The 144,179-nt window shown below is 32.2% G+C and overlaps 5 protein-coding genes and 1 long non-coding RNA gene across 11 annotated transcripts in view; 4 read left to right on the forward strand and 2 right to left on the reverse strand.

Moving 5' to 3' along the window:
* Window positions 1–434: 434 nt before the first annotated feature.
* On the reverse strand, window positions 435–5,534 carry LOC134680951 (mitotic-spindle organizing protein 2B-like). Its single transcript, XM_063540268.1, has 3 exons — window positions 5,385–5,534; window positions 3,755–3,905; window positions 435–899 (listed from the first exon to the last, which is right to left on the reverse strand). The coding sequence occupies exons 2-3, from the start codon at window positions 3,871–3,873 to the stop codon at window positions 659–661; spliced, it is 360 nt and encodes a 119-aa protein (XP_063396338.1). The 5' UTR covers window positions 3,874–3,905; window positions 5,385–5,534; the 3' UTR covers window positions 435–658.
* Window positions 5,535–5,695: 161 nt separating this feature from the next.
* On the forward strand, window positions 5,696–26,524 carry LOC134680950 (oxysterol-binding protein 1-like). 4 transcript variants are annotated; one of them, XM_063540264.1, is made up of 13 exons: window positions 5,696–5,910; window positions 8,762–8,967; window positions 12,038–12,288; window positions 13,594–13,777; window positions 14,378–14,474; window positions 15,019–15,157; window positions 17,104–17,316; window positions 17,764–18,030; window positions 20,271–20,388; window positions 22,514–22,713; window positions 23,576–23,745; window positions 24,395–24,615; window positions 25,487–26,524. In XM_063540264.1, exons 1-13 carry the CDS (start codon window positions 5,786–5,788, stop codon window positions 25,630–25,632), a joined length of 2,337 nt encoding a protein of 778 aa, XP_063396334.1. In that variant the 5' UTR covers window positions 5,696–5,785; the 3' UTR covers window positions 25,633–26,524. The 4 variants fall into 4 exon arrangements, with proteins under 4 accessions (XP_063396334.1, XP_063396336.1, XP_063396337.1 ...); XM_063540266.1 differs by having other exon boundaries at window positions 17,764–18,009; XM_063540267.1 differs by having other exon boundaries at window positions 15,019–15,115.
* An 8,376-nt stretch (window positions 26,525–34,900) lies between these two features.
* On the reverse strand, window positions 34,901–92,762 carry LOC134727662 (nuclear receptor corepressor 1-like). Its single transcript, XM_063592043.1, has 26 exons — window positions 92,577–92,762; window positions 88,712–88,889; window positions 63,831–63,919; window positions 62,521–62,689; window positions 61,079–61,237; window positions 59,643–59,756; window positions 58,381–58,437; window positions 57,796–57,848; window positions 56,883–56,949; window positions 56,352–56,437; window positions 55,896–55,982; window positions 55,321–55,408; window positions 54,650–54,883; window positions 53,891–54,200; window positions 53,196–53,367; window positions 52,590–52,705; window positions 52,230–52,343; window positions 51,717–51,788; window positions 50,326–50,462; window positions 49,556–49,715; window positions 47,932–48,888; window positions 43,173–45,473; window positions 42,229–42,380; window positions 41,102–41,207; window positions 40,520–40,666; window positions 34,901–37,114 (listed from the first exon to the last, which is right to left on the reverse strand). Exons 1-26 carry the CDS (start codon window positions 92,678–92,680, stop codon window positions 35,634–35,636), a joined length of 7,710 nt encoding a protein of 2,569 aa, XP_063448113.1. The 5' UTR covers window positions 92,681–92,762; the 3' UTR covers window positions 34,901–35,633.
* A 14,755-nt stretch (window positions 92,763–107,517) lies between these two features.
* LOC134680952 (uncharacterized) lies at window positions 107,518–114,378 on the forward strand. Of its 3 annotated transcripts, none has more exons than XR_010100541.1 (3): window positions 107,518–107,678; window positions 112,197–112,303; window positions 112,768–114,378. It is a non-coding gene; the product is annotated as an uncharacterized LOC134680952 (long non-coding RNA). The 3 variants fall into 3 exon arrangements; XR_010100542.1 differs by having other exon boundaries at window positions 107,666–107,922; XR_010100543.1 differs by lacking the exon at window positions 107,518–107,678 and adding an exon at window positions 107,685–107,818.
* Window positions 114,379–127,844: 13,466 nt separating this feature from the next.
* LOC134727663 (uncharacterized) lies at window positions 127,845–132,397 on the forward strand. The gene is made up of 2 exons (XM_063592044.1): window positions 127,845–127,953; window positions 130,432–132,397. The coding sequence occupies exon 2, from the start codon at window positions 130,439–130,441 to the stop codon at window positions 132,395–132,397; it is 1,959 nt and encodes a 652-aa protein (XP_063448114.1). The 5' UTR covers window positions 127,845–127,953; window positions 130,432–130,438.
* An 11,126-nt stretch (window positions 132,398–143,523) lies between these two features.
* LOC134680953 (uncharacterized) overlaps window positions 143,524–144,179 on the forward strand; it is a 5,357-nt gene continuing 4,701 nt past the window's right edge. The window contains exon 1 of the mRNA XM_063540269.1: window positions 143,524–143,612. The gene's annotated coding sequence lies outside the window, so the exon portion shown is untranslated. The remainder of the gene's footprint in view (window positions 143,613–144,179) is intronic.

The raw sequence follows: 144,179 nt of genomic DNA on the forward strand, positions 1-144,179 counted from the left end.
AGACCATGTCCTACAGACAGGGCATCTTAACAGTTGTCTAACTGATTTGTACTGATAGTAATTCAACTCCATACAAATGAAATCCTTGCTGCCAAAGACAATTGTCATATCAATGATGTTCATAAAAAAGCTTTCACTGTAAACGTCTTCTTTTCTTTGTTATAAACAAAAATTGTTGACCAGATCGTTTCCTTGTTTTAAAGCTTGAATGCTGTTAAATTTAATCCAGATGACTACCGAATATGGTGACAGTGACAAATAATGAAATATGTAACATGTTCATTTTTTAATGGTCACGTTTTTTTTCATCAAAAATTGTCACTACAAAATTTAACTTTTCCTTATTTACATGTCCTTTATGTCTTTTTTTATCCATTTCTCTAGTGTAATTGTAATGTACCGTAAGTATATAATAAGAATAGTTTACATCTGTATATTTTGCATTAATATGTTTATTATCACAGTAACTACAATGTATATACATGATATATATACCGAAATATATATCAATTTTTCACAACCAAGTGCATCAATTATCATTTTTATATACATGTACAAAAAATAAATGTATACTAATTATTAATAGTTTCATACAAAAATGTTATTTACAAGTTCCTCATAAGCTTAATATACAGAACATCTAAATAATAAGTGTTCATCATCTCCTAAAGTCTGTTCTTTTTGATGATCCTGAAAGTACTCTTCCCCTTGATCCTGCTCTTTGTTCACGATTCCTGTCATATCGTGGATCACTGTCTACTGTTCTACTTTGTCCATTTTCTTTTCCACGTTCTCCAGCTGACAGAACTGGTTTCCTTCTCTGTTGTCCAAGCATCGACATTAACATTTGGAGCACTGCTGTTGGAGCAACATTCATTTTCAGCAAGTCTAGTATTATTCTGGGGAAAAAAAAGTATCGCATAAGAGAGCTAGGCTATGAGAGATAATTAAACAGTTTATGACTAATAAAATTATCATAAATAGGATTATTTTGAGTTCACATAAAATACTACTTTGACCCTCCTCATGTTGATGTGCCTACCTCTTGTGGATTTTGCTCTTTTCACCAGCCACTATATTCTCTTTTTCATGTTTTTGTTAAAAAATATTGATAACAAATGCTGATTTGTCTTTTTCAATTGACTGTATTTGCAAGTCTTTTCATTCAACAAAAAATAATGCATGCCCACTTCCATGGGTGGGTATACAATGTACATAGTGTGGACAAGCTAGAAATGTTTCCCACCCATTGACCACTAAACCAGTAAATAAAAGATTATTGTATTACTAGAAATTACTCTTAAAAGAGAAACATGAAATTCCTTAAGATCAAATTGGATCTGTTATAAAAAGTCATGCTGATCAATAATCGAAACGAAATGGTTAAGGCAAACAAAAAATATGGTAGTTTCTGTTTTATCACAGGAAATAACTAATACTATGAATTAAATACAATACTGCAATCTGTCAAAATGTATACTGAATCTTTGTTTAGTCACAGTGTTAGTCAAGTGTTAGTTGTCACTGACCACATTTCCATTTGAATTTTCAACTGATTTGGTGGAGACTTACAAACTTTAGCATCTAGAATCACAATCTACATGATCTAAGACAGAGGTGACCAAGCCATTTTAAACCAGATGCTCCGCAGGGCGCAGCTTTATACGACCGCAGAGGTTGAACCCTGAACGGTGGGGGCAAGTATGGACACAACATTCAAGCTGGATTCAGCTCTAAATTTGGATTTTGATTAAATAGTTGACACAGCATAGGTTTCTGACACAGAATGAATGTGGTCTAATGAACTTTAAAAAAAAAATTGATTTTGAGCAATTCACTCCTCTCAAAAAAATGTTTGAAGAAATTTTCTTTTTATTTATGAAATCTGAAATGAAAAAAATTGACCCCCCCCCCCCCCCCCCCCCCGCCCCAATTTTTTTTTCACATCCCCCTTTCCCTTATTTCAAAACTGATATCAATTAAATTTCTAATGAAGTTTGCAACAATAACTACTCATTTAAATACATAATAAAATATTAAAATGTAAAAAAAGTGCTTGTTATCACTGACAGTTGGTAGTAAAAGTGAATATCCATTGTATATTGTATAAAACAATGATTTAAGTTGATTCAACTACTATTCTGGACAAAGAAAGATAACTCCAATTGAAATCCAATTTGAATTTCTTGCTATTGCACAATATTGTGCAATTAGATATTTCTTGCTATTGTGCAATACTGTGCAATTGAAAATATTTGCTATTGCACAATACTGTGCAATTGAAAATTTCTTGCTATTGCACAATACTTAATATAATAATTTTGGATCCTAATTTGGACCAACTTGAAAACTGGGCCCATAATCAAAAATCAAAGTACATGTTTAGATTCAGCATATCAAAGAGGCCCAAGAATTCAATTTTTGTTAAAATCAAACTAAGTTTAATTTTGGACCCTTTCGACTTTAATGTAGACCAATTTTAAAATGGGACCAAAAATTAAGAATCTACATACACATTTAGATTTGACATATCAAAGAACCCCAATTATTCAATTTTTGATGAAATCAAACAAAGTTTAATTTTGGACCCCGATTTGGGCCAACTTGAAAACTGGGCCAATAATAAAAAATCTAAGTACATTTTTAGGTTCAGCATATCAAAGAACCCCAAGGATTCAATTTTTGTTAAAATCAAACTAAGTTTAATTTTGGACCCTTTGGACCTTAATGTAGACCAATTTGAAACGGGACCAAAAATTAAGAATCTACATACACAGTTAGATTCGTCATATCAAAGAACCCCAATTATTCCATTTTTGATGAAATCAAACAAAGTTTAATTTTGGACCCTTTGGGCCCTTTATTCCTAAACTGTTGGGACCAAAACTCCCAAAATCAATACCAACCTTCCTTTTATGGTCATAAACCTTATGTTTAAATTTCATAGATTTCTATTTATAAATACTAAAGTTATGGTGCGAAAACCAAGAAAAATGCTTATTTGGGTCCCTTTTTGGCCCCTAATTCCTAAACTGTTGGAACCTAAACTCCCAAAATCCATACCAACCTTCCTTTTGTGGTCATAAACATTGTGTTCATATTTCATTGATTACTATTTACTTAAACTAAAGTTATAGTGCGAAAACCAAGAATAATGCTTATTTGGGCCCTTTTTTGGCCCCTTATTCCTAAACTGTTGGAACCAAATCTCCCAAAATCAATCCCAACCTTTATTTTGTGGTTATAAACCTTGTGTCAACATTTCATAGATTTCTATTCACTTAAACTAAAGTTATAGTGCGAAAACCCAGAAAACCAAGAAAATGCTTATTTGGGCCCTTTTTGGCCCCTCATTCCTAAAATGTTGGGACCAAAACTCCCAAAATCAATCCCAACCTTCCTTTTGTGGTCATAAACCTTATGTTAAAATTTCAAAGATTTCTATTCACTTTTACTAAAGTAAGAGTGCGAAAACTAAACGACTATGACGACGACGCAAACGTGATAGCAATATACGACGAAATTTTTTCCAAATATTGCGGTCGTTTAAAAAGGGGGGTTCCAATACCAGGACAAAGGGGGGTTTTCCAACTATATGTCCCCATTCAAATGCATTTATAGTCCAAAAAAAAGGGGGGTCCCCAAAACCCTCCCCCTGGTTCCGCCACTGTAGGAATATTAAGCAATCAGGATATGAAACAACTTTTGCAATAGTCTAGAGGCCTACCCATTACTAACAAGACTAAGAACTTACTTGAAAACACTTGGATCAAGTGTGATGCCTGCTAGCTGTGAAAGTTCATACAACTCTGCTTCATCCAAAGTAAGAACATTTTTACTCAGTAATGTATATTTTAGAGTTTGTTGAGACATTTTATATGTGAGATCAAATCATCAGTAAACACCTGCAATATACATGTATTGTAAATAAAGTTATAAAGTATTTGTATCATACAATGTAAACAAACAACATTTAACAATATAATTAATGTATATGATTGTAGAGTCAAGGAGATGAATAAAGGCCAAATCATAGAAGAAGTTAACTGCTAATTTGGATCCTTCTGATATATGGTTTAAAATTCAATGTTTATGACATGTACACAAATGTATGAATAGCAACAAATCTTATCGGAGGTGCAATGGGGACGCTGAAGTGGAGATGGTCATGCTGAAGTGTGATGGTCTATACGCTGATGTGGGATGGTCTATATATGTTCTTATTTACAGTTTCATGCTAAATGAGAGACTGATCTCTTTAAAGGGGTAGGTCCTCAAGTAAGGGCCTATTTTGGCCTCAAATTTCAAGTTCATCTGACGAACGATTTCAGTTGATTTAATGGTTTATGTTTACGATTTTAACTGATTTACTCATTAAAATTGCTTTGATTCTAGCTTCGATATGAAAAATCTATCAAATATGCCCCAAAATGTTGCTTTTCACATGATTTTTGTCAAAAATGAAAGTGACCGTCTGTGTTAATCCACAACCTTTATAAATATTATGTATTACATGTATTATCATAAAATACAACTTACATTTTAATATTAAGAATGAAGACAAATGGGGCCACTTTCATTTAAGACGGAAACCGTCTAAAATTTAACTGAAATGCTAAAATTGTGAAGATTTCAGTAATTTAGCATGACTTTATGATGCTAGTACTCAATTTATGTGTTTTGTTTTGTCAAAAACAGCCCATAGTTATGTAGCAGAATCATTTTACTTTCCAATGAATAACTAAAAGTATACATTTTCACAATTTTGTAAAACTGCTATATTTTGGGGCCAAAAAGGGGCCTTACTGAACCTACACCTTTGCTACATGATGATGAGGACATTTTCTGCGTTATCAGTACACGTATATCTGAAAAAGTTTTAACTTTGTCCCCCTCAGCTTACCATTTAATGTTATCCCATAACACAAAGAGTAATGTCAGCAGACCCATATACATGATACATCTAGTTTTAAAAGATTTCCAAGCACAATCGTACATAAAAAAAATCTGTACATTTCAAGAAATTATGTCCTTCAATTCATAGACATGTTAGAGGCAAAATTTCACGTTTTCTAATTATTTTACTTAACCGGTAGTAAAAATTTGCATTTATTGTGTTATTGTATCATTTATTTTTATAATATTTTTGCAGTTTTGTAACATCATACAAACTTACTTATAATGATATTTGAATCTTGACTACAAAAACATGACAGAAATAATTTTAAATAAAAAATCCTTAAAAAACATGTATCTCAGGTCTGCACATTTATTATTACAATTTTTTTATTTGTTGTTGTTTGGCACAAAATTAATGCAACTTGATTTCATATTCTCATACAAGTAAAATCTGCCTCGTATAGCCCTTTACTTAAAAGAATAACCTTTCAATTATCACATTCAATAATTGGTTTTGATTTGACTGTGCATAGACTGCTTATATTGCAAGCCGGTTAGATAGTTAGTTCTGGGAAAAGTTAGTTCATATAACTTTCAACCGGAAGTACATATTTTGTCAACAAATGTAGGAATATTCTTTACTATGTAAAAATAATCCCAAAAACATATAGACTTTATGAAGTGATACCATGTAGTTTTTATGCACATTGAAGTTAACATAAAGTTTTTTTAATATCAAAATGATTTTTTAATTTAATTGAATATAAATAACTTAAGATATTTCAACAGCGGAAGTCGTATGCATAAATGATATTCAGCGATGACGTTGGTCACAGTCATCAGACCATTTTTCATTTGACTTGTATTTGCTGTATTTTAATAAGTCATGGCCGAAACCAGGCCTCAACACCAGGCCCAATATAGAGGCTGGCTGTACAAATGGACAAACTATCTTCGTGGTTATCAAAAACGATGGTTTGTTCTTCAAAATGGACTCCTGTCCTACTACAGGTTGGTTTCCTGATAATTTTGACTGAACCATAGTCATAGACATAGCCTAGACCAAATATATCAATAATTAAAGATAGCTTATATACACGAATAAGCAACATGCTAATTAAAATGCATCTATTATCCTCAATATTACAACATGTTGCATTGGCACAAACTGTCTCAATGTGCAGATTTTCTCCTTGGTGCGTTTTGCTCAAGGTAATTTCCCCTCTATGCTTTAATCCTCTTGCTGCCAAAGGGACACATATATCCACAACAACTGTGCCGGAGGGACACACATGTACACAATGACTGCCGGAACGACACATATCATGTTTATGTTTTATACAAGCTTCTAATCATATCTGTGCCTCTATCATTTGTCTATAAAATAAAAGACAGAAAATTAAAAAAGTGTACTATGTTTCTTCTTAGGGGTCTCATTGGGGGGATTCTGATCCTGTATCCTGCTTTCTGTTTTGTAAGATTCCCAAGTCCCACTTACACTATGTTCAAGTATGTAAGCCATTTGTAAGCAATTCTCGTCTTTTTTTGTAATTTCCCATGTCCCGCTAGGCTTCATTTCCTGTTTTCCAGCACAATAATTTAACTTTCAGGTGTCAAGCTTACAAAATATCGACAGTCACGCTTAGACCACTATGACACCAACTAAAAAAATGTACAATGCCGCAGTCTGCACCAAAAACTTTTTCAACTACTAGGCCGAAGACAAATATTCTGACATTTTTCTTATTGGTCCAAACAAAATTTTGCAAAAACTCACTAGTCCGAATCAAATTTTACTAGTCTGGGGCATCGGACTAGTGGCTAACTGTGCAGACTGCATTCAATGGCTCTCAAATGTAATGTTCATTATAGCATGACTTCATATATATATATATAATGACGTCATTGTTTAACATGTCAAGTCACAAACGTCCATTGGTTGTATTTTCTGGCGTATGAAAGGCAACCCTGAAAAACAACTGGCATGACTGGCAGCAAGAGGGAAACAATTAATTTTCAGTCTGGAAACTTACCATGCTTAATTATATGTGCATGTATGTGATATCCAGTAGTCGCAATGGCAATAGTGGTTAGAAGTTGGAGGGTTATTGAAAATTTGCATAAAAATGTCTTTTCTTTTACTTATTTTACTTTTTATGTACCATTTATGGGCATTATGTTTTCTGGTCGGTCCATTCGTTCGTCCGTCTGTCCCCCTTAAGGTTAAAGATTTTGGGCAAGGTAGTTTTTGATATGATCTCTCTAATTTTATTGCCAAATAAGACATTTTAAATTATCCCATTTTCACAGTCCACTGAACATAGAAAATGATAGTGCGGATTGTGCCAACAACACTTGCCAAATCATACCCTGATTTCCAGAAAACATTGAAAAACATACCCTGTGCTAAACAGAAATATTGAAAAACATACCCTGTGCTAAACAGAAATATTGAAAAACATAGACCCTGTTCTAGACACACTCAGAAAATGTTTCCCTGTTCTAGGTCGTCTAAAATAGATGCTGTTCTAGATCGGTTCTAGACTGTATCTTAAACAGCTAATTAAGCGATCCTGTAAGTCTAGACTAATGCTTTGTTTAAAAAAAGACCCTGTTCTCACCAGCAGGGCACGAAAAAGCGACCCTGTTGAACATGTAACCAGCAAGACATAAAAAAGGGACCCTGACCTGTTCTAACCAGCAGAGCATGAAAATTGTACCGTTTTCAGCACACTCTTATCAATAAAGATGAAGTAACCCCTCCAACAAACTTGTAACCAATTTTCAAGAGTCAAAAATGAAGACTTGGGTATCATGCTGTCTTGGCATCAACATTTTGTTTAAGTTTGTAATTCGGCCATGTAGGTCTATTTTTGGCCCCTTTTATCTAGACAGGACCAAAAAATGTTTCATTCTTTAAAACATTTCGACCTACATGTACAGATGTACATCATTTTGTTAATGTACATATAGCTTATATAGAATAATGTTGCTGGTTTAGGATGCATTCTTTCAGCAATGTTCAGCTTCATCAACATGCAAACTCAGTCTGTGGTTTAAGTTTTATAGATGTCCATGATAACATTTGTACATTGATTCCAGTTCCAGTTTGACTTTATATAACCTTTACCAGTAGTTACCCTGGAATTCGCAATTGTCTCCCCTTTCTCATCTTGGTCACTATTATCATGATTATCTGACAAAATTATGACTGAATAAGAAGTGAAGCTGGCAATGCTGATATTTTGAAGCTAAACTTTTTATGTAAACAAAATGAGTTGCAGTGCACACTCTCCTAGTTGTACATTTGACAGTACTACCAGCTTAGGCAGTGTTATATAGCTTTAAGAAGTCATGATGGCTAATTGTTATGGGGGATCTGAAATGGTGGGGGAGAGGATTGAGGGTCTTTCTTTCTGTATTATTGGCCAGTCATTCTACTTTCTGTATACCTCATATGATATATTTGTGCTCTTACAAAATGTATTTTCCTTCATCTTCAAATGCAGATTTTTAGAATTTTAACGGTTCTTTCACAGATCTTTTATCCTTACATGTGCATGTATATGTTATAGCAGATTCAGTAGATTGCAAGATCAGTATAATGCAAATTCCTTTAAGTGCAACTAGTTGTTATACATTGGATTTAGAGGCATTGATACATGTACATGCATATATATACTGTTATATAATGGAGAATGGAAATAGGGAGCGGTCCAAGGAGATATCAACCTGACCTAGGAGCAGAAGACAGTCAAAGGACAACAATGTTATGACTGTACATACAAATTTAATATGGTCAACTTATAATTGCAATATTGATATCATAGAACATCACCTAATTTTGTGTTTTTTTTTTCAGAAACCAAGCAGAAATGGCTCACACCTGCAGGGGAACTATTAACCTTGCCAATGCCTTTATACATACAGAAGATTCCAATACAATCGTGATATCAAATAGTGGATCCTCTACGTACTACCTGAAAGCAACATCTGAGGTAGAAAGACAGAAATGGGTGACTGCATTAGAATTGGCTAAAGCAGAAGCTGTCAAAATGCAAGATAATGGTAAGGACTTAATTGATATATAATACCTCACACTTTTCCTTGGTCTCAAAAGCTTTGATATTATATTACTATAAGATTTGAATTGTTCTCATAGGTGTGCTAGGGGTAGAAAAAAATAAAAGTTATATGGCTCGCTACTGACCCCCATAGACAATGATAGAGGGTTAGTAAAATCCATAGGGGTTGAGGCCGGAGGCCTAGTCCCCTATGAATTTTATTCACCCTCTATGGATCTGTAGGGGGTCAGTAGTTAACCATATAACGAATTTATCGGACGCTGGAATTTTTCTGCAGCGTTTTGTTGAAAAAGAAACAAAGAAACACAACAACATTGATAGATGACGTCCCCATTAATGTGTCATGAACCCCCTATGAAACTTACTAACCCCATACAGTCTCATAGGGGGTCACCACGTGACAGCGTTTTTAACCAATCACAACGTGATAATTTAACTGTGGTCCAATAATACAGGATACAATGGATAAGCCAGATTTTTTCATCTATTTAAGAGGAGATAAAACAGTATTAATGACAAGTAAATTTCGATTTAACAAGCCTACTGCTTGGTCAATACATATATTGATAGCGTTGTCATGGTTACTGTGCAAATTTTATGTGAAGAAATTGAAATAAAGGAAATATTAGTTCTCTAAATGTGTATGTTTATTTGTTAATGAGTAAAGCTTTAATTTAAAAATAATATAAAACTTTTATTTCCTGTCCACTATTATAATTATCATTAGTATTACAACAGTTATTGAATTTTTTCTGAAAGAAGGACTCTTACGTAATGCAAGGATAGTCATTAATGCTCTAATAGGTTAAAATCAATATTGACAGTATGAAACAATCTACAAGTACTGTTGATATTGCATAATAAAACGGTGCACCTGCATCATGTGCATGGTGTATTGTAGATCAATTATATGGAATTTAAACTTTTAAACAGCTTCCTTTTTCATGTTTTTACTTGTGAGGCTAATCTGTTATATGTATACTCAGCAAAATATTTTATGCACCACTGATATATCTACAATGAGTTCTTTACAAACTTTCTACTCAGACTAAAAAAAAAAGGGAAAAAAAGGGGGATGGGGTGTAAGGGTAGACAATGTACATGAACAGCTGATGTATTATGGTTATACTAGTATACACCAATAAGGAAGACCACATTTTAAAAAAAAAAACCCTTAGGTAACGGTATGAGTCTTAGTCTTGAACAATTAAGTAAAAAAGAAATTAGTCAAAAGATTTTTTTTGGACACTCAGAAGATGTGGTATGATTGCCAATGAGTTAACTTTTCACAAGAGCCCAATACTGTCACACAGTAATGAACAACTATACTAAGTTCAGTGTACAGCCTTCAACAATGAGCAAATCCCATACCCTAAATAAAATTTAAGTACACAACAACTAGAAATGTTTTTGTAATTATCTAAAATGGCTAGCAGAGTTTTCATTTATGAAATGACAGAATGAATTTCTTTATACAAGTTTAATAGGATAAGCTATTTCTTTTATGAAACTATTAAAAGTGATTCCACCACCCCAAATGTGTTAATGGATAAAAGAAATGCAACAGAGATCCTTTACAAAATCTGTTTCTAAATGCAAAGGAAGAAGTCTTTTTTTCATTTTCACAGTAAATTTAAGTTTCACAAACTTCATTAAATTAACAAAATTCTTAGAACATGACATGATAAAGGCATTGATGTGATTCTATAATTTGATATTTATGTCACCATACTACTTGTTTGACAGGAAACTAGTCAAGTTATATATGTTTACAAGGAAGCTAGCTCCTTTACATTAATTATGTTAATTAACTGGTTGTTACGATATGTTCACTACATTTTCGATGATTGTATATAATGTGAGCAGGAAGTTTTCTATCCTGTTTTCATAATTTTATTTGATACTTTCATAATTTCAATTGATATTTGATATTTTCATACTTTAATTTGATATTTAATATTTTCCTTTTTTTTGTTTGATAAGGATATCTTATAATTTTATAATTTCATTTGATATCTTTTATTTTCATACCTAGAAATATCTGAAATCATGATGCTGTGTGTTAAACACAACACCTCATGACCTGCATGACCTGGTCTGGTGGAATTATGTTTGGTTATACATGTCTTATATTAACAACTTAAATGAAATGCTATTGGAATATAAAGTCAATACATTTACATGCATACTGTAAAAGTTGCAGTCTTGCAATTGACTGCTCCATAGGCTTACATGCTAAACAGCTGATCTTTGAAAATAAAAAAATAAAAAATGCTACATAGAAAAAAAAATTCATGTTCATATCATGTATGTACTAATGTGAAATTGTGATTTAATCGGAAAAAAAGAGGGTGTTGCCACGAAAAATAAAAAGTTACGCAATCCTGAAGTCAAAACATTTTTTTTCTACTTTCTGTTTGCTATTTTTACTAGGCCGCACCACTTCCAGTAAACATGAGATCCTTCCACTTTCCTGGATTGATATCCCCAAAAGATGCAAGATTTTTTTTAAAGTCTATATATATGTTTCAATTCAGCATAAACCTATAATCAAACAGAAAAAATTGAGTTCAGAAAAAAATTCAGAAAAAAATACACTATTTTGTTTCCCTCCATGTTTTGACATTCACCGAAAATTGGAGTTGTAATACAAGACTGGTACCTAAAGTTGTAAAGTGGTAGTATTTTTTGCAGAATTTATTAACTTTAAATTTTGTTACGTAAACATGGTAAACATCGTAAAGGGGAAAAATTGGGGTGTCTCGAAAATATAAAAGGAATAGGCTGCGTGCATAATTAAGAAAACATATTCATTTCTGACAGTTTTAATATTCATTGAAATTTATATGTATTGTACAGGCTGTGTTCTGTGTTTATAGTTCTTTTGATACTTGCATTGCCCATAGATTTTAAAAGACTAAAGGAATTTTATGGTTGAAAATAATAATGAAACTTCTTGCGCATCGTAACAAAATTTTTCCACAATTAAAACTTTTAATGGGACAACATTAAAGATTTGATAGAGAGTTGACCTTTGCCGTTTTGTTTTGTAGAGAGTGATGAAGAAGACCAGCCACAACCAGATAAAAATGAACTCCAGAACACGGTAAAACTTCTGGGGTCAAAACTTGAAGACATGACAACTTGTAACGATCTGATAGCCAAACATGGTAGTGCCCTACAGAGGGCACTGTCCGAACTGGAAAGCATGGAGATTTTAACTAATACAGAACATGGGAGTAAAGCTAAAGTCATCAATGAGAGAGCTACCATGTTTAGAATTACATCAAATGCCATGATAAATGTATGTAATAAAGTCATAATTTTTTGTTCTTCCTTAGACAGATATTTTAGTATAATAAATGTTTAACATCCATAGAACTAAATCATTCCAGGTCTTATATAAAAGTTGGGTATACATTAAATAGAAGCATTCAAAGATCTGCTCTCAACACTCACTTCTTAAATAATAAAAAACAAAGATATTGTTAAGGCAACCAGAAAGTTCTGACTTTGGAAAGACACATAGACTCATTGATAAATAAACTAAGTTTATTGTTTAATCACAAAAAATGCAACATCCATGCTTTTGTTTATTTAAAGTCAATACTATTTACTTCAAATATCCAGTTACAATTACCTTCGTAGCCCATGGCCCAGGGAGCATACTGAGGGTCCCTGTGTTACATTCTTACTCCTGTTTGGAGAAAACAGTACAGAAAAATTTCCATTTTACTAATAAAATTACATTTTGTAGCTTTTTGACACTTTAAACTATACAGATTACACACAAAAGTCAAACACACCTTTATACACAATACATTAATTTGAGTTTACACCTAATCTATAAAAAGTAAGAGCTGTCAACATCAAGGTAAGTTATAAATCAGTGTATGTACATTACTGATAAACAATGTAAATAGATTGGTACACATAATCACTAAATTCTTTATCATTGAACATGTTGAATGCACGCATATGTATGTTAACTAAAAGTACACACTTGACCTTGAAATTACATATCTTATCAAATAAGTGTACACATCATTATTGATATCTGGTTCATTATTTTGTAAATCTTGAACACAAAAATTGTCAATTATTTCTATTTTTATTTCGAGAGATGTTTTCAATTTTATTAGATTTCAATAGTTTGTTTTATCTGGATACATGGAATAACAACATGTTAAACTTGGACTATTAAACTGTAAGCCTGCTCTATTTATTTTCACTTAAGATTTAGATTTTACCTTCCCATTTTAGGCCTGCACTTAATATTTAGATTTTATATTCTTATTTTACTTCTGCACTTAGGGAAAAACCATTTAATTTACTTCAAAGGAGAAGGGGAGTTAATATTTAAAAAAATAAATAAAAATATTCTGATTCCCAATCTGACGGAGGAAAATATTCCAGTCAAGCAGATGACAAAAAAAAAATCTGAATGTAGATTTCCCCTATAACTATGATACCTTGTAGTGTGAAATTTCAAGAGAAAAAAAATTGATTAATATTGTCGAAAAACTGAATAAATAAAATTTGATATCTTCATTTTACATTGGGATTTTATTCTGCATTGAATATTTAAATTTTATGTTTTCTCTTTAAGGCATGTACTGAATATTTAGATGTAGCACAGTCACAGACAAAAAGGTTACAAAAACTGTTTGATTATGAACATGAACAGAGAATGAAGCTAGAAGATATGGTAGAACAATTGGCTAAAGAACAAGTTTCTTTAGAAGTACAGGCAAAGAAATCCTTACATTTACAAAAACATGGAAAGGAAAAAGGTAGTTAATTTAATATGAATTTGAAATTAAAATTTGGGATGTGCTCCTCATTTTAAAATAGGCAGAAGATACAGAAAAGAAGAAAAAGATATGATTGCCAATGGCAATGAAACAACTCTTCACCAGAGACCAAATGATGTACAAAGACAGCAACTATAGGTCACTAAATGGGCTTCCACAATGAGCAAATCATCTACATCATAGTGTGCTATGAAATGACAAATGTATAATAATTTAAACTAGAAATAAACTAATAATAGATACCAGGACTAAATTTTGTATATACGCCAGAGCCCGTTTTGTCTACAAGAGAATCATCAGTGATGCTCTAATCCAAAAAGTTAAAAAGGCCAAATAAAGTAAGAAGTTGAAGAGCATTGAGGACCAAAATTCCTAAAAGTTTTGCCAAATACAGCTAAGGTGATCTATGCCTGAGGTAGAAAAGCCTTAGTATTTCAAAAATTCGAAATTGTGTACACAGAAAACTACCATAACAACATGATTTATGTACAAAAAACAAATATGATATACTCCAGCAAATGACAACCACTGAATTTCAGGCTCACTTATTTTTACATTTTGACCATAATTCTTTTTCAGGAGCAACAGGTTCAGATGAGGATGATTTCTTTGATGCTCTAGATTACCATGCAGATGAATTTGAAGTAGCTCTTCCTCATGAAATAATGACTCATAGGTAAAAAGAATGAATTACTAATGGGACATCAAAGTCTACAATAGCAATTTCAGTCAGATGGTTTCCTGGGGGAGTGCTTGATCAATATGTACACAAATTTTACTATTTCTTTTTGTGTGAATGGGTTTCTGGAGAAAACTTGTGTTTCAAGATATATTTTAATGGTTTAGCCTTCTCTATTCTGTTGGTGCTCCAAATATTTTATATAGCAAAGTCTTGTAAAAATGCACTGACCAACTAAATTTTTGCTGGTTTGATGCCATTTAAACATTCAGTTAGCTTGCATCTAGAATATTGCTTTCCATTGAACTTCATGTTTATAGATTTCAAGGCAAATCAACTGACCTAAGAATCTGCAATACTTGTACTTTTGACATTACACAACAAAAAAACTTTCCCTTGTGATATCAGACATTTCCTTTTGAAATGTCAAAAATTTCAGGAATCTTTGAGATGTCCAGTAATGGACGACAATTAGCTATAGGTGTATTTCATGTTTTTATTTATAAACACATGACATAATTTTTCGTAATTCTATTTTTAGGAGGATGTTGAGTGACACGAGTGAAGACAGCCATATAATCCCTGATGACAGGAGTAGTAACGGTAGCGACACTGAGCAAGATGGGCAGGAAGCTCGAGTATACTCACATATTAATAAATCTGATAGTCCTAAGCGAAGCGTAGGTTATATAGTACTGAGAGTTATGCATGGTAGTAGTTCTTATACACTGTTTCCATGGGGAAGGAAATTTTTAAGTTTTATTTATTTGATTTTCAAATCTTGCTTTGGTTTTTTATGTTTCTTTATTTTCTAAATTTTTTATAATTATTTTCTTCATCTAAATATCAGTTATTTGAGCTGTGAATTTGATTCTTATAAGTTCATGTTTTGGTGATTATAGTAAGTTGAATTTCTTTTTAAAAACAACTTGTTAGATTTACTATGCTAAGACCTGTATGATTTGCCTGGTTTCAAATATGCTTATTTTTTAACAGCAATAATTTATTTGTGGAACCAATAATTGGGACTTGAACAAAACTGCCATCACTTTCAACATTTTTCCATAATTTCTGCTATGATTAATTATATATTCAGAAATGTATTTAATATCCAGTATAAGTATGCTTCGTAAAGTTTTAAAAGAAATAGAAAGCTCCTGTTAGCAATGATACAAAAATTTCCTTCATCACGTGACACAAAAGAACTTATCTTTAGTTTCATTTTTCTGTTAATTTGCTCTTCACTTTAATTAGTTTGCTTGTTTTATGTTGCAATCTTTTAACACTACGGTCAATTTTTAAGTAATATGAATTTGGCAATGTATTATGCCCCTAATGAAGAAAATTATAAAATATTTTAATTTGCCATGCTTTTAGATATAATCAGTACTAGCTTGCCTACATTACAGCTTTGTACCATCTTTATTTAGTTTTATTTCTTGCTGTTAACCTTTTGTGCATTCTGTCATTTTTGTACAATACTGTAAATTCAGAAATTAATGCGAGGTTTTTATTATTGCTATAAAATGCGACTGAGTTGTAAACTCAATAATTTAAAGTCGCATTTTTAAATACTTTATATGAATTTAACCGGATTTTTCTAAAAATCGTAAAAATTAAATCGCATTTAAGTCTTAAATGTCAAAATAGAAGTAATATATGCACGCAATAATTTCTGAATTTACAGTACTAATTTTCATGGATATAGGGTAACCATGACTTCAAGGGCTATTTTGTAGTACATGTAAAATATTTCAAACCAATGATTTCATGTTTTGACAAAATCTGATATATCCATGAAAATTGGTATCTACTATGAAAAAGAATGAGTCCAAAATTATATACATTTTATCATTTTTGTAGATTTGATCTGTAGCCATTTCGAAAATATATTTCTGACAGTTTGCAGTTTGATGAAAAAAAAATATTGTGGTTTAATGATAAGCTTATAAAATGCTAATTTCACAAATTTTAACACAGAAACCTGCTGTTTTTTGCTTCTTCTTTTCTTTTTATCTGTCAGTAGACTTAGTTTTTGAACTCTTAAAGCATGTTTAGATATGAGGTATCTTTAATGTTGGGTTATCTAAAACAATGGAAATTTGATGTCATTGAATTTTGACCAAGGAATATTAAGATCAAACAAACTACAACATGACAAAAAGGATAGATCAGCTAAGAATAAGAGACAATATTATCTACGTACGTTATCAGTGATGAATTTAATCTGTTAATGTGATGCACATGATTCAATTTGGGGAAACAAAATCTAAGAAATATTATATAACATTTATATACTGTAATTTCAGAAATTGTTGCAATGTTTTTATTATTGCGAAAAATTTGACAAGGTTATAATCGCAATAATTTACACTTGCATTTAGAAATTTTAGAAAAAATGAACAAAACAGGATTTTCTCAATGTTGCAAAAATTAAAAATGATAGAATCGCAAAAATAAATGGGCGCAATATTTCTGAATTTACAGTATTTAAAATAATGTTGATTGCAATTTCCATAGTTTAACTAAACTTGGTTTTCAAAAACACAAGTAAATGTTATTAATTATAATAGGATATTTGAATTGTATATACATGCATATTTATTCATATAATTCTTTTTAACAGGGTTCTGCAGTGGCAACTGTTGTTAAATCTACACATAAACGAAATCCTAGTCAAGAATCTATAAGAAGGACAGAGTCAATTGATTCCGCTAGTTCAATGACCCAGAAACGTTTCCGGCGACCTTTGATACCACCTAGACCTAGCTATAGTCTTAATTTATGGAGTATTATGAAAAACTGTATTGGAAAAGAATTATCTAAAATACCCATGCCTGTAAGTTAATTAGTGGGCTGAATAAATTTTAATTTCAGAACGGGTATGTTAATTTAATAGTAGACTGAATATGAATATGTATTTGTATTCTCATAAACATAATGATACAGAGAAATAAGTATCCAGCTATAATACAATATCAAAAGTTCCTGCCTAAATAAATTTGTATGTTATGCCATCTGCCTAATTCAATGGGCATCAAAATAGACAAATTCCTATTGACACTAAAAATATGTTAAAAGCTCACATTTTGTTTCTTTCATTGACATTTTTGATAATTTGAAAAATTCTTTTTATTATTATTATTAATTTATGAGTTTACAGGATTAATTTTCATGCATAATGAAAGAAGAAATATCTGATTTTGATTTAAGTCTAGCATGTCCAATTTTTAAAGAAATTTTATGACATAAAACTGTTCATTTCTGAAAAACTCATCTTTTTCAGGTAAATTTTAATGAGCCTTTGTCTATGTTACAACGTCTCTCAGAAGATTTTGAATATTCCCGCTGTTTAGATCGAGCAGCTGAAAGTGAAGATTCCGCTGAACAATTAGCCTACCTAGCTGCCTTTACAATTTCCTCATATTCCACGACAACAAACCGTAGCACCAAACCATTTAATCCATTATTAGGAGAAACGTATGAATGTGATAGAACGGATGATTATGGCTGGAAATCTGTAGCTGAACAAGTAAATACGATATTTATTACTGTAATTTTTGAAAATTTGGCAATGTTTTAAATGTTATAAATTGTGACTGAGAGGTTTGCAAATATAAAAAAAACCCTAACTATTGAAATTTCAATTTATGCATCATATTCTGAAATTGCACATATAAATCATGTTCTCAATTTTGTTCAAAAATTTCGATCAGAAATGCATGCAAAAATTTCTTAATTTACAGTTGTTCATTTATACAGTACAGTGTTTCCTATACATGATTAAATTTTATGTGAATTTCATTGAAAATAAGTTTATTCCAAAGGAATAGGTTCGGCAAGGGCCATATTTGGCCCTGATTATAAAGTTCAATGTTACAAGACAAAAACTGTTTCAATTTGACTTGCAGACATATGAGAAAGTTAAATGGTGCAATTTTTGTCAAAGTTGAATTCTAACACATTATTTTTTTTACATCTTAAAAAGGTCAAGATGAGAGATTTTGGTGAAATTTGACAAAATCAGCTGGATTTCAATCAAATTTAGGACCAGAAAACATAGAGCGCATGCGTTGACAAACTTGATATTGAAATAAAACATGTGAAATGTCTTCACAAACCTTTTTTTTTTTAAATATCTTTGTAGTCAAAGTATGCGCTTGTTGTTTCCTGTCCAATAATTTATTTATGGAAATTTTACTGTCTTCATTGACTTTTTCAAAGAAAATTAATATGAGTACAAATTGTGCTGTCATAATAAATCACAGAAACAAAACACAGAAATGTAAACTTTCAACAAAATGGCTTTTAAATTTTCTGTCTAGTCAATTTATAAGCTTTTATTTATTGTGATCTTGGTCAATAAATCCTAATTTTAAATTTACGCTAAAAAGGGGGGTCATTTTAGGATCTTAACGAACTTACTTATTTTGTCTGCGATTTTCCTTTTGATTTCTTTTTTATATTTAGTTGATCCATCATTGTGTTTTATATTGGTATGTGACACTAATAAATTATTTTGATTATGATATCATTTACTAAATAGATTGCTTCTTCAAAGTTTAATATGAATTTTTTTTATGTAATTTTGATCCTAGTATTAACAAGGATTTCTTTTTAACAAAAGTCAGGATCATTTTACTTTGTAAGCAAACACAAAATATTTGTATAGTTCTGAAAAATTTAGGGTATATTTGGCGACATAAATTTGTGAAATGTAAAATTTTGCATCTTTCAATTTTAAGCTAAATAAAGTTTTCATATTTCAGGAAATGTTTTGGTAGATGGCTTGTGGTGACAACTTTCCATATACTATAATTATCAAACTAACAAAAACTTGCAAAATTCCTGCATTTTTAACTCCTAAACATGTCTGCAGGCAGTACTTGAAAATAAAAATAAAAATACAATACAATACAAAGCACCTTCTCATATAATATAAGTTTGTATGTTTTTAATAGCAATTTAATTTCTAGGTTAGCCATCATCCTCCAACAGCAGCTTTACATACAGAAGGCCGTGGCTGGTCAGTCTGGCAAGAATTTACAATGGCCAGCAAATTTAGAGGAAAATATCTTCAAATCATACCATTAGGTAAACTCATGGTAGACATAAACAGTCCATATTTTATTTCTCAGATTAGGACCATAACCCTACCTGGTGCTCTTTCCACTATGTAAAATTATATATCTTACATTTGAAAATTATGTGTATTTTACAATAATTTTAAGGTAGCAGAATCAACTTCCTTTTATATTTTTACTTTTCCAAAAGATTAAAAAGCTAACTTTTCTTAAATTTGGATTAATATTTGTATCTTTATAATTTCAGAAATTTCAAACATTTGAATTCTTCTTCAAAAAGAAATATATTTGCTTGGCAAACTGAAATAGGCCATTATTAGTTGCCAGCCACATTAAACAAATATTTTTGATATATTGCTGTTTGTAAAGTTATATGTAAAGACAGAACATTTAAGATCTTTGCAGTTCAGGTCTTTTTATCCTAATACTTTTCTTAGTACAAAATTTGTGCTCAAAACATCCAATCCAGGATTTTCATGGTTAATTTCTGAGTCTGATTACAATTATCATGCTCAAATTTTAATGTCCGCAAGGTCAATATTTAAGCACAATATATGGATAGATAATATTTACATAGTGGAAGAGATACCAGATCTATGGTTGTTGTCAGACTCTGTGAAGTTTGTAGTGGTTGTCCTAATCTAGGAGGTTAATAGATATAAAGCTTGATTAGTATACCAGGCTGTTGTAGTGTATGTTCTACTTTTAGGTTAGTCACCACCCTCCCATGGCGTCTCAGCATTGTGAAGGAAGAGGTTGGGAAACGTGGCAAGAATTTACAATGACTAGTAAATTCAGAGGAGCATATCTCCAAATTATACCATTAGGTATACAGCTGCCTGCTATCCCCTGTTACCCCTAAGCAGTGTTAAAACTACTACAGTCCCTATCCTCATTAGTGACAAAATTCTAAAACGTGACATGTGTATTCAAGGTATAAAAATCCATGTGTATTTACCAATCAATGCAATCATTAAAATCATCATAATTATACATTTATATTGGTGTAGATTTTGAAAAGTTTGTCAGAACATTTTTTCTTTTTTAAATTATCTTGTTCTAAGAGGACCAATATTTTACATAATGATAAAACTAGTCAGAGGAACTGGTATTTTGAGGCCTCTTTTTTCTCTCCATTTGTATTGGGATTTCAAAAGTATAATATTTTTTTTAAATGTTCTAAAGGCATTGAATTGTTTCTTCTAAATAACTTTAAAAATCATCCTGCATTTACCATGTTTACTGCAAAACATGCCATTTAGTTTTTTTGAGATTAATCATCTGGATATCAGAAAGAAGATCAAAGACAAATAGTTTCTTGCACAAGTTTTATTCCAAGGGTCTTATCTTAGTTCTGTAGTAGTTTTACATGTGATACTGCACCTTGTTGCAGCATGAATATTTCTGTATTTGCACCATTGTACAACTCCTCAATCCCAGTTTAACTGCATTTACCCTTCAGTTATTTTGGTATGTGGGTAAAGTTCTTTTGATGGCTTAAGGTGGTTTAACCATACAAGTTAAAAGTTACCACAGCACCCTTTCTCAAATTTGGTAAAGGTAACAGGGTAGGAGGAACCTTGTTTCTATTTTGTGAAAAAGTAAAATCTAGACAAAACCTGTAGATGACAAAAATTATGGTTGTGTTTTTGATGATTTTGACAGCAGACAATGAAAATTTACAGAAACAATTTTATGTTGCATTTAATCGGGTTGCAGTTTAAACTAAATCTTACTATCTTTAGGACTAGTATTTATAGGCTTAATGTAACTCCTTTAATTGATTCACATAATGCTTACTGACTTTTGTTTGGATATATGGCAATCAATTTTTGTTTAGCTGAATGTGGTATGGTGTATAAGGTTACATTGTCAAATTCCTCCCTTCATGAGCACCATATTTAGAAGATGATCAGTATTTTTCATTTGAAGATTTTCAGGCATCAATTACTTTGATGATCTCAAATTGATTTCACTGGTGCCATTAATACTGCATTTGAGCTAGTAAATGGATACCTTCTAATCAACAATTGATGTCTGCAAATCTTCAAATGTTATACTGGTATCTCAATTCTAATGCAATTGAGAGAAAGCACTGTCCAATGCTATATTATAGAATCAATGTTTGTCCTTTCCATCACAATTGTAGATCGCTAATTCTGGAGGCCCTGAACATTGTGGCATTGTATTGTCCAATCATATTGAACGTTACATATAGTGTTGTATTAGAATTTCTTATCTGTAATAATTGTCCTAGCATGCTAGTTATAACTAAATAATTAACTATAACTTTATATTTTGTTAATGATTGAAATACCTCAGTATTAAATATTATTCAATTCATTCAAGTTGTCAGATTTGAATAAATAACTCATTGAAAACCAAACTGTTAACAAATTAACATATATGCCTTTGTTAAATAGCTGTCATTAAATTGGATATTATATTTGACGTTTTGCAAGATATATGTACAAGATGAGAGTGTTTTCACCGAAATTTGATTTTGAGAGAATGATTTATGCAAGCTCTCTCTATTTTCATGGTCATTTGTCATTGTTAATCTATTTGATGCGTTCAAGAATCCGTTTGACAAGTCCATTTACTGCAGAATTGATGTGGAAAAGCCAGACTATATGATATTGTTTTGTTCAATAACACTAGCTTTAAATTGATAGCAATTTTCTGTCATGAAAATGAGATACTGTAAATTCAGAAATTATTGCAAAAAATGCGACAGAATTTTAAATGCAATAATTTAAACTCGCATTTTGAAATGTTTTATATGAATTAAACAGGATTTTTCTCAAATTGGTAAAAAATAAAATCGCATTTAAGTCTAAAATGACGAAATCGCAATAATTTCTGAATTTACAGTATTAGAAAATAACTTAATGTCTATAACTTGACCTTAACACAAAAAATTTACGTACCTGTTTAACAAATATTTTACAGGAATTTCTCATGCAAAGTTTACGAAAAGTGGTAACCATTATACATGGAGGAAAGTAACAACTACTGTACACAATATAATTGTGGGTAAATTGTGGGTAGACAACCACGGTGAAATGGATATTATAAATCATAAAAACGGTGATAAATGTCATTTAAAATTCTCCACATATAGTTACTTCTCCAGGGATATACCAAGAAAGGTAATGATTAATGTATAATAATTATATTAAAACTTATATATTATGTCTGGTCGGTTTGTTTGTTCGCTGTCCGTCTGTTCCGCTTTTGGTTAAAGTTTTTGATGAAGTTGAAGTCTAATCAACTTAAAACTGAGTACACATAGTGTGAGTGGGTCATCCATGTACTATGGACATATTTTTGTTTGTCATGTTTTTATTATGGTGATGATTGTAATGTGATAGGTGCCACAAAAATGAAAATTTAGTAATTTAGAAAAAAAAGTATAAAGCAGAGTTAATATTAATATTACATTAATGCATATCAATTTGCTGCTTAAAGTTTAGCAGCCATTCATCATCATCATCATCAACCTTTTCATACATTGGACTTTTAAAACTATTTCACCATTTGAAACATAATCCACCCTTCTGCCTCTGATGAAGGTTCCTTTTGGGCCAAAACCTGTCGGGCTATGAAACATCACTAGGTATAAAAAGAGAAGATGTGGTATGATTGCCAATGAGACAACTGTCCACCAGAGACCTAAATATCATAGACATTAACAACTATAGGTCGCAGTATGGCCTTCAACAATGAGCAAAGCCCATACCAAATAGTCATCTGTAAAAGGCCCCGATAAGACAATGTAAAACAATTCAAACAAGAAAACTAATGGCCTAATTTATATAGAAAAAGGTGCTTTTATTTATAAATGTGTATTGGCATGTACTAATACTACTATATTTTTATTATTTTGCCAATGTGTATTGGCATGTACTAATACTACTATATTTTTATTATTTTGCCATTTGAAATGTATGAGAGGTCAATATTTTAATTCACTTACAGCATGTACAAGTTTGCTTGTTATGTTCTGCATAGGTAACTGGAGTCATTACAACAAAAGAGGGTGATGCCAAATGGGTATTAACTGGTACCTGGGACAAGAAGATGGAAGGAGCAAAAATATTGCATGTTGATGAATCAAATAAAGGGAAACCAGTATTTGAAACAGGACCACACTTTACATTATGGGAGAAAAAACCTCTACCGTAAGTATTTGTTTTTGCTTAGGGCTATTCCAGAAAAAATGTAGGGGGGGTTGGGGGGTTGGCAGGTACTTTTTGTCAGCACCCACCACCCAGACGATTGTAATTGAGAATTATAGTGCATTATAGTGTGAAAAGTTGCTCTGATACCCATCACCCATGTATTATTAATACAATGTGCCGACCCCCCCTAACCATTTTTTTCTGGAATAGCCCTCATGAACTATCAATAGATATATATTTAGGAGATAACTGTATTGTATTTTAAACTTGGCCTTCTTAAAATATAGATTTTACTGTTGCAAATTGAGTTTACCTGGCTTTCTTAATTACGAATGGGTAGAATGTGGAATCTAATCCTTTAACTTAGTTGTCAATGTCCAATGAAAATTATTGTTACAAACAGATTGCATTAGAAATATTTATATAATGTAAAATAAGATGTATGAAAGGATTTGTGTAGAGTAACATGAGTCAAATATCAATGAGAAAGCAACCCAACAATATATTTTTTTATGGTTGGCCAACTTTTGTTCGGAATTTCAGCTTACCATTTGTGAAAAAATGACTTTTTTTGTCTTCACAACAAATCTTGCTGAAATGTTCTGTGATCAGTACTAAAAATAAATCATATATATTGGTTTGTTTACAGGCCTGGAGCAGAGAAAATGTATTTTTTCACTCGATTAGCATTAGAATTAAACGAACCTGAAGAAGGGGTGGCACCAACAGACTGTAGAATTCGTCCTGACCAAAGATTGATGGAAGATGGAAAGTGGGATGAGGCTAACAAGTACAAGCTCCAGTTAGAAGATAAACAGAGAGCAGCAAGAAAGAAACGAGAGTTAGATGCAGAGGAGGCTAAAAAGAAAGGTTTGTAAAAGATTGAGAGTGGAAATGGGGAATGTGTCAAAGTCACAACAACCAGACCATAGAGCAGACAACTGCCAAAGGTCACAAATGGGTCTTCAATGTAGCGAGAAGAAACTCCCACAACTGGATGTGTCCCTCAGCTGGCCCCTAAACAAATATGTATACTAGTTCAGTGATCGTAATGGACGTCAAACAAAACTCTGAATTATACACAAGAAACTAAAAATTATAAATCATACAAGGCTAACAAAGGACAAAGGCTCCTGACTTGGGACAGGTGCAAAAATGCGGCGGGGTTAAACATGTATTGAGATGTATAACATTGTTGTATAAGCTGTTGTAATTTAATGTATATATTATGGAAAGGAGAGGCACTCTCAAAATTGCCAAAACCAATAAGAAGTTTGATTGCTGATTGGACAACTCTCCACCAGAGATCAAATGACATAGAAGATAACAACTGCAGGTCCCCGTACAGCCTTCAACACTGAGCAAAACCCATAATGCATAGTCAACTCTAAAAGATACGGAAATGACAAATGTAAAACGATTTATAAGATTGATGCAAAGCACAAATGGTTAGAATTAGAAAGTTGTACATAAAAAGAAGTATTAAAACAAATTAACACACTACTGTAAATGCAGAAATTATTTCATACTTTTCAATATTGTCATTTTGTCACTTAGGACAAAAAAGCGATTTTTATTTTTGCGATATTGAGAAAAATCCTGTTAGTTCATACCAAAAAATTCAAAATGCGAGTTTGAATTATTGCGATTATAACCCTGTTGCATTTTTCTCAATAACTGCTGAATTTACAGTATACATGTTTCTCAGCATATAGTATTTCATTTTCATATTTATTTGTAGGAGAAGATTTTCCACCCTACACACCTACATGGTTTGTACGGAAGACAGACTCTGCCACTGGGAACCCTATACATATGTATAATGGACAATATTGGGACTGTAAACAGAAACAGGACTGGACCAGGTGTCCTGAAATATATATATAATACTATGTATTGTAGTTAGGCCAAGAGACAAGTGCAAATTTGCTATACACTGATAAATATGGAGTATATGGTCTGTAAGAAGACTTGTTGGTCCAAAGAGTCAGTAAGAGGACATTGGTCCGGTGTTAAAAAATGTAGAAGCCAGGTCCTGGACTATTTAATATATTGCAAGAGATTTAGGAAAAATTGTATGAGGTCTGACGGACCTATTGGATATATAAAGCTCACAATAATGAATCAAATTATATAATGCATGTTTGATACCCTGTTACAAGGTTGTTTCATTCGCTTTTGATATGAGGAGGTGAAATTGTAAGATTTATGACCAGAACAAATAGAGAAAGTAGCCTCTTTTGGTACAGCAATAATTTTGTTAAGGCAGGAGGGAGGCATGCACTTGAGATTTTTACTGTCAAATTGTAACTTTTTTTGTTAAGTTATAAATCATGTAGTGTTTTTAGAATTTAGAATTATGGTTCTGTTATGATGGTCTACAGAGTGGAAAAAAATAATGTCATATTTTAGTCACTTGCTCTTTTGGCTTTCAAAAATCCAAAGAACAAAACTTCTTTATGTATGACCTCTGAAATAAAAATGAAGACCTTAAGCTGCGGTAAATCGTTAATTCATGAATGCTTCTTTATAACACACAGAGAGAAAAAAGTTTAAATGTGGGTCTACTTTTTTTAAAACTTCAAACTCTGCTCGAAAATATATAAAATAAACTTGTGTTCTGTGAGGATTGAAGTCTGCTACCCCACAGGGATATTCCCTGTACCTTTTAATTTTAGTTTAGTAGCTTTTTCTCTTCTTTTGAGTTTTATTTGGTAAAACATGTTCTTGTATTGTTTGAATTGGCAAAAGAATTGAAAAAAAAAAAAAAAAAATGCAACTGAATTACATATTCTCAAACTAACAAATTCCCAAGTGCATTTTGTACAATTTATTGTTTGTTTTTTAGATAGTGCCATATTTTCTCATTGAGAACTAGTCCACCTTTCTTGGTTTTATTTGGTACTTACAAAAACTCTTAAATTTGAATTTTTATTCAAGGTAACATTTTCTTGCCAAGATCCAATATAAATCTTTAGTAGCTAGTAGTTAGTTTTACAGTTAACTTATTTGAGTAATAAAATTGAGAAAGGAAATGGGGAATGTGTCAAAGCGAAAACAACCTGACAATAAGGCAGACAACAGCCGAAGGCCACCAAAAAGTCTTCAATGTAGCGAGAATTTCGAACCCGTAGGTGTCCTTCAGCTGGTCCTTAAAAATATGTATACTAGTACAGTGATAATGGATGTCATACTAAACTACGAGTGTCTATTAAAGAAATAAAACTTCATTTCACAATTCCTTAAAGTTCAAGTTACAACTTTGTATTTGTTAGATATCATTAACAATTTGTTTAAAGTCCAGATCCTGTGTCCATGCAAGCTTCATTTCCAGGTATCTTTGACAACTCTCAACCCTACTTTGTCTAGGTGAAAGCAATAAAATAGACAGCCTTCATATTTTTTTTAAGATACTTAGTATTACAACATAAAGGGATTCCTGTTGTCATAGCAGATTCGTGGAATATTACAAAGAAATATATCTTTTAAGGATAACAGCTGGTGAAATTTTTTTGAAACATTTTTATGAAGGAATTCTTTTTCAATAGACAATGTGCTATACATAACAAGTTTTAGGAACATGTAGATAGGCCTGTGTGATTGTTTTTTGAAATGCATAAATTTGAAAAAAAATAGAATTTCGGGAAGAGAAAATATGCGTCTTGATTTTCCATAGGAAAGGAATAAGCAAATTTATAGATTCAGTGTGATTTAAAGCTTGATTTATTGTAAGGACACTTGTCTGCTGTTGAACACAGTTTGTTAACATTTCAATGCCATTTATTCAATTTGTTTATTGATGGGTGTCTGTCTCATTGGCTCAAACTCCTTCTGACCTGTTATTTATTAGCACTCAGGGGCAGATCCAGCCATTTTAAAAGGGAGGTTCCAACCCAGGACAAAGGGGGGTTCCAACTATATGTCCCAACTTAAATGCATTGATGGCCTTAAAAAAAAAAGGGGGGTTCCAACCCGGAACCCTCCCCCTGGATCCGCCACTGGCATGGCACTTTCCTCTTGTGTCTTGTTTATTTTGATAAAATTTTCTTCACTGGGTTATATTACAGCTTGAGCTAAGTGCACACAGGGTTTATCTATTTTCTGTCATTTCTGTATCTTAAATATCTATATTGTTCCATTGGTCACTTTGGTGTTCCACCTATTTTCATATTTTTCACAGAAATTCGCAATTGTTCTGAATATGTGTAAATCTAAGGAAAGGATATATCTCACTTCAAACTTAAAAGTAAGATTTAGATTTTTAAAATTAACTTTTTGTATAGGGCAATAACAAAATCAAAACTAATTTTGGTCCGAGCTTTTTGCCTCAGTGTTTGCAAGTTCATTATAGGGGAGACATTGATATCAATACAACATCTAATTGTCAGCAAAATGTTTTAGATGATATGTATTAAATCTGTTATTATGTAGCTATATCATGTATATGTAGTTTTCAAACTTTTTGCAAACTTTGCTTTATATTAAAGTGTAATATGGCAGAAAATGACAAATAAAAAATCATTTTTTTTAATAAAGGATGTAAAATGAAGCAGTATTATTATATGAAGAATACAAATTATAAATAAGAAGAGATAATAATTTGAACTCGCATTTTGTAATATTTTATATGAATTAAATTGGATTTTTCTCAAAATCGTAAAAATTGTAATTGCATTTAAATCTAAAATTACAAATTCGCAATAATAAGTGCCTGCTATAATTTCTGAATTAACAGTATTTGAAGAATACGAGGAAGAAGGATGGATTGTATACTGTGTAATGGTTTACTAATGTAATTGTTGCCAGCAGGTTGAACTAGAAATGAGTTCATTTGTTAGAATAAAATAAAATTCTAAAAGCAATAAGTTACATGGAATATTAGCTGGTATATATATCTTAAAAATGTTACCATTATAGATAGTAACTATATAAATTCTCTTACACTTTAAGTGTACAAAAAATACCCAGTCTGCACTAAAATCTTTTCAAATTGGTCCAATATTCCGACATTTTTCTTATGTGTCTAAACAAAATTTTGTAAATAATTACTAGTCCAAATAAAATTTTACTACTCTTGACTCTTGGGCATTGGACTTGTGGCTAACACAACTGAATACCCACTTATGGATTATATTTTGAGGTACCTTCCCTAGGTCTCCTGTATGATTTTATAGAACCACCCTAATTACATCTAAAAATATTTATTGATTTTATGTTTACAAAATATCAATTTAGGCATTGTTCTTTGAGAAAACTACCCAACACACATTGCATTATTTTTTACAAAGTATATAGTTACAGAAATTATTGATAAATGTGAGAGAAAAAAATCAATGACTGTGTTCCTCTCTGATCTGTTTTATAAATGGCAATAGTGATTCATTCTATGATAGGCTTCAGATATTGTCTGTCTACAAAAATCACAAATTGTACACAGTATTTTTCTACATATACAAACATGCAGTTTAGGGGTGGAAAATGCCATTACACTCGGAAATGACTGATATTCCTATAAGAGCCTCTTTTTATGAAGAATAAATTGGCCACAAAGTGTGATGTTGAAAATGGTTGTTTGGAATTGCTGTACTAACAGTGGTGGATGCAGAAATTTTCATAAGTGGGGGCCCACTGGCTGCCTAAGAGGGGACCTGATCGCTTCATGCTTCAGTGAATCCCTATATAAGCAACCAAATTTTTTTCTCAAAAGGGGGTGCCCCCCCCTAAATCTGCCTCTGACTTACACTTTTACTTCTACAATAGTCATTAGAGAAAAGACTATATTTTATAGTTATTTGATCTTTTTCAAAGTTGATGATTTCTGGGTGCTATAAGTGGATTCAGACTTTTCCATGTTTAGAGTTTTGTTTAAAAAATAAGATATGTGACTAATGTGAAATCAATTTATTTAAGTTTTGATAAAAATACCTACCATTATTACAATGAAAAAAAAAGAATTTTATTTGGTATTTGGACATTTTATATTCATAGATTAGTTCCCTGCAAGTTATATTCTTTAGGTGTTAATTAAATACATCTTGTGTTTTTTCTGTATGTGTCACAAACATGTTTTGGTGTTATTTATATAAATCATGAGTTTGATGAAAGAATCCATGTTTATTATGCAATGTAGCTTAATTGTGATATAAGATGTTTTGAGTGAGTTTTGTATTGTTTTTTCAGATTCCGTGGATTCTTTTATTTTATTAGATACCAATTTTCATGAATTGAGCCTCATGAGGAAATACATATATTGCATCTGTGTTGATATTCAATTTGTTGGGTTGGCCATAAAGTTTAAATATTAAATCCCTCTTTTAAGAAGTTAGAACACATGTATTTTGATGAACATTTTAGTTCATAGTTTCTCAATCTGTACCCGCGAAATCCAGGAAAATTGGTATCCAACAAATAATAATGAATTTACTGTAGTATGTACATATGAATGCATATCCTTTTTTCTGTCTGCATGAAGCTTGTAAATGTGTAATGTGTAATGATGGAATTATGAAAACAGTATTGTTATAGAACTTTTTGTAAGATTTTTTGTGAATGGTTTCCGGGTTCCATATTTGATGGCAATTTGATGCTGTTGAACTGTACTGTTATTTGTTGTGAGACATGTCCTTTTTTTACCTCAATACTCTCAAAGTTGTCTGGTATTGAAGAAAAGAAAGAAACTAATTACTAGAGATCAAAATTAAACTAGGCAAAAGATATTTTTAACATTTATTGATTAAAATGATTTGAATAAAGGATGTTCCTAAATCAGTCAATGTTTAAACTTTAAACCCCTCTCATATACATTTCTGTTACTTAAGATTTTTTCAGATTTTTATTGAAAAATGTAAAAATCATGTTCCTTTTGAAATGGTTTCTGTAGCCAATTATCCATTCAAGGCGTAACTCCAAAATATTTATATCCTCTAAGGCTAGTGACACAGATGGATAAGGTTCATTTTAAAAAGTCAATGGTAAAACAGTTATATTATTTTGAATATGCTTTGCTGATGAAAAATTGTCAATATTTGCATCAGATACTTTAGTATTGAATCCAAGTCAGGTGTTTTAATTCTGACAGTTAGCAAGCAAAGCTTTAAAATGCTATATTATCATTATACATTGATTGTTGCCTGACAGCTTTATGTGATGTTATGTTATTAATTTTCCTTGGTCAGTTAAGGTCTTTTAAAAATGGACTAACATTTATCAGTATTTTATTAGTTATAAAGTGATAATAAAGGTGTTAAAATTTAGGAAAGACTTTTCCACTGAAATATAAGTCAGTTAGTGATAAAACTTTTGACTTTCACAGCAAACGTCCATTACATAGCTGCTTCGGCCTTGGCTGATCAAGTTAAGATGATAAAGTAACATTGATTGGCTTTGCTTGAAGCATCAGTCGATTAGGTCCAATTAAATAAGAGTAATAAACATTGCCAGACTGCTTGTATGATTTCTATGGCATGTGGTTATTCACATATATTTATTTCACAATAATTGTTAATGATTATTTCTTCATTTGTTAAAGATAAATAAACCATGTTTGTCAATTGTTTCATCTTTTTATTATCTACCAACTTCAACTGTAGGAAGTTGAAATTTCCACAATGCAAAATTTCCGAAAATTTTTGCAAATGAGACAACTCTCGAAAGATGTGGATATTTAGGGCAAAAACAAAACAATCCAATTTCACTGACAAAATGGGTATGATGTATATTGGTAGAAATTTTGCTTGGCAACAGGTCACCAGAGAGGATGGTATTTAATTTGTCAGAGGTTTCATTTAAAATTCCTACCCCAAATTAAGATGGCCCTGTATTTCACCAGACTAGGACCTCATATTACGTATTAGATTTAAAGTTACGTGATTATGTTTGTTCCTCAAATACTATAATCAGCAGGTTTATTATATGTGGTTACTGTAATGAGTATGTGTCAATCAGGCAGGTTTCATCTGACCTTGACCTCATTTTCATGGTTCATTAGTCAATGTTATGTTTATATGTTTTCTGTTTTTCAAGTAATATAAGCAACAATTCAGCTATTTTTAGTGATTTTAAGGATTGTAAAGTGTACATAGATACAATATGTGGTATGAGTGCCAATGAGACAACTCTCTGCCAAGTCATAATTTGTAAAAGAAAACAATTACAGCCTTCAACATTGCGACTTGGCTCACACTGAACAGCAAGCTATAAAGGGCCTAATACATTGCCAAAAATTAACTTGACCTTGACTTCATGAAGTAGGCCAAACATTTCAACATGTCACTCTTGTTAATAATAGAATAACAATCTTTTGGAATAGCAAGATGAATATAGTTGTAGAATTTGAGTGTTTTTCCATGCATCAGTTAAGTTTTTGTGAGAAGTTCAGTTCTCAGATTTGAACTATATGTGGTGTTGGAATTATTGAAAAGTGTACATGTCTGTCTGACAGGTTTCATCTGACCTTGACACAATTTTCATGGTTCGTTGGTTGATGTCAACTTTTTTCTGGTTGTCTCTTTTCAGAAATAATATACAATGGTGATCATGAGCTATATATATATATATATATGCATGGAAGGATTGTATTTACTACATGCCTGTCTGGCAGGGATCGTCCAACCTTGATATTATTTACATGGATTACTAAGGCACCTGTTCTCCTGGTTTTGGTGCAATTTTCACTCCAAAGAATTTAATAGAGTTTTACTTCTTTGTTGTTGAGTTAAAATCATTTCTAAATTTTATTGTGTTTTTGGATGTTTACTTGCATGTTTCATTCACATACATGTAATTTGTTTCTGAATTTTTTATGTTGTTCTCTTGTGACATGGGCCAAGTGTTACAATAAAGATAATCAGATGAAGAACCTCAGTAAAATAGCTGATTCTTTGCCTTTTGTGTGTTATTTCATTGTGCATGTTCTGATTTTGTGTTATAAAAAGATACCCCATATCTTTTGTTTTTCTATAAAAGAAAAGACAAACCCTAAAATGACTCAACATTTATTTAATATTCAGCTTGAAAATAAATGCTACAATAAATTTTACATGGTAAATTTGATCACATGATTCACATGACAGTTCAATTCTTGATCACATGACAGATCTATTTCAACATCACATGACTGCTAAATGGGCGTATGACATTTGCGCCGATTTTGAAAATTTTCATTCTTTCATTTGCGCCGATTTCATTTTTTCATTTGCGCCGATTTTTTATTTGCTTCTAATTAGATTTACAGGTAAATTAATACTTGTACATGTACTATACCATTGTATTGATAACATTTGGTTCTAAATGTTTTTCATTTATGTTTAAGATAATTTTGATTCATATTTTTCTGCAACTTCATTGATAAACATATTGCACACTGAAACGGGCCGAGGAGACAATTCTTTAATCATCAAGGGCCATACATATCGGAAGATAAGTGTCCTGAAATATAACAACATATCTTACTAATGTACTATAAACTGTGTAAAGCCAGAGTCACCTCGGATTTTATTGTCAAAACACAGATCGAGCATAAATATGTGGCAGAAGTCCGAAAGACAGAGGCTAAAGAACTACGGTTACGGTCAGGGAAAATGTCTGGAGATGTATCTTGTAGGCCTTCTTCCACCTCCCCACTGTGAGCAGGGGACAACAGTTATATACATGTTATGATTGACAATTCATAAATTTGTACAAGTGGCTAGTGGAAGAGGTCTATAATGTTAAATGAAAAATAACATGACTTGGATGGAGAGTTCTCTCATTGGCACTCATATCACATCTTCTTATATCTATTCACCTGTAATTTACCTGTAAAAAAATCGGCGCAAATGAAAGAAAAAATCGGCGCAAATGCAAAACGCCGTGCTAAATATACATGTCAATACCAGTTTATGAGAAAATAAAAGTGAAAATATAGTAAATTTGTTACATGATTTCTTAAATTTAATGATGCCCTATTAAAACATTGCGTATAAAATCTACATGCATGCAATGCACGATCTAATTCCAATGTCTTTCCCCATTGGACAACTGTATGAATCTCATCACTAACTTTCTACATTTCTTTAAAAAGAAATACCTACTGAATGCAAATTGAAACCACACAGTGTGAGATATGTCAAATAACAATCAAGTGCATGGGGAAACACACATACATCAACAAATAATAATTTAATAGTCACTTTAATTGTCTGAAAAGCATTAGTACATGATAGGTTTTTTTCAAAACGTTGGACATAACAAAATCTTTATATATTTAAAATATACTTGCTTATCAAAACACAAGAAAATCTTCCACATGCGTACTTTGCACAATTGCCATAGCAACTGGTAAAATATATCATACAATTCACCTGTCACATCATGTGACCAGTTTCTACTAGCTACTATTGGCTATCATCATGTCATGTGATCAGTTCCTAATAGCTACTATTTCCCATCATCATGTCATGTGATCAATTCTTAATACCATAATATCTCTATAACAAACAAAAAATATATACAGCAAACAGGTTCTACCAGCGAACAATATACAAAATCCACAAAACTGAGTCTCCAAGCCAAAAAGAAACCCAGAGCAAATTGATGTGCAAAAGAAATCTTATTCAAGTCAATAAATTCCAAAAACATTTACTTTTTCTTTTCCTATACTTATATATATCATGTATATGTAGATTGGTATTAAATGTCTGATGTTTTTTTTGAAATCTTTTGTCAGAAAAAGAGTAATATTTTGTTTAACAAAGATAAGGTTATTTGGTATTTGGTATAAAACATAACAGTATAGAAATATAATTCATTGTTTGAAAAACAAGAAAGGAGACTCAATTTAGTGGAACATTTTAAAACAATAATTACTAAAATAAATTCATGAGATATATTTGAAATTCCTCATAACCATGCACTGTACTGTACATGCTGTTTGTTACATAACTTTTCAAAAATATCTGGTATTGCCGCAAAAAATATAGCGCTGGAAGGGGACATAATAAACTATTTTTACAGCTAAAAACAACCAAATTTGTTGAACATGATCACATCTTTGATTTGATCAAAAACTGTAAATTAAAGTCAAGTGTTAGGAAGGAGTCTTAATTGTTCAGGTGAAAATCAGGTTCATTTTAGATAAAAGACTACTAATATCAATTATACAAATCTCTTTAAAGTCAAAAAAGCTATGGTTTTACAAACCCATTAACTCTCAATAAATTGTTCTTCCTTTAGGAGTAAGTGTAATTTTAAATGAAAACAAATGTGTTGTCTAAAAAACTACTGTCTTAAATAAGTTAAAATCTCATTGTTAAAACAAACATAAAACAAAACAAAAATATGAATGCAAGCAATAAAATATCATTTAACTAAAAAATGATAATTGTACAAGCCAAAATAATATACATCCCTTTTGATCTAGAAGCACAGCTCTTTGATCTCTGGTTTGATACTATAAATAATTTTCAAAGAAGTTTAATGTATTAACCAATATGCTTTGAACTGCCAAAAAAGGTGAAATTTTGCATTAAGAAAAGAACTGTAAAACTGAAAATGACAGTCAAGAGAGAAACAATCATTATAAATAGAAAGAAGAATCAATTAAACTGCATTTTTTTAACATGAATTAAGTACTGAAAATTCTTTTGAAAATTTGGTGGAAAAATTGTCTATTACCCAAAATTTTTGTCTGTAATTTTGAGTGAAGGTTTTTATTTTACTTTTGTATACAACTGAATTCAATAAAATGTGATTACATACTTTAGTGAGTAATGAAAATACTGATATAAAACATTGCTTTCACCAGGAATCTATCAATATTTTTTTAAAAATACTTTCCCAAATTTAAATAAAAAGACAATACCAAGACAGAGTAAATACATTATCAGGGCCCTTGACATTGCAGACGACAGTTATTCATCATCATCAGATAAAGTCTCATATTTTGCCAACAATAATGGAGCTTGTTCCTGGGTCCAGTATGATCTTTCCGACTCATGTGACATACTGGATACAACCTGGTTTCCTGTTCCATAAGACATACTCATTTGTGATGAGCTCACTGGTTGATTGTTACCACTGACATCTGAACTTGAATGTGGTCGACTTCCTTGATCAGGTGCATTGAAATGTGATGATTCTGGAGCCCCACGTGGACTCCTCGATCGTCCATAAGACATAGGAAGTATGCCACTGTCTGGGGTCCGGCTTTGTGAAACACGGTCTACATTGTCATGGATGTCTGAGCTACTCCTAGGGCTGTTGTCACTGTCACGAGATGACCTTGAAGACTTAGGTCGGTCGGGTCTTGGTGAAGAAATATTTGATGAACTGTCAATGGTGCCCGATTCTTCAATAACCATCCTATCAGAGTGAGTACTGTCAACACTTGGGTGGGATATATTAGAACTCTCCTCAACTTCCATACCATCATGTTTGGAAGATTTACGAGAGAATCTGCCATCCATTGAACTCTGATCAGCACTAATGTGAGAACTACCAACATGTGAATCACTTCTGTCAGCTGTTACATCACTAGAACTTTGTATCTGACTTTCATTTGATCTTGCCTGTTCTGAATGAGAACCACGACTATTATCTGAGCTATCAACAACACCACGTCTTGGACTCCTAGTGCTTGGGCTTCTTGTGCTACCAGAAAGTCCTTTATAACCACCTTTAACTATAGGCCTATCATCATCTGGACTATCAGGAAAATCATATTCAGATCTTGGACCTTTCTTCTCAGAACTTGAAGCTTTTTGAATTTCAGATATAGTTGATTGTGTCACTTTTTGATGTTCCCTTGGCACACTAACATTTTGTGTCTTGCCCATGGTCTCCTCCTGTTCTGGGCGAGCTCTAGATCTGCCCAAAAACCTTTTCTTGCCAGTGTGATAAGATGCAGGATTGGTTGAACTTTCTGCACCCTCATTGAATGAGGAAGAACCAACCTGCTGCCTGAATTCTCCTTCCTGATGATAACTCTCAGATGGCTGAGAAGTACTTGTTGGATGAGACTGAACCATTTCTCTCTGTCTGTACTGTGATGACTCTGGTTGCTGCTGTATCGGCTGAGCAGCCATTGGTGAATGAGATCGTGATGTTGACATGTGAGGATGTACTTGTAGTCCATGCGGCACTGGCAATTTTTGACCTGGTTGATTACGTTGATGCATTGGCATGTTGGCAGATGGAGGTCGCTGCTGTTGACCTGGCATTAAAGATGGCTGTTGTTGTTGTTGCTGAAGATTTTGTTTGGGTGATTTATCTTGTGTATTATCCTCACTCAAAACCTCGGCAATTTTGTTTTTAACATAGTCTAGTGTAGATATATCTGAAGACACATTGGAGCACTCTGAAGAATGAGGTGACCCAACATTTGATCTTTCTTCTGAAAACAGAGAAAAAATACACTTAAAAGTAAGATGAATAAATAAACCATAGTTTAATGATCAACTAACATGAAGATTAACACCAAAGTTCAGGAAGCTCTTATGGCTGTTCCATTAAAACATACAAGGCACCAAGGGAAGGCACTTTAAATATGGGGTAACCACTGATCGCGGCAAATTAAAATTTCACTAATATTTGCATTATGAAAACAAATAGATGAAATCCACCAGTACTTGGGATTTGGAAGTGACTTTTCTGGTTTTTTTTTTAAGGAACATCCCTTAGTTGTAGATAATGCTAATAAAATATATATATATAAATTGCAATTATTTTATGAGTTAGAAAATATAAGAATTAGGTAAACAGTGAAGCATGTTCATATTAAAACTGATAGCAAATTTTAGGAAGCTCTGATTTGTAGTTAATGGGACAGATGGACAGATTGGTATATCAGTATATCCATCTTTGAGAGTAGGGGAAGAGAAAAATCAGAATTTCAAAATTTGCAGAAATAAATGTAAAACATATGTATTAAAATAAATATTGAAGTGTTGGTTTAAAACATGTTCTTTTTATGGTATGTATTTAAATCAACAGTGTGGCAGTAAATTTTGATAGAAAAATTGCAAAATCTTTTCTGTTCAAGTCTTCCTTATTGAGTATAATAAAGATCCCAACCCTTGCTAAATAAGATATTGATACAGGAGGTGTTTTGTGTCTATCAATTCACAGGCAAAAATTTATTTGGGCATCATATAAGCTTTTTTTTAATAATTTAACCAAAATTTGAAATTTCTTATTTTTTGCTAAATAAAATTGCCAAATCTCCTCAATAATGTCATGTTTATGATGTCTAGGTTAAATTTGGGCATTATACCTAAGCTAATACTTACATTTCTGAAAACTTTTATTCTGAAGTTAAAAAATCATTTATTCTAGCACTAAAAATATTATTTCCTTTCTGTTTACAATTTTCAATATAGGGACCAAAACTTAATGTTCATTAATAAATACATGTTAATTTTAAAAGCATTAAACAGTATCATTCAATATGAAAAACTTTTCACTCTCAAAGTTTGAAGTTTTAGTTTATGTTGTATATGGCAATAATAGTTTTTAATACAAAAGAACATGCTTTCACTATATATGCAGGGGTTTCAAAATTCAAAATGTATTGTTACTTAATTAACAAGAATGTGTCCATAGTACACGGATGCCCCACTCGCACTATCATTTTACATGTTCACTGGACCGTGAAATTGGGGTCAATACTTTAATTTGGCATTAAAATTATTAAGATCATATCATAGCTAATATGTGTACTAAGTTTCAAGTTGATTGGACTTCTACTTCATCAAAAACTACCTTGACCAAAAACTTTAACCTGAAATTTGCACTATCATTTTCTATGTTCAGTGAACCCAAAAATTGGGGTCAAAACTCTAATTTGGCATCAAAATTAGAAAGATCCTATCATAGGGCACATGTATACTAAGTTTCAAGTTGATTGGACTTCAACTTCATCAAAAACTACCTCGACCAAAAACTTTAACCTGAAACGGGACGAACGAACGGACGAACGAACGAACGAACGGAGGCACAGACCAGAAAACATAATGCCCCTCTTCTATTGTAGGTGGGGCATAAAAATGCTGATCAATTTTGGCTTGTTTAAAGCGGCACTAGCTACGAGATTTACAAAAAATCTAAAATAAGTTTTTTTTGGTTCAATCAATAATGAAAATGAAAAAGTGAAATAATAATTCGCTTTTAGCAGCCAAAATGGTTCAATTTTGTCAAATTAAGCTCAGAAACATTGATAATTAATTATTCACTTGCAAGACCTCATTAAATCCGTATTCATGTGAACTTCAATTTAACCCCCTAGCTAGAGATTGACAAGGTGGGCATTGTACGTGTACTGGTTATTTAAAGAAAAAGAATGTCAACAATGAAAGTGAAACAAAAGTCAATAATTTGATAACTGATTCGATCCACATAAAATCATTCTTATACCGGTAAAAACAACGAAAAACATATATTTTTAATCTATAAAATAAAATCAACCCGACTTATAAAAATCCATTTGCATGTGTTGGCTTAATCTATTCATATCTTTATTTATGTTAACATCACTTATATGGTCTTCTGAGGTCAAATCATTAGTTTATTAGATGGCGTCTGGACTAAAATAAACACAAAACCAACCTACATATTATAGAACCCATGTAAACTGTTTATTTTAGACTTTTGATATCTTGGATAAATGTTTTACATTTTTATAAATCAAATATGAGAATTTGAGTCAAATCTGTGACTATGAATTTGACAGCTAGTGCCCCTTTAAAGCTGATTTTTTTTTGGCGAAAAACAATTTTTTTTATCTATGAAAATAACATAATTAAAAAAAGCCAGTTAGAAGTACTCCACAGATATATAAAATTGTTATTCAGAACAATATTTCTATTCACATTTAGAACAACCCATAGTAAAAGCAAACTTTAAAAATATAAAAAAATTCAGGCATTAGATGTTTCAAAATATTCAATTATTTCAGAACTAGTGTACTAGATGTTAATAAATTCAACATTTTAATTGTTTAATTTATTTGAAGTATTTCTTACAACATTTATATAAATCTTTTTGGAAAAAAAGTTCTTTAATAGATGCATGATTGTGTTGCTTTTATTGGCTTTGAACTAGTTGTCAGTAACTGTGAGTACTCTCAGATCCATACTTAAGTCTTTTTGTTGTTGGGATGTACAAGTACAGGCCACATCCATTGTTATTTTGTTAGAGATGTATTTTTATTGGTATCCATGTGATGAGTTAATCCTGTTTCAACTCATTTTTATAGTTCGTTCTTATGTTGTACTCTAACACTAATGTCCAAGGTTGGGGAGGGGGACACCGCCACATTCAGTATGTATGTGCCTGTCCCAAGTCAGGAACCTGTAATTTAGTGGTTAACAGTTGTTGCTGTGCTAATTTTGTTTTAAGTAATTTAATCTCAGTCAATCATAATACACCTTCTTTTTTATAATAACCATGTTCATAACAATTCAAGTAGTTTTTGGTCACACCATTGAAGAAAATGTGGAAGGTTAGGAAGATAAGTTTTATTTTTTGAAAGGGTTTGTGGGTCATACATAGTTGTATGTCCCTTTAATATAAAAATATAAAATTAAAGAACTCGCTGTGATTTTGAAATAAAGAAAAGCAATAGAAGCACTGTTCCTTTGCCTCATGTGTAATTTTTGCTGTCCATGTACTGGGTGTGCGTCATGGATTGATACCTCATATCCTTCCTGTTCTATTAGTGTAAGAAGGTATTCAGGTTGTGAGGTGGTTTTTGTAGTCCCTTCCTACCCTCCCAAATCCACTTGGATGGAATAGCCCTTACCTTGTTTAGGTTTGGCAAGTAAATTAGAGATGTGTTGATGACTAGCAGCTACTGATGAGGTCACATGCATTGAAGACGCCCTTGACCTTGGAGATCGTGGAGGAGATATTTTTGTTGACTGGGCTTCACTGTTGCTTTCAACACTCCCTAAAAGAAAGAAAACATATTAGCAACCACAAATTTTTCATTTAAACCTTCATTATATCATATAATTTTTAACTTCCTGTGAACAATTTCACTACTAGCTAGTGACATGTTTTCATTGTTTGATTCTTTAGAATTTTTGGTCTTCAATTCTCTTCAAATTTGTCCATTACTCAGCCTTTTTGACTTTTTTCTATTAAAGCGTCACTGATGAGTCTTTTGTAGACAAAATTTGTGTCTGGCGCACATTCAAAATTTTAATCCTGGAATCTATGATAAGTTTATTTATACCAGAAAAAGTGGTCTGATCTGTAATTTTACTGATTCAATCTTGTCCTTCCAAGGGATATAATGTATGCATAGCAGGAGATGACTACCCATTCACACTCGTGCAGGAAGGACTCACATAAAAAAAAACAGAATTGAGTATAAACTAACCAACAGATGTATCCAGAGGAACTCTGGGAGAATGTGATTGGTCAGGTCGTTTCCTATCCACATCTAATTCTTTCTGTGGCATGCCATCACTACTGTGTTCACCCTCCTAAAAAATAGAGAAATAAAGTTGGTCTTATAAATCTAATACATTTTGTCACAACCATTTTGCTCACTTTATTTTTCTACTATTTTGGGAGGAACCTGAAAATTTCCTATCATAGTATCATATAATTTGTATCTTCTAACTGTCTATTTTTAAAAAGATGACATTAAGTACTTTCTCTTTTTCAATATTATGAGATAAACAAGAATGTGTCCAAAGTACACGGATGCCCCACTGTCACTATCATTTTCCATGTTCTATGGACCGTGAAATTTGGGTCAAAAGTCTAATTTGGCTTTAAAATTAGAAAGATCATATCATAAGCAACAAGTGTACTACGTTTCAAGTTGATTGGACTTCATCTTCATCAAAAACTACCTTGACCAAAAACTTTAACCTGAAAATCTCACTTTCATTTTATATGTTTAGTTGACCGTGAAATTCGGGTCAAAAGTCTAATTTGGCTTTAAAATTAGAAAGATCATATCATAAGCAACAAGTGTACTAAGTTTTAAGTTGATTGGACTTCATCTTTATCAAAAACTACCTTGACCAAAAACTTTAACCTGCAGACAAAGGAATGAACGGATGGATGGACGGACGGACGAACAAACAAACGGAGCCACAAACCAGAAAACATAATGCCCCTCTACTATCGTAGGTGGGTCATAAAAATATGGCTTAAAACATTCTTCAAATACTGCTTGATTGCTAAATGTCCAGTTGCAAATATGCATATTCATTATTCCGGACAAAAATTATAAAGAAGCATGACTGTAACATTGATCTGTGCCCAAATTTAATATACCAGTAAATATGGAATTTTCAGTATCAGCATTAATTCATATGATCTAATAAATTTCTTTTCTTTTTCTTGAGACATGAGTAGAAAAAGGAGTTTTTTTTTTATCTCTGTATCACAATAACAAACTTTCCTCTTACCAAGTAAAAGTGTACAGTAAGGGAATTAATCCTACTCTTAATGCTAAAGTGATAAAATGTCATACTGGATTAGATAAATTACCTGTGGAATATGTCCTTTCTTCCACCTCATCTGATGTGGAGTAGTAAATGAACGAGGTCGTGGTGATTCTGATGAGTCGGCCATTTGTGATGATGTTTGAGGGGCGCTAGGGATATTAGATGTCGTGTCCACATGAACATTTGGAGGTGTCACTGAAATAGAAAATATGTATTTTTATATAAAATATATATATGAGTTAAAAAGGTTGAAAGTTGACTGATGCAATTTTCATCTCAAAAATGTAATTTGTCTGTTAAAGATGTTTAATGTTGTTTTGAATGCACATGTTTTCAATTGTTTATGGTGGTGGGAGAAATCCGAAAAATAATCAAGTGGTAAAATGCAAGTGCCTCCAATAAACTCCAAAAAAAATTTATCAGAAAAACAGCTTTAATCAATTTAAAAAATAACCAAGATTTAAAGAAATATCACACTGTCTTCCTCTGATATTAAAATCTTTGTGATTGCCAGTTTTATCTGATGTTAAAAAACCCCAGTTAAAAACATATACCGGTAAAAGTGCTGATTTTTTTTAGGGAAAGTAGATTAATGACATTCTAAGATCTACTGTTTATTCATACTGTTATGATATACAAGCTCATAACTTTTTTCAAGCCTATCTGAAAATTAATCTAAAAGATGTTTAATGCGCTTGAAATTGTATGTTTTTATCACTTTTCTGGATTCCCACTGCTGTTCAATAAATCATCAGTCCCCACCCAGTTCTTCAGTACTGGCATCACTGATAAGACAAATTTTGTTTGTAAAGATAAATTCATAAATTATTGTACCAAAACTATTCAAGTTGATAATCCTTCAGATGAAGTTGATCCAAGATAGTTTAAGCTGTTTTGTGTACAACTTAATGCTTTTATTTTTTGTTTAAGACAATCTCTCTACCTTTGAAGTCAGTGAAAATGTCATCCCATATTTTATAATCTTACCTGGTAAATTGGTTGGTCCATTGATCCGACTAAGTACATTATCTTTAGGTGGTATAGGCTTATCTGTGTTGTAATCCATAAGAATAATAGAATTGATGTGTTCACCAAGAGTTTTGGCTGATGAAATAGGTCGGGCCACAGGTTCAAAAGGTCCAGTACCAGCAGCCCCAGCACCACCACCAGCACCACTAGATGGTGTACCATGCTTTGGAGGTTCTGCAGAAGATGGGATAGGTTTAGGTTGGGTTTGTCGTTGAGGTGTAGTCGTCATTGACTGGGGGTGTTCTTGAATCCATTTCTTCTTACCGTGAACTTGCAGTGGTGATTTTTGTAATCCTGGCTGTTCCATGTGTGAGGAGGGTGGAACAGTAGGTGGTGTCTCCATCTTTTTACGTTCTGTATCAGCAGCAGCTCTACTAGAAGTATCTCTACTACTATTACTATTCTCATCTACTTGATTAATTTGATGAACAATAATGGCGTCAATGAGATTCGCTGCAGTCAGACCTTGATGTCGGGACATTGGACCAGAGGCTGATGGCGGAGAAGCATCTTGCCTGAAAACTTTTAGTATATCTGTAGCTTCTTTGATTTGATTTTTGTTATAAGCAGGTGATGCCCTATTGGAAGAGCTCCATGGACTTCCAGGTTTAGCACTAGACATGGCGCTCTCTTCCTTAGCTTCATGTCTAGCCTGGTTTTCCTTTCTCATCTTCTCTTCCATCATAAGTTTAGCTTGTCTTTCCCGTTCCCTTTCCTCTAGCACTGCTATTCTCCTCTTTTCTGCCTCTATGCGCTCTAAACGTTCTCTGTTTTCCATAATCTGACGATATTCAGGGTTCATCATGTTTGGATCTCTAGGTCTAGGCATGCCCTGTTGTTGATATGGATGACCATCAGGATATTGTCTTGGTGATACTGGTTGTGATCTAGGTTGCGATGAACTATCTGCAGGGTACGATTCCTGCTTTCTCTCTGCTATGACTGATGGTCTAGGCTTTCCAGTACCTTGAGTTATACTCCTCATTACATTTGGGTTACCAACAGGAGCTTTACTCAAATTCCATCCTGCTGGTGACAGCTTTTCCTCCTGCTGAGGTCCACCACGACCCATATGATGTGGACTTGGTTGACCTTTATCAGATGTTGGTACCTGCCCTTGAGGCAGATACATCATGCCTTGTTGGGCGGCCTGGAATTGATGTAACATTTGACCAGGGTAAGGTTTCTGTTGAGGTGGCATGGGCTCCTTAGCTCGTGGTGATATCTGTTGTTCTCTTTCCTCTGGTAGACGCTGCATCTGACGTGCTGTTTGAAAATCATTCATCATTATTTGTCTTGAACTACTGCTGGCTGGATCTAATGCCTGATAGGGATAACCTCCAGGGTAAACTCTCATCTGTTCCATGTGTCTGGGGTCATATCCACGGGGATCAAAGATAATATTTCCTGATTGTGATACACGGACACCAGGTTCTGGCATCCTATTTCCTCCTCCCTCACGATTCACAGGGGTGCCACTTGTAATAGAGCCACCTGCCATTCTAACTTGTGTTTGTGCCATCATTTCTCTAGGTGGTAGATTTTGAGGGTGTTGCTGTCCATGCCCTATAGGTCTTAAAGGTGTTCCTTGTGTTATGGACCCATGGCCCTGTGTCATCATCTGCTGTGGATGTCCACTCACTGGAGGAGATTTTGTCATCTGCATGGCGGGACCTTTACCAACCAAAGGAGGTGGATGACCTATACTTTGCTGTTGTTGTGCTCTGCGTAGCATTTCTGGAGTGTTGGGCATTTGCGGATATGGTGATGCCCCGGGTGACATTCTCCTAGAGACAGCTGGAGAATGACGTTCTGACTGATATGCCGATGGAGATTTATGTCCTAGACCTTCAGACGGAGGGCGTACCAACTGATCTCGCTGCTGTTCTCGATAAGATACTGGACGTTGGTGAGCTTGATGGGCAGGTGGAGGTGCTCCTTGTTGCTGAACCCGTTGAACAACCTCAGGTTCAGGTCGTCTATAATCAATAACAGGCTGTTGTTGTGGACGTGTAAAGTCACGTGGGTCACCCCTATATCCTGTGTGTGACAAATCCTGTGGCATATCACGTCTGTCAGCTGGATCCCTCTCTGGCACTCTTTGTTGAGGTATATTAGCATATGGAGAGGCTGTGTGACGAGGCTGCTGATATGGAGACATATCATGTTTGTCTTTATGAAGATTCTGGTGATAGGCACCAAGAGGACTATGCATTGATTGTTGACCTCTGTGATATGCTGGCTCAGTTGATGCTGGTCCTGGAAATAGAAATAAAAGATAATGTATACTGAGTAATTAAAGTTTAGCAACACATGTTCCTATTAATTCAAGTTTGTTCATGCATGCTAGGTAATTTTATGTCATGAATACATACGCTATTTCCTTTCTTCTCCATTTAAAATGAAATAAGGCTTTTTTACTTTTATTTGTTTTTTAAATGGAGAATTTGTCCATGGGACATAACTATTGATTGTAAAAGTGACAGAAACCCAAATTTGAACTTGATCTGTATTTGAGGTAATTACCATTGTGCATAAGTTTCATATCATTTGGTGTAGGCAAACTTAAGTTAGAGAACGGAAACTAATTTAGAAATTTACAGAAATAAAATATTATATTGTGTAAGTTAAAGTTTAACCATACACTTCAATGAAATAGTATGTAAGTACAATAGTTGCAAATAAATAAATAAACCATTTTGAATTGAAATTAATATTCTTTTCTTCTTAGCATAATATGTATTAATTTGGATAACTTTTTCAACTTAAATGTTCTAAGGATACAAGAAAAAAATGATGAAATACGGGATAGATGATTATTGCACATTTTTGTTTTGGGGACAGCTGAAGCACGCCTCCAGGTGCGAGATTTTCTTGCTGTGTTGAAGGCCCATAGGTGGCCTTTTGCTCTTTTCTGCCTTTGGTCGGGTTGTTTCTTTGACACATTCCCCATTTCCATTCTCAATTTTATTATGAGGTAAAGCTGATAAGATATATCAATTATACAAGTTAGTTTTAAGAAACAGAAGCCTATCATTGCCTCCAAATACAATGATCTAGATAAAATATTATTTGGAATTATAGCAAACCAAATGAAAGTTTTCCTCAGAGTCGTCTGCTCTTTACCAAGGTATTTAAACTTTTGCAAGTTTACCTGTCCCATTGAATCAATACAATAGCTATTGTTCTCTGTGTAGTTTATTCACTTGGACATTTAAATTTCTTCTAGGAGAAATCTATCACTCATTGATTAATTTGCCTGACCAAAAAAATATCTTCTCTGTTGATTGAAATACATGTATAAACTGCATGTGATACAGTATTTATTCAATATCAATAATGTATATTACATCTGTGCAATATAAGCACTGATTTAATTATAAAAAGTTTATTTCTGATTTTTTTTTAGTACTGCTGCATTTATGTTTCAAAGAATCTGCATGTTTTTCATGGTTCTTTGATTATAAAGAATACATTTATGAAGACCTTTATCATTTTAAGTTTCTATTTGTGAACAGACTAAATAAACAGCTGCGCCATGAGCGCATGATACGCCCGACGTCTTGTGTGGAAGTTTTATGCAATAATCATAAAAAAACTAAATATCACTAAAATAAAATTTTGAATCAAAACCAAAAAGTATACAGATCTTTAGATTAATATAACAAAGAAGTGTGTAAAGTTTTAGGCAATAATCATAAATTGTTTTTAAGATACGGCACAACATGTAATAAAAACCTCCCCCTTTTTTACAAAATACTCAATAACTCAAAAATGAAATTTTGAATCATCCCCAAAAAGTATACAGATCTTTAGATATAACAAAGACATGTGTAAAGTTTTAAGCAATAATCATAAATCATTTTTGAGATATGGTGCAACATGTAAAAAAACCCTCCCCCTTTTTTACAAAATACTCAATAACTCAAAAATAAAATTTTGAATCATCACCAAAAAGTATACAGATATTAAGATTAATATAACTAAGAAGTGTTTAAAGTTTTAAGCCATAATCAATAATCGTTTTTGAGATACGGTGCGACATGTGAAAAAAACACACCCCTGTTTTAGTTAAAAAGTGCCGTAACTCAAAAAGTTTTAATCTTATTTTCACCAAAAAGTATACAGATAATTTGACCATCATAAGAAACAACTATGTTAAGTTTCATGAAATTTGGATAAGTCGTTCTCAAGTTACGGTGCAACATGTTTACGCCGGACAGACAGACGGACGGACGGACAGACAGACTGACGGACGGACAGACAGACGGACGGACACCGGACATTTGTATACCATAATACGTCCCGTCAAAATTTTGACGGGCGTATAAAAATAGCAAATTTTAATAGGTAAAATGTTGAAATTTGATCAGAAATAAACTTTTAATTTTTAAATCAGTGTTTATATCAAACAAATGAAAATTTGTTATTGATTGAATAAATACAACATCACATGCAGTTTTATAATTACTTATTTGTACATGTATTTCAATCATTGACAGTTCAATTTTTTGTTCAGGTAAATTAATCAGTGACTGATAGATTTCTCTTGCAAGAAATTTAAAGGTCCCATCAAATAAACTACACAGAGAACAATACCTGTTGTATTTGTTCAATGGGACAATAGAACTTACAAAAGTTTAAATCGACAGGTATCTTGCAGGTGAATCTATGGAAAACTATCATAGGATTCGAAATAACAATGACAAAATCTTACTTTTATCCACCATTCTTTCTTGCATTTGTGGTCTTTGTTCAGGCTTAGAATCGCTGGTCTGGCCAAGATTTCTTTCTATGGCGGAATGTATGAGGTCTCGTACACAAGCAGGTTTACCCATCTTCCCTCCATTTATCATGTTTTGTTGCTGTGCCATGTTTTGAGCATGCACATTAGGTGACAGACTTCGACGACCACTGATTATACCATAGGGCATAAGACCTGAATCCGACTGTGCACTGGCTGGTCTGTGTGGTGAGCTCTGCTCTCGGCTGGCTTTGTTCAGTAGATCATACAGATGTTGCATACCTTTGGGTTGGCCAAACTCCTGTGGTTTAACTTGACTTCCAATAGGTGAAGGAGATTCTTTTATAACAGGGATTTCCTGACTAGGTGGCCTTGACATTCTTTCAGCTTCAGCTACACCAGGGCTCCTACCATGTGGTTGGGCAGGACTGTGAACAGACTGAGCAGACCCAGGCCTCATCTGACTCCCTGGGCTCTGTAAGGCATGTACAGACCCTGGTCTCCCTTGTCCTATAGATCCAGGAGTACCACTGCGACTGCTGGTAGCACTAGCCTCCATTGTAGGGCCAGGTAAAGGATAACCTTGGGGAGTCTGTGGGAATGGAGAGCTAGACACAATTGGACTTGTTGATGCTGGTCCAGATGACATACTGCTTGTAACTGTTGGACCCTGTACTGGATGCATGTTAGCCCGACCAGCTGGTATCCCCGACACACGTGGGCTGAACGTATCACGGGCCTCACTAGACTGTGGTGCTTCATCTGCACTCAAGGTGGCGCTGCTGTCATTGTCAACACTGCGTAGACTTCCCTGGGATGCACTGAGAGGTTTGTTGGCTGTCAAGTTATTCTGTGGTAAACCAAACGGTTGTGTTTCTTGATGCTCCAATGGTGTTTCTGTTGTGTCCATTTTTTCTTCAGGCTTGGGATCTGCAAAAATAAATGGTTCTAAAATAATCTCTTCAGTAGAAATTCCAAAAGGGAACATTCCTCAAATTATTGTATTAAATAATAAATAAATATGATGTCCACACCATTAGTATTAACTGTGAACTAGTTAATATGTATTGTTGTCTCATTGGCAATTATACCATATCTCCTTATTTTATATTGTATTTATATAATGGAAAGTTCACAATAAGGTTTCTTATATATACATTCACACTTTCATCTTATGTTTTTTTTGTTGGTTGATGGGTTGAATAGAATTACAAAACCAAGTCTTGAAAGTTGCGATATATACCATCTTACAGTTGTCTTTCACTAATAGACAACATTACATTTTCCAAACTCATGGCTATGGATTTTAAATATTTTGTGATTGAAATGCTTGTTTCAATTAATCAGATTTGTTGTGTTAAAAAAATATGCCACTCTGCATACTTAACTCAAAATCAATCATAAGACTCCATGTAAGAAAGTAATAAGTTTTCAGACCAGTCTAACTAGTGACTAGTTTAACAACCTTAACATGCTTACCATGTCACTTTATACATGTACTTCATTTTTTTTTTTTTAATACTACAGTGTTCTCAAAATGGTTGTATTTTTTGTTGTTCAAAAACAAACCAGACAAAAGGTTAATATGTGTACCCACCATCTTCAATCCTGAGTGATGATGGACTAGGTGCACTTGTTGTGTCTGAATCAGCATCATCATCCTCGTCCATACTGGACGGTGGTTCATCATCTATATCAGGGGCAGTAACTGTGGAGGCTATACTCTCACAAATAGAAACTGTTCTATTATCTTCTTCCTGAAAATATACAATTCAATTTTCGTCACTTTGCCTTTACCCTTCTTTGAACACGGTTTATACCTTCTATTACGGATATTTTGCAATCCAATAAATGTTCATATGAATAAATGGAGATGTGGGGTACTCTTTAATTAGACATTAAACCAAACAACAAAGATAAACTAAATATATCTAAGTCAACATCAGATATGTGTCTTCCCCATAGGTCAAGCTCTAAATCGTAGTGAGTACAATATAACTCAATATTCAAAATCCTACCAAAGATCTGCCATCAGGCTTATTTAGGCTTATTTATATGTTTTACATTACATTTTTCATTCTTATTTCTTACCAAAGCTTGAATCTTTTTTCTTTTCATTCAAAACTATGCAACAAATTGGGGTTGGAAGGCACATTGTATTAATAATACATGGGTGGTGGGTATCAGAGCAACTTTTCACACTTTAATGCACTATAATTCTCAATTACAATTGTCTGGGTGGCGGGTGCTGACAAAAACTGCCTTCCAACCCCACCATACATTTTTCCCTGGAATAGCCCTGACCAAATGACTACACAGAAAAAGTCAGCAATTGAGCAACTTGCCCAAAATATCAATGATACATACCTTAGTCCTCTCTTGCAGTATGGCTTCCAGGTTGAACTTTTTCTTATAGTTGAAATAAAAGTTTTTACATTGTGCCTCTGACTTAGTACCAACAACAATAGCAATGGCAGCCCAATCACGTCCATGTTCTCTTAGACCTACAAACAGGAAGTATAATGTTGTTAATGGACCACACATTGCATAGATTTTAAAGTTTTTGTGAAGCATGAAATTAATTAATATCTATGGTTATTTATATTTTCAACATAAACAGAAAAGTTCACAATTTTTATGATTAATAGAAATATTTAAACTTTCGGGGTATTTAGCTAAATTTGCACTGAATGATCAAAGATCTGTCTCCAAATAGCCCTCTGGCATCATGCAACAATCTCATATGATGTCAAATGTATAAAATTGTGACACAAAGTTTCATGAGCTGGTTTGCCATTGAGGAATGAAAAACAAATTTGTAAATAGGTCTATACAAACAGCAGATATCTTTTTTGGTGAAATATTCTTTGACAACAGATATTGTTATCGGCTCCTAGGAGTTGATATTAAGAATTGAACGATGGTCAGTCGGTGCATGAATTTTTCCTGCTACCTGATTGAAAGATATTACGAGACGTGAATAATCAAAGTTTATTGATTGGTTAGGACAATCCAAACCTAGTAAATGTCCTTCAATCCCATAGAGTATCGGATTTGTCCTCTCTATTTTAGCAATTAGATTTTGCCTGGTCATTAATCATACATATTCATGATATTGGTACACAGGTAACTTTTATCTATAAATAGTCGCATCTTCTGTAGTTAACAACAACTTTAAACGATAAACGTGTGACCTTACGTGTATGGTAAAATTTGTTGATTGATGCACGTGGCTATTCAAGTAAATGAATAAATCTACAATGCGAGAGCACTTTCCATTTTCATCAGCTAAGAGTCAACTAGCCCTTTTTGAAAGGCTAATGCTTGTCAAATAATACCATCAAAAAGAAAATCTATTATAGTTAGACTTTTTGTTTTGACTAAAATTATTTGGAAATCTCATTCATTATATTCCAAAGCAAATATTGATTATAAGTCTCTAAATGTGGTTCTGACAAGGTAGAAGTTGTCGCCAAGCTACCAATTCATACAATTAGTTTTCAAGTTTGAATTGTTTTACATTGTCTTATCAGGGCCTTAAATAGCCGACTATGTGGTATGGGCTTTGCTCATTGTTGAAGGCCGTACGATGACCTATAGTTGTTAATGTTTGTGTCATTTTGGTCTTTTGTGAATAGTTGTCTCATTGGCAATCATACCACATTTTCTTTTTTATAAGTATGTATATCGATATATTAACAGATTTCACTCAAACCAACTTTTATCAGAACAAAATAATATTTTATAATATACTGTACCTTTTTTTGCTTTTTCCATATCTTCTTCTGTCCATCTTGATGATTCAGCAGCATCACCTAAAACGATAATGCCTGGTTTAGCAGACATTCAAGAAGCAAAAAATTATAACCTTATAAAATATCAGACTTTATTTAACATGACAAAATTAACTTTAAATTAAAACATAAAGTGTAGGGAAAATATTATACTTCCAAGTTTTAAGAAATATGCAGCTATGTAGTGCAGTCTGCATGAAGCATTGAAGCATTTTTTGTTTAAAAATGTGATATTTCACTTTATTTTTTCATTGCTTTATCCCCAATAAAATATATTTACGAAATAATGGATGAATATAACATACATGTATTGAATGGAAAAGTAAACAATTATCAACATTTATTTATTTCCATTAGATTGATTTACTAAAATGTATCAGGTAGCATGTGCTTCAAGTAATTACCTTAGTGGCAAATAAGCTATAGTATTATTTTTTTTGTGACTGATTTTGAGATTGTTCATTATAAAAGTTTTACCTTCTGTACTCTCAGGAGCTGCAGGCTCTGTTGGTTCTGTAATCTGAGGGTTCAACTTTCTACTAATTCTATTAAAGCAGGCTGAACAACATTTGTTCACTTCTTCTGTTAATTCTACAAATTGATATAGAGGCTCTTTAATATATTTTTATAAAGACATTATCTTGTATATATGTACTGTTTCAGGATTTTAAGTATCAAAACATTAACTCATGGGTCATTTAGCTTTCTATGTTAAATTTACCAATTTCAGGCATTGATAACCATTTGTCTTAAATTTAAATAAATTTATAAATTAGGACTTTAAGCATTTGATTTCAATTTTCTTTCAAAACCATGTGTGTTGATAAAATCACTTACGTAATTCAGCAACTATTGGATCTCTGATTTCTGGTGGCATTTCCAGCCATTTAGATGGAAAGGGACGTAATCTTTTCACTTTACGTTTTGGTGTCTTGCAGGTTGGAATTGGGCACCTGCAAACAAAAATACACTCTTTAATCAATATTTAAACATGAAAATTCTCTAGTAACTGTTGTTTTCTATTTCTGAAGCAGACATATGATATATGATGCAAAATGTTCAATCCACCAGTCAAAAGCCATCCACTAATGATTGATTATGATGTTGTCCATATATATTGCGAGAGAGCTGATAATGTGCTGAATGCTATGTAAATCAGAATATTCTGAATTGAAAAAATCAACAACAAAAAAAACACTTAAAAAGTGGGCAAACAATATTTTTGTTATAAGTGTCCAATTAATCCAGAACACAAAGGTATTGCTTTTATAAAACAGATTCTGTGTTAATATTTTAATTTCAACTTCTATGAAATGACTTCCACATCGTTCATTAAGGTTTAAAAAAAAAAATATACTACATATTATTTACTATAAATGAATACAAACTTACAGAGTATATAACCTTCTCTATTAAATATACCATAAATGAATACAAACTTACGGAGTATATCTTCTTCTGACAGATTTACACCGACAGCTACTACAGACCCTCATGTCAGGCTTTAGATCACTCTCACTCATACCATACAGTTCACAGTTACCTTTGGTCAGGGCCCTACTGTAACTATAGTTCTCTAACTGCATCTTACATACAACACACTGATGTGGACCACCTGTAAATAATTAACATTTTTTTAATAGGATTCAAGATTTTAAATGTGTTTCATTCTTTTTCTTTATTTAAAGCATCATTTGTAATAGGGCATAAGAGGACCTCAATTTGTTTTCTTCAAAACTATAACCTATGCATAGGTTCATATCAATTATTTTTCATTCAAACAATCAATAGATGACACCACATGATTAATTCCACCCTGTTTTGACACAAAGAATAATAAAATGCATCTGTATGATCCCTATCTACATTAGGTTTACTATTCCTAAGCACCAACTATTGCTTTCATATGAATTATTAACTAATAGAATACAATTACAAAGCAGATACCAGTTGCAACTCACAGTATACTACAAAATTGTATTGTCATGTTTTCATTATCCTTGTGTCTGATTTTCCATATCATCAAAATGACGCTATATTTTTCACAATTCTATCTCAATTGCATAATAATCTATAAGGAATCCCTCAATAAAAAGTGTTAACAATACACAGAGGTTCTTAGAAAAGTTAAATCTTACCATCTCCTTCCCCAGCCTGTACGAGTACAGCCTCATTATCATCTGAAGTATCCTCTGTCTTTTCTTCCTTCAAAACATCTCCCGCCATCTCCATGGGAACCTCTGTTGATGAAGCAGGAACACCTTCTTCCTGTTGTCCAGCGTCATCTATTTTCTCTTCCTTTATCTGTTGTTCCTCTTGTCTCATGGCCGAACTGTTGGGTTTAGAAAATGCTTTTTTCCTTTTGATTGCCGTTTGTTTCCTTATCAGTGTTTTATAATTTTCATCCTTTTTAGTTTGGTAATAGAATTCAATGCAGTTGGATACACTCTGAAAATATAAAAGAATTGTACAACATCAAAACCATTAACAAAATGGAAAAGTGATATTTTATATTTTTGTAAACACTATAAAATCAATTAGACATATTTTTTGCTTGCTTTCATTATTGCAATTGACCAACAATTAAAAACATGTAAAATGAGTTGATGTTATTTCATGATATGCTGCATACAATTGATGAGGTTTTATTGCTAAACCTTTGCTAATTTGGCTGAGTTCAATTTGTTTTTAACATGTATTCAAAGCTTTAAATTGATAGTAACACAATCTACCATATATCAATCTGATGACTAACTGGCAGAAATACAGACAGATAAATGTCACATAGATTGAAATGCATAATGCCCCTCTTCTTTTATATACATGGCATAAAAACTTAAAATTGTGTGAGGCAAACAACATCTGTAATTCATATATATACATGTGTATTCTAGTACCTTTTTTTCTAGGTATGAAGCTATTGCAGGGAAGTTTTTAGGATGCTGTAAATATCTTTCTTTAAAGATGCGTTTCTCTTCTGGGGTCCATATATTGATTAACTTCCTGTCCTTCCACTCTGACATTGGGTCCTCTACAAGTCCATTGTTGTTGTAGTAACGTAGTGACCGCTGTCTAGCATCTAACATCATGGGGGGTATTACTGCTAAACTTCTCATTTTTCTATCTTCCTCCTAAAATATACATAATAATTTAAAATATTACTAAACATCTCAAATATTTAAACATAATATTATGCCATTTCATGATATTGAATATCATAAAGCTATAACAACCAGAATTGTTACAGAACAAATACAGCGAATTTCCTAAATGTTAATTTTCCTCTTAACCATAAAAGATAAGATAAAAACAGTGTACTTTAAAGAGTTACAAAAAAAGAAAAGAAAGATAATATTTTTTTTCTTAATCATATTTGAAAAGCATATTGTAATTTGACATTGTACTCAATTATATTTAGAGGCCAGCTGAGGACCACCTCTAGTTGCGTTGAAGACTCATTGGTGGCCTTAAACACTTGTCTTCTGTATGGTTGGGTTCTTGTCTCTTTGATATATTCCCCATTTCCATTCTCAATTTTTTAAATTTAACTGGAAACATGAATACTGACCTCCTGTTCATGAAGACCATCCATGATTTGTTCTAATTCAGCTTCACTCCTGGCATAACCTGCTACATTACCACTACGAGTGCCAGCCCTACTGAAAATAATAAAATACAACAATATTCGTCACAAACAGAAAATATCAAACAAATAGAGGTTATGAAACTTGTTTCTCACAACATATCAACACTATCGAGTGGTATACAGATTGAAGATCCTGTATCAAACTTAAATTTACACGTTCATTGTATTTGGGTAATTTTTTGGTGTACATGTTGGCGTGTGTCCAAATGAAAGAACTCATATTAAGCAAGATCTCTTACCCTCAAACCAACCTTCAATATGGGATATTTTTATAATCTCAAAATAAAATATATAATTTATTTGGTCAGCATTTTATCTATCTTTTTCTACAAGGATTACTAATATTGACAATTGCTACTTATTGAGCATATTAAACATTACTCAAAATATTGATGTTTTTGAAGTCAATACTGAAAAGAAAAAGACTACATGAAAAGTACAACAGAACCTAAAAAATTGCCCAGTTATATTATAATTAGATGATAAATCGATCAGACCTTGAAATTCTCTCTTTGTCTTCTCTTGATTTCTTGATTTCAGGGAAACATTTCTCAAAGAATTCTCTCATTCTGGCATCCTTGGCTCTGTAAAGATATATATAAAATGTGAAAATAACTGTTCATGGTGTAATTTGTAACAAAGTATTTCCTTTTATTTGAAATATGGTATGCCATAAAAGAAAACTTTTATGATAAGGGTATTTCCATCCAAATTCATTGGTTTTTTGATACATACTTATATAATATTTGGAGGCCCTATAAAAATGGGGTTACATCCTCTAGAGATATTATACAATTTCAACTTCATTTTCACCATACACAAAATTACTTGAATCCCATTCATGTGAGATTTGGAAGTGCTTAACATAGTAACACTGGAATACTTGATTTAGGATTGATGCTTGGACTTGGTGTCTAGCGGCAAATATTACACACAACAGTATATAAACTGACCTCCTCTTTGCATGGTTTTCTATTCTTTCTATCTTCTTGATCCAGACCTGCATCAGCTGATCATATCTCTCTGTTAAATATCTCTCCTGAAAGACGTGCATCATTTTATTTATAATATAATAATATTTCATATCACATTTTATGAGAGAAAATAAATCATAAGGTGTTAAATCAGTTATATGCTAATGCTTTTCCCTTTTATGTTGAAATATTAATTATATGCTCCAATAAACAAAATTAATGAAAATAAAAAGGTTTATTTTGTTTTAAATTATAAAATACTGATTCAGCTTTTTTTGATATATATATAGATTATAGTTGAGATGACCAATGAAAATGATCTCTTTATCACTATTTCACCTATGATGACAATGTCCATTTCATGTCAATTTCCTAAGCAACGCCACGTGCCTGCCTCATTAGTTTCTAGCGATAATTTTCCATCTCAGGCAAGTAGCATGATTTGAAAAATTATCACAAAAAAAGATCAAAGGAGAAATGCACAAAATAGCGATAAACTGAAATATTTACCCTGATACGCCTGGCCTGGTTTCTCTTCTTTAAATGTAAAACTAATCTCTTCTTGAAGACTTGATGGCTGAAAGTAAAAAACATCAAGCTTGATATAAATACAGAAATTAAGTAAATAAATATGAAGTAACTTTAAGGCCCAAAAAAGAATTCTTCTCTGGTGTGTACCATCCGTTACTACTAGGGTTTGGCATTAACACTCGTTAGAATGCACAGGTCAAGTAAATGTAATAAAAAAGATTTTTTTAAATTTCTTTTGTGCAATCTATATTTAACATTGATTTCTGTGTCAACATTAAATATAAATTCTTATGAACAAGCAGTTACATTCATTAATTTTAAAACCATTGTTATTCTGTTATTTCAAAAGAAAACAGGAAGGTATTGATGATGAATAAAATCTCGGAACTTAAATATATAAATGTACAGCTAGGATAAATTGACGAACAAAAGAGCTAATTTGTAGTAATATCTATGTACAAAGACTTAAAATAAGCTCCAATGATTCAACTGTTTGACCTAGATGAATATTATTATGTGTAACAAACATGTATATTACTTTTCTACATTGGCTAGAGGTATAGGGGGAGGTTGAGATCTCATAAACATGTTTAACCCCACCGCAATTTTGCGCCTGTCCCAAGTCAAGAGCCTCTGGCCTTTGATAGTCTTGTATGATTTTAAATTTTTGTTTCTCGTGTATTATTCGGGTTTTAGTATGACATCCATTATCACTGTACTAGTATACATATTTTTTAAGGTGCCAGCTGAAGGATGCCTACAGGTGCGAGAGTTTCTCGCTACATTGATGACCCATTGGTGGTCTTCAGCTATTGTCTAGTCTGTGGTCGGGTTGTTATCGCTGTGACACATTCACCATTTCCTTTCTCAATTTTATTATGTACAAACTTACTTTGCTATATTGTCTTTATAGACCTGTGTATCTGATGGCTGGTTGTAAAGAGGCTGAAAAATATAAAAAGACAAATATAATCAAATCTATCCTTTTAATACATAAAAAAAGTCTATACAAAACTTTATACAATATATATTTGATGTGATGCTTTTGCATGTGAATTTTAAAAATATGGTGTTTTTTCAATTTTATATTCTATAATTGAAAGTTCTGTATTTTCACAGAAACAAAAGATAAATTTGGTGTCTCTGACTTTCTGTGTTTTACCTTAAAAAAATCTGAATTGTAATGCAGAACTAAGAAAATGTGCTGCTACATGTGTATCTTGAAAAAATTTTCTTTTTCTTTTTGACAAGAAATAAAAAAAGAAATTCTGACATATTTTCATACTGTTATTTTGTTTTAAAGCCTGAAACAAAAGTGCTTGTAAGCACTGAGGGTAAAGATTGCTTCAATTTATCATGCAATATTTACCTAATAAAATAAATCTATAACCTAGACATGCTAGATTCTATTTTAAAATGGAATATATGAGAGCATTTTCCCTTCAGTTTACTATACTTTGATACTTGTTCTTCTTACCAGTTCTATTTTAGGACCAAGTGTGGCTAACATGTTGTGTGCTTCCTCAGCCTTTTTCTATAAATAGAACATTTTACCCATATTATAGTTACTGACTAATTGGCCGTTTCAGAATCTAAAGCATCGTGGGTAATTTCATTGTTCGTACCCCAAAATGAAAATAGCGTCCCGTCATTGGTTGAATTTCCATTGTTTATGATATTTTAAACTAATCACGACGTTTTGGTGTACACTTTTAAAAATATTACCCAGGATGCATTAGATTCTGAATTAATGAATTATTGATCAATTTCCAACAACAAAAATATTACATGTACATTCAGGATAACGATATGGTTGTTCCTTTTTTTTGTTAAAAGATTTTAAAAGTGTTAAAAATATTGTGCCATTCAAAATGTCATAGATCACATAATCACACATCATTCTACATTGACATATTATAAACTGTCTCCAAAAATAATGTATGGTAATTGGAAAATTTTACTATCCTTTTAAACATATTTTGTTTTTTATTATCTACAATAACACTACAGGCAGATATCTCTGTAAAAATCAGCTGAACGTTTTAATCAAGTTTTATAGTAAGGCCTAAAAAAAAAAGATATGTGTTTCCGGTAACATCATTTTGAAAAATAGGGTCGGTAGGTCGGAATTTTTTTTTTTTTTTTTTTTTTTTTTTTTTGACATCGTAAATGAAATCTGGAAAATTATCATGTTTTTTCCAAGTCCAGATCCGTAATTAGTTTCAAAAACCAGAAGTGTGCCATTTGCAATGTTTTTGAAACACCTGCTTTGCAATTTCTTGGATTTTAACCTATTTGGAATACCTTTTGACATTAATAAAATGTTTTTCTGGCTTTCTATGCAAGAGGAAGCAAGAGAGAAAAAATATTATGTCATCTATCAGAAGCCTGTGTCAAAAACAGAGTTGGTTAATTTTTTTTGGAAGATCCAATAAAAAAGTTAGGGTCAGGGCTAAAAAACAGGGTCGGTCAGGTTACTTGAAACACGGATCTTTTTTTACTCGGCCTAATGGAAATATTAAGCTTTTCATTTACCATAATCAGTCTTATTCGAACAGAAGTATGCAATGAAATTTTGATAAGTATGATAAGTGTGTGGTTCAATTTTTTTTTTTTTAATTTTGTCAAAGGGTCAAAGTAATTTTTTTTATCAAAATCTTTCAAAAAATAAACAAGCCTAATAAATTTTAGTCAAGGTGTTTGGTACAATCTTTATACTTTGATTTTAGTTTGACTTACCCTATTTTCAGCATAAATAATTTGAGCTAAACTTTGGTGTTTGACCTCAGTGTTATTCTGTGGTGTTTCTGTTTTGTCGACTGGTGGCTTGGATGTTTCCTGTTCAAGCTGTCTCTGTAAAAATCAAAAATATTGTTAATTCATAATGTCTCTGATGATTTTATTATCGTGTAAATTGCAAACTAAAATGTATTTGCAAAAAAATAAAACCGTGTTATAAATATTATAAGCATTATAAGTATACAGTACTTATTAATTGAAATAACAATTATCAATCTCATATTTTGTTCTTTCTTCAAAAAAATTCTCAATTTACTGTTTATTCATCTTCGCTAGCCAAGGGTTACGATCCACTCCCGCTCTCTTCACCCTTGGCGGATTGAGATAACATTTCGGAGACACAAGGTAAGGATTTTTATTGGTTGCAGTCAAAACTCACTGCATCCAATCAAAATGCGCCTATAACATGATCACGTGTAAATGTAGAAAGTGTTTGTAAACAATTGCCACGTGTTTTTTGTGCAACAAGCCTTTACATCCCTAAACATACGACTATATTTAGTGAAAACTTGAATGTTTTTAATCAACAAATAGAAGTTCCTGTGTATGTTTCATGCACAAATGCTTGAATGTTGACGTATGCTTCTATTTCCGGCTTTACCAAGTGTGTAGAATCTAGACGCTACCGTGTTTTTACCTCCAAATTGAAGAGTTCAAGTGCTACCATTGGTCCAGACTAATGTATTCAGAATTGGCGTGATTTTTATCTTCCGATAGATGGCGCAACATTGTTATCACAAATGTTGGCTCAATCCGCCAAGGGTGAAGAGAGCGGGAGTGGATCGTAACCCTTGGCTAGCGAAGATGCTGTTTATTAAGCTATCAACAATACATTTGTGCAAAAATAAGAATTTGCAAATTCAAAATAACATTGTTGCCTAAACAGTATAATTCAGATACCTTATTTTGTGATTTTAGTAATGTTTCATAGGAATACTAAAGACTGAAAAGTTTGTTTTTTTGTGGATACTTGATGTTGTGGTGTTAACAAATTATGCATTTAATACTGAAGTTGATTTGTGTTGGTTAATCACTTCAAGGAACATTATGAAATCTTGAACCTTTTTCATCATCTTTGCCAGTCTGCCTGTATTTTTTATATTTTATGACAGCAGCACATGAACTGGGTTTTTTTTCCTGCTGTTTTTTCATAAGGACATGAGATATTATCTTTGAATTAATTTTTTGTTTAGTGCCCGTTAATATTTTACCAGTTTTATGTTATCCATTGTAAGATACATCATCTTGAACCTTATTTTTCTCAATCAAACATCTTTTTCCTAATTCCTCACCATCAAATTTATTTGCTTTTTTCATAATTCATTAAATGGGACATAACTCTTCAACTCGTGCACCTTTTTTCTCCCTCTACTTACATGTTTTTTCTGTAACTTTTGTATTTGTTGTTCATGTTTACTGATCTCTCTATCAGTTTTACTGATGGCTTGTAGCAGTTCATCTTTAGTAGTACGACTACTGCTCTCATCAGGTGTCGGAGAAATCGCCTCAACTTGTGGGTTGTATAAGGTCTGTTCCTATAAAAAGAATGGATATATTTACTTTTCTTATAGCATAACATTCATCGAAAGAAATTGATACAGTGGTTGTCATTGGTTCTCGTCTGTCATTTTTGTTTTATTATAAATTAGCCTGTTAGTTTTGTCAATTCAATTGTTTCATATTTTTCATGTCAGGGCAGCTGACTATAGAGTTCTTTTCATTATTGAAGGCTGTACGGTTACCTACAATTGCTTATATCCCATTTATTTGAACTTTGGTGGAAAATGTTTCAGTACTCTAAGGGACGACATGAAAAATTCAATGTAGGATAAAAAAAAAACTTAATTTATAGTTTTTTCACTTATTTTCACTTTTTGTATGTATATATGTAAAATTGATTTTGGATTAATAAAACTTGCAGCAATGTTGAATCCCCCCATACCCCCACCCCACCCATACTATTTGATTTTAGTTTTTTATCCTACATCAATCTTATGGTGTCATCCCGAAGCTGCAACAAGGCTGTCATTTTTTTTTGTGGAGAACGATGGGAATACCCAGAGAGAAGGATAAGTTTAAAGAGTTCAACAAAGAACATCTGAGTAAATAAAGGTAAAAGGGGACATATCCCATTTATAGCCTTCATCAGTTAATTACATAATTTATAACATAGATAATAACAGCTGTCAGCTGCTGCACTATTTTATCTCATTTCATCACATTTATAACTTGACATTTGATTATAGTTTTGTTGTAAAATTCATATTTTTAAATAAATCAAAACAAAGATATCATTTTAAATCTGATAAAATATTATATCATAATTCACCATTTATTTGAAATAAAACCAGAACTTTACTTATTGAATTTTTTTTAACAGAAACTTGAGCTGCCCCAGAGAAAAATCAACCTTATGCAAGTGCTTGTTTATAAGTACATGTATCAGACTTTGATTGATGTTGAAATATTCAAATACGACATAAAAGATGAAATTGGTATATTTTGAAGGGTTCTTATAACAATCCAATTTTCAAATAGTTGCAAACTTCCATTAGAGATTTGTTCAACCCCAAAAAGGGTTAACAGCTGTATTTCTCTACTTGCATATAAAACTTAATCTTTTATAGCCTTAATTGTGTTATTATTTTTTTTAACAATTTGAGATTAATGAATCATTGAAAGCCTCTCTCAGTCCAAAATGATTTTACATATAATACATGACTAAATCTTTAAACATCTTTAAATCTCAGATTTGTTCGTTAGAAAGTGTGGCACTGTTTTCAAAAATGCACAAAAATCTATTTTGACCAGTTCTAACCTTTTTCACCTCAATATGAAGAGGTTGTAAATCTCTATCCACTTGTAACCTTGGTCTTTTTGGTGGGGTCTGTTGGACCTGGCTGGTACTAGGTCCAGGCTCCCCGGGACCTGCAGGCTGTAGATTACCCATAGCTTCCTGTCTGTAAGGTTGAAAAGATTCTCCACTTCTGAAATTATAACATACAAAATTTATTTTTCATTTTTTACAGAATAAAATTACTCTTACATTTGTCTTAGGACCTCACTGAGAAATATAGTCCAGAAAAAACACCTATATAATATATATATAGGCTCAAAAAGAACTTTATTTCCCAAACTAATCATTAGAGATTAATACCATGAATACCAGTGATCAAAAGGGAAATATTTTTCAAGATGATCAGACCATCTTACCATGGAATGTTTAAGGCAACAGACTGCTAGATTATGTCATAAAGAGTACATAAATAAAATTGTATAACTGGTGCAAACTAAATTATTCATTAGAATTATACACTTCTCAATTTTCTCAATACACAGATTCAAAATAATATATATTTTTAACAAAATTTGTTGGTCTTTTGATACATGTATCTGATCTCTCAATGACTGGTAAATATTTGATTGATAATTATCCCAAAAAAATAAAACCCTAAATCAACATATAATTGAAGAAAAGTTTAGAATTGTGTATGCAGTCTTTATGAAATGTATAATTTAGATGAACAGAGTGTAACTAAAATTTTCCAAAAATTGAGATAAAAGGCTGTAGAGTAAAGTTTATCTTGAAGACTGCTCAAAAACTGATGGCTCCAAATGATCTAAAAGATACATATTTATAATTCCTTATAATAAGTCTGTTATTTGCCACACTATAATGAATCTAAAATAGCAATAAAATACTGCAATTTTCACAAATTAATTTTGCAGCCACAGGTCCAACTTTGTTTTTTCTCTCTCTCAAATTGGTATACATTTTATTAGTCTGCATACATGGTATAAGGAATTTTTAAATGTTGGTAGAAATTTTACAAGCCTCTGCTGGTGGGCCAGTGGTTGTGCATGATGTCTGTTACTGGGCAACATCAAAGAGTGGCAGAGACAACCATCAATGATACATGTACTATGAATTAATCATTATTTGTTAGATACCAATTTTCCTGGGTTTCATGGGTACAGTTAAGTTGCAAATTAAAATGTTCAACAAATTTCAAATTTCACATAGGCTCTAATGCAGACTTTGTAACGAAATCAAATATCCACAAAAATTGGTTCCAACAAAAATATATGAATCCACAGTACTTATAAACCTGATATCCACACCCTTACCTGTATCTGTCTATGTTAGCTGCATGACCATGGAAATCTGTGAGTAACTGTGGTCGACGTCTGGCCGTGTAAAAATCTGCTTCTCTATTCTAAAATACAAAATATAGTTGATAAATACTGTGGTTGACGTCTGGCCGTGTAAAATTCTGCTTCTCTATTCTACAATACAAAATATAGGTGTTAATTATATATATATAAGTAACTGTGGATTAGGGCTGGTAGTGTAAAATTCTGATTCTAGAGCATCACCTATAGATATAGGAAGATGTGGTGTGAGTGCCAATGAGACAAATCTCCATCCAAGTAACAATTTTAAAAAAACAAGATGCTCCGCAGGGCGCAGTTTTAAACGACCGCAGAGGTTGAACCCTGAACGGTTGGGGCAAGTATGGACACAACATTCAAGCTGAATCCAGCTCTAAATTTGGATTGTGATTAAATAGTTGACACAGCATAGGTTTCTGACACAGAATGAATGTGTTGTAATGAACTTAAAATTTTTGTTTTCTCTTAGAGCAATTCACTATGCTGTTTAGTATAAATCCTCTCAAAAAAATGTTTGAAGAAATTTTCTTTTTATTTATGAAATTTCAAATGAGAAAAATTGAACCACCCCACCCAATTTTTTTTTTCACATCCCACTTTTCCTTATTCCAAAACTGATCTCAATTAAAATTTCTAATGGAGTTTGTAACAATAACCTCTCATTTAAATACATCATAAAATATTAACATGTAAAAAACTGCTTGTTATCACTGAATGGTAAAGATTGTTTAAATTTATCAGTTGGTAGTAAAAAGTGATAATACATTGTATATTGTATATAAAAAAGATTTAAGTTGATTCTGGACAAAGAAAGATAACTCCAATTAAAAAAAATCTTGCTATTTCACAATATTGTGCAATTAGATATTTCTTGCTTACTATTCTGGACAAAGAAAGATAACTCTAATTAAAAAAAAATTGCTGCTATTGCACAATATTGTGCAATTAGATATTTCTTGCTATTGCGCAATACTGTGCAATTGAAAAGACTTGCTATTGCACAATACTGTGCAATTAAAGATTTCTTGCTATTGCTCAATACTGTGCAATGGAAAATTTCTTGCTATTGCACAATACTTAATATAATAGTTTTGGATCCTGATTTGGACCAATTTGAAAACTGGGCCCATAATCAAAAATCTAAGTACATGTTTGGATTCAGTATATCAAAGAATCGCAAGAATTCAATTTTTGTTAAAATCAAACTAAGTTTAATTTTGAACCCTTTGGACTTTAATGTAGACCAATTTGAAAACAGGACCAAAAATTAAGAATCTACATACACAGTTAGATTTGGCATATCAAAGAAATGAAGAACCCCATTTATTCAATTTTTGATGAAATCAAACAAAGTTTAATTTTGGACCCCGATTTGGACCAACTTGAAAACTGGGCCAATAATCAACAATCTAAGTACATTTTTAGATTCAGCATATCAAAGAACCCAACGGATTCATTTTTTGTCAAAATCAAACTAAGTTTAATTTTGGACCCTTTGGACCTTTATGTAGACCAATTGGAGAACGGGACCAAAAATTAAGAATCTACATACACAGTTAGATTCAGCATATCAAAGAACCCCAATTATTGAATTCTTGATGAAATCAAACAAAGTTTAATTTTGGACCCTTTGGGGCCCTTATTCCTAAACTATTAGGACCAAAACTCCTAAAATCGATACCAACCTTCCTTTTATGGTCATAAACCTTGTGTTTAAATTTCATAGATTTCTATTAACTTATACGAAAGTTATGGTGAGAAAACCAAGAAAAATGCTCATTTGGACCCCTTTTTGGCCCCTAATTCCTAAACTTTTAGCACCAAAACCTCCAAAATCAATACCAACCTTCCTTATGTGGTCATTAACCTTGTGTTTAAATATCATAGATTTCTATTAACTTTTACTAAAGTTATGGTGCGAAAACCAAGAAAATGCTTATTTGGGCCCTTTTTTGGCCCCTAATTCCTAAACTGTTGGAACCAAAACTCCCAAAATCAATCCCGCCCTTTCTTTTGTGGTCATAAACCTTGTGTCAAAATTTCATAGATTTCATTAACTTAAACTAAAGTTATAGTGCGAAAACCAAGAAAATGCTTATTTGGGCCCTTTTTGGCCCCTTATTCCTAAAATATTGGGACCAAAACTCCCAAAATCAATCCCAACCTTCATTTTGTGGTCATAAACCTTGTGTTTAAATTTCATAGATTTCTATTCATTTTTACTAAAGATAGAGTGCGAAAACTAAAAGTATTCGGACGACGCCTGTGCAACGTCATAGCAATATACGACAAAATTTTTTTCAAATTTTGCAGTCTTATAAAAAGTAAACCATTATAGGTCAAAGTACAGCCTTCAACACGGAGCCTAATTTTGGCTCACACCGAACAACAAGCTATAAAGCATGTCTATATACATGTTTATGTCCAAACATAGTAGTTGCCCAGTTGACTGATTAACAGACTTTAAAGTTCTTGCCAAAACAACAATTTTTCTTAATTCATATTTCAAGGTTTATCAAATTTACACTTCACCACACGCTAACTTTGTCATTTCAATGTGTTCAGGATCGGTTTGGTCACAGAAAGGGCAACCCTTTGAAAACAACCCCCTGGTGCTATCTTATAGACCATAAAGATTGGACATGGCATTTCTTTTGGTTCGTCATAAAAATCTAACATTCTACACGTTAATTTTTTAAGCCTTTGAATTCTTAACAATTTTTTTTGTATTTTAAAAATAAATCTATTAAAGGTTACATTTCAGTACATTTGGACTCACTGTCGAAGGTGAAAATTAAAAAATTACCTGAACTGCATTGACACAAATGATTGAAATGTCCACAGTAAACAGATGAAAATTAGCACATTTCGTTTCTTTTGTCATAATTTTTTTACCATCTACTCTTAGGCAAGACAAAGCCTTTGAATTCTAAACCTTTTTTTGTATTTTAAAAATAAATCTATTAATTTAAAAAAAAGTAAAATTTCAGTACACTTGTACTGCCCACAGTGAACAGGTGAAATTGACAAAACTACCTGAACTGAATTGGACTGTCCACAGTAAACAGATGAAATTTCCAAAACTACCTCGTCTATTTAGTGTACCAGAGACGGCAAAGTAAATTAAACAAGGTCAACAAGGCTAATGAACTTGTCTTGAATTTTCTTTTAAAAAAACAAAACTTGTCAGGAACATGACAATGATGTTCACTCAAACATAAAAAGAAATATATTCACAAACACACACATAGATAGATACCGGCTGAATACTTTTTATGCCTGGCTATTGCTTCCAGCAACTTTATTAGAATTGTTTTGTAAAAACATTCTTCTTTGCCATGGTCCCAATTTAATAGACAGAAAATAAACAGATTTGACCAGAGTTCAAGGCTATCAACGGTTTGTAAACAAAAACTTATCTAACCCCATCATTATGTTAAATAAGATGAGTAAAAGTATGTACACAAAATGTGTTTGTACATTTCAAAGCACACACTTAATTTTAAGTGAGAAGACACCAAGAAATGTTGTTTACTAATTTGATTTCTGATTCATAAAAAAAATTGTGTCATAATTTTTCTGAAGATTTCTGATAATATTTTCATGAAGATTTTTACTATGACAGGCATGGATTAAGTATCTGTTATAATATCTTTCATATAAAGTGCTTAGTTTAAACATAGACGTAATATTTCATGTCATGATTTTTAACCTTGACATAAAAATATTTGCGTAACTAGAGAAATTTATGAACTATATGTAAGGTTTAACTTTTTTAATCAAGCTTTTAATTAGATAAATCTATTTTTACTAACAAAATTTTATTGAAAATCAGACAAAAATGCAACAGAACAAATTTAAAATAAAAATAAATGAAAGTTGAGAACATCCAATTGTATTCAAAATTCTAGTTCATGTACACTTATAAAAAATTTAAAGGGTAAAAAGAATTATTTCTATGTCTTTGTACATGTTGTATTACATATCAATATAGAAGCAAATTATAATTTTATTTTAACCTACTGATTTCCCATTAGACTGTGCTTCAGTTAATGCAGATCATTCATGCATTACATTTATCATAAATATATCTCCATACTATGTACTTAAAAAACTTAAATACACAAAATGTACTTTATTATAGGCAACTCTTCAATCCATTTCAATCTATTTATAGTAACAAAACTATGAGGGCATAAAAATACATTTAACCTAAACATGTTTAATACAACTGAACTAAAATGGTTTACATTAGATGTGGTTAAGTCATTTTGTCTGGCCGATCAATCAGTAATTACAAGTCTTATAATCTAGGATATTTGTAATTCTCCATAAATACAGAATTAAGATATATTTAATAAGCTAACTGATAATTTTTGCTCAATTTTCTCATCATTTTATTGATTATCCACTTTTTCATCATCTTGTAACTAAGTGAATGATGAAATTTATGAACTAATAGGGGGTCTCATTGGGGGGTTCTGATCCCGGATCCACCTTACACTATGTATGTCAGCAATTCTCAAATTTTTTTTGTAATTTGAGGTGTCCCTCTAGATTTTATTTTTCGTTTTCACGGCACAATAATTTGACTTTCACGTGTCATGCTTACAAAAAATCGGCAAGACCCCAATGAGACCCACCTTATAGGATCTCCTACACTTGTTATTAGTCATGGATACTAATATAAGTAAACTATTGTTATTAATAATAATATATACAGCAGATAATTATTCCCCACCTTCTAAAACACTAAATTTGTGTGTTATTCTAATTCACACAATTTCCCATAAACACGCCATTATAGTGTGACATCATTTTTAATTGTCAGAATTATTCTTGTTTTATTTAATAATTCTATCTAGCAATATGTAATAGCAGGTGGTGTATGTTCCTTTTCAAATTGTCATGTAAATTTACCCTGCTATAAATAGACACAACAATTTAAGTCACTTGCACACTATTTGAAATATTGACATATATATTTTGAACCAACAATTGATTACAAGGTTCAACTTTCAGTGCAATTGTCCCAGTCCCACTTAGAGATTATATTTTTTATTTTGGAGAGATTTTCTTCCAATGATTTTTGTATTTCTTTGTCTCACACATGCATGCAAAACCAAAACAAACAAACATATAATGCACTTTTTGAACTTTTAAACACAGCATGACAATATATTGCTCATAATATGATCTCTGGTTTCATTATAGAATAAATTAACCTAGTATTTGATTTTCACAAGCTAAAAATAGCTGGAATAATTTCCTGACTTGGTACAGGAAAAAAGAACATTTTTAATGTTGTCAGTTTTATCAGAAGTAGCCAGGTGCTTGCTAACTTATCTTTCTTTTACTTTACAAGTTTTGATGGTCTATACTTTTTTAATGATTTTGATTAAAATTATCGATCAAAATTTTTTCAACAATAAATGTTCGGCATATGCAATGTATTATTCCACTATTTAAACAATCAGACAGCTACTTTGAATACTTCCAAATTTAGACACAACATTTGACAGGATTAAAAAATAATTCTATTATTTGTCTTCCCTCCCTTTTTAAATATGGATTAGTAGCACATGTAGTGCTGTGGATGGAACCCCCCTTTTTTTGGACGATCAATGCATTTGAATGGGGACATGTAGTTGGAACCCCCTCCTTTGTCCTGGATTAGAACACCCCCCCCCCCTTTTTTAAATGGCTGGATCTGCCCCTGAAAGTATGCATAAACAATATTAAAGAACATACCAAGAGAATTTAGAAATCAGTGCAGAAATCAGGAAAACACTTAGAGTTTATACATACATACCAAAAACACAATTACAGCAAACCAACAATAAACAATATGGAACTAATGAATGCTTTGTGGACAGAAAGCAGGCCCCAAAGTAACAGAATACAGGCTCCAAGTGCATGTGTACTTATTTATCATCTGCTGATAAAAAAAAATCATGCCATCCCTCACTCTGATCATCACATTCTTATGTAAATACAGACATCTTTTTCAAAATCTGGTGATTGTACATAATTGGGTTATCACTTTTTTCTAGTTCATTCTGTCAATGTTTTGTGAAAATGATTTTTAAAAAGTGTGGTTATCATTGAAAGCAGATGAATCAAGTAAAAACTGGCACTGCAATCTAATGCTCCAATTCTTTATTTCAAGAGTTTAAAGTACTTGCTTGTAAGCATGAAGACAGATAAACTTGTACCATAATCCTCTAATTAATCACCTGTATTTAATGAGTAACATATCATTTTGTAAACAAGTAACCTTCACCTCTGACCTTGTAACCCCAAAATCAATAATTTTTTCCCCCCTTTCCAATTCAATCAGTATAAGTTTCATTCCAAATAAACAATGGCAAAAGTAAATAGAAACTTGAGACACCTGTTTTCCAAAATTGATTTTTTTTCTGTATCAACCACATTGACCATACTCAGAGTATTGACCCCTCAAATCAATATTCCTTAATTATTGGAAAAATGAAAAATAAGCACCTTTAAATAACTCTTCCAGTAAACAATATTCCTTAATTATATGAAAAATGAAAAATGAGCACCTTTAAATAACTCTTCCAGTAAAAAATTAATATCTATGTACAAGACATTTTTTAGCAAAATATAATTATTGGTAGAGCTAAATCAAAATATCAATATTAATATCTCAAAACAAATCTATTATGTTATGGCATGTTGCAATTAAAATACAAATATTGATATCTGATCATGAAACGTCTTGCGAAGACTGGAAAAGTTTAAAAATTGTATCATAAATCTGTATGTACATGTACCAATCTGTTCTTTATTTAAGCTTGACCAATAGATATACATTTGTACATGTAACCTGATGTTCAGAAGTTGTCATTTGTTGATTTCCTTCATAAGTGTTTCTCGATTTTATATAGCCTAAGATTAGACAGTTGGTTTTCCTGTTTGAATGGTTGTATACACATGCTGTTTTTGGGGCCCTTTATAGCTTGCTGTTCAGTGTGACAATAATGAGAAGACGCTGGAGGTGGATTGGGCATGTCCTGCGGAAAGACCAGGAGGATATCACAAAGACAGCACTCCACTGGACCCAAGAAGATAAAAGAAAGAGAGGAAGACCCAAAAATGACATGGAGAAGAACTGTAGAGGCAGAGGCTAGTAAATACCAACAGACATGGTGCACACTAGAAAAAAACTGCCAACAACAGACAAAAGTGGAAAATCTTGTTACTGCCCTACAAGCCAATGGTGTACAAGGGCAGTAAGTAAAGTAAGTAAGTTCAGTGTGAGCCAATGCTCCGTGTTGAAGACCGTAGTTTGACCTATAATGGTTTACTTTTACAAATAGTGACTTGGATGAAAGTTGTCTCATTGGCACTCATACCACATCTTCTTATATCTACTTACAATGTCCAAGTACATGTATTAGTCCCAGATTTAAGTAGCAAACACAATTGCTTAAATTGCTTAAACAAGTTTATACAGGTTAGAGATGATCACCATTCACTATGTTCATCATGTTCATAGATACATTGTATTATAACCAAAATTGAAAATAGTTAAAAAATTGAATTTTGAATCATGGCAATTTTTTTTTTATATATAAATTTTTATCATTTTTATCAAGCAACACTTCAAATAGGAACTGAATACAAATATAATGGTCTCCAAAAATCCTGGTTTTTAAAGGCTATTTATTTTTATCTGGTAACATTTGAAGCAAATATTCACATACTGGTAGATGAAACAAATATTTTCCTGTAAGACCATAGTTCAAATAAGAACTGTGTACTAAGTTTTCTCAAAATACTGTACTACCTTTTCTGGGCTAATACCCTTTATCTAGATGATATTATTTCAGTCATGGAGTCTTTGGGCAAAATGTTTTAATTGAACCATGTTTGCATCATCATGATCATGACAGCAAATATTTTGAAATCAAGTTTTTTATATTCATCACTGAAAATTGATACCTCTTTTAGGGGTTTAAACCCATTTATATAAAGGATCTTTCACAAATATTTTCAGTTCTACTGAGCAAGAACTCAGATTTCTTTCAAACAAAAGACAGTAAATGTTATCGATTTCCATTTATAACTTTCACTTTTTTAATATTACTTTTTTTAACATTATAAAAAAAAATGTTTCAAAAACTTTAATTAGACTTTCAAAGGATGGCTGGCTTACCTTAACACTGGAAGGAGCCTATTTATTATATACCCTTCTTTTTAGTTTAATCTATTCTAAAATACAGTCTCAGTCTCTAGATATTTCTAGGACATTCTTTGTCAAAATGGAAACAAATATTGTGCACGATTCTTCAAACAAACTCCTCTCCTAACTTCAGAAATTCAAAAACTTCAATATGAAAGCTTTTATTGACATTGAGCACTAAGCAATTATACAACATTACCTATAACATTATCTTTGTTAGTGACCTGAAGGTCACTCCATGTCAAAATTCTAGTTCAGGTAAAATTTGAACATCTAAATACCTATCTCATAAAGCTTACGTTACTTTTCAAATTTATGATTACATACATATGAAGTTATTAATAAACGTGTCCTGGTTGCAAGAACTAGCTATAATACATGGGCCATTCAGTAAAACGCAAAACTGGGTCAAACATTACAATACGATAAATTACACATCAAAACTATTTTGACCTACATTCAGTTAAAATCAATCTCGTGTATTAGAATAACATTGTATGAAATTAGCATCACAATTTCTGTCATAAAATTCAATGAAAATACAGAAAAATCTATTTCCCCTTACCTTTCACAGGTGTGAAGTGTTATAGCCTGACTGGTGCACTAAGTATATTAGCTGACCTTGACATTGGTCTATACCGTCACACTTCACTGATATTTCCTACTTTCATTCACCCACACAATAAATTAAATGTCTTTCACATTCAAGAATTATCTATGTACGTGTATATATCCCCAAAGGCTACAAAAATCATTTCACAAAGTTTAAATAAATGTGTGTTGATGATTTGTAAGGGTACACATCGTGTGTGTGCCGTTGTGTACAATGTAAATAGTCTAGGATTTATCACACAAAAACAAAGATCACTGACCTATTTAAGGGACAAACATGATCGAACACAAAGCAATATAGATTTTTCGTTAGGAAAAAAAATATCAGTCATAATGGCTATTTTTAGATACACTGTGGTTTTATGTTTATTAATACACCATCCACTTTCTGGCCTAAAGTCATGTTGTATATAAAAACACACACACAGCAATAATTCAGATTTCAATGAATCATGTAAGAAGTGATGACAAATTAAATCTTGCATTTTTAATTGATATGAGCATGAATTTTCAGGACATGTTGGAAACTTTAACCTGTTGGCATTGATTTAAGTTACAAACACTTATGAATATCCTAATGTACTCCTCATGCAGTACTTGGGGACAGGACAATTTTAAGCCCACCTCTTTTTCCCCCAAAATCCATTATTTTTTATTTTTTAATTAATTTTACCATCCTATGAATTAAATGACAAAATTTAACAAATCAAAAATTTGGGATCCTAGGAATTTAGGAATCCCTTTTTTTAAACACATTGTTTTATGCTTGTCATTTTTTAATTTTAAACTGATACAGAGAAAGATCCATTCCCCTTTTTAAGTGTTTATATCAAGAAAAAAAGATGTGTGATATAATTGAAAATGAGAAAAAAACTTACCACTAGAGAATAAATGATGTAGAAATTTTATATCATTTATTATGTCCCTTTTTCTATTTTTTTTTAAATCCTAATGCCCCCCCCCCCTTTCTTAAATTCTGGCTTTTGTTTATCCTGAGTACCCCTGGTGAAAAGTTGCCATACAATATTTGCTTGCACCCAGACAAAATTTTCTTTCCTCCTAAACAGTGGCACTTGTGTCCAAAAAAGTTTACCTATATGCTTTAATATATTTAATTGTTTGTCAGAGACATTGAGTGCCTGTACTTCTGGGTAATTTTCCAGGGGGTATAAATACAATACACCAAAAATGGGTACAGCAGATCTTAAGTCAAATAAAACCAAATTGGTACATAAAGTAGGCAAAATATACCCCTTAAATAGAAAGTACTAGTAGAAACACAACTTTATTGTAAGCCATATATTGTTTAATGACCACTAACTCCAGACGAGCTGTAAAAACTAACACATGCTACTAACATTATTACATGACCAAAGATTTGCAACCCACACAAAACTATTAAGTCAAAGACGACATTTTATGAGGTCTTGTGTCGACTCAGTTATTGAAACATTTAAAATTATTTCACGCAGTGCAATCATTCATTGTGCCCTTATATTACCATATTAACATAGTTATATTTTTAGTATAAATCTACATCTAAAGAAAATAAATTTTTCAGAAATCTTAATAAAATATAACCAAAGACATTTTTCTTGCAAATGTTTTTTTTTATGTTCTGACATTTTAAGCCTTGCTCCTGTTTTTTTTTAGATACAAAAATCAATATTCAAAATCGGTCAGAAATTTACCCTTCAGTGACTCACAAACAACATATGTGTATTCTATCATTTCAATGAACTCCACTGACCTGTCCTTAGAGGCTCTTCCCAGGGTGTTGATAAACATCATTTTGAATTATTGTTGAGTAAATTATTGCAATGTTTCCATCATGGATTATACTGGATTTATTCCATCGGTAATTAAGTGAACCAACCCTTTGTTCTGAACTATAACTTAATACGCAGGTGCTGACATTTATATTTTATTTGCTCCCCTATTTATCCTTGACCATAATTCTACTTCACCTTCACCTTGTGAAAGTCTATTGATCTCAGTGGGATTTATTAAGTAGGACTATATTTAAGACAGAAAATGTGAGGCCCTTTAAAGGATAATCAGACGTGAGAAAATAAAAATCAATTTTTAGAAGTTTCTAGATTTTAAAATCTTATTTGGACCTAAATAGGTGTTAGAATGTGTATATTTCCCCAATTGTAGGAATAATCTTTAGTGTGAAATTACATATTCATACTTTTCAGGAGCCAAATATATTATTTTTTTAACAAATTTGGATTGCAGGTATTAGATCTTTAATCCAACTACAAATGTACTTATTTTTATCTGGCATGCCCCAAACTTTACTTCACTATAATAGTTCATGACTATGTTTAAAAAAAGATATAGATCAAGGTCAGTGTTTGATAAGAGTGTAAGGATTAATAAGTCCTGGTCAATGTGTCTGGTTGGAAACATATTGCTTGTTTAAAAATATAATCCCTCCTAGTATCTTAAGTCAAATGAAAGATATATCCTCAATTAAAAATCCAAAAATTATTTATTTATATGTGTGGTTTTGCAAAAAAAAATAAAAAAACAACAAAAATGAAACTAAATCTTTTCACATCAAAGGCACCACCTAAAATGTTAGTGAGATTCACAAAAAGTGAAAACAAATATTCCATTACAAAAATTAAATCTACATCCTTGCGCTTATTTATGGACTACAAAACATATTGGATGGGCTATAACTCAAAATATTTAATTTCAATCCCTGACCCATCATATTTTTATACTGGCAAAATTTATAACATGGATTTTTATAACAGGAAAAACAAGTTTCAAAATGCATTATGTTCCTTATATCAATCTAAAGAAATAAACAGGAATATTTAAGAAATTTTAAAACTCATGCGCAGCCTGTACAACAAACTATTTTTTTTTAGTAAAAGTTATAACATCTGATATTCATTACATATACTATTAAAGAATAAATATTTCATTAATCAAAATATTTCATAAACATCCATTTTAGGAATTCAACAAAAATGTCAATGTTCTGAACAATTTGATTAAAATCAGACCTTACACTGCTACATTTTGATCATAAGGGGTCATGTTCAGATGATCTTTTATGCAAATTTAAAATCAACCTATCATTTTGAGTGACACCTTGGCATCTTTATTACAACGAAGTTTTTGTCTTCAAACAAACAATATCAACAAAAGTGAATCAGAATTTTCCAGTTTTACTGTTTTTAAAAATGCTTTATCTTGCTCTGATTAATAATATAAAAAAATCCTAATGGATTCCAAGGAACTGCAATTGCTAATATCAGTGTGAGAGTGGAATGTTGTCTGACAAAAACTCAAGGCCATTTATCTGGTAACTATAGTGATAAACCGGGAAATTGTGTCCATGGCACACAGATGATGCCCCTGTTTGCATATAAAAGGGACATTACATAAGATGGTAAAAGTAAAACTACTCAAATTTGTACTTGATCTGAGTTTGTTATAAGCATTCAATGTGTACAAGTTTCTTATCATTTGTTGGAGGCAAACTTAAGTTAGAGAACAAAAATTAAAAAATCATCTATTTTTCAATTTGTAAAGAGGCAAACTCTAGAACAGTTACAGTGACAACACCAAAATTAATCTGTGTTTTCTGGTAATAAGCATTGTGTATAAGTTTCATAACATTATCTTTACATTTGGTTAAGGCTTAAGTTAGAGAACGGAAACCAACTTTGGGACGTACATATGGACAGACGTACAGACTTGGCTACAGCGGGGCCATAAATAGTATTTTTTTTGTAAAGGGGCATTACTCAATAACAGGAAAAGTGAGGTCACAAAAATTCAAAATTGAACTGTGTTTTGTGATAATAATCATTGCGCATTAGTTTCAGAACATTTGTTTGAAACAAACTAAAGTTAGAGAACGGAAATGGTAAATTTCAGTATTTTCAATTTGTAAAGGGCATAATAATTCTAGACTAGTAAAAGTGATGCCACCAAAATTCAAACTTGATCTGTGTTATGTAGTAATGAGCATTTTGTATAAGTTTCGTCATTTTTGGTTCGTTGAGGCAAACTAAAGTGAGAAAGGACACAAATTTTGAAATAGATGTACGTACAGACTGACAAGGTTAAACTTAATGCCCCTTCACAACATTGGGGGCATAGAAATAAACTGTTCACACAGAGAAATGTCTTTCCTTTAGGTTATTTTGATTGTATACCAGTAATGCAAATGTCAAGGTCATTTCTTAAACATTTTTGAGCACAAGTTATCAACAAATTTCACACAACATCTAATATAATTATACATATTTGTGATTTTTATTAAAATTTTAATCAGAGATAAATACTGGACCTGAAAGAAAATAAAGTGGTGTTGATGTTATTTGACTGTTGCAAATTTAGCTAACTGTGCAACATGTCGTCCCATGATAGATAATGGAAAAGTGTTCAATGGCAACTATTTCATGTATATCAGGAGAAGAACATGTTAAAGAGGTCTGAAAACAAATCCTGCTTAGTACTTGAGTGCAACTACACGTTGAGCCACATTTTTTAAGCTGGTTTATAAGGTAACAGTTACCAGGAAGATGTCATTCTAACATACTCAAGCTAACCAGTCTTTGCTCTTCTTCTTAAATATTTAAATTGTGGAGAAGTAGTAAATTGTATACATGTACAATTTGTTTTAGTAATTGGAGGCCAGCACGCTGCTTCTTGATCACTGGAGCAGGGTGTAGTTAACTGAGAAATTCTGTAATTCATGTTGGCTAAGCTTAGAATAGTCAATACAATACAGTAACTGTCTGATTAAAAAGTAAAGTGAAACGAAACTTGCACCCAATCTTGCCTATGTTTTAAAATTTTAAAAAAAGCTTGATTTTCAAGAAATCTCTTGACATGCTTGGGGTCAAATTGGTTCAACATAATGCCAGACCATGCCATTCTACAAACAGGAACAGATACTTTTAAGGTGGAACACCTTCACTAAAATTAATTTGGATCGTTTAATTTTCATAAATTTAGACAAAGTATTTACTTTGACCCTCTGACAAAAAAGTAAAATTTTCAAAACATTAAGTACCACCTATAAAAACCAAAAAAAAAAAATAGAAAAAGAAGTAGACAACACTCAATTAAAAAAATAAACTTGACACCTGACTTGGGCCTTAAAAAAGTATTTGTGATGTAATTAATTGTAATTTAAAATTTTAAAAGTCATCAAAAGAAATAATTTCATTACAAAAGTTGCCTGTAATAGTAATTACTTTTCAATTTCATTTCAATTAGATTTCACTTGATATTTAAAATTAGGTGCTTATTAAAAAATAACAAATATGCATTTTTTACTCTTAAAAATTTTATATTAAAATCCCTAGTTGTGTTAAATTACAGCACCTTTTTTACAGCTGCTAGTCAACTTAATATGTTATCTAATTCAACTTTACTACAAAATGAACACCAAAAACATCAATAGACATCCAACAATAAAATATTCCAATTATGCAACCAGAACTCCAGCTGAAAATTTTCCAATCTCCGGTTATGACACTGCAACTATGTCACATGTCTGCAAGTGTTATAATCCTGTAGGGATATACATGTTTAACATGTAAGGTATTGACTAATTGTCACTTCTATGTGACAGAAGTCATTTTAATCTGGAAGTATGACTTTGCTTTATTTTATAATAAAGTATCATTGACATTGTACTTAATAGTTTCAAACAGTGTACTACATGTACAACATTTTACTGTCCCTGGTGATTAAAACTCTACAAACTTTAATGGAAAATATCTCTACTGCAATACACAAAATTGGTGAAAATTGCTTAATAGAGAAAGAACTCTAATAATTAGGCCAAGTAGGATAAAAAGACATTACCAAACAAAAACACAAAAAAAAAAAAAAAAAAAAAATGTATGGGCAATAACTCTTGCTTAGTCTTAAGTCTTTAGTTTTCTATGTTGTGTTTTGTTTACATTATTGTTTGACTATTCTTTTTTAGCCATGGTATGGTTAGTTGATTTTATACTTATGAGTTTGAATATTTCCCTCTGGTATCTTTTTTCGCCTGTCTTTTATATTGAGCGTTTTATATTGAATTATTTGAAGATCTTGCATGAACAATGACAGATGGTTTGGTATGGTTTGAATTGGTCCTGTGGTTCAGAGAAGATTTATGAAAGAGTTTACAACTTAAGATGACAGATAAAATGAATATAAAATTGCATTGGGTATCTTTAAGACTATGTTTAGACTGTCCCCAGGCTTGTGTGAAATACTGTGAATTCAGAAATTATTGTGATGTTTTTATTATTGCCAAAAATGTGACAGGGGTATAATCACATTAAATTAAACTCTCATTTTGAAACTTTTTATATGAATTAAACAGGATTTTTCGCAACATCACAAAAATTAAATTTGCATTTTAGTCTAAAATGACAAATTTGCAATAATAAATGAACTAAATAATTTCTGAATTTAAGGTATACTTCCTCTGAATATGACTGATTGTGCTAATTTGTGCATATGCTCTTTAATAATAAAATGATTATGAATGCAATTAAATGGCAGTTTGCATATTGATCTACAATACAATTGAGAATGGAAACAGGGAATTCACTAAAGAGATAACAACTCAACCAAAGAGCAGAAAATAACCAAAGGCCACCAATTGGTCTGCACAACAGAGGCCGGTGTCATATGGTATTTTGAACCCCCTAAAAATTGAACCCGGGGTCAAAATACCATGCGGTAAAATGACCCCGGGGTCATTATACCGCATGGTATTTTGACCCCGGGGTCATTTTTCACATATGGTATTTTGAACCCCCCTGCGGTATATTGAACCCCCCTGTTTTTTAAGAAATAGTATTGCAGATAATCTAATTTACAATTTATTGGCTATTATTTTTTTTATTGATGGTTATGAGTAGGGGGTTCAATATACCGCAGGGGGGTCAAAATACCATGGCTATATAAAATTTTGCAAAATATCTTTTCCAGTATGCCAAATACATATAAACTACTTATTGGAGTATTATAACTATGTGAAGGAGTTAGAATAGCTTGGATTTTTGAAATTCAAGGTCTATAGTAGGGGGTTCAATATACCGCAGGGGGGTCAAATTACCATGGCTAATTAAAATTTTCAAAATATCTTTTCCAGCATGTTGAATACATACAAATTACAATTTGGAGTGTTATTACTATGTTAAGGAGTTAGAATAGCTTGAATTTTTGAAATTAAGGTCTATGGTAGGGGGTTCAATATACCGCAGGGGGGTCAAAATACCATGGCAAAGTAAAATTTTAAAAATATCTTTTCCAGCATGTTAAATACATACAAACTACTTGTAGGAATATTATAACTTTGTTAAGGAGTTTGAATAGCTAGAATTTTTGAAATTTAAGGTCTATAGTAGGGGGTTCAATATACTGCAGGGGGGTCAATATACCATGGAAATTATTTTTTTTCAAAACATTTTTTCCAGGATGTAAAATGCATACAAACTACTTATTGAAGTATTATTACTAAGTTAAGGAGTTAGAATAGCTAGAATTTTTGAATATTAAGGTGTATGGAAGGGGGTTCAATATACCGCAGGGGGGTCAAAATACCATGGAAATTTATTTTTTTTCTAACATCTTTTCCAGCATTTTAAATACATACAAACTACTTATTGGAGTATTATTACTATGTTAAGGAGTAAGAATTGCAAGAATTTTTGAAATTGAAGGTCTATGGTAGGGGGTTCAATATACCGCAAGAGTGGGTCAAAATACCATGGCAAAGTAAAATTTTCAAAATATCTTTTCCAGTATGTTAAATACATACAAACTACTTGTAGGAGTATTATAACTATGTTAAGGAGTTTGAATAGCTAGAATTTTTGAAATTTAAGGTCTATAGTAGGGGTTCAATATACCACAGGGGGGGTCAAAATACCATGGAAATTATTTTTTTTCAAAACATTTTTTCTAGCATTTTAAATACATACAAACTACTTATTGAAGTATTATAACTATGTTAAGGAGTTAGAATTCCAAGAATTTTTGAAATTTAAAGTCTATGGTAGGGGGTTTAATATACAGCAGGGGGGTCAAAATACCATTGCTAAGTAAAATTTTCAAAATATCTTTTCCAGTATGTTAAATACATACAAACTACTTGTAGGAATATTATAACTATGTTAAGGGGTTTGAATAGCTAGAATTTTTGAAATTTAAGGTCTATAGTAGGGGGTTCAATATACCGCAGGGGGGTCAATATACCATGGTAATTATTTTTTTTCAAAACATTTTTTCCAGGATGTTAAATGCATACAAACTACTTATTGGAGTATTATTACTAAGTTAAGGAGTTAGAATAGCTAGAATTTTTGAATATTAAGGTCTATGGTAGGGGGTTCAATATACCGCAAAGGGGGGGGGGGGGGGTCAAAATACCTTGGAAATTAATTTTTTTTCAAAACATTTTTTCTAGCATTTTAAATACATTCCAAACTACTTATTGAAGTATTATAAATATGTTAAGGAGTTAGAATAGCAAGAATTTTTGAAATTTAAGGTCTATGGTAGGGGGTTCAATATACCGCAGGGGGGTCAAAATACCATGGCTAAGTAAAATTTTCAAAATATCTTTTCCAGTATGTTAAATACCTACAAACTACTTGTAGGAATATTATAACTATGTTAAGGAGTTTGAATAGCTAGAATTTTTGAAATTTAAGGTCTATAGTAGGGGGTTCAATATACCGCAGGGGGGTCAATATACCATGGAAATTATTTTTTTTCAAAACATTTTTTCCAGGATGTTAAATGCATACAAACTACTTATTGGAGTATTATTACTATGTTAAGGAGTAAGAATTGCAGGAATTTTTGAAATTGAAGGTCTATGGTAGGGGGTTCAATATACCGCAGGGGGGGGGGGGGGGGGGTCAAAATACCATGGCAAAGTAAAATTTTCAAAATATCTTTTCCAGTATGTTAAATACATACAAACTACTTGTAGGAGTATTATAACTATGTTAAGGAGTTTGAATAGCTAGAATTTTTGAAATTTAAGGTCTATAGTAGGGGTTCAATATACCGCAGGGGGGTCAAAATACCATGGAAATTATTTTTTTTCAAAACATTTTTTCAGGAATGTTAAATGCATACGAACTACTTATTGAAGTATTATTACTATGTAAAGGAGTTAGAATAGCTAGAATTTTTTAAATTTAAGGTCTATAGAAGGGGGTTCAATATACCGCAGGGGGGGTCAAAATACCATAGCAGAGTAAAATTTTCAAACTTTCTTTTCCAGCATGTTAAATACATACAAAGAACTTATTGGAATATTATAACTATGTTAAGGAGTTATATAAGCTAGAAATTTTGAAATTGAAGGTCTAGGGTAGGGGGTTCAATATACCGCAGGGGGGGGGGGGTCAAAATACCATGGCTGAGTAAATTTTTCAAAATAACTTTTCCATCATGTTAAATGCATACAAAGAACATATTGCAATATTATAACTATGTTAAGGAGTTATAATAGCTAGAATTTTTGAAATTGAAGGTCTATGGTAGGGGGTTCAATATACCGCAGGGGGGTTAAAATACCTTGGTCAAGTAAAATTTTAAAAATATCTTTCCAGCATGTTAAATACATACAAAGTACTTATTGGAATATTATAACTATGTTAAGGAGTTATATAAGCTAGAATTTTTGAAATTGAAAGTCTATGGTAGGGGGTTCAATATACCGCAGGGGGGTCAAAATACCAAGGCTAAATAAAATTTTCAAAATATCTTTTTCAGCATATTTAATACATACAAACAACTAATTGGAATTTTATAACTAGGTTAACGAGTTCAAATAGCTTGAATATTTGAAATTTAAGGTCTATGGTAGGGGGTTCAATATACCGCAGGGGGGTCAAAATACCATGGCAAAGTAAAATTTTAAAAATATCTTTTCCAGCATGTTAAATACATACAAACTACTTGTAGGAATATTATAACTTTGTTAAGGAGTTTGAATAGCTAGAATTTTTGAAATTTAAGGTCTATAGTAGGGGGTTCAATATACCGCAGGGGGGTCAATATACCATGGAAATTATTTTTTTTCAAAACATTTTTTCCAGGATGTTAAATGCATACAAACTACTTATTGAAGTATTATTACTAAGTTAAGGAGTTAGAATAGCTAGAATTTTTGAATATTAAGGTGTATGGAAGGGGGTTCAATATACCGCAGGGGGGGTCAAAATACCATAGCAGAGTAAAATTTTCAAACTTTCTTTTCCAGCATGTTAAATACATACAAAGAACTTATTGGAATATTATAACTATGTTAAGGAGTTATATAAGCTAGAATTTTTGAAATTGAAGGTCTAGGGTAGGGGGTTCAATATACCGCAGGGGGGTCAAAATACCAAGGCTAAATAAAATTTTCAAAATATCTTTTTCAGCATATTTAATACATACAAACAACTAATTGGAATTTTATAACTAGGTTAACGAGTTCAAATAGCTTGAATATTTGAAATTTAAGGTCTATGGTAGGGGGTTCAATATACCGCAGGGGGGTCAAAATACCATGGCAAAGTAAAATTTTAAAAATATCTTTTCCAGCATGTTAAATACATACAAACTACTTGTAGGAATATTATAACTTTGTTAAGGAGTTTGAATAGCTAGAATTTTTGAAATTTAAGGTCTATAGTAGGGGGTTCAATATACCGCAGGGGGGTCAATATACCATGGAAATTATTTTTTTTCAAAACATTTTTTCCAGGATGTTAAATGCATACAAACTACTTATTGAAGTATTATTACTAAGTTAAGGAGTTAGAATAGCTAGAATTTTTGAATATTAAGGTGTATGGAAGGGGGTTCAATATACCGCAGGGGGGTCAAAATACCATGGAAATTAATTTTTTTTCTAACATCTTTTCCAGCATTTTAAATACATACAAACTACTTATTGGAGTATTATTACTATGTTAAGGAGTAAGAATTGCAAGAATTTTTGAAATTGAAGGTCTATGGTAGGGGGTTCAATATACTGCAAGAGGGGGTCAAAATACCATGGCAAAGTAAAATTTTCAAAATATCTTTTCCAGTATGTTAAATACATACAAACTACTTGTAGGAGTATTATAACTATGTTAAGGAGTTTGAATAGCTAGAATTTTTGAAATTTAAGGTCTATAGTAGGGGTTCAATATACCACAGGGGGGGTCAAAATACCATGGAAATTATTTTTTTTCAAAACATTTTTTCTAGCATTTTAAATACATACAAACTACTTATTGAAGTATTATAACTATGTTAAGGAGTTAGAATTCCAAGAATTTTTGAAATTTAAAGTCTATGGTAGGGGGTTTAATATACAGCAGGGGGGTCAAAATACCATGGCTAAGTAAAATTTTCAAAATATCTTTTCCAGTATGTTAAATACATACAAACTACTTGTAGGAATATTATAACTATGTTAAGGGGTTTGAATAGCTAGAATTTTTTAAATTTAAGGTCTATAGTAGGGGGTTCAATATACCGCAGGGGGGTCAATATACCATGGTAATTATTTTTTTTCAAAACATTTTTTCCAGGATGTTAAATGCATACAAACTACTTATTGGAGTATTATAACTATGTTAAGGGGTTTGAATAGCTAGAATTTTTGAAATTTAAAGTCTATGGTAGGGGGTTCAATATACCGCAGGGGGGTCAAAATACCATAGCAGAGTAAAATTTTCAAAATATCTTTTCCAGCATGTTAAATACATACAAAGTACTTATTGGAATATTATAACTATGTTTAGGAGTTATATAAGGTAGAATTTTTGAAATTTAAGGTATATGGTAGGGGGTTCAATATACCGCAGAGGGGTCAAAATACCATGGTCAAGTAAAATTTTAAAAATATCTTTTCCAGCATGTTAAATACATACAAAGTACTTATTGGAATATTATTACTATGTTAAGGAGTTTGAATAGCAAGAATTTTTGAAATTTAAGGTCTATGGTAGGGGTTCATAATACTGCAGGGGGGTCAAAATACCAAGGAAAGTATTTTTTTTCCTAATATCTTTTCCGGCATTTTAAATACATATAAACTACTTGTTAGAGTATTATTACTATGTTAAGGAGTTTGAATAGCAAGAATTTTTGAAATTTAAGGTATATGGTAGGGGGTTCAGTATACTGCAGGAGGGTCAAAATACCATGGAAATTATTTTTTTTTCCTAATATCTTTTCCAGCATTTTAAATACATATAAACTACTTGTTAGAGTATTATTACAATGTTAAGGAGTTTGAATAGCAAGAATTTTTGAAATTTAAGGTATATGGTAGGGGGTTCAGTATACCGCAGGAGGGTCAAAATACCATGGAAATTATTTTTTTTCAAAATATTTTTTCCAGGATGTTAAATGCATACAAACTACTTATTTGAGTATTATTACTATGTTAAGGAGTTTGAATAGCAAGAATTTTTGAAATTTAAGGTCTATGGTAGGGGGTTCATAATACCGCAGGGGGTCAAAATACCATGGAAAGTTGTTTTTTTCCTAATATCTTTTCCAGCATTTTAAATACATATTAACTACTTGTTGGAGTATTATTACTATGTTAAGGAGTTAGAATAGCTAGAAATTTTGAAATTTAAGGTCTATAGTAGGGGTTCAATATACCACAGGGGGGGGGGCAAAATACCATGGAAATTATTTTTTTTCCTAATATCTTTTTCAGCATTTTAAATACATATTAACTACTTGTTGGAGTATTATTACTATGTTAAGGAGTTAGAATAGCTAGAAATTTTGAAATTTAAGGTCTATAGAAGGGGTTCAATATACCACAGGGGGGTCAAAATACCATGGAAATTATTATTTTTCCTAATATCTTTTCCAGCATTTTAAATATATATAAACTACTTGTTGGAGTATTATTACTATGTTAAGGTGTTAGAATAGCTAGAATTTTTGAAATTTAAGGTCTATGGAAGGGGGTTCAATATACTGCAGCGGGGGTCAAAATACCATGGAAATTATTTTTTTTCCTAATATCTTTTCCAGCATTTTAAATACATACAAACTACTTGTTGGAGTATAATTACTATGTTAATGAGTTAGAATAGCAAGAATTTTTGAAATTTAAGGTCTATATAAGTAGTCAAAATATTGAACCCCCTACCATAGACCTGAAATTTCAAAAAAATCTAGCTATGATAACTCCTTAACATAGTTATAATACTCCAACAAGTAGTTTGTATGTATTTAACATGCTGGAAAAGATATTGGGGAAAAAAATAATTTCTATGGTATTTTGACCCCCCTGCGGTATATTGAACCCCCTACTATAGACCTTAAATTAAAAAAATTCTAGCTATTCTAACTCCTTAACATAGTTATAATACTTCAATAAGTAGTTTGTATGCATTTAACATCCTGGAAAAAATATTTCGTAGAAAAGAATATTTTCATGGTATTTTGACCCCCCTGTGGTATAATGAACCCCCTACTATAGACCTTAAATTTCAAAAATTCTAGCTATTCTAACTCCTTAACATAGTAATAATACTTCAATTAGGAGTTTGTATGTATTTAACATCCTGGAAAAAATATTTTGAAAACAAATAATTTCCATAGTATTTTGACCCCCTGCGGTATATTGAACCCCCTACCATAGACCTTAAATTTCAAAAATTCTTGCTATTCTAACACCTTAATATAGTAATAATACTTCAATAAGTAGTTTGTATGCATTTGGCATCCTGGAAAAAATATTTTGAAGAAAAGAATATTTTCATGGTTTTTTGACCCCCTGTGGTATATTGAACCCCCTACTATAGACCTTAAATTTCAAAAATTATAGCTATTCTAACACCTTAATATAGTAATAATACTTCAATAAGTAGTTTGTATGCATTTAACATCCTGGAAAAAATATTTTGAAAAATATTAATCACCATGGTATTTTGAACAAGTAGTTTATATGTATTTAAAATGCTAAAAAGATATTAGGAAAAAAAATAATTTCCATGGTATTTTGACCCCCTCTGCGGTATATTGAACCCCCTACCATATACCTTAATTTCAAAAATTCTTGCTATTCTGACTCCTTAACATAGAAATAATACTCCAATAAGTAGTTTATATGTATTTAAAATGCTGGAAAAGATATTAGGAAAAAAAATAATTTCCATGGTATTTTGACCCCCCTGCAGTATATTGAACCATCTTCTATAGATCTTGATTTTCAAAAATTCAAGCTATTCTAACTCCTTAACTTAGTAATAATACTTCAATAAGTAGTTTGTATGCATTTAACATCCTGGAAAAAATATTTTGAAAAAAAAGAATTTCCATGGTATTTTGACCCCCTGCGGTATATTGAACCCCTTACCATAGACCTTAAATTTCAAAAATTCTTGCTATTCTAACACCTTAATATAGTAATAATACTTCAATAAGTAGTTTGTATGCATTTAACATCCTGGAAAAAATATTTTGAAAAAAAATAATTTCCATGGTATTTTGACCCCCCTGCGGTATATTGAACCCCTACTATAGACCTTAAATTTAAAAAAATCTAGCTATTCTAACTCCTTAACATAGTAATAATACTCCAACAAGTAGTTTATATGAATTTAAAATGCTGGAAAAGATATTCGAAAAAAATAATTTCCATGGTATTTTGACCCCCCTGCGGTATATTGAACCCCCTACCATATACCTTAAATTTCAAAAATTCTTGCTATTCTGACTCCTTAACATAGTAATAATACTCCAATAAGTAGTTTATATGTATTTAAAATGCTGGAAAAGATATTAGGAAAAAAAATAATTTCCATGGTATTTTGACCCCCCTACCATAGACCTTAAATTGCAAAAAATCTAGCTATTCTAACTCCTTAACATAGTAATAATACTTCAATAAGTAGTATGTATGCATTTAACATCCTGGAAAAAATATTTTGAAGAAAAAAATATTTTCATGGTATTTTGACCCCCCTGCAGTATATTGAACCCCCTTCTATAGACCTTGATTTTCAAAAATTCAAGCTATTCTAACTCCTTAACATAGTAAAAATACTTCAATAAGTAGTTTGTATGCATTTAACATGCTGGAAGATATTTTATAGAAAAAATATTTTTGTGGTATTTTGACCTCACCCCTCCCCCTTACCATGGTATATTGAACCCCCTACTATAGACCTTGAATTTCAAAAACCCAAGCTATTCTAACTCCTTATTATAGTTTTAATACCCCAATAAGTAGTTTGTATGTATTTAACATGCTGGAAAAGATATTTTGAAAATTTTACTTAGCCATGTTATTGTACCATGGTATATTGAACCCCCTACTATACATCTAAAGGCCTTTCATGTTAAAATATCTTGCTACTGTAACTCCTTTAGATATTTATTATACTCCAATAAGTAGTATGTATTTATTTTATCAGCTTGAAAAGATGTTTTGAAAATTTTACTTTTTAGATTAACTGAGCCATGGTAATTTGACCCCCTCCCCCTTTTTTACCATGGAGAATTAAAATTTAAAAGTCTACCATTCTATATAAATATTTTTAATTTCAAAGAATTAAAGTGTCCAAGCTACATTGTTTGGTTTTAATGCTTTAAGAAGTTTTTTGAATGAAATTTTGTTGGTTAAGACTTCAGAGCGATTATACCAAGCAAATATTTTTCTTTTAACCAATCATTGAAAATTGACCTCCCCTTTTTGTATTAATGATTTTTAATATTTGATTAGCTTTTATATAATGTTAAATGTTTTATTAATCATCTAGAATGAAAAAAACAGGGGGGTTCAATTTACCATGGGGGTTCAATTTTCCATACAGGGGGGGTTCAATTTACCATGGGGGGGTTCAATTTACCATAGCGGTATTTTGACCCCGGGGTCATTTTACCATGGGGTTCAAAATACCATATGACACCGGCTTCTGATAGCCCCTAAACAATAATGTATACTAAGTCTAGTTTAGGGAATAGAGTTGTAATATCCCAGCCCTTTATAGAATGTACTTACTGGGTATGTCTCTCTGTACATGGGATAACCAGGTGTTGTGGCAGCTAGTCCATATCTTGTATGTCCCTGGGGGTCAGTTGGGTATGGGTAGCCACCAGGCCTCTGTGCTTGGGACGGACTTTGTGGTCTAGTCCTTTTATATGGAGAATTTGCGTCATGAGGGTTGCCAGATGGAGCCCTGAAATAGATAAGACATTTATTTATAACCAATCACAATAAAAAATAATCTTTTACTTAAAAATAATAAACAATTATGGCATCAATCATATTTATAGAATGATTGTTTGCTAACATTATGATTATGTTAGCACTATTTAGACATTTTTCTTCTCTTGTATTTTTTCAAACAGTATTGTTAAGAGAGAGAGAAAAGCCATATTGGAATTTTAAATGTAAAAGGACACCACTAAAGTTACAATTATTGGAGGTATAGTTTGTAGCACATGACACAGATTTCTACATAATTTTCATTTTCAGGTATCAGAAAAATGAGAATTCTAAAGTGACCTACTGTTTATAAACTTCTCAATACAAATTTCCCCTAAAAACTGATTATATTTGTGAAAAAAATCATATTTGGCAGATTGCAAAATTTGTAAAAAAGTGGAATTTTTTGGTGTACTGCAATAATTTTTTTTATAGAAATTGGTGTACTGCTAAGAAATAATATAGAAATTGGTGTACTGCTAAGAAATAATACAGAAGTACTATTTGATCTACTACAATAGAATACATGTAATAAAGCAGGGTAGTTCAGAGCATTGAAAATCATGATAAAAGTGTAACATTTGGTGTATAACAAATGTAACACAAGAGTAATAGTGCCATTTGGTGTATAACAAATGTAACACAAGAAAAACAGTGTCATTGGGTGTTTTACAAATGTAACACAAGAATTACATTGTCATTGAGTGTATTACAAATGTAACACAAGAACAACATTGTCATTAAGTTTATTACAAATATAACACTAGAATAACAGTGTCATTGAGTTTATTACAAATAAAACACAAGAATAACAGTGTCATTTTGTGTATTACAAATGTAACACTAGGTTGACATTGTCATTGGGTGTAACAAATGAATCACAAGATTACCATTGTCATTGGGTGTATTACAAATGTAATGAAAGAATAACAGTGCATTTTGTTGTTGTCAACGCCCTTAAAGACTTGGTTGGTTAGTGCAAAATTATTGATGATGAATTCCATTTCTTTTTTTCATGTTAAATAAATTTTGATTTAAGACATGCTTTTTTAAATTTTCTTTGACATGTTTGATAAAACAAATAAAAAGAATTTTCTGTTAATAAAATGTAATAAATTCTAAATCCAAGAGCTGCTAGTCAGCAAGTAACATCTTCAGGTTTCATAAAGGTTAAAATTAACAACAAAAAACAAGAGGTCTTTATACAGTCTATTTGTTATGCTTCTGTACTAAAATACACAAGAGCCAAAGTCAGACTTCGATTTTCTAAATCAAACATGAGGATTGTCAAGAAAATTAACGTCAATCATGTTTAAAAGAAACATAGATTTTCTTGACACCCTATTTACAAGTACTGTAATTGTCACAAGAATGCAATATTTGGAAAGCAGTATAATGCAGTTGTTAAGCAGGAAGTAAAATGCTAGCTGTCACGAAATTGATTGTAACATTTCATTTTATTACATCAATTCAACCTTTTTAAAGTGCAGTGACATTCTCAAGATTTCTTCATTGATTTATGTTTAAATGGAATTCAGTTGATTGAGAAGGAAAACATATAAATTCAATAAATTTTCCTTGCAATTTGAGTACAATGTTACAATGCTGCAAGCATTTCTTTCCCGTCACTGCATTAATTAACAGCGCCATAATCACAGTGTTACTCGGTAAAACATGAGAGTTTGAACAATAAGAAAGTTTAATATCTACCACTTCCTGATTAACAGGTTCACCTCCAATATGGGACATTTCTTATACTTTTGATGCTTTTAAATTTATTATCTTAAATCTTTGGCAACAATTTTGATGGATTTAAGATCATTGAATTCAGGGCTTTCACCAATTCATTTTTTTTTTATGAATACATGTACATGTATCTTTAATATATTGCATTTGTGATCAATTACTGAGTCCTCTTTAAAAATTAAGGCCAGTACATGTGTATTTCATTTCACCCAGTATTGCCCATTATTACTTGGTAAAACCCGATTTCCCCAGTAATTTCCACTGAGCCTGGCAAGACTCATAAAACCTGGGTTTTTGCCAACCCAGATCTACACCAAAGAACAATTAACTGACATCCCATTATGTACTTGATGTTGCTGCAAGTCCTACATTTTTGCAGTTACAGTTTAGGCAAATTAGAAAAAAAAATGCTTCAGTAAAAGTATATATTGGTCAATTCTTTTGTATGAGATTGATGTATGGCGTGCCTAGCCCATCCAATTTAATTTCTTATCCATTATAAATGATCATTATAGGTTTCCAATTACTCTTTAGACCTATATTTATGTTCATGCTTTGACTAGGTTTCCTGCATATAGCTTACATAATATTAATAAATTGTGGTTACAGCATAAACAACGTCATCATAATTATGTGGCTTCATATTACCTCAGGAGATCAGAAAAATAAAATTTTGAAATGAAAACCAATAGTTATAATTGCTCAATGATATTTTTGGAAAATGGGCAAACCCACAGTAAGTCTCAAGTTAATATTTAAAGTACAAATAATAGACTATTATTTGAACTTGGAATTTTTTTAATTATGGAATTTGCTTGATTTCTTGTTTTTGAAATTTTTAATAAATTTCATGTTTATTCTGTACTGAAATGTTCTGTGCTGTGCACAACACTTTCAATTACAAAGAAAATAGTATATTTTCAATAGAATGTACTGTACCAAGCACAACACTATCTAACCAAAATACATTGTATGGAAAGTGTTATTAACCTTCTAAAATATTATAATACCAAATAAACATGGAATTTATTAAAAATTTTAAACACAAGAAATTATGCAGATTCCATAATTAAAAATAATTCCAAGTTCAAGTAAAATCGCCTGTTAAATGTTCTATTCTTATTCTGTCTTCATATTTTTATAAAATTTCTGTCAACATTGACTAAAAGATCTGCTATGTCATTTGTATGTGTGGTTGTAACAAAATTGCATATAGATCCATATACATTAATATGATAAGGTAAACATGTTTTTGAAGCACTCTAAACAACATAAGATCTGAGGACAGTAAAATAAAGCACACATTTTTAAGAAATCATGTATCTTTCAGTTTGAAATATATATATTGGACCAGATTGTGTCCAAAAGTCTATTTATTAATACTGTTAAATAAAAACAGATTTCAAAACCAGAAATTGGCCATTAACATCCTCAACACCCTCATTCTCTAAATAACTAAAAACAACTACTATAGAAGATTCTGGATTCTGACTAGTGACAGTCACATGAAATGCCAGGAGAAAAAAAAGTCTTTTTTTAGATCCCATTTCTTCCCTTGTAAATCTTGATCAGTAGATAAAACACTCAAAAACCATTTTCCAGTCCAGTTCTCATTTACAATACAGAAAAAAAATCCAATTATACAAAGAAAAAGACCTGACAAATTTAGACAGGTCAGAGGGGCATCATACATTTTTTAACATTATCTATGAAAATGACCAAAATGAACGTGCCTTCCTCATTGCTCAATAGACTGACTACACCAATGGTCATAATCTAATAAAGTAGATCGTTAAATTGCTCAAAACAGAATACTGGAAATATCTACCAAATGCATAAGTTTTTATCTGCAAAAGTATTAATCTCCAACGATATCTAGTATGACGACAAGAGGACAACAGCTAAAGCCTACCTGTACCGGCCCCAGAGATAGTTATATACAGTTTGCATTGAAGGTGGCGCTGCAGACCAGGTCTGTTGTCGTGGCTGACCGTAGTTTGTGGTATTCCTGTACATTTCGTTGTAACGAAACCCAAGTTATCAATAACAAAAACTTAAACTGTTATCACAAATTTTCTCGTGGATATTAAATATATATCAAACAGATTGGAAAATTAAAACATGTTAAAATACATCATTAACCTTTCTCTAACTCAACAAAATAAATAACATATAACAAGACACTTTGATCAGAGAAAATGTATAAAGGCACATTTGATTTCTCTTCGTTAAATCTTTCGATGACATAATATTCGTCAAATTTAATTACAGTTTTGCTCTTTCATCAGTGTTCAGTTTTCACGATAGTTTTCTTGATTTTAACAGCATTAAACACACTTATAATCTTTAATCCCAATTTTAGAACAATTTGACGGATTAATTGTATCTTTCTAGTGCTGAAGATAAGATGGAGGAATCGTTGCAGTCTATATATATAAATTGAAATAGATTCTAATTGAAATCAACGATTCCAATCAGGAATTTAAAGCAGAACTAATCTGTCAACAATTTTTGAAATTTTGAGTTAAATTTTGAAATGATTAATTTCATAGGGGAATTGGAAAAAAAAATATTAACTTTATAAAATAGAATGATAATCTAAACTTAAAAATGTTTATCAAGCATAGATGCAATAAGGTAAATAATATATAAATAGATAATTACTGTTTATTTATGAATTCTCTAAAATATACTTAATTGAGCATTCCAGTTTATTAAAATTTGTAAATTTTGAAGCTGATGTTGAAAAACTGCCGATGAAGGTAGCAGTCAATTTGTCTAATTCACATCAACAATTAAAGACCACCAAACCAATACAATATGACTACACAATTAACTGAAGCCAATAACGAAAATCATGAAAATGAAATCTTGACATATTCTCTATTTTATGATTTAAAACCAATAAGATGTAAATTCATGACTTTTCCCTGCTGTGTATTAATTCCAAGTTACTATTTCTGTCCAGAATATATTCTTTGGTTCTCACAAGGACAAGTGCTCTACAAAGACAATCAGTCTAATCAATTTGTCTTCATCACATAACATTTCGAATTGAATGAGTTTCCAAGATTCTGGATTATACTTTCTACTGCAGAAGAATTTAATTCAAATTATGAATTCAGTAGAAACTAACGAATTAACCCAGTTCGTGACTTGAATTATATATTTCTTCATTTCACAAAAATTTCAACATTCACTAAAGTGCATGCGTGATAATAATTTGCAGCCAAAAATCGTCAAAGAAATTTAAAGTATAGTATTCGACACTGAAATGCATCCATTCTTATCCTTAATTTCTTTAAACAACAACCACATATATTCCTAACACAGCATACATCCCAATAAATATTCTTGTCATGATTCACATGGTAAATGTTAATATATAAATATACAATTCACAAAGGTACAAAAAAAATAATAAGACTTTCCACAGTTTTTTCAACGTGTAAAAGGCAGCTGATGACAGTTCTGTCCATAATTAGATATCTGTCCAGGTGCTTCGACCAGGTGATAATCTATCGCTAATTAAACGGATCACATGACACATCTAATGGTCAGTCGTTAGACTCTAATTACAAACTATATATGAATATAGATATAAGATTATTATATCACAAAAAAATCAATATCATTTTTTTTTCTCGAAATAAATGCCAGATTTTTGTACTTTTCCACCTCAACTTCCCACAGAACTGTCAAAAGATGTCAATATTTGTCATAAAAGATACCTCCAGACTGCAGCATGCAATAGAAAGCGTCAAATTGATCAACTCAAATAGGCTTCAATTCATTTCCATACAAGATCTATCACTACATATCTTTCTAATTAAAAATTTGCATCGTAAATTCGTAATCCTTTTTCAGACAATACGGAATATTTATAAGATTCCTGGATTTTAACAAATCAAACCAAATTTAATCTCCGCTATTCATAATTTATTACGTTATATAATACAATGATGTAAATGTACCCAGAATAAGAACTGGCAGTAGCTCATCACAATTATACAGTTCTATAAAAATCATATTTCCTTGATGAAATTATTACTTTAAGATGTCATTTGGCCTTAATCATGTACAAAATTAATTGGAGTATTCCGTTTCATGCACAAAATTTGTTGCTTCCTTTTTAACAGTATTGAAAATTGATAAAATCAAAGAAGATCTTAATTTATCTAATAATAAAGTTTTTTTTACTTCAGTGGAATGACACAATGAGTGGAGCCAACTCTCAAGAAGGTGAAGCATGCTGTAATATTTGAATATCAGGTCAATTAACACTAAAGCGATTGCATTTGTTAAGGGACATAACTCTAGAAAAGTAAAAGTGACACCACCAAATTCAAAAAAAAATTTGAATGCGAGATGCGATGGAATTTTAGAAGATGAATATAGACTAAAAAGTGTTTGACTGATAGAAAAAAATTGTGCTCAGCATGGTGTAGAATTCATAACATTTGGTTGAGGCAAACTAAAGTTCCAGAATAGGAACGAAAAATTCAGCAATTTCTCAACTTGTAAAGGGACATAAATCTAGAATGGTAAGCGACGCCACCAAAACTAATAAGTTGATCTGTGTTATACTCCTTCAAGCAACAGTGACATTAAAATATTAAAACCATACTGTAAATCCAGAAATTATTGTGTGCACTTCGTTATAATTGCTATTTTATCATTTTAGAATTAACTGCGATTTTTATTTATACGATTTTAAGAAAAATTTGGTTTAATTCATATTAAAGATTTCAGAATGTCAGTTTAAATTATTACGTTTACAGCTCTGTCGCATTTTCGCAATAATAAAAACATCGCAATAATTTCTTAATTAACAGTATCTAAAAAATTTCAGTTTTCAACCTCTCATTTTGGGGGCTATGGAAATGTTTGGTAATGGGACTTCTTTGCTGATGATTGATTTTTGATTGATTACTGTCCAGTAGCAAATATTTCATTCTAGTATGATAGAGATAAGTCACAAAGAAAGGGAAATTTGTTTATGTGAATTAGACCTATGAGTCATGAGAATTATTTAATAGAAATAGAAAAGTGATCTTCAATAAAGAGATGCTAATGTATTTTCTTCAATGCCAACATACTGTTCTCAGATAGCTTAAAGGAAAATTATACTTTGTCTAAGAACATGAAACTTTACCTGATTGAAGTTGTTATTCTACAAGGTTAATTTGTTAACATTATACACATGACAAATAACAGCAATTTATTTAATTTCTTTTTTTCAGTTTTATATTTCTATACTCTGTATAAAATATCAATGAGTATAAATTCAAGTACTGGTATCAAATTTCTTATATTATAATTTAAGGTGGTGTACCTAACACTACAGGGAGATAACTCGGTAAAATCACCTAAACGTTTTAATGACGATGTGTTGTGAAGGGATATTAAGCTTCTCAATGATCAAAATTAGTTCTTGTCAAACTGCTATATAAACAGTGTAATTTTGCTTGGTTCAAATTTTTTGAAAGTTTTATATTTTTAATTGTCAAAGGGTCAAAGTAAATACTTCGCCAAAATTTTATGAAAATTAAACGAGACAAATTAATTTTAGTGAAAGTGTTGGGTACCACCTAAGATTGTGTACAAGAAGATGTGTTCTTGTGAATTGTCATTCTGACACGCTATCAGCTAAAGTTTATTAACTTAGTTTATCTGTTGACTGAAGGCATATACAGAAACAGTATGTACATGGAGATGCCAACAATTATTACATGCCATCACACCTCCCCTAAATTATTCACTGTGGGCCTTGTACTCTACTATTTTCTGTATTTTGTGGCGAAGAACAAAGGCTAAAATCTGTGCAATCTTTTTTTTACCTTTACTGAGATGTTTAAAACAAGAAAAAGAAGCATTTTTTTAAACAAGAACTATTAAAATTTATATAAGAAAAAAAAAATTATATAGCCCAAGGCTTCAATTCTCCACTCTGAATTTTTTTTATTCAGAATTTAATAAGAACATCTATATTTCCTTTAATCATGTTAATTGGCTCAGCTTATGCTTAATTCTATTGTGTTTTCCTTTTGTTGCCAGTTTAAGTATAAAAATTTCCAGATCGTGACTTTAGATGACTATCAAATAAATTGAAATAAACAGATATCATACATTAACCAGGGATCATAATTCTCTTTATTACCATGTAATTATTTATTGATATAAGTAGTATAAGCATATAAGAGTACATATTTGTATCTCAGGTCTTATCAACTGCCGTTCACCATATTACATTTTCAACATGTGTATATATTTGGAACTTCTCTGAGTTTTTTTCTAGGCAAAGCAAATTGCACAATATTTTCAATAAATTCATAAAAGTATTTATCTCAAAAACATACTTTTGACAAAATAATATTAAATTCTAGTATTTGTTTTCTTCATGTTTTTCCTGCAGTAAAAAGCATTTAAGGTGGTACCTAACACTACAGGGAGATAACTCTGTAAAATCAGCAAAACGTTTTAATTATGTTGAGTTGTTAAGGGAATATTAAGCTTTTCAATGATCAAAATAAGTGTTTGTCAAACTGCTATATAACCAGTGTAATTTTTCTGATTAAACAATTAATGGTTCAAATTTTTTGAAATTTTTATATTTTTGTCAAAGGGTCAACGTAAATACTTTGCCAAATTGTAAGAAAATTAAAAGAGCCAAATTAATTTAAGTTAAGGTGTTGGGTACTTCTGTAATGATTTTGGATAATAAAAATGATAGTGTTAAGGACGAGCAGGACATTTCGTCACATGATGTTTTGATTTGTCACGTGATTGTCATGGTAAATATAGCCTTAGTAAAACTATTACAGATTCAACCACTCCCAGCAGTGGCAGATCCAGAACTTTTTACAAGGGGAGAGAACCCACTGACTACTACATGAAGGGAAACCACTCCAATGATTCACTAAATCATCATCAAAATATTACCTATAAAAGGGATCCCTGGCTCCCCTGGTCCCCGCCTTAATCCACCTCTGATTCAACTGAGTATGTTTCATTTAACTCTTTTCCAACAACTAGTCAGGAGACATATATATTTGGAAATTTTTAAAATGTGCCCCCTACAAAAAATGTAAGTCAATTGCCTGTGAACACTGCCATGATATAGCTTATAGAGTATGAAAGTGGCATTAAACACCAAAAAACAATCAACAAATAATCCTTCGTTTTCCATAATAGCTTTTTAATTATAATTATATAACCCATTATTATTTTAGAACAAGTTAATATAAAAAAGAAGATGTGGTATGATTGCCAATGAGACAACTATCCACAAAAGACCAAAATGACACAGACATTAAAACTAAAGGTCACCGTACAGCGTTCAACGTTACAATGAGCAAAGGCCATACAGCATAGTCAGCTATAAAAACTCTCTCAAATATGTTAAAGCATAACATTTTATAGTTTATATATTCCTGATATTCAAACACCATGTACGTGGTTTATGCTAGCAATTACAAAGCTCTTTCTCATTCACCACCAGACATCATTTCAATACCAAAATTACGTCTTTACAAACTCTATTACAAAAACATACTAAAATTTCAAAGCTTTTCATCAAAGACATCTCACAACTTCTTTTGTATATCTCTAGTTATAAACAACACCCTTGTTTCTTAGGTAGAATCAATATCGCCATGGCAACCAAGATAATGACAAAAAAAGATATAAAAAGACAAAAAAAAGTTTTAATTGTATAAACTGAGATCAAAGCCAAATATAGACATTCCCTTCAGAAATGAATCAATATTTTCTTCCTTACTTTAAGAATTAGGACAAAAGATGACAAGAACAGAAACATGAAAACAATGCCACCAAACTCCTGACATGTTTCTCGGATTAGGAGGCTTAAACGAGGTGATTATCTTTACAGAAAGAATTTCAGATCGTTTTTCACCAACAGATTAGTGCTTGCTTTTGATAAATAGAAAAATAACATTGAAATTTAAGACAAGAGCTATAAAAAAAAACACTGATTCTCACGTTATCAAAATATGATATGTTTTCTCCATGTTCATTGTTTCACATGTAGATAATAGAATGTCATAAAGGGTATTCAATGTTTTCCATCCATTGGTCAGTCGGTCTGACAATTCATCAGGCAGACATCTCTTTTTTCATTCCATTTTTTCAATCATACTTACCAAAGTGACAGGGAAATCATCTCATATTGTTAAATTACATTCCCTCAATATCATATATTATATATATATAATAATTTCTGTTTATTTCAATTATAAATTCATTTGATATTCAATGTTTTGTTTATGAGGAACTAAAGGCATATAAAAATATAATCAATTTCTATATATATACATAAATAATTTCAAAATCGTGATGAAAACAACTATCTGTTATTATAAGGCCTGACTTGGGATTTTAAAAAACTAATTGATTGTTTGTTGATTTTAACGCCATTTTCAGGCCTCTGATCTATGTCAAAGTGGCCACTTATTATTGGTAGAGGAGGACTGAGTGCCCAGAAAGATCCACTGACCTTTGGTAGTAAACTGGTCAATTATAATCAGAGTTGACCACAATTTGCCATTAACAGGGATCACATTAAAACTTCAGAATTAACAAATCTAACCTAGAAGTAGTAACACCAATCAGACACCGAGACCCCCAATGAACTTTTCAATGATAATGATAAGTTCAACTTTTTTTGTTTTGTTCAGTCAATAGAAATAATGTCATACTGTAAATTCAGAAATTAATGCGAGGTTTTTATTATTGCAAAAAATGCGACTGAGTTGTAAACGCAATAATTTAAACTCACATTTTGAAATATTTTATATGAATTTAACAGGATTTTTCTCAAAATCGTAAAAATAAAAATTGCATTTAAGTCTAAAATGAGAAAGTCGCAATAATAAATGCACGCAATAATTTCTGAATTTACAGTAGATGTAAATACAAATTTACTTCTGCCAAAAGTAGTACTTTGGTGATAGAAAACTTTGTTTCTGAAGGCAAGATGCAGATCCACTTTTTTATTTTTATTTTTCTAGAGGTAGATGCATGCAGGATTAGAATAAACATGATTTATCTCCCTTTTTTCCATTTTGAAATCTTTACAAAAAGAAACAGTGAAACAAATATATTAAACTAATCAACGGCTATATCAAAGAAACAAAATGCATGTGTACACTAGTCTGCATGCATAAAAAATGTAAAAATAACCACAATACAGGGTCTAATGGTATTATTAATGTAAATGTACAAAAATGATTCCATATTTTTAGAAAAATCAAACAGATAAAAGTACTTGACCCTGTGTTCACACATAAAATTGCCTTAATTCTAACACAAATTGCAATGCGAGTCAAATTAACATTACTGTTCTAACAACTTTCCTTTAAATTTGCATTTATATCAATATATAAATCATGCTAATTATAATTTAGTTGAATTACATGTATGCAAAGGAAAGAATAACAAACTGGACTCATGACAAAAATGGTCCCCTAATTTTATGTTTTTCTGGGTATGTACTAACCAGAGTATTAACAGTTTACAGTATTTTAAACCTATGATTTATAAGTGGAAAAGTTCATTTGAATTTGAAAAACCAACAAAAAATGTGACAACAAAGAGCTGATGACTGACTAATGAATTGTCAGACCGACTGACCAAAGGATGGAAAACATTAAATACCCTTTAAAATTTTAATGAAACTTGACAACTGTTCTAAATTTTTTATAAAATGTCAAGATGTTGTGAGAACATGATAATTATCACATATATATACCATGAATTTAATAGTGGGATACATGTGTAAATAAATCAAAGTGATGGATATCACTCATGGAAAGATTAGAACAGTAGTTTAAATTATTTCATATTAAGGTATGGTGGGGAAAAATGAACATATATAAAACACTATTGCTGAAAATTGCATTTACAGCAGGTCTTAAGAAGGAAACTTGCTTTTCCAGTATGAGGATAAATGAGCTCAAATCAAATAATATGAGTCTCTAAATTTGCACAGTTTTATTTAAACTACAGTTTATATCTAATCGAAATTATGTTGCCGGTTCTGAACATGTTTCAAGAAAACAAAAAAATGCAAAAATTCTTCTAGTAAATGATACCAAATATCCTTGTAAGACATAAATTCAACAAAAATAATCTAAAAATGTTGTTTTGGGGAATTTTGTAAGTTGAAACAGAGATTATATGGCATTGAAAATTAAAAGTTTTAGAGTGCCTTTTGATCAAATTTTAATGTATTTTTCAACACAGGGCATTTTCAATTTTATTTTTCAACGTAAACTAATTAAAAAACTAATTTTATTGAAATGTGGATTCTTTCTTGTCAGATTGCAAAAATATATATTTACTTCTAATAAAAATTCAAATGACTAAAATAGACATAAAGATTGATGGGAAAAAAACTAATAAACAATGGTTTGTTATAATTAAAAGTATATAGATTTTAAAACTGTTTCAAGCCAATTCCTGATAAAAAAAGTGAACTAATCTAAATTGTTGATTAGTTACAGATATTTATTGGAAATTTAACAAGTAAATTATAGGCCATACTTTTAAAATTATGGCCTATAATTTACTTGTTAAATTTCCAATAAATATCTGTAACTAATCAACAATTTAGATTAGTTCACTTTTTTTATCAGGAATTGGCTTGAAGAATTACTTTATGTAATGTAGATCAAAAGTAATTGGCAATACATAAATCTATCATCCTTATAAATATCAAACAAATAATACACACATTTGTGTAATCAATTATGAGGTCAAATACTTGTGTATTAAGAATTAGATGCATATTGTAGTGGTCTGTATAATTATGTAAGACTAAGGTTGATAGGTGATGTGGTCAATTTGATTGGCAGTTTAGGAGGTGGGGCATTGTAATTAAAGGTACACCTTGTCTCTGATTGTTTAGTGATAATGACAGTTGTCAATCATACTAGTTGAATCAATACCCACTTACCTAATCAAAATGTTTTTAAAAAAGCCTGCACATCAACACACCTTAATGACATACATTCTTGAATGAATTGCTCCAATAATATACCCATTTTTTTTCAATTTATTTGTGTATTATGTGCACATACATGAGAACTATAGGGAACTATATTTTAGTGTGAATACATTTAGTAACAGTAGCTAACCTGTCCTGTTGTTAGGGAGGGTGGTGCCTAAGTAAAGATTTAGAACAAGTTCTAATCTTTCCAAAAAACAATATAATTTATGTGTGAAAACATATACTGTAAATTCAGAACTTATTCATGTTATTGACATGTTTTTATAATTGGAAAAAAATGTGACAGGGTTAAATTAGCAATCATTTTAACTTGCATTCTAAAATATTTTATATGAATTGAACAGGATTTTTTTAATATTGCAAAAATTAAAATCACATCTTAGTCTAAAATGACAAAATTGTAATAATAAATGCACGCAATAATTTTTGAATTTACAGTAGTTGGACTACAATGTCATGATGCTTGAAGTTGAAAGGAAGCCTGAAGGATATATTTGATTGCATGTGTAAGTACAGATTAAAAATATTTACCAAAACTGGTGAGCATGTTTTGAACATATATACTAAGTGATCTAATTAATACAAATAAAATTTAAAGATGTCATGTGACTTCATTGTATGCTCATCTTCAAAATTAACAGATACATGTACTGAACATCTTTTTTTTTTGGGGGGGGGGGGGGGGGGGGGGGGGCAGACAACAAATCTATAGTCATAAAGGGAAATGCAAATTATAACTCCTAATAGAATAGGAGTCAAGTTGGTCAATAGACTTTTGGTTACTCTTGATCATTAACTAACAATTAAGCTCTGTAACTATTTGAAGAGTGCATGGAAAGCTACATCTGATATTATTGGTTAGCTACAACATGTATGTTATTAATTTATTGTATTGTTCTCTGTTACCAGTCTTTTGTCACATTATGTATATATTATGTATTGCCATAGCATGTTCTATATGCTTTTACAAATCAACTATTAATTTTTGTTTGCAGTTCTGTATTTTATCTTTTTTAATAATAGTCAAAATTCATTTGTGTTTGGTGGTGTGACTGGTCACTTAGAAAAATTGAAGATATAACCACTAAACAAAACACAAAAGTTCTTAATATTTATGTTACTTACTTATTTTTCCAAAAGGGGAGGTTACTCTTATAAATATTACAAGATGAACAGGTCTGCCACAGATTTCTTATTTTGACAAGAAGAAAATAGATCCAATGTAAAAAGAGAGATAACTCATGTTAATTGGATTCCTATTTCAACAAGAATGCCCTACTTGCACTATCATTTTCTATGTTAAGTAGAAAGATCATATCATACATGTACATTTGTAGGTTACATGTGTACTAAGTTTCAAGTGGATTGGAATTCAACTTTATCAAAAACTACCTTGACAAAATATTTTAACCTGAAGCACAACAATCAGGACGGACGGACGAACCAACCCACATACCAGAAAACATAATGCCCCTCTACTATTGTAGGTGGGGCATAAAAAGTAGAGATTGAATCTGACAAGTTGAGCCCCTGACTGATTATAAGTACTGGAGTACAATCTATTGATAATGCCAGTAATATTAGCATCTTGAAAAATATTTAATTTCTGATTTGCACCAGCTTTTACATTTTCTTTTAATTGTAATCAGTTTTAATCAAAATTCTGATTTATGCAAGTCAATATTGGACATTCAAATTATGTCCAATGTACACATGTCATATATCATTATAAATCACAATACATTGTTTCAATTTGAATAACTCACCACTAAATATACATTGGTACCTGACTGGTTAATACCTTGTATGAATCTGTATAGTGATAATGTTAAATTTCATGATATCTTTCTAGGTCCCCCTGTGATTTTTCAGGGTGATATATATTTAACTCTGAAATAGCTCTCTTGTTATTCATACATCATGTATATTCATTTGATAACAAGAATGTGTCCCCAGTACACAGATGCCCCATCCACACTTTCATTTTTTATGTTCAGCGGACCATGAAAATGGGTGAAAATCTCTTATTTGGCATTAAAATTATAAAGATCATATCATATGGCAAATGTGTACTAAGTTTCAAGTTGATTGGACTTCAACTTTATCAAAAGCAATCTCAACTAAAAACTTTAACCTGAAGCGAGACAGACAGACAGATGAAAGGATGAAGGAACAGAGGGACTCACAGATCAGAAACTGGTTCAAATTCATGCTTGATGTTCTCACTACCCCAATATGGAAATGTGTAGCTAGTCTCAGACTCGTCATTCTGTGTCCACACTTGTTATGAAGCATGAACTACACATTTGGTATATTTTTACAAAAACTTGATAAAATGGAATTAAACAATAAGACTGTTGAATGGGAACAGTGTGAGCCAAAAACTTGATACAATGCAATTAAACAATAAGACTGTTGAATGGGAACAGTGTGAGCCAAAACCTTGCCTTCTGGGTTTAGTTATATTAAGATTTTTCCTAAAACATCTTTAAGGTACACAAGGTACATGTATGTGTAGATAAGTGAGGGGGCTAAATAAAAATTGATTGAGTATTTTTGATGATTTGCCAAAATGCAGTTTGTATCATGCTTTTGTCAAAAGTAAAAATAGAAATTACTGGTTATGGGTCAAGTTTTTTTTAACAAAATATATAAGTTGTGCAAAATAGTGTACAGATTATACACAGAAAAACTGATTTTGTGTGATAAAAAGAAAACTCTACAATAGAATTTTCAGGTAAAATATTAGAAGATACATCATGTACATGTACCTCTAGAACTGCTAGAAAATTAAAGTTGTCACGTCATAGGACCTGTTTTCTTGCTACAAAAACATAAATGGTAAGATGCAGTAAGGTGAAAGTCTTTGATTTTTGTTGAAGGCCACGCTGTGACTTTGATCATATTGATATGACAAACCACAATACAAGTGTACTGTACTTGTTCATGATGTTGTTCCTTTGTTTTTTTTTGTTACTTTGGCTCTGCTTACATGTACTGACTTTGTATCAGACATGGATACCCTATAGCTTTTCTTCTATATCAAATACACTATACATTCCCTTATCATAGAACTTTACATCATCTGAGTTTTCTTCCCTAGTATGGTAATTTTGATGAAAAACAATGAATCAAATAAAATTACAGTGTTTTCTGTTTTTTGTAAAAACTATTGTAAAAATAAGATAAAGTTTTACTCATTTAATCAAATCAAAGCGCTGTAAGCACTGTAGGCAGCTAACCAAAAACCAAGGCAAACATAATTATGAAAACTGTGGCAATGTTGCTTCAACTTTTTTTTAAAGATTTAAAAGAACTAACATTAAACATTCATATATAATTTTGCATTTATGTTCATTTAATGAATTAAACATTACAGCAAATAATTCATATTTTATCAAGGTTTTCAATAGCAACCCACATGACCATGAAAGGTCATGAGTCTTTCATGAATCAGCAGTGGTACAAATTTGCAATGATTGCAGTTCTTCTACTTGATTGTAATTGTTCGTATTAGTCGACTGTTAGTAGTAAGTTGACTTTAGTACGAGCTTGTAAAAGTATGAATGGACTTGCTTCCCTGGAAAGAAAACTGAGTTTGTGTTTTACAGTACAAAAGTTATGAGACACAAATCAGACAAATGTTTACTACTACAGGGATCAATGAAGAGGTCTGACTGACCTGTCCATAGTAAATGTAAATGAATCCCACCTTCATCCCAAGTCCATGAGGTCTAAGTTTGAAATAAAATGACAGGTGTTAGGGTCTAGCAAAGTGATATGCATATATGTGTCGCCTATGAGATTGACCTTGTATGTCATTTAATCTTTTTGAAATGAAAAACAGGAATGAATATGGTTTAGGCGTTGGTATCTAAATCTTTTACAAGTTCTCAAAACACACACAAGAGAGTGTGGGGTGACCCTACGGACTACCCCTATTTTTCATTTGATTTTTTATATTGTCCCATACATGAATATACATGTATATGTTTTATGGGTGGGGATCTCGACTGTTATCAAGTTTTCAAACAGGAGGGATGGGGGACCCCAGTGACTTCCCCTATATTTCATTTGATTTGTTATATTGTCCAATACATGAATACTGTGAATGTACTTTTGTTCGTGGGGTACCAATTTTCGTGGATGACTTTATCCACGAATTAAAGTGTCCAACGAAATAAAACAACCGTTCTTCAAATCAAGACATGGAAAGATCCCCATCAGTAGGTTTGGCTACTGATATGGTCTAGAGAATATACATGTATAGAATATCGCTAAATCTGAGAATACTTTAATAGCAGTCAGAGAACTACAACAGCATGCAGGATTATACCCATTTAATCTTTAATAAAATAAACTGTACAACATTTTGATCTTTAAAGTTTTAATTTATATATTATTCAAAGTCTCATGCCCACAAGACTGGAAAAGAAAGTAGGTTTCTGCGCAGATGCAGGGATTTAAAAAGTCTGAAAAAAAAGTGTTATCGATTTTGAGTTCATCATGTTCATTAGAAGAATGAAAATTATGGGAAATTTTCACAAATTTTATTAAAAAAAAAAAAAAAAAATTCTACTGTAATTTGGGACTTAGTCCCAATGTAATAATATTCATGACAATAAGTCAATAACCCAAAACAGCAAAATTTCTTTAAAATTACCAGATTAGGGGCAGCAACCCAACAACGGGTTGTCTGATTCATCTGAAAATTTCAGGGCAGATAGATCTTGACTTGATTTTACACATCATATCAGTTTTGCTCTAAATTCTTTGGTTTCAGAGTCATAAGCAAAAATCTACATTTGACCCCTACATGTATATTCTATCTTTAGATGTGGCGGCCATCTTTGGTTGGCCGGGTCACCCTACACATTTTTTAAAGTAAATACTTTTGATTTGCTTTGGCCCAGTAGTTTCAGAGGTAAAGATTTTTGTAAAAGTTAAAGACGCCTACGCTGGACGCCAAGTGATGAGAAAAGTTCACTTGGACCATTGGGCCAGGTGAGCTAAAAAGAGAAACTAAAGTATGTTGTAGACTGGGAGGTATAAAGGATGTCTAACTAGATGAATCAGGAAAGATCTTCCTTGGCTCAATTGGTAAGAGCACTGCTTTTAGATCCCAAGATTGAGGGTATGAATCTCGCTGGTACATCCATAGATTTTTACAACAATGTGTATAGCAAATTCAGAGCAGCTGCCAGCAGTCAGTGATTAAAGGAATTATATTGTTTGATGTCAGGATAAATTATCTGAATTTTTTTATGTCAGGATAAATTATCTGAATTTAACTTCTTCTACAATGAATTGGACAGAGACAAAAACAATATGCCAGAAATTATAATGCATTCGAATGAGAATTAAATACAGCAGAGTTCCCTCCCTTTGATTTTAAAACATAAACAAAGGGAAACTTTCCTTGAAACTGAAATTATTCATGAGTGTCTGTGCTTTCAAGGTACACCATACACCTATTAAACCTTCATGCTCATATATACTTATAGACGAGGCATGGTTTCGACTTTCAGCAACATTATTTATAATTCAAAACAAAAACTGAAAAAAATTGTGGAGACTGTGTTTAGTAGTTTTGTGTGCATTATTTGTGACCTGTTCGGTCTATTTGCAGTCTAATTTCTCACTCGGTTGTTATTTGTAATTAATGCAATGATGCACATATAAGAAGACAGGGTTTTACCTATCATTTGGAGGGCGACCTGACATTATTTTCCTCTCATTTCGAGTGATAATATATAGATCAAAACGTGATGAAAACCACTATAAGCACCACCGTTTGATTGGATTATCGTTTTTCTGGTAACCCGTCTTATGGTTGAGACAAGGTCTCAGTCATTTTTTGTTCGATTTATTTCTAGGTTTTAGATTGTTTCGGATCGAAAACTCGTAGTAATAGCTGCGCATGGTCAATTAAATCAAAACATCCGGTTTGTTTAGTCCACATTGAACTACACATTTTATAGGCATGTATGGTTGTCTAATTAACTGTTTAGGTTCAGATAATTATTACAAAGTCCCCGACGGGATATCTTGTCCAATTTAAAAATCAACCGGAATGTTTTTTCATTGAAAATAGTGTTGAATTTAAAGCACCACCAAAAAATGATGTAAGCACCAGAGGAGGAACTCAGGAAGCTTCTGTCTGTCTTAAGGTCTTACATCCAGAGCTTGGGGTCCAAACTTGTGTTGTCCATTCCAGAGGCCAATTCTGGTATATCATTAAAAAAAATCATATCAGCACACAAAAAAAAACCTTACCACTACAGATGATAGCTTAAATTCCACTACAATGTCCAATAACAAGAAGATGGGGCTACAAAACTCTTTTGGGGTCTAAGATGGTTTGTTACGCTCATAAGTCCACAGCCACAAATGGTCCAATCTTCACAAGTACTGGGGTCTGTTGGTGTATATATCATTAAGAAAAATATAAGCACCACAAAAAAAAAACTTAGCACCACGGGAGGTAGCTTCCCTCCAATTGGTCCAACTGAAGTGCATAGGAGTCGCAAGCACTCTATTGGGGTCTAAGTTGTTTTTTTATGCTCATTAGTCCACAAGCACATATGGTAAAATCTACACAAGTCCTGGGGTCTGTTGGTGTATATATCATTTAAGAAAAATATAAGCACCACAGAAAAAAAAAAACTTAGCACCACGGGGGTTAGCTTCCCTTACATTGGTCCAACCGATTTTTATAGAGGTCTAACGTACTCTATTGGGGTCTTAATTGATTTGTTATGCTCATTAGTCCACAGGCACATATGGTCCAATCTACATCAGTCCTGGTGTCTGTTGGTGTATATATCATTTTGAGAAAAATACAAGCACCACAGAAAAAAACTTAGCACCACGAGAGGTAGCTTCCCTCCTATTGGTTCAACCGACGTGTATATAGGGGTCTAAAGCACTCTATTTGGGGTCTAAGTTGGTTTGTTATGCTCATTAGTCCACAGGCACATATGATAAAATCTACAAAAGTCCTAGGGTCTGTTGGTGTACAAATGTTTATATCATTTAAGAAAAATCTAAGCACCACAGAAAAAAAAACTTAGCACCACGGGAGGTAGCTTCCCTCCAATTGGTCTAACTGACATGCATAGGGGTCTAAAGCACTCTATTGGGGTCTTAGATGGTTTGTTATGCTCATTAGTCCACAGGCACATATGATAAAATCTACACAAGTCCTAAGGTCTGTTGGTGTATATATCATTAAGAAGAATATAAGCACCACAGAAAAAAAAAATTAGCACCACTGGAGGTAGCTTCCCTCCAATTGGTCCAACTGACGTGTATAGGGGTCTAAAGCACTCTATTGGGCTCTAAGTTGGTTTGTTATGCTCATTAGTCCACAGGCACATATGGTAAAATCTACACAAGTCCTAGGGTCTGTTGGTGTATATATCATTTAGAAAAATATAAGCACCACGGAAAATGGACTTAGCACCACAGGAGGTAGCTTTCCTGCAATTGGTCCAACTGACGAGTATATAGGGGTCTAAAGCACTCTATTTGGGGTCTAAGTTGGTTTGTTATGCTCATTAGTCCACAGGCACATATGATAAAATCTACAAAAGTCCTAGGGTCTGTTGGTGTACAAATGTTTATATCATTTAAGAAAAATCTAAGCACCACAGAAAAAAAAACTTAGCACCACGGGAGGTAGCTTCCCTCCAATTGGTCCAACTGACTTGTATAGGGGTCTAAAGCACTCTATTGGGGTCTTAGATGGTTTGTTATGCTCATTAGTCCACAGGCACATATGGTAAAATCTACAAAAGTCCTAGGGTCTGTTGGTGCACAAATGTATATATCATTTAAGAAAAATATAAGCACCACAGAAAAAAAAACTTAGCACCATGGGAGGTAGCTTCCCTCCAATTGGTCCAACTGACATGCATAGGGGTCTAAAGCACTCTATTGGGCTCTAAGTTGGTTTGCTATGCTCATTAGTCCACAGGCACATATGGTAAAATCTACACAAGTCCTAGGGTCTGTTGGTGTATATATCATTTAGAAAAATATAAGCACCACGGAAAATGGACTTAGCACCACAGGAGGTAGCTTTCCTGCAATTGGTCCAACTGACATGCATAGGGGTCTAAAGCACTCTATTGGGGTCTTAGATGGTTTGTTATGCTCATTAGTCTACAGGCACATATGATAAAATCTACACAAGTCCTAAGGACCGTTTGTGTATATATCATTAAGAAGAATATAAGCACCACAGAAAAAAAAACTTAGCACCACTGGAGGTAGCTTCCCTCCAATTGGTCCAACTGACGTGTATAGGGGTCTAAAGCACTCTATTGGGGTCTTAGTTGGTTTGTTATGCTCATTAGTCCACAGGCACATATGGTAAAATCTACAAAAGTCCTAGGGTCTGTTGGTGTACAAATGTATATATCATTTAAGAAAAATATAAGCACCACAGAAAAAAAAAACTTAGCACCACTGGAGGTAGCTTCCCTCCAATTGGTCCAACTGACATGCATAGGGGTCTAAAGCACTCTATTGGGGTCTTAGATGGTTTGTTATGCTCATTAGTCCACAGGCACATATGATAAAATCTACACGAGTCCTAAGGTCTGTTGGTGTATATATCATTAAGAAGAATATAAGCACCACAGAAAAAAAAATTAGCACCACTGGAGGTAGCTTCCCTCCAATTGGTCCAACTGATGTGTATAGGGGTCTAAAGCACTCTATTGGGGTCTAAGTTGGTTTGTTATGCTCATTAGTCCACAGGCACATATGGTAAAATCTACAAAAGTCCTAGGGTCTGTTGGTGTACAAATGTATATATCATTTAAGAAAAATATAAGCACCACAGAAAAAAAAACTTAGCACCACGGGAGGTAGCTTCCCTCCAATTGGTCCAACTGACATGTATAGGGTTCTAAAGCACTCTATTGGGGTCTAAGTTGGTTTGTTATGCTCATTAGTCCACAGGCACATATTATGGTAAAATCTACACAAGTCCTAGGGTCTGTTGGTGTATATATCATTAAGAAAAATATAAGCACCACGGAAAATGGACTTAGCACCACGGGAGGTAGCTTTCCTGCAATTGGTCCAACTGACTTGTATAGGGGTCTAAAGCACTCTATTGGGGTCTTAGATGGTTTGTTATGCTCATTTGTCCACAGGCACATACAATCCAAACTACACAAGTCCTGGGGTCTTTTGATGTACATATCATTTAAGAAAAATATAAGCACCACGGAAAATGGACTTGGTTCAACAAACGGGTGAAATAATTTTTAATGCTGTTTGGTGTTCTAAGTTGGTTTGTAAGGCTCATTGGTCCACAGACAACTTTAATCTACTCTTCAAGTCAAGAGGTCTTTTATATTATATATTATTTGATGAAAATATAAACACCACCAAACAAAACTTTGCATCTGGAGAGGTAGCTTCCCTCCCAATAGTCCAAAGGATTGCTAGTGGGTTTAAAATAGTATATGGCGTTCTTATTTGCTTTGTAAGGCCTGTTGGTCCAAAATCAACTGTGGTCCAATCTACATTAGATTACTTTCCTCCATTTGGTCCAACAGATGGGTATAGGGGTCTAAATACTCTTAGGGGTACTAAGTTGGTTTGTAAGGCTCATTGGTCAACAGGAAACTGTGGTCTAATCTTTAAGTTAAGGGTTCTCAAAGGGTATATTTCATTAAAGAAAAATATAAGCACCAAGAAAAACAAACTAAGCGCCATGGGAGGTAGCTTTCCTCTCATTGGCCCAAAAGACAGATTTAGGGGTCTAACACATTCTTTGGGTCCAAGATGGTTTGAAAAGCACATGTGGGGCGATCTTCTAGTCCAGAGGTCTGTTGTGGTATATTTCATTTAAGAAATATAATTAGCACCACCAAAAATGAACTTAGCACCACGGATGATTGCTTCCACCCCCTTGATCCAATAAACAGGTATAGGGATGTAAAAAAGCACTTTGAGAGGTCTATCATGATTTATATGGCCCACTGTATGTGTCCAATCTACGAGTCCAGGAGTTTAATGATATATTTCATTAAAGAAAAACTTGATTTTGCTTTATAGGGCCATTTGGTCTACATGTATGCACAAAATGTTACTGACAGGTCTGTATCCTTAAAGCTGTGTAAATGCAAACAAATGTTGTGAGGAGATTTAAAAGTCAGAAAAATTGTATTTCTTATGATAATTCTCCATTGCTCTTCCTGTCCTCAAGGCAAAAACCCTCTACAGGAGCACATGAAATAGTATGAAATGAGCACCTTAAACATAAAGTAGCTTTGTAAAAAAGAAGGAAAAAAAACCAAATATGATATTCAGCAATGATAACAAACTGCTGACTTGGAACAGTCACATATAGAAAATCATAAATAACATGACATATACATTATGGTGTGATATTTAATAATAATTATTGATTCTTAATTGTACATCATTTTTATGAAATTGTGTGTCTAACTAGATATCTAAGTCTTGTTTTTCTTTCCGCAGATTATCCAAATTGACATCAAAAGTGTTCAGATATCAGATGTATTACAGCTGAAGAATGAAATTATTTTGGTCATTTCACAGCTTTTGCCAACAGTCAACTTTTTATGGTAGGATAATATGCACGTCTTAAGTATTAATAGTGTATACAAATGTAAACATGTAAAATAAATCAATGTATACACACTTTTTATCACTTAATAATTTGTTCATTCATTTTCACATATTTTGATAAATTACATTGCACATAATCTAAATAAATTATCACACATTAAAGTAAACAATAAGTATATGCAATTGGATAAATATAAGTTTCAAGTAGACAATTATTCTATGATATTACAAAAGTCGCAGATGACCTGTAGTTGTTAATTTCTGTATCATTTGGTCTCTTGTAAAGATTTGTCTCATAGGCAAATACATGTAAAATCTGTTAGGGAGCTGATTTTACTGATTCAGACAATTTATTTCGTTCTATCTTGCTTGATTATGTAGCATTAAACAATTGTCAGTAGCAAACATGTATTTGAATTTCAAGTTATTATTTTAATAGATAAAGGCTTTACTTTTTCAGTGAATCAAAGAATGAAGAGAAATCAACTTATTTATACCCAAGCTGACCAACTGTCAAGAAAGAGAAGACAAGGCAACTCCATCTGAAGGAAATTAAAAGAAAAGATTTTATTGTTAAAAAACAATAGATGTGAAAATGTTATTTTTTCAATCTAAAACACACATAACAAAAAATACACTTAAAAAATATGGTTCAAGAAAGTTTCTTAAAATATCAGTCTTACTATTTTTATATACTTGAAGATGTATTGTAAAAGTAAATTTGTTAGATTAAAGTTTTTCAAGGCTTGAATTATCTCCCCTTATTAATCTAACTTTATGCAAGACTGTTTGTTTTCCAACTCATAGAATTCTAAATTTTTAAAGTTGAAAACATGTGTCAATATTTGTTTCTTCATTGTTTACAGCTTTATGATTGGAGTTCAACCTTAAGCTTTTATCTCGAGAACAACATAAAGGAAATCTACTGTGCACAGATTTAAAAGTCTTCCTCTCTCTTTTTTTTATGAATTTTAAAGATTTTTTAAGACAGACAATTTAACACTGTATTAGAGAAATTTATGTTGCAGAAATTCAAGATACTTTGTAAAAACAAATAATATGACTTTTTTACTTAAATAAGTTCTTATTTCAAAATCAAATGACTAAGGGAGATAACTCTACTTCTAAATTATTTATCTGAAATAGTAAATTAAAGTGGCTCATTTTAGTATTATCACTGACGGATAGATTTGTCCCTTAATAAAGATTAATGTTCCTAACAATTGATGATAACTTATATCTGCTGATGCAAATTTTCCCTTACTTTTAAGAGTATTACTTTTAAATTAAATATATGTTATTTTCAGGAGTTGTGTCCCTTTAATATTTTTTTATTTATCAGAATATGTTTGGTGTATATGTAATCAAGGTGGAATTTTATGCTGATTACATTATCTTTATTTATATTCAAGGTTGTCAAACAATCCTGTAGTTGTAGTATTTTGAATTAAGAGATGATCTGTATCAATATGTATTAAAATTAATTGTTTCTTTTGCACGCCCCTCAATTACATAGTAATGGCTTATTTTTTTATATCAACCTTAAAGGTGAAAGAATTCAGAATTGACGAATTCTCAAATTCTGCATTTTAGATCTGTGGTAATAAATGATTTATTTGAATTTCAAACATCATTTAAGTTGACATGTTACTTTTTCAAACATTTACAAATGAACACAATTGTTTTTTTATTTGAAAAGATAATAATTTGAAAAACTTATTACATTTAAAATTAATGTATCTCCTACCTACTGATACTTCTAAGAATTTTGTATGCAAATAAAACTGTTCATAGATATTAGATTTATAGAAAGTCAAATTTGAAAAGAAACTTGGATTGCTGTGCATAGTTTATGTTTAATTTGAAATTGTAACAAATTGTTAACTTTTATTTGATTGTACATTGTGCTGAATGTTAAATGAAGTTAATCTGTATAGATGAAACTTCTGTTTTGAATATTCATTGATTATTAAACTAAATAAGATTATAATTTAATACCTGTCTTTGTATTTTTTATGAATTAATTCAGAACTACCACAATTTAAATCACAAATAAAACATTAGTCTTCTGTTTGAAGTTTCTCTGTATGTCCATTAAATAAATAAACCTGTTAAACTAAGCATGAACATTTTCTGAATTACTGAATGATCAAATCAATAGAATATAAATCATATGTTCCAGAATGCAAGACATAGGGATGCTGATCTCAACTTTTTTCATTTCAGATGGTAGAAGAGTTTGATAAATTATATTTAGATGTCTGTCTTGTGTCTGGTGTCATTGATCTCAGTGTTTTTATCACCTGATTTTGTCAATTATCATGAGTAAAAGGACAATTATATTTGGCATTTACTAGTAGTCTATTTAGTCTACACAAGATGTAAACATTTCTGTAAGAAGGAGTTCATCTTCTTTTTGATTATTAATTAGTAAGATACTATAGTAATTTTGTGTTGAGTATGAAATGATTATAAGATCTACTAGTATGTGTCGGTTTGGCAGAACTCATCTTACTTTTATTTGAATTTTATGATTTCAAACATAAACATTACTTTTACTGTTCTTGTCATTATATGTTCGTTTATAACATTTTATGCAAGCAGGGGCTTTAACTGTGTCCTATGGACACTTTCCAAATTTTTTTTACATTGTAGCTATTATCTTGAAAACTATATTAGATAGATAGAAACTTTAAAAATGATCAACAAGGCAACATCTATAATTAAGACAAAATGGAAAAAAATAACCAAAGACTCCTTGTTGGAGTAATTGCCCTTAAATGACGATTTTTAACTTCTTTGTTGTTTGTATACATGTTTGCTTTCAAATGATAAGAATTGTAATAAATAGAAAATTAAAATCTTAATGGTTTACTTTTATAAATTGTTAATTGGAGGGAGAGTTGTCTCATTGGCACTCATACCACATCTTCCTATATCTGAGATCTACTAACAAACTCAAATTTTGAGTACATAGTTAGTAGACTGTCGCCCTTTAAGGAGTTATTGTCTTTAAATGAGGATTTTTTTACCCACTTTTTAGGTTTGAAGGAATATGTTTTTCAACAGACAATTAATATCCTTTTAAAAGCCTCTTTTAGTCCATCGTTTCTTCGTTGAAATAAGACCTTCATGATATTGGAGCTTGTTAAGAAGATATCTTAAAAGCTAGACTAACCCTTGTACTTCCCCTTTCCAAATGGAAAGGATGTTCTATTTAATAATTACGTTTGGTGACAATGTTGATACCAGTCCTCCCTTCCGATTTTGAAATAAAGGATACCATCAGTACAGCCAATATAAAAAAGAAGATGTGGTATGATTGCCAATGAGACAACTGTCCACAAAAGACCAAAATGACACAAACATTAACAACTATAGGTCACCGTACGGCCTTCAACAATGAGCAACACCCATACCACATAGTCAGCTATAAAAGGCCCCGAAAAGACAATGTAAAACATTTCAAACGAGAAAACTGACGGCATTATTTATGTAAAAAAATGACTTTCATCTAGCAATTACCAATTAGGGTGGCTTTGCACTAAACATTAAGTTAAAAAAAATGATTTCAGCTTTCCTATCTTGAGCTTTCCATTTCTATGTAATAACGTCCTGACAGGACCATCAAATGGACTTATTGCAGTTGATAAGATATTTCATAGTTTCCATACACGAAAATGATTACTTTGCCAAATGCTGTTGCTTACAAGGAATATTTGGAATCAGAGATCAGATATTTCAATTGGTAAATTTAAAGTAAGCCCCTAATAAAAGGTTTACGGAAGCTGATATGATTTGGGTTGCCGTTTTAGAATGACCACGGGTGAATTCCAAATTGGGAAAGACATATTCCTTTTCTATTTTTCTTGACTGAAAAATCGACTTATCACCAGATTTGTAATCGCCATGGGCGTCACGATGGATACCACTAGTGGACCAAGATATGACTACCTTTTAAGAGCTACTGATATAACCAACAGTATTTGGTTGGTCTATCGTTTTTGTGATTTTGGTGTTTTGTTAGTATTGCTGAATAGGTAGTCTTTTATCTATATTCGTTGGATGCCAAACTGTTCCCCGTTTTCAAAGGATGAATGGTGTGTTTCGCAACTAACATTAAGATGAACCATGTTTTTATTTGTATTCGACTTGGACACATTCTTCTTCAAAATTTACAAAGGTTTCTTAAAACGCATTTGGTATTTACTGCTAAAAGGGCTTTTGATTTTTGCATTTAAATAAAGTGTAGAGATCAATAACTTAGTTCAAAACCTTAATGGAAGTTAATAAAACTTTTGCAAAAAGCTTTCAATTTCAAGACATATAAGGGAGTAATAAAGTCTTAATATGTGCGCCATAGATGGAAATTCCAGCATTGAAGATATTAAAACTAGCGATATAAAAATCAAGCGACGGTGGTACAGACGAGATAAATGAGAAAAAATCTGTAACTGAAAATGTATAGTTTAGCTCTGTAGACATAAAGTTATGCGCTGTACATATAAAGATCAACACACGAAATGTAAGGTCTATAGCGCTTAGTATGTCAAGTCCAGCGAAAGAAGCTACATATTCAGATCTTCCACACTAGACCTTTTATTTTTTTGCGGTAGACTTGGCATATTCGGCTTTAATTCTGGATTTTGTATCTTAAGATAGGATCTTGTCATGAGGAGGGGACACTGATTGATTAAAGGGAGGCTCCAGTCATACTTCAGTGACTCAATATATAATCAACCATTTTTTTCACACGAAAGCCCCGCTACCAAGACCCCTGGATCCGCCTATAATACCATTCACATAGCATTTGAGCCTAATGCTTAGGACACCGGTGGTTTGTCTCAGACAAAGAGAACAAAAAGTAAAGTTCTAGTTTATAATGTCTTTCGAATTCAGCACTAGATGTGAATATTATCGACAGAATTAAAAACAATGCAAAAGAGCAGATATGTGAGAGACTTTTAATAATAGAATAGTTAATATAAAAGGAAAATATGTCTTGCATTGAATATCCAATCACAGTCAGAGGTTGTTTATTTCTTTGTATCATTAGGTTTTATTCTTTACATCTCAAGCCCAAAGAAAGTACTTCTTCAAAAGACAACTATGCAGTTGCACTGCAAGATTAAGATACATTTGGCTAATCGTTTAATTCAATCTGGTTTTGCTTAACATCCGAATTGAAACATGACTATACGTAAAGATGTACGACTTCAAATTTCTAGCGCACAACTTTACATCTCAGTCATCTTAAGACTTGAAATATATTGCGCTACACTTTGCTACTACAGGATCTTACACATCCAGTAAAGGATTTATGCAGTGATATCAGCGCCTAGCAGACTATGGCTATTTATATATAATTTTCACGAAGTTATGTCAGCCTCATACTAATGTTGAGTTATGATGAAGTGCTAGAGAAGTAAATTTAAACGATGCAGATCTATAATATAAGAATAATGTATTAAAGTAACAGGTTTAGGGTTAGGGTTACATGCCATAACCCTAAACCTAACCCTAACTCTCTAACCCTAACCCTAACCCTTTCCCTAACGCTAACCATAACGCTAAACATAACCCTAACGCTAACCCTAACCCTAACCCTAACCCTAACCCTAACGCCTCATACTAATGTTGAGTTATGATGAAGTGCTAGGGAAGTAAAATTAAACGATGCAGATCTATACTCTACGAATAATGTATTAAAGTAACAGATTTGGGTAAGGGTTACATGACATAACCCTAACCCTAACTCTGATCCTAACCCTAACTCTAATCCTAACCCTAACACTAACCCTAACCCTAACCCTAATCCTAACGCTAACCATAACGCTAACCCTAATGCTAACCCTAACCATTACCCTAACGCTAACCCTAACCCTAACCCTAACCCTAATCCTAACGCTAACCATAACCCTAACCCTAATGCTAACCCTAACCCTTACCCTAACGCTAACCCTAACCCTAACCCTAATCCTAACGCTAACCATAACCCTAACCCTAATGCTAACCCTAACCCTTACCCTAACGCTAACCCTAACCCTAACGCTAACCCTAACGTTAACCCTAACCCTAACGCTAACCCTAACCCTTACGCCTCATACTAATGTTGAGTTATGATGAAGTGCTACAGAAGTAAAATTAAACGATGCAGATCTATACTCTACGAATAATGTATTAAAGTAACAGGTTTAGGGTTAGGGTTACATGACATAACCCTAACCCTTACCCTAACCCTAACTCTAACCCTAACCCTAATCCTAACGATAACCCTAACGCTAACCCTAACGCTAACCCTAACGCTAACCCTAACGCTAACCCTTATGCTAACCCTAATCCTTACCCTAACGCTTACCCTTACCCTAACCCAAACCCTAACCCTAACCCTAACTTTAACCCTAACCCTAACCCTAACCCTTACCCTAACCCTTACTATAACCCTAACCCTAACCCTAACCCTAACCCTAACCCTAACCCTAATCCTAACCCTAACCCTAACCCTAACCCTAACCCTAATCCTTTTAGACCCTTTTACCCGTTTGTTGGACCAATGGGAGGGCAGCCAACCCCCGCGGTGCTTATTTCGTTTTTGATGGTGCTTATATCTGTATTTGATGTAATATATCCTAAAGCACCATATGGAGTTGAAAGTTGAACCACAAGTGCATGTGGACCAATGAGCCCTACAAACCAACTAGGACTCACAAAAAGTGTTATAAACCCATATAATAGTTTGTTGGAAAAATGGCAGGGAAGCCACCTCCCGTGATGCTAAGTCCATTCTCGGTGGTGCTTATATTTTTCTTTAATGACCTTAAGGAACCCGTGGATATGTAGAGTGGAACATATGTGCCTGTGGACTAATGAGCTTAACAAACCATCTTAGACCCCAATAGAGTGCGTTAGACCCCTAAACACGTCAGTTGGACCAATGGAAGGGAAGCTTATACCCCCGTGGTGCTAAGTTTTTTTTCTGTGGTGCTTATATTTTCTTTAATGACATATACACCAAAAGACCCCAGTACTTGTATAGATTGGACCATATGTACCTGTGGCCTAATGAGCATAAAAAACCAACTAAGACCCCCATAGAGTGATTTAGACCCCTATACACGTCGGTTGGACCAAAAGGAGGGAAGCTACCCCCGTGGTGCTAAGTTTTGTTTTGGTGGTGCTTATATTTTCTTTAATGACATATACACCAAAAGACTCCAGTACTTGTGTAGATCGGACCATATGTGCCTGTGGACTAATGAGCATAACAAACCAACGTAGACCCCAATATAATACGTTAGACACCTAAACGCGTCGGTTGGACCAATGGAAGGGAGGCTAGCCCCCGTGGTGCTTAGTTTTTTTTCTGTGGTGCTTATATTTTTCTTTAATGACATGTACACCAAAAGACCCCAGTACTTGTGTAGATTGGACCATATGTCCATGTGGACTGATGAGCATAACAATTCAGCTTGGACCCCAATAGAGTGCGTTAGACCCCTAAACACGTCAGTTGGACCAATTGGAGTCAAGCTACCTCCCGTGGTGCTTAGTTATTTTTCTGTGGTGCTAATATTTTTCTTTAATGATATATACACCAAAAGACCCCAGTACTTGTGTAGATCGGACCATATGTGCCTGTGGACTGATGAGCATAACAAATCAGCTTAGACCCCAATAGAGTGCGTTAGACCTCTAAACACGTCGGTTGGACCAATGGAAGGGAAGCTAACCCCTGTGGTGCTAAGTTTTTTTTCTGTGGTGCTAATATTTTTCTTTAATGATATATACACCAAAAGACTCTAGGACTTGTGTAGATTGGACCATATGTGCCTGTGGACTAATGAGCTTAACAACCCATCTTAGACCCCAATAGAGTGCGTTAGACCTCTAAACATGTCAGTTGGACCAAATGGAGTCAAGCTACCTCCTGTGGTGCTAAGTTTTTTCCGTGGTGCTTATATTTTTCTTAAATGAAATATACACCAAAAGACTCTAGGACTTGTGTAGATTGGACCATATGTGCCTGTGGACTGATAAGCATAACAAATCAGCTTAGACTCTTATAGAGTATTTTAGACCCCTATACACGTCGGTTGGACCAATGGAAGGGAAGCTAACCCCCGTGGTGTTAAGGTTTTTTTCTGTGGTGCTTATATTTTCTTAAATGACATATACACCAAAAGACCCCAGTACTTGTGTAGATTGGACCATATGTGCCTGTGGACTGATGAGCATAACAAATCAGCTTAGACCCTTATAGATTATTTTAGACCCCTATACACGTCGGTTGGACCAATGGAAGGGAAGCTAACCCCCGTGGTGCTAAGGTTTTTTTCTGTGTGCTTATATTTTCTTAAATGACATATACACCAAAAGACCCCAGTACTTGTGTAGATTGGACCATATGTGCCTGTGGACTAATGAGCATAACAAATCAGCTTAGACCCTTATAGAGTATTTTAGACCCCTATACACGTCGGTTGGACCAATGGAAGGGAAGCTAAACCCCGTGGTGCTAAGTTTTTTTTTCTGTGGTGCTTATATTTTCTTAAATGACATATACACCAAAAGACCCCAGTACTTGCGTAGATTGGACCATATGTGCCTGTGGACTGATGAGCATAACAAATCAGCTTAGACCCTAATAGAGTAGTTTAGACCCCTATACACGTCGGTTGGACCAATGGAAGGGAAGCTAACCCCCGTGGTGCTAAGGTTTTTTTCTGTGGTGCTTATATTTTTTTAAATGACATATACACCTAAAGACCCCAGTACTTGTGTAGATTGGACCATCTGTGCCTGTGGACTGATGAGCATAACAAATCAGCTTAGACCCTTATAGAGTATTTTAGACCCCTATACACGTCGGTTGGACCAATGGAAGGGAAGCTAACCCCCGTGGTGCTAAGGTTTTTTTCTGTGGTGCTTATATTTTCTTAAATGACATATACACCAAAATACCCTAGTACTTGTGTAGATTGGACCATATGTGCATGTGGACTTATGAGAATAACAAACCAATGTTGACCCCAATAGAGTGATTTAAACCCCTATACACGTCGGTTGAACCAATAGGAGGGAAGCTACCTCTCGTGGTGCTAAGTTTTTTTCTGTGGTGCTTGTATTTTTCTCAAAATGATATATACACCAACAGACACCAGGACTGATGTAGATTGGACCATATGTGCCTGTGGACTAATGAGCATAACAAATCAATTAAGACCCCAATAGAGTACGTTAGACCTCTATAAAAATCGGTTGAACCAATGTAAGGGAAGCTAACCCCCGTGGTGCTAAGTTTTTTTTTCTGTGGTGCATATATTTTTCTTAAATGATATATACACCAAAAGACTCTAGGACCTCTGTAGATTGGACCATATGTGCCTGTGGACTAATGAGATTAACAAACCATCTTAGACCCCAATAGAGTTCATAAGACCCATATACATGTCAGTTGAAGCAATTGTAGGGAAGCTACCTCCCGTGGTGCTAATTTTTTTTTCGGTGGTGCTTACATTTAACTTAATTATATATACGCTAAAGGACCCTATGGACTTGTAGATTGGACCCAAGGTGCATCTGGACCAATCAGCCTTACAAGCCAACTAGGACTCACAAAGAGTGTTATACACTAATATTCTTGTCTGTTGGACTAATGGGAGGGAAGCCACCTCCCGAGGTGCTAAGTCCGTTTTCGGTGGTGCTTATATTTTTTTTAATGAAATATACCCTAAAAGACCCCATGAACTTATAGATTCAACCGCAGGTGCATATTGACCAATGGACCTTACAAACTATGTTAGACCCCCAAAGGGTATTTTATACTCTTTTATCCGTTTGTTGGAGTGATGGGAGGAAAGCCACCTCCCGTGGTGCTTAGTTCATTTTTGATGGTATTTATAAGTATTTAATATAATATACCCTAAAGCGCCATATCATATGGACTTTGGAGTTGAACCACATGTTCCTATGGACAAAAGAGCCTTACAAACTAACTTAGAATCCAAAGAGCTGCTTAAAACCCTTTTATCTGTCTATTGGACCGAAAGCAGGGAGGCTACCTTCCGTGGTGTTTAGTTTGTTTTTGGTGGTGCCTAAATCTGTATTTAATTAAATATATCCTAAAAGACCCATTGATCTTTAATTTGACCACATGTGCTTGTGAACCAATAGGCCTTTCAAACTAACTAAGCTCCAAGAGAGAGTTTTAGACCCCTAAAGCCGTCTGTTGGACCATTGGGAGGGAAATTACGTCCCGTGGTGTTAAGTTTGTTTTTTGGTGGTGCTTAATTTCTGTAAGGATTTGTATAGTTAGACTATACAAATCCTTGATTAATGTAGTCCATGTAAAAAAAAATCTCGATTTAAATTATTTTTTTTTCATTTTTTAATAAATGATTATTTGATGTATCTTAATCTCTACGTATACATTAAATAACTCATAGATGCCCAAATGTATTTATTTTATTGATAAAGTCCGTGGTGCTTATCGTGGTTCTTCATGGTAGAATCGGGGGATATTCTAACTCCTCATTTCGCCATATTTAATTTTGACGTAACGGAAATTCCATCTTTTATCTAAATTTAGAAACTGTACGGTGAAAGCAACGACGACTTTCCCCGGATTACAGAGTCGTTTAAAGTATAATTGATTTTTATTTAGGACTATTTAATGCCTCTGATAATCAACCAAAATTATAAATAACACAAAAAAGAATAAAGATGTAAAATTAAGGAACAATTTATTGTAACAGTGAGATTCACACAATACAAGCAGGGCCGTAACTAGCCTCTTGTAATAGAGAGTCAAAAAAATTTGGCGAGGGGTCTGGGGGGTCTCAAATTGGTCAATTTTGTCTCACAAAAGTCAATTTTGTCAATTTTGTTGATCACATTGGTCAATTTTGTCTCACAAAAGTCAATTTTGTCAATTTTGTCTCACAAAAGTCAATTTTGTCAATTTTGTCTCACAAAAGTCAATTTTGTCAATTTTGTCTCACAAAAGTCAATTTTGTGTAACAAAAGTCGATTTTGTATGCAAATTAGTTCACAGAAACCAAACTAAACTAATTTGAATACAAAATTTACTTTTGTCGCCCAATTTTCAAATTAGGTAACAAAAGTCAAGTCTGTGTAACAAAAATGAATTTTGTCATGACAAAAGTGACTTTTGTCCGCTGATAGATAATTTTGTATGACAAAATTTTAAATTTGTAGTATGATACAAATTTTGTTAAACTGAACTCATTTTTGTTGAACAAAAGTCACTTTTGTCCGTACAAAATTGAATTTTGAGTACAAAACCACAAGAGTCCCATTCGGCGCCCCGTAAGTTTGACCCTTCAATGGAAAAGGTCATATGGCAATACATTATTGTTTTTTTCTACAAAGTATTTGATACCGGGAAATTGGTGACCTTTATACTTTGATTTAATCCATGTTATATATCTAGTTTTATCTACAAAAAAAAACCGTTTTGTATTCTTTGATATTTAGTTTAATTCTCCATGCAGAAACGACTTGTAGCATCGTATATTCTTAAAATATTTTCTCGCACAATATCTGGACATCGGTGGGCATGCAAAATTGCAAAACCACACGTTAACAAATGATAATCAACACTCAGACTATAGTCACAAAGTACATGTAGGACAATAAATGAACTACCGGGACACAGAAGTACAAACAATAGACCATCAACGCTGAAACTTAAAGTAAAATAGAAACATGGATCACGAAAAACATGCAGGGGCGACACCAGAGAGTGAGGAGAACTTGCTATTTGCTAGACACTTCCGTGAAAACAATTTGATATTTTCAGACAATCTTTTGTTTCAATTTTTTTTTTTTTATTTCTGACATGAGGCATTCGCCTCAATGTAGTTACGGCCCTGACAAGATAATTCACAATGGAACTAATACTGAATTTAAAACTATAGTGACACTGGCATAAAAAACTACTCAGGTTCAACGAGAGACTAGAAAAGACTAAGTAGTTGGACATATTTAGAAAACATTATTAGTCACGCTATCACACATATAGCAACTTTACAAATAAAAGGAAATTTTGGAATTAAAATCAGATCGACCAAAAAATGTTGCACAAGAAGACAAAAAAAATCGATAGCAGTACAGTTGCGAGGATTTTTACAAGATACCAGTTTTTCTTTCACAAGCAAGTTAATTAAAATTCATTGAATTGTACAGTAAAACTTATCAAATTCAACACTAAAAAACATATTAGGGTGTCTTTCGCCATCTTGGACTGTTAAAAACAGAGAAACTATAAGGTCAAGATTTAGCAAAATTTGATGCAGGAATACAGATAACTTATATGAATATAAATTAAGAAGATTTTTCTTCTTAAGATTATAACTTATAAATATTAATATATTTACAAGTGTAGATAATTTTTGCTAGATTTTTAATGTTATTGAATTGGCCTTTTAAGGGGAGGTAACTCTGATTTTCTGAAGGAATGATCAGGTATTTTCATTGATTTTTGCTGTTTTGTGTTTTCATGGTTTTAGCCAACGAAAAAAACACGATAACCTTTTCTTTTCGTTTGATATTCTCAATTAATAGTATATTTTTGAACACATATCTATATATATACTACGTTTTCTGTTCTATTATTTGTCTATTTGTCTTTTTAATCAAGCCATGGCGTTGTCAGTCTATTTTCGATCTTTGAGTTTGACTGTCCCTCTGGTATCTTTCCTCCCTCTTTTGGCAGAGTATGAACAAATTCTATCATTTTTAACTTAGACTCCCATACCACAAGTACTATAATTCCACTTCGATCCATAATTTAACTGTGCACATCTTATTGCTTATGTCATCATAAAAAAATATGCTAATTTGGGGATTACATGAGATTTCTATATATATATATATGTATTTTTAAAAATAGAAAAGTCAACATTATGTTATCAATATGTGTTCTAAGCAGTTTCTTCTTGTAAGATTAATATATGTATAGTAAGTCCTTACAATTTTTAATTATAGTTAGATAATCATTGATTTATTTATATTCTTACTGCAAAGTTTGTTTTTCATAACTTCATCGAACACTTAAATTTTCTTTGAATTATCCAACTCCAAGTATTTATTTTTTTTAACGTCAGCAATTACCAGAGTTCACCGTACACGTGAAAATATCTGCAAAATGAACATGAATTCATGTCCAGAGTGTTTAGTGAATTTTAAGAGATATATTGAGTTTACCAGTGTATCTAGAGTGTTAGAAAATAACAGTGAATATTAAACCACACCATGTCGATGTTAACAATTAAATAAGGTGTGATTTGGCCAGAGTGCAGACTGTGAAGTACAGGGACTCGGTTAGCTTAACATATATTACGTTTTATATTATAATTGGCATCAATATTTCTTTGTCATTTTGTGTTCTAGCATTGTGCAGTTTGCTATCCAGAGGCGAATTAAAGGGGGCAGGGGGCCCCCCCCTTAATTCGGAACAAAGGAGAAGGTCCGGTAAGGATCGATTTTGGCCTCTTCCATGTTCATCTGACGAACGATTTTGACCCGTGACTTTTTAAACACTTAAGTGTCTATTTTATTTGAATCAATTAGTTTCTGTGAAGGTTTTAACCGTGATTTAGTCATAAAAAACGCACCGATTCAAGCTGAAATATGAAAAATCTACCAAATATGTCGAAAAGTGTCATTTTTCAGATGTTTTTTTGGTCAAAAATGAAAGTCACCGCATTCGTGTTCATCCTCAACCTTTATATCTGCTATGTATTATCATAAATTACAATTTTCATTTCAATATTAAGGATGAACACGAGTGCGGCCACTTTCATTTAAGACGGAAACCGTCTAAAATTTAACTTAAATGCTAGAATTGTGAAGATTTCAGTAATTTAGCATGACTTAATGGTGCTAGTACCCGATATATGTGCATTGTATTGTCAAAACCAGCCCAAATTGATGTAACAGAAGCATTATACTGTCCAATGAACAACTAAAAATTTAGATTTCAACAATTTTGTAAAACTGTTATATTTTGGGGCCAAAAAGGGGTCTTACTGGACCTACTCCTTTAGTTGCTTATATAGGGAATCACTGAACGTGATTGGAGCGGGCCCCGTCTTAGGCAGTCAGTGGGCTCCCACTTGTGAAATTTTCTGGATCCGACACTGCTATCTGTATCCATATGCTGATAATTTAATCACGTTGTATGTTAAAAGTCAATTTGACAATAAACTAATAATTTGATACTAAAAAAAAAAAAAAAAACAGAGAAAAGAAAAAAAAAAACGAAAACGAAAAACATGGATAAAAGGGGCATTAGCCATGACAAAAATAATCAAAAATTTTAAAAAAATATAATTTTCGTTTTGTTCAATCATCAATGAAAAAAAGGAATAATGATTTTCTTTTAGTTCAATTTTGTAAAATAAAATAAAAAAGAGCATGGGCACATCGCTAATGAATTATTCAGTTGCAAGTGAACAAATCGATCTCATTTAATCCATATACATGATGTTACTTTCAATTTAACCCTTTTTCAAGAGATTGGTAACTAATATAAAAGTCATGTTCAACCATTAAAAAGAAAGGAACTTCAAAATTGAAAATGAAACCATGGTGAACAATTTCTTTGACTGGCAAAAACAACGATTAAACTATTTTTTGCACTTAAAACAAACAAGCAGACCTAAAAAAAAATTAAAGTCGCAACTTATTCATATTTATGTTGATGTTTATATCGGGTTATGTGACTGTCGGCCATGTCTACGTTGGACAATATAATACTTTCATGGTTGGATTTACAAGGCAAACCGTTTAAAAGCTTCAGGGTATTGACGAATACCCAAAATCTATCAAATTGAAAGACAATGTCTTTTCTTGAGCCATTACTGAGGCTCTCCAATATTTTTTTTGTCCCACATTCATACAGTGTATATGTTGTGTACAAATTGTAATGTTGTACAAATTATTATTTGTACAGATGTTTTTGTAGAAGTTATCAGTGTCACTTGATTCTCTTCACACAAATGAATGATGCAATCACAGTCTTTTGTTTCGCCGCATATTTCTATCATACCCTTTTGATTACATGATACAGTCTATAATATTGAGCATGTATACAAAAACATTATAGAAATACACAAACAGACTTTTAATGGATATGATTTTGGTATAAGGAGAAAATACAATTAGAATTTAAACCATTCAAATGTCCTTATTTTCCAGTATGATGGCAATGAGATTAGTACTAAATGTTAGGTTTAGGTATATACATTTGAATTTAAAATATTTAAAAGATAAAATGTTATCACCTGGTGCCAAAAGGTATGTGTCAAAAAACTTATAACTTGCACAAAAAACCCTGTACTACAAAGTATAATTTGTACAAACTTGCATATTGTACACAACATATATACTGCGTTTAAAAATAAAATAAATGTACTTTCCTGCACTTTTAACCCTTGATTTAATGATGTATGTGGTTATGATCTGTAATCAATAGACAAGATTTTATCAAGTTGATAATAACTGGGAATTTTCGAATGATATTTATAGAAAAGAAGTTACAAACTACAGTATACATTTTCCAACGATCATGTGATGTTAACATACTAGTCTTTTTATAATCATATAATAGTAAGATTGAAAGGTAAGACATTGTTATGAAGAATTACGGACAATTAACATTTTATATTCATCCATGTCATCTTCTTTCATTTGAATATAATTTTGTTCATAACTACGCCCCCTATACTATGTCAAAATCTAGTCCGAATGTTAAAATTTTCTGTATGTTAGCATCATAACAAAATATTTACAACCCATCAAAGGAGAAATATCTATTTTTCCTGCTGTGACACAGATTTTACGTGTAGATGAATATAAAAGTATTTCAGTTTGGTATCTAGTTCGAAATGAATTTTAATTAAGTCACCGAATAAGTCGAAACATTTAGAAGAAAGTTACGCTTTCAATGTTTTTATGTTTTATGTTTTATCATTTATAATTTTAATTGTATAATATTTAACAATTCTTGAAATTTGAGCCACGTTTGATAATCATGGAAACACCAAAGGTGACTGAGTTATATAGTAATTGATCAAACTTGTTAACATTGGACCGGCACTAAAACCTGTATAATAAAATGGAGCGTCCGTGGGATGAATGAAGTTACAGCCACACCCGTTTAGAATGGGCACATGAAATATGATGCATCGTGAAGAGAGAATGTCATGCCTCTGTATGGTATCGAATCATTGTAAAACCCCTTTAAGGGGTCCATAGGTCGTGTATTGCATGGATTATGCAATGAATCACCTCATTTTTCAAGTGGAATTCATAATTTACAGCCCAGGGGCGGATCCAGCAATTTTAAAAAGGGGGTCCCAACCCAGGACAAGGGGGTGGAGTTCCAAAGAACCTCTCTCCCACTGGATCCGCCAATGCATCCCTTCATCCCGGTCGATCCCTATATTTAGACATACAATTCATTGTTAATTTGAATACCAAAATTGATGACAAACGCGATGATTTTAATTTTCCTATAGTCAACTTTCCATTTCTGTGTAGCAACATCCCAGCGGCAACAGCATATGGAGTATATGTTACTCTAGAGCTAGCTCAAAGTACGCTGATTTTGTTGAACGAGGAATACTGCTTTCTCAAAAGTTGCTTAGACAGGGCTATGAATCGATCAAATTAAAGTCATTACTCGAGAAATTTTACGGTCGCCATCATGAGCTGATTGGCCATTATGACAAAAGTGTGTCAGAAATCATATCAGATTTTCTACCTCAGTCATAATAACCTCAATCATTGCCGGACTGAACAAAGAAATAACGCGACGGGGGCTGTATACGGTGCAGGAAATACTTACCCTTCCGGAGCACCTGATTTCACTCCCGGTTTTATTGGAGTTTGTTTTGTTTCTTAATTATTATTTATAACTGTTGATGTAAATGACCTTTGGTTTTTGTGAGTCTTTGTTTACTCCTTGGTTTTGATTGTAATTGTTTTGTTTCCGTCCCCAATATACATGATTTATTTGCTACTAGACTTAAAACAAACAGCAATCAATTATAATCCATGACATGGTAATGAAGCTTAAGTTAGCAAGAAGTAGGTAGTACATGCTTGAAATTCCAACTACATCCAAAATGATAGCTGGGGCAATATGCGCAATTGTTTCTCCATAGGCCGAAATGGTAACGTTTTCTTCTGTTGCTCAGCCCATATCGTAAACTTGTATATGTATGATGGCTTGTTTCGAAGCTGAGACATTTTTACATATGTGGTTAAATTTTCGGGGTACGAAGTGTGATTCATTTTTCCGTAATTTAGCAAACCCCGAGTATCCTTTTGCGATGTGGCTCCTCATGGTAAAAAATCCCATTCTTAACACAATAAGTTCTTTGAAATTTTAATACTTTGAACACATTTAATAGCTCCATGGTTTTTACACATTTATTCTGTGTTCCCTTACTTTCTAAATTAACACTAATGGTTCAGCTCAGTCATTTGTTTATCATAGAAATGTGTCAAATATCACTACACAGAGATTTTTTGTTTACACGTGACTTTTGTGTTCTTCAATTCAAGGCGCATTAGGGGTATTGTCCCAGCTTCTAGCTTTTGCAACACATCATTTTGTCTAATGCTTAGTTTGTTTATGTGTGTGTTACATTTTAATGTTGTGTTTCTGTTGTGTCGTTGATCTCCTCTTATATTTAATGCGTTTGCCACAGTTTTAGTTTGTAACCCGGATTTGTTTTTCTATCGATTTATGAGCGGTATACTATTGTTGCCTTTATCTATAGTATAATGTTGTGTTTAAGCACCTACCAAAAAAGTTAATGCATGTGCATGCAGATTGAGAACATATTTTAACAATCAATACAATGATAAGATCGGCAAATAGCTTGGTCGTCCTGTATATAAAAAAGAGACCGAAGGTACTAACATGATGTTCAAAGCTCAGAAGTCGTAGAGAAGAGAACTTCTGTGCAAAAACGAAAGACGACGAAACAATTTTAAAAGTCCTACAACAAAACACTAAACAATAAAAAAACCCCAAAGGAATGAATATACATGTATAAGAATAAAAGTAATAAGACTTGTTATTTAACAGGTTGAACATGGCCCAGAAATACGCACCTTTACCAAACAACTTTAGGTATGATGATTTGGTAAATAGCTTGTCTGATGAAGACCCTCTACAAAGTGATGACGGTGATGTTGATATCCAGGAAATCGTTGCCGAGATTGGACAACGGTATGACGTATCATCACGTGACGAAGTATCTTTTACCCAGACAACATGTACGAATACGGAGGGTAACGCATATTCTCCCCTAAAAAATGCGATTGACCAGTTGAACGAACATAAAAAATGTATCAAAAAGAGCTGTGCAAATTGTTCCAAACCAAGGAGAGTTGTATATGTCTCAAGCTTAAAGAAGGGTCAGCACATATCGATGCCAGGCCAATATTCCAACAAATATGTAAAAGCGGAGCGAAAAATGAAAAGGGCATACGACCACCATGCCGTTGTTAAAGAAATTAAAAGTGCGGTAGGTAGTAAAGTTACGATGGTTCTCATACATTTCACAAAACATGATGGAAAGATAGCAGTACACGAGGAAACCAAAGAATTTAATTTAAGAGTAAATGAATTATGCATCGTAGATTACGTTTTTCCCAGATACGACCCAGATACAGTTGTGACTAGAGCCGAATCCATTCTAGAACAGAACGACAAATTCGAAACCTACAATATAGTTACAGGCAACTGCGAACATTTTGCAACTTGGTGTGTTGTGGGAGAAAGCAAAAGTTCCCAGGTACAAAGTATGAGACAAAAAATTGCAGATGCTCTTTCTGGATTATTTGGAGCTGGTAGCCAAATAGGAAAAGGCATTCTACGAATTTTATTTGTTTCTTCAGATGAAATTGCCAGTAGTCTTAGTAAAGCAGTACCGGAATTAGTTCTTGGTGGAGCAGCAGCCTTGTATCTCATATACTGTATTGTTATGACAGCATTGCATGTTCAAGATTATAAAAATGACCAAATGTGTTGGTCTTGTTTAAAGGGAAAGGTTTTGGACTTGTGGCTGACCTTTAGAGCGTTTGGACCGACATCAATGATAACATTTCTTATTTTACACTTTGCTGTTCCTTTAACGGCTCCGGGAGTAGGAATACCACTAATGATTCTATCTGTTTTACTTGCGGTCGCATTTCAAATGTCAGTGCCCAGATTACGAAAAGCTTTGAGCTCTCCATTTTCCATTGATCGTGTAAAGGTAAAAAATTTAGAAAAACTACGCATTGGCGATGTGTTATCTCATCGCTTTTATGGCGTTATTCAACAGACAAGTATTGTTTCTGAGGTCACAACAAAAAAAGACAAACAAACTAAGGGGTGGATTCGTTTGATCCATTATGGATTGTCAACATCATTAGCGACAAAAATTGTCGAGGAATATGTTGAAATTGATACAGATAAATCGAGTCTATATGTATTGGACTGCAAACCTTTATGTACATTTCCAGCTGACATTGTTTTAAGTCGAGCGAGGAGTCGAATTGGCGAGACTAAATGGGCCTTATTTTCAAATCGATCAGATCATTTTTCATATTGGGCTAAAATTCAACAATACAAAAATGACATTTTTGACGAAATATTTAATGAAGAAATTGCAAAACCAACGGAAAAGATACAAGCGTCACTCTTCATAGAAAAGAGAGAGATTCACCGCGTAGACGATATCAGAATAGGTGACGTTGTTCAAAGCGGTGTAATTGGAATAATTAATGATACCGGCATACTTTCTTCGGTACGATATTTGGGTGGACCAGATGGACGCAAATTCGAAATAGATGTATACTCGTACTCATTATTGAGGACGATTACTCGGAAAAAATATACTGTTGATCTTAATAAACATAGATTGTACGTGAAAGTATATAATCCCGCACAATGTCAGACTATGAAGCAACGTGTGCAAAACGCTCGAGACATGGCAGGCAAAAAAGGTTCTTGGTGGACCACGGAGGGATTTATCAAATATTGTATTGAAATCAATTCGGAATGAACACTGCTTTGTCTTAAATACAAAAACGAGGTTATTATGTTTTTCTTCTGATTATTTATCATATGTCTATATTTACTACTCAACGATTGGTTGGTTTATCATATTGTTCAGTGATGTTGGTTTTCAATTCGCTTTTTAATGTTGATGGAATGGTTTTTTTTCACCGTCTAGTTGAACATATTTGATGCATATTCAGGACGAGGAAAATTTAAATATAAATACTAAAGGTTGCTCTTCCGAAAATTGGATTAATTTGGATGAAAAAAAACAAGGGGGGGGGGGGGTACAAAGACTGTTATTAACATAATTTTTTGGGGTAGTGATTGCACCTTTTATTAACAAGGAACAATAACTGACTGTTCAAAGACTTGCTCTTTAACGTGCAGAGGTTGTGGAACTGCCCCTACATAAAGCTTTGGGTTAATGTCCCTTGGCTGCATATTATCAAAGTGGACCCTCCTCTCCAGTGTTGGGTTTATAGCCGAATTGAAATGGTATCGGTAATCTTCCAAGTGAAACCTTTAAAATTTAAACGTAATTAAAATGAATTAGAAAAAAATCATTTTTGAAATTAATACCATCATTATAATCTGAGACTACTATAACACATGTGTTATAGTAGTCTCAGTTATAATGGAAGTTGACTGGGGTTAGAATTATGGTCACCATTGGTCTTTCTCCGATCGACAGTAGAACGCTTGCTGAAGTGGGGCGTGTGAATGACTGTGCAGAATGTACAAATTTGCGGCCACGTCTGGTCAGAATGGGGACGTTGAATCCGATGATTCGTGTAACGATAGTGCCAAGCTCTTTGTACGTTGAGAACCCTTGCAACAGTGACAGTCCAATTTTCCCCTACCTTTAATCCGGACGGCCTATATTACATAACCTATCTATTGTAATTATTGTTACTTTGTTCTCGTCATGAACATGCATAAAATGATTACCACTGGACGTTAATCAACCAAAAATCAATCAGTCAAGAAAAGAATAGTTTAAGATATCATTTGATTGTAAGATTAACTAAATTTGTTTTGTCCGTACTTGATAGGCACATATTTAATATGGTCACGTGAAACTGAACCAAATAGAACACCTATCAATTACTGTAAGTAGAGTAACAGTCTATGGAAGACGCGATTCGATGAAAACTTTTCTTTTATCAACGAGCGATATTGTCTTATATCAACGAGTTGCATTGTGCAAAATTTCAGACGAATGTTAGCATATGTACGAAGAAAAGCAGATTTATGGGCATACAATAATGACTCTTTTCTTAAAACAGGGTGACATTAAAAACGGCATACGTCTGGTGTATAATTTCCTTGAATTATTTTATTTCATAACAAGCAAGGTGTATTTAAACGAGAAAATTGAATTGTTGAATAAATGAAACATAAATGCACGATTTATCATTTGTAGATGTACACATTCTATAAACATCATGTATCAAATACAGTAGAATGCAATTGAGATGAATTCAATTGTTTGCTAAGCCAAACTCACCTATAAGTCAGAGATAATGCTAAATTTTATCATATCAATGCGATATTTGTCTTATATGATAGCGATGATTTTTTAATATCAAAAATTTATGAATGCGATACTTTTCTAATATAACTGCTATAGTTTTCTAATATTAAATGAATACGATGACACGTCACAATGCATGTCAAGAAAACTGCAAACATAATTCACAAACTTAGATCATGACCTATTAGATTCTAATATACTGGTCACACTACTATAGCCTATCCACCTTGGTAATATCGAAATAGACAAAAAATATCATTACTTAAAAGAAATATTCATTCACACAATCCAATCCAATACAGCTCCAAATTACAATGAATATTCAAATGTTATTAAAAAAAAAGGAATCCATACAAATTAAAATAAACAAATGCGGATGTCCCGAACTTTAAAGATACCAACTGAGTAGCATCAGATTATTAATTGGACAAATTCAGATACAAAGAAAATAAAATTAATGTTAAGAACAAAAATAAATAAGACGTAAATGTCTTTTGACGTTAATAATGTGTATAAATCTTTTCTATATTTATAACTTTAGATCGTTCAGTTGGAGGACTGGAAAGTAGTTATTTATAAGGGGATTTTTTTAAAAGATTTATAGATATAAATAGATGGTGCATGAGTTCGAATAAGACAACTTTCCATCAAATTAATAATTTGTTTAAAGTAAACCATTATAGATCAAATAAGAACCTTAAACACGAAGCCTTGACTCACAGCGAGCACCACACTATTAGGAACAAAACATTACTAGTGTTAAACCATTCAAACAGGAAAACCAACGGCCTAATTTGTAAAAAAAAAAGGAGATTCAAAAGTACAGGTCAGATTTTGTCGAATCAATCTGAACGAGGACAGTATGATTCATCTTTGTCACAAGTTAGTTTCAATGTTATCAATTAAGAAAGTCTTCCATGCGTGCGTTGCTAGCATATCGGATATATATTATTTCGGTGCGTTCATTATAAAATTTGCTAAATGTTATATGTGTGAACAATCATTTTCATTGATACTTAGCTATTTGATTACGACATTATTTATCAAACCCTTATTTGATTAGTTTTGCTCCCAAAACCAATTGAGAAATTTGTAAGATGCTACCAAAAACCATTTGAATTTAAGCAATGGTATTAAAACTGCCTATTTACATACGATACTACTAAGAAGTAAAATCACAAAAATACTATACTCAAATTTTGAAAAATAGTGGATTGAACCTGCTTTTATAGTGCTTAACCTCGCACGTGTATGACAGTGTCATCAAAATCTGTTATATTTACAACGAACAAAACAGACATAATAGGTAAAATTGTCAAAATATGGGTACAGCAGTCTAATATTAATACTAGTAAGTACTAATATTGATATAACAAAAACACCACTGTGATATTTTAAAAGTATCGCATTGATATAAGAACTAATAGCATTTGTTTATTTATGTTTCTAAGAAAAACACAGTTAATTTTACACGGACATAAACTTTAGCTTCTAACTAACTTCAGAATGAATGCTTAGACTCAATTATTGTTTATTTTTTAACAATAAGTTTTAAAGTTAGTATTTTCTTAATTTTTCATTACCAAAACAACATTTTCCGCATGGAATGTCTGCATGTTTACAATTTGATATTAGACAATATCGCTATGTGATATAAGAAAAGTTTTTATTGATACGCTTCTTCCATAGACTGAGTAAGAATAAATCACAAAACATAATGAATATATCTAAACTCTCTGGGCTGACACTGTGTATTCTATTATTCCCTTTGCAGTTTTTGCTTTATTTGTCTTTGAACTTTCATGTTCCTGTGTGTCGCAAGACTTTAAAATGGCTTTGTGTTTATGCGTCTATATAATTAAATATTTTTTTTTTTTTTTTGGCTTTGAGCTTTTTTCGAATCATTATAATTAAATTCTATATGATTTTTATCCATCGGGTGACCTCCGACTAATACATATGTATCAGTTCTTGCAGTTTTTCTATCATTTGGTGTTGCGCTCGCTACAAAAATGCCATTAGATTGGACAGTAACTTAAGTTTGACATGACGAAAGAATGGTAGATTGTCATTTTTGCCAGTATGTTCATTTGTGACCCAATTCTTTTCAGAACGTTTCCCTGTCTGACTGCTTTTTTGCAGATTTTAGATATGTATCAAGCTTAAAATCAATGGTTACTCCAAGTAGTTTTACTTCATAATTGTATTTGATGTTGTTTCCATTTAAATTGAAGACTATGTTGTTTTAACATGTTTTATGTGTTTTACTACCAATTGCTATGGCTTGACATTTTTCTGGATTAGCCTGCATTTTATTTTGTGAGAACCATGAGATTAGTGAACCACAGTCTTCCTCTAAGGATTTGATAACTGATGCCAAAAAAGATCCAGATTTTGAAAGGATATAGTCGTCTTCATAAGTATATAAGTCACAGTCAGTTTCTTACCAAGAGAAAAATATCGTTTATAAATCTTTTAAATAAAACAGGGCCTAGTATAGAGCCCTGTGGTACACCTTTATTAATGTCAAGCATTTGACTAATACTTTGACATATTTTGACACATTGCTTTTTACCAGTCTAATAATTGGAGAGCAGATTCACTCAGACCATAGTATTTCAACTGCATGATTAACAGATCATGAGGTAAGCAGTCGAACGATTTACTAAGACCCATTATAATTGCTGCTATGTATTTGTCATTGCCCAATGCTTTCTTCTAGTCATCTATTATTCTTAGTAAATTGGATAACCAGCCAAAACCCGCTCTAAATGGTGCAAGAAATGACTTAAAAATATTTTTGAATGTTCCGAAAGTTGCGTCACGATGGCTGTCTCAAAAGTTTTAGAAATTGAAGGATATACACTCACTGGTCTGTAATTACCCTTTTCAAGTACACTGGGTTTGTTGTTATGAATCGGTCCCACCTTGGCAATTTGGAGTGAGTCTAGAAAAAACTGAGGTAGACAATGACAAATTTACAAGATCAGTTATTGTTTTCGTAACTACAGGTTTATCATGGTGTAGTAGTTTTGGTGATATTCCGTCAATTCCTGTTGCTTTCTTGACATTTATTTTATTTATTCGTTTCAAAACAAAATGTTCATTTACTGGTTGAAAATTTAGTGCTGATGATTACAAGTCAGTATATTCTTTTTATAATTGCATCGATACTTGGATGTTTTTCATCGATAACGATGTCGTTATTACCAATGTTCTTCGCAATTGTTAAATGTCTCACAAATTTCTTCCTGGTTTGTTTATATAGCCATGTTTTCTTGTAGAATGATGTCTCTGGTGTTGGCACACCCTTTATTCGTAAGCACACCCTTTATTCGTAAGAAAGGGTTTAACCATAGGCCAAAAATCGTTTGCCTAATTGGCCACCTGAACACCTTTCAATGAATAGGTGTTAATAGGTGTTAACAGATTTTTTTTTTAATTTGGTTACAAAATTCCTCAGCTCTATAAGCTTAAAAGGTGAGTGTTTGTTTGCTACCTTAATGAAGCTAAAATTATCATACGCATTGTTTACATCAGTAAAATTATCAATATCCCAGTTTATACATTGCAGATAATACGCAAAATTCTGCTCATCAAAGTTTTTGAAACTTCTACAATTTCAAAACTTGTACTAGTATATCATGTATATTCAGGATGTTTCCACTGCATACAAGCTGACAACAAATGTATAGGGCATGCGTAGTATTGTGGTAGTCCACTTCTCCAATCTGATTGGCTTAGAGTAACGTCATGATTATGTAAATAAATAATAAAACAATACAAATGAAGACACGGCACAGCAAAAAAATGAGAATAAAAATGATGAATGTGTCAAAGAAACAACAACTCGGCCATAGAAAAAACAACAGCAGAAGGTCACCAACAAGTCTTCAATGTAGCGAGAAATTCCCGCACCCGGAGCAGTCCTTCAGCTGGCCCTTAACAAATATATACTAGTTCAGTGATAATGAACGCCATACTAATTTCCCAATTGTACCCAAGAAACTAAAATTAAAATAATACATGACTAACAAAGGCCAGAGGCTCCTGACTTGGGACATGCGCAAAAATGCGGCGAGTTAAACATGTTAGTGAGATCTAACATCGGGGGGGGGGGGGGGGGGGGGGGAATTGCTATATAATTAGTGGTAGGGATGAGCCGCTGGAATAGGTCACTTTTTCATGCTCTATGATACATGAAAAGGGTGAGAAATTCAGATTAAATATATCAATAGGTTGATATCACCACTTGCTTGATTATAACATAAGTATCTGAAACTAATCAGATGTCCGTATTTATTCTTGATGCGCTTAAAACACAGTCGTAAATGCATCAGTTATTTGTCAAACCAATTAAACTCTATTTATGCTGATGTGGTATTTCCACTGATGCCAGTGATAGATGCAATAAATCCAACTATTTTGTCATTTGCACCTAATTAACATTCAAGGTTTTGTATACATAAAACATGATAACAACTATTTAAAGAAATTCCATTGTGACAGCGTCCTTTACCAGGGAACGGCAATGTAAAACTGATAAAAAGTTTCATTGCCGCTCAAAATAAAAAAATATTTATAAACCCAAACAAGTACAAAGTTGAAGAGCATTGAGGATCCAAAATTCCAAAAAGTTGTGCCAAATACGACTAAGGTAATCTATGCCTGGGATAAGAAAGTCCTTACTTTTTCAAAAAGTTCAGAGTTTTGTATACAGGAAATTTATAAAAATGACCACATTATTGATATTCATGTCAACACCGAAGTGTTGACTACTGGGCTGGTGATACCCTCGGGGACGAAACGTCCACCAGCAGTGGTATCGACCCAGTGGTGTAAATAGTTATCAAAGGTACCAGGATTATAATTTAGTACGCCAGACGCGCGTTTCGTCTACATAAGACTCATCAGTGACGCTCAAATCAAAAATATTTATAAACCCAAACAAGTACAACGTTGAAGAGCATTGAGGATCCAAAATTCCAAAAAAACGATTTACACCAATTAATCCATTTAATAAAAAAATAAACATTTGAATATTGCAGTTCTATGACATTTTGTATTAACATTATTACTTACTCCCAATAAATATACTGGTGTGCAGATTAATTACAATGGCCTAACATCACACATTATTATTTGACTTGTTTACGTTGTCTTCATCTAGCATCAAACACTCATCAAAGGATATTATTTTTTATTGTCATTTATTTTTATAACTATAAATACACTCGTATCTGTTAATAGCAGATGATGTTAGCTCCAGGCAAATGGAACCAGAAAGCATTGAAAGATGTAGAATGCATCTCGGAAACAGGAAATACGTTTTAGAAATACACAATCAAATCACGTTCGGCATTTAGATTCAAAAGACAAGCTTAAGGTGATTACATCTATCCAATAAAGAGGTGCATCGCACTGACAATGACAAGAATTTACCGAAACAACCTTCATGCAAAGAAAACGACAACAGAGGCATCTCAGGGGCGGCGTATTTATTACTGCCAGGTGACAGTAGACAGTACTGAGACCATGCAGGCGAACCTGTTCCCACTTGAAAGGGATACCAATTGATTCACGAACAGATAAAAAAAATCATTAGACGTCATAATAATGATTAGAAATTACGTACCGAAATTAAAATACATGCAGTTCCATACCTTATAAAAGGGGATCACCGGAACTGAATGGGGATGTTTTTGCTGTCAAGAATGCAAAAAATAAAATCACAATATTACGGTCACTGGAACATATTTTAAACAGAAGATAGGTAGGATGCATTTTCAGTTGATGATGATGTATTTACAAATAGTTAGAATATTTTCCAGAATTCAACAAATGCAGAAATCGTTTCATTAGCATTCAGGCATACATTGACTTGTATTGTTTGATATCCTTATTTTACCTCCCCGTGGTGAGCAGGGGACACCAGCTATATACATGTTATATAATTTCAACAGAAGAGATTTATAATGATGAATAAGAAAGAACAGTCACCTGCAATCTACCTGTACACCACTCAATCAAATATGTTAACAGTGTCTATAGTACGTAGATGCAACTATGGCAGTGACGACGAAAAAGACAATTGAAAAGGAACAATATGTATTTTTAGGTGTATATATTTCAACAAAAAGCTTATAATTACGTTTTTTGTTGTTTTGTATTTCTTCATTTGTTTTGTTTCTGTTTTTCTTTTGTTCGTTTTCATTTGTGTTTTCATTTGTGTTTTTTTGTTATTGCGCTCTTGTTTAAAAAGATACATGATCAATGAAATACCGTATTATTGTACTAGTATATGTTTCTGTTGTTGTAGTAACCAAATAAAAAAAAAATATACGATTAAGATAAAGTTAATAAATCTTATAATTTCCAGGTAAACAATCAAGACTTCCACATCATTTTGTAGGCGACTCTTCTTTATATTATAATGACGATTACGTAAATACTGAGATAACGTGGGAAAAGAGTTGCAACAGAAAGAAGACAAAATAACAAAATGAACAACAAAGGTGAAGTATTCTTTCGAAAAATTTTCTTACCGGTATGCAATAACTATGTGTGACACATACATATATGTGAAAATAGTGGCAACAGAAAGAAGGAGAAAATAACCAAATTAATATAAAAATGTCAAGTATTTCTTCGAAAACTTTTTGACCGGTATGCCTCCATGACCAATGTTATCTTTAGAGTGAGCTGTTCTAAAAGGGGGGGGTAAAGTTGATCAACTATACAATTATAAATAATTTCGTCTACTTTGAAAATGAGTTTATTAATTCCTGCTACACTCAAAACATCATGCCATCTTAAAAATTATTTTTGATGTACTGTCTTTTTAGAAGTTAACTTTACTTGGCTTCCTGTTACTTACAGTATCTCTTTATCTTTTGCAAGTGAATACTGAATTATTAGAAGAGTTTATTGTCATCTCACTATTTATTTTATTTCACCATGAACTTTCTTTTCTATGATGTTTTTTATTTTAATCCCTACTTAACTGTACAAATTGGCTACCATATATATCACATAAATGTTACAGGTTTATACTGATGCGCATATTATAAATTATTTGTTTAAAGGAAAAGTTTGTTGTGTACAAAGGCCTATGTAGAATAATGATTTGTAAAATTATTATCTTTTTCACAATAAAAAATGGACAAGTTATTACTTGTACACAATGTTTATCTTCTAAAATGTATCAGTTTAATGTCTTTAATTCAATTATATATATTTCAACCAAACATTTGTGTTCTTATAATGTTTTTGTATCAATGCTCAGTATTAGACTGTATTATGTAGTTGTGGAAATACGATAGCCATATGCAAAACAATAGACTGTGTGCTTGCCTCATCCTTTGGGGTTCGTGTTGTTTATTTTTTAGTTTTCTACGTTGTGTCATGTGTAATATTGTTTGTCTGTTTGTCTTTTTTATTTTTAGACATGGCGTTGTCAGTTTATTTTAGTTTTATGAGTTTGACTGTCCCTTTAGTATTTTTCTTCCCTTTTTTGTGTTAAGCGGTTTGTAAAACACTGATAACTTGTACACAAAAATAAGTATATATATAATTTGTACAACATTTCAACTTTGTACACAACATACACATTATATATTGTAATCACCAGCCCATGAATGATCATTAATATGGTCATATTTATAAATTAACTGTTTACAAAACATGTTTGAAATACTAAGGGTTTTCTACCTCTGTAATAGATTACCTTAGCTTTAAAACGTTTACGAATTTTGGTCCTCAATGCTCTTCAACTTCGTACTTTATTTGGCCTTTTTAGATTTTTGGATTCGAACGTCACTGATAAGTCTTTTGTAGACAAAACGCGCGTCTGGCGTAAATACAAAATTTAATTATAGTATATATGATGAGTTTATTTATATACATTGTATATGACACACGTCACATGTTCCATTTGTTGTCGTGTTCTATTTTTCGATGTTATATTACCGAATTGACTTTTTATATAAATTCAACTCGCAAACTAGCAACACGACGGCTGTTACTCGTATATCGTACTTTCCTCTTTGATCCCTTCATAAGTTATTATGTAACTGCATGCTATTGATTAAAAATACTTAATCAATGTTAAAGTTGAGAATAACCGGGAATTTTCTAATTCTATTTATAGAAGATAAAAGGTAAAATTCATGTTTGCAACTGGAATGACGCACTCATAGTAGTTTCTTATAACTGGTGAAATCCTAAGATTGGTTGGTAAGTCTTTATTATATATACTGACGGCCAGTGACGGGTCATTTTACGATATGTATCAACCCCTTCTGCATCAGGCACGAGCATGACATGTCAGGTTTGTACATCTGCTCATAATATCATAATCCCGGTTACATTCATGTATATCATGTATACAATGTATATATCCCACCTTGCAATGCAGCACCGTCCCTTGGTGACTTTTGTAGCTAAGCTAAACATCAAATACATTGCTAATTTATTTAAGATTTTTCATGTTAGGTTGTACATGAGAAGTAGTTACCAAAGGTACCAGGATTATAAGTTAGTACGCCAGAAGGAGGGAATGTATATATATGTATGTATTGTGTAGTTCATTATATTAAAACTGTATGTATACTACAATTCTTCTATTTCTTCTTCTTCTTCCTCGAAAAATTGTGCTGAATTCATATTCAAAATGCGAATCCAAATTACTGTGAGTTTAAACCTGTCGCTTTTTTGCAAAAATAAAAACATCGCAATAATTTCTGAATTGTATGATATTCTGCAGCGATGCTTTCCATTAAACATTTTAAACGCCCATTTTCCGTGTAAAAAAACCCCAAACTAAACGTTCAACTCAAACGTAAAATATTCTGTACGACAGCAAATTAAAAAACATTAGATATGCAAAATAAATCTTTGTAGATTTATGAGCTCATAATTTTTACCTTTAAATTAATGTTAAGAAATAATAATCGATGTATTAATTTTTTACGTGTGATACATGTAAAAGGAAAGTACAAATTATCAGCAAAGTCTATTGGTCGAAATTAGTTAATTAATTTAGATTTAGTAAAAAATATAAAGTGAATGGATATTCTGATTGACTCTGATTGGCCAATTTTCAAAATATAAAGGGACGAATATTAATATTAGAGGGAATTTGGGGGGCATCATTCTGATTTTTTCTCTTTTCGTAAGAGTCAAAACGCTATTCAGGCTTTTAGAAGACTCTACTTTAAAAATATAATGAAAAATCTGTAAATTCTAGGATGTCCATTAAAAATAATGGCAAAAGAAAGAAGAAAAAAATAACCACATAAATATTAAAGGTCAAGTCATTTTTTTGAAAGTTTTACGGACTTCTGACCGGTATTATGCAGTATATGTCACATGACAGTGTTCCATTTGTTGTAACCACACTCGTGTCCTTCTTTTCTAGATTGTTACATTACCATACAGGACTGATTCTCAAATTTCTTGCAAGCTAGCAAACAGATGTTGTTTGTATATCGTACTTCCCCTCTTTGATCCTCCATAAGTTGTTATGTTACTACATGTTATATCGATTGAAAAGATAAAAGTTGAGAATTACGTGGAATTTCCGAAGTTTATTTATAGAAAATGAAAGGTACAATTTATTGTGCCACTGGAATGACGCAATCATAGTAATTCTTTATAATTGGCGAAATTCTAATATTGATAGGTATGTCTTTAAACTTATAAAAACGTATTAATCATATACTAGTATTCTAAATTAACTGAATAGATGTTTTCAATATAACGCTATTTTCCTTTAAAAAAAACCAGGCTGACTGTTAGAAATCAATCTGTACGACATCAAATTAAAACAAAATTTCCACTATGCGAAATTAAACTTTGTATTTGACTTATATGATCAATATAATTTATCTTTCGATTTATGTTAAGAAACAAGAATCGTTGTATTCTTTTTTTTTAACGTGTGATAACTATGTAAAAGGAAAGTACATTTGATTAGCTACGTCTATTGGTCGTTATTCGTTTAAATTAAGTAGATATGGGCGGTGGCCTGATACAAACTACATGTTTAATGATTATATGCATTGCACAATTTATAATTTGTGTGTGTTTTTAATACACGATTAAAGAAAAAAAATATTGCTGTATTCTAAATTAATAAAGAAAAACAATAGTTGCATCTTCATGCAGGATGAGAAAACATTCACAATTTGTAATGGGTAGGATGTGAAAATATATGAAACACTAATAAGTTGAATGGTATTTAAAGAAA

Source organism: Mytilus trossulus, chromosome 8 (genome assembly GCF_036588685.1).
Source record: "Mytilus trossulus isolate FHL-02 chromosome 8, PNRI_Mtr1.1.1.hap1, whole genome shotgun sequence".
Lineage (NCBI taxonomy): Eukaryota > Metazoa > Mollusca > Bivalvia > Mytilida > Mytilidae > Mytilus > Mytilus trossulus.

Excerpts from the sequence above, each read along its gene's own strand:
- LOC134680950 (XM_063540264.1), top strand. The coding sequence starts at position 5,786 with ATGGCCGAAACCAGGCCTCAACACCAGGCCCAATATAGAGGCTGGCTG. Across the intron at positions 20,389-22,513 it reads TCTCCAAATTATACCATTAG|GAATTTCTCATGCAAAGTTT; the intron begins GTATACAGCTGC and ends AATATTTTACAG. Across the intron at positions 23,746-24,394 it reads TGGGAGAAAAAACCTCTACC|GCCTGGAGCAGAGAAAATGT; the intron begins GTAAGTATTTGT and ends GTTTGTTTACAG.
- LOC134727663 (XM_063592044.1), top strand. The coding sequence starts at position 130,439 with ATGGCCCAGAAATACGCACCTTTACCAAACAACTTTAGGTATGATGAT.
- LOC134727662 (XM_063592043.1), bottom strand. The coding sequence starts at position 92,680 with ATGTACAGGAATACCACAAACTACGGTCAGCCACGACAACAGACCTGG. Across the intron at positions 55,983-56,351 it reads GAAAACCATGCAAAGAGGAG|AGCCAAGGATGCCAGAATGA; the intron begins GTCAGTTTATAT and ends ATATCTTTACAG. Across the intron at positions 40,667-41,101 it reads TCCTCTGGATACATCTGTTG|GGAGTGTTGAAAGCAACAGT; the intron begins GTTAGTTTATAC and ends TCTTTCTTTTAG.
- LOC134680951 (XM_063540268.1), bottom strand. The coding sequence starts at position 3,873 with ATGTCTCAACAAACTCTAAAATATACATTACTGAGTAAAAATGTTCTT. Across the intron at positions 900-3,754 it reads CTTGATCCAAGTGTTTTCAA|AATAATACTAGACTTGCTGA; the intron begins GTAAGTTCTTAG and ends TTTTTTCCCCAG.